Source organism: Salvelinus alpinus, chromosome 4, assembly GCF_045679555.1.
Source record: "Salvelinus alpinus chromosome 4, SLU_Salpinus.1, whole genome shotgun sequence".
NCBI lineage: Eukaryota > Metazoa > Chordata > Actinopteri > Salmoniformes > Salmonidae > Salvelinus > Salvelinus alpinus.
In genome coordinates, this window is record NC_092089.1 from 67170035 (window position 1) to 67314213 (window position 144179).

The window sequence follows — 144179 nt, forward strand, 5'->3', positions numbered from 1 at the left end:
CGGGAAAGTCATATTCCTGGTAGGAACGATGATGAGTTGACGTTAATCGTATATTCAGTAGTTCCTCCCGACTGTATGTAATGAAACCTAAGATTACCTGGGGTACCGATGTAAGAAATAACACGTAAAAAAACAAAATACTGCATATTTTCCAAGGAACGCGAAGCGAGGCGGCCATCTCTTTTCGGCGCCGGAAGATAATGCTAAACAAGGTATGTTGTTATATAACCTAAAAATAAATACAATCATTTATTAATTTGACAATAAACAGAAAAAACATTGTGGATTTATTAAACTGCATAATTGCATTGGGTGTGCTGCAACCTATTCTGTACATAAATCCGAGGACACTCCATTTAGTATATGTTACGTTTGGTATAGTTACATTAGACAGATGGTTACTTATTAAGGCAAAAACGAAAGGAGTGTGGTTAACACGAACTTCTAGCAACTCAAAGGTTGCGAGTTCAAATCTCATCACAGACAACTTTAGTATTTTAGCTAATTAGCAACTTTTCAACTACGTACTACTTTTTTTAACGCTACTTTGCAACTACTTAGCATGTTAGCTAACCCTTTCCCTAACCTTGACCCTTTTAGCTAACCATTCCCCTAACCATAACCATTTAACCTAACTCCTAGACTTAATCCTAACCCCTAGCCTAGCTAACATTGGCGAGCTAGCTAATGTATGCAATCTAACCACCTAGCTAAAATTGGTAACATATATCATACGTTAGCAAATTCGTAACATATTGTATGTGTTTCAAATTGGTAACATGTTGTACGTTTTGCAAATTCGTAACATATAATACGAATTGTAATTCGTAACATATATTACGAAATAGGTGATGGACATCCACAAATTAATACATGCCATCATACTAAATGGAGATTTATTTACAGAATATTACGAACTGCTCTGAGACCAGGTTGGGCAAACATTTATGCACTGCACAGCCTTGCCTATGGCGCCTTATTGTGACTAATCCTTATTGTGGCTAGCTTCACACAGGTAGATTATAGACCTCAACCTTCCACTCGATACGGGTGACTAGAGTGGCAATCCAAGAAGCCAGTCAAGTATAATGTAGGCATTAGGCAACCAGTTTTACCTCCCCATAAACGAGAACCCTGTCGATAGCCCGTGTGGTGGTCACGAGGGTGTGTCTCACCGTGCCCTGCTTTCCTCATTTGTACAAAACAGGCGACGGAAATGGATAACAGTTTGTCATACTGTACCAGCATGAGTTGGTCCAACGAACGTGCTGTACAGAGAGTAGTGACTGGAGAGCCTTTCAAATGTTCTCTAATTTATAAAACCGTTATTATTGGTCAATTCACTTTAAATAAATAACCATGTGGCTCAAATACACAATCCGTCATAACCAATGCATTCCGGACATTTCACAAGGGGAAAGAAACATGGTGTCAGTTGAGCCTGGTAAAAGTTTCGGTTTTGCACAACAGTGTGCTCTAAAAACCTATGGATCCAACTCAACGAGATGTATGTCAGTGCCGGTACGGATTAAATACAGTTTATTATAGGCCAGCATTTTAATGTTCATGCAACGTGTACATTTTGAAATTTCTAGATCAAGTTCGTATTTGGTGACTATTTATGGCGCAGGTTTTATGCCGCAGATGGTGCTGAATCAAAGCAGAAAGCTATAATACTAACATGCTACAACTCAGCACTAAACCAAATAGCTTGCCATTGCAAATGCAGTTGTACACACGACTGCACTCCCCGGCATTAATATAGGCCTATACAGCTAATCAATTCCAACAAGACTGCAATTCCATGCGTGTCTCAAAAATGAAGATATTATCATCTCATAATATTTCAAGCAGTTAAATACATCTAATATAGGTCAAACAATACTAATTAACGAAAAACATTCAGAACTACCGTGGCGTCGTCATCTACAAGAACAGTGTATTTGACCAACGTTACCACCTGGTTCCATAGTGTAGTGGTTATCACGTCTGCTTTACACGCAGAAGGTCCTGGGTTCGAGCCCCAGTGGAACCACCACTTTTTGATGACCTAGATAAAACATTCAACGCTCCATACTGATAGCTAAATGTAAGCTAATACACACATCACAAATCAATATCTAAGATCTGTTATCTAACGAATATTGTAGACATATGAGAACAATATTTGTTCTCAGATAATCACAGATTTAGTGGTCACTGGTCTACAGTACATGCCGCCAGTATGGTACCAAACTTCCTATGTATTATCTCAATAACAAACAAGCTGCCTATTGTAAACTGCATTGTTGCCAGTGGTTCCCAAACGTTTTATAGTCCCATACCCCTTCAAACATTCAACCTCCAGCTGCGTACCCCCTCTAGCACCAGGGTCAACGCACTCAAATGTTGTTTTTTGCCATCACTGTAAGCCTGCCACACACACACTATAGGATACATCTATTAAACATAAGAATGAGTGTGAGTTTTTGTCACAACCCGGCTCGTGGGAAGTCACAAAGAGCTTATAGGACCAGGGCACAAATAATAATATAATAATAATCAATAATTTTGCTCTTTATTTAACCATCGTACATATAAAACCTTATTTGTTCATCGAAAATTGTGAATAACTCACCACAGGTTAATGAGAAGGGTGTGCTTGAAAGGATGCACATAACTCTGCAATGTTGGGTTGTATAACAGTCTCAGTCTTAAATAATTTTCCACACACGGTCTGTGCCTGTATTTAGTTTTCATGCTAGTGAGGGCCGAGAATCCACTCTCACATAGGTACGTGGTAGCAAAGGACATCAGTGTCTTAACAGTGTGATTTGCCAAGACAGGATACTCTGAGCGCAGCCCAATCCAGAAATCAGGCAGTGGCTTCTGATTAAATTAGATTTTCACTGAACCGCTTGTTGCAATTTCGATGAGGCTCTCTTGTTCAGATATCGGTAAGTGGACTGGAGACAGGGCATGAAAGGGATAACGAATCCAGTTGTTTGTGTCATCCGTTTCGGGAAAGTACTCACTCAGGTGCTTCGCTGTATCACATTTAACATTGTCTGTAAGCTTGAGTTCATTTGCACACAAAAAAATCATACAATGATGGAAAGACCTGTGTGTTGTCCTTGTTAATGCAGACAGAGAAGAGCTCCAACTTCTTAATCATAGCCTCAATTTTGTCTCGCACATTGAATATAGTTGCGGAGAGTCCCTGTAATCCTAGATTCAGATCATTCAGGCGAGAAAAAACATCACCCAGATAGGCCAGTCGTGTGAGAAACTCGTCATCATGCAAGCGGTCAGTCAAGTGAAAATTATGGTCAGTAAAGAACATTTTATGCTCGTCTCTCAATTAAAAAAAACATGTCAATACTTTGCCCCTTGATAACCAGCGCACTTCTGTATGTTGTAAAAGCGTTAAATGGTCGCTGCCCATATCATTGCATAGTCCAGAAAATACACAAGAGTTCAGGGGCCTTGCTTTAACAAAGTTAACCATTTTCAGTGCAGTGTCCAAAACATCTTTCAAGCTGTCAGGCATTCCCTTGGCAGTAAGAGCCTCTCGGTGGATGCTGCAGTGTACCCAAGTGGCGTCGGGAACAACTGCTTGCACGTGCGTTACCACTCCGCTATGTCTCCCTGTCATGGCTTTTGCGCCATCAGTACAGATACCAACATGAGCAGCAGCTACGTTTGGCTACATTCGGACCGTTAGTGGAATTCTCGCAAGAGAGTAACGGTTAATGTGATTGGATGTTAATTGTTTGACTAGGCTAGCTGTATTTGACATTGTGTTGTTATTTCGCTGAACACTAGATGGTTTAATTTTATTTTTGGCAGTGAAACGAGGCTACTCAGGCGAGAGAAAAAACCTCACCCAAATGTATAGCACCATTGGAAAATATAAATGGACTGTTTGAAAATGTGAAGGGGAAAAAATGTAAAACCCTTTTTTAAATGTGAATCACATTTTTATTTGGCGTACCCCCGACAGGCATTGCGCGTACCCCAGTTTGGGAATACCTGAAGACTCTTGATTCATGATGACATTGGTAATCATAGTAATTTAGCTGATAATTCACACCTACGATATCCAGGCAGGTGAAATATTTCTGAATGTAACATGAGTAGGCTATCAGTTTGTTTTAAAATATTACAAGGTCAAAACTTGACTTCATAATACTCATTATGCCATACTTCTATTGAAAACAGAATTTAAGCACCTTTAGCAGCGATTACAGCCTCGAGTCTTCTTGGGTATGACGCTACAAGCTTGGCACAGCTGTATTTGGGGATTTTATCCCATTCTTCTCTGCAGATACTCTGAAACTTTCAGGTTGGATGGGGAGCGTCGCTGCAGACATTTTCAGGTCTCTCTAGAGATGTTCGATTGGGTTCAAGTCCGGACTCTGGCTTCGCCACTCAAGGACATTCAGAGATTGTCCCAAAGCCACTCCTGTGTTGTCTTGGCTATGCGCTTAGGGTTGTTGGTCCTGTTGGAAGGTGAACCTTCACCCCAGTCTGGGGTCCTGAGCGCTTTGGAGCAGGTTTTCATCAAGGATCTCTCTTTACTTTGCTCCGTTCAATTTTGAGTCTCATAGCAAAGGGTCTGAATACTTTTCAATATTTTTTATTTTTAATACATTTGCAAAAATGTCTAAAAACCTGTTTTTGCTTCGTGATTATGTGGTATTGTGTGTAGATTGATTAGGTTTTTTAGTTATTTAATACATTTAAGAATACGACTGCAATGTAACAAAATGTGGAAAAAGTCAAGGGGTCTGAATACTTTTTGAATGCACTGTATTGAATCGTATCGTGAGGTTCCTGGCAATTCCCAGCCCTACAAAATACCCTATTATAAAGTCTCAGCAACAATAACTACATATCCAAAGCAATTTCTTTACATTGTGGTTGTATTGTCATAGTGTTTTTCTAATAGATAGCAAGTACCAGTAATTACAATAATTGAATCCTTGTGGACTAAAATAAATTACCAATGATCAAGCTGTTTGTTTTTCATCTTGTAAGTTAGCACCCCCTACTGTTAAATCTGTTCTTTACAGGGTCCCAAGGCCTTCCAAGAGCATTGGTGAGTTAAGGATACAGCACTCTCTCAGGCCAGCCTTGTAAAACGGATAGTGGTGACTGGATATTTGAAAAACACCTTCTAGCTGATCCAGGCTGATATCTTTGCCAATTGTGCTGCCACCATGCCCATGTCCTCTGCATTGTGGCCCAATCCCAGATGGACATATAAACGTTGGTTATACAATTATTGCATCTGAGCTCCGAGAGTGAAGCTCGCCTTTTCTTTTTCAATTGATTCATATAAGCAACATCGTGAAACTTCCACCTAGCATATCAGAGGGCAAAGTGGCGCTATTACCATATTGCTTACGTCTGTCAAATCTTCTCAGATCTCCACAAGTGCATAGGGCATAGGCGGGTTATGGAGTCCATTTGGGATTGGGCCTATCACTTTCTCAAAGACTTTCCCCACTCTCTCATAATGCATTTTATTCCATAATGAGTATTCTCCTAGAAGAATCATGACTAAACACTGATTTCAGATTAAATCGTTTCAATGTGATAAATCTTGCTGGGTATTGTGACTGATGTTACTCTGCATAAACATATACAGCAGATAGTTATGACCAATTATCAATTGACTTACAATGGTGGCTTTTCCAAAATAAATACACACTATGGGCAATAAATAGACACTATGAGGACATCATTTTAAAAAGCCTTCCATTCATAAACTAAACTCAACCTAAATTGACATGTTTGCCTGTTTTGAAAATGAAACACAATGACTTAAACTAGCTAACGTTACCTAACTGATAAGAAAATATTTGACTGTGTCTGATAACAGCACTGACACATATGATAACCTTAGACTGGCATACTAGCTAGTTAGTTATCTAGGTCCACATGGAGGAACTGTCTAATAATTCAATCTTGCTAGTTAGGTAAACTAATCTAGCTAGCTTGTTCGCAAAATTCGGATAGATACATGTTGCTAGCTTATTGCTAGCTATCAATTCAAGTGCGTTGTAGTCAAGGAAGTTAACTAGAATGGCAAACGTTAGATAGCCAGGGCTAGGCTAATGTTAGCAATATGCCTACACTTATCATTCATTCATTCATCTCAGCTTTCACATTAGCTACTTACCAAGTAATTAAATGTATATGTTCTGTGTTCGCACACTTGACTTGACCGATTTGTTTAGCAAGCTATATAAAAGCGTTTATGAAGTTGGCACCCAGAGGCTCCTAAACTAAAACGTTAGTTAGGGCGCATGCATGTTACCTGCTGCAAGAAACGATGCCCCCTATTGGACAAAGAAACTGGTGAGTTTTTCCCGCCAAATGTGAACGTTACGTATGCAAATATATTAATAGTAGTGCTGTTATTTAATTGAAATTGTACATTTTCAGTGGACAACACCGGAAACATTTAGCTACTTTCAGCACTTCAAGGAGGACGGAATGAACGATCGTTTAGTATGAAACCAGAGAGGAAGAGGCGAAGCGGGAGGGATATATTCGCTCAAGCCAGGAGTTTTTGTATGGAGGCCAATGGCAGAGTATCGAATTTTGTTAACAAAACATTGAATGGCTTATATGCTACGTGTGGCTTACTTTATCAAATATAAGTTTCGTAACGAGTAGGTTGTTACGAGTGTACTGATATAAATAGGACACGTAACATCCAAACATTGAGAAAAAATACAATACCGGAGTTGTCTGGTCGTTACTAGTTACCACAGCCACAAAGTCATACACCTCAACTATTTTTACACTTTATCTTCTTAAACTGTGATTTTCAACCTAACCGTAACCTTATGCATAACCCTATTCTTAAATGAAGACCAACAAGCAAATTGTTACGATATTGCCAATTTGGACTTTGTGGCTGTGGTAACTAATGGAAACCCTTGTGTCTGTTGTTCACACGCTTATCTGCCCTCTCATTGGCGCGAATGGTCCCACCTGATCTTGCCTCCTCCCAACTGCCTTTTATTTTATGATTTATTTTCATTGTTAGAACGGCCATTAGAGTATCTGGTCAATATGCAACCTAATGGATAATCAGTGATGAAACGCCGATTCATTGAAACACTGAACGAGGCCCCCTCGTAAACCGGATGGTGTTACACTTTAAAGTTTTGCATTTCCTGTTGTTACATTTGTCATTCCCTAAAATGGCGAATTTAGCAGCTGCTGTTGTTGCTGCCGCTGGTAGAGATCCTGCTGTTGACCGTTCATTGCGCTCTGTCTTTGGTAAATTTATTGATTGGGGAATACTAGTTGATTCAAAAGTGTATGTCGGAGAATACGTTTGTACTCACAGCTAGCGAGCTGGATAGCTTACAAACCGCGCTAGACATAGCACAGCAGCAGATAGCTAACTAACGTTAATGTGTGCAGGATTTGTATCAAACGCATTTTTATAGCTAGAAAGTATGCCTCACGTTAATTAGCCAAGGTATTCATCTGTCAGTATCACATAAGTATGTGGCAAGTTAGCTAAGTGTATACCTGTGTTAACAAGGTTTATAGTTAACTAGCTAACGTTAGTTTGCTAATGGTGTCTGCATTACCATCACATATTGCTACTAGCAACAGGTGGTTCAGCCATAGACAACAGTAACGTTAACTAAGAACTCTGCCGCTCATGTCTTTTGCATGTTGTTGTTTAGGAATCTTGTATTCTGTAAGTTTTTCCACAACTCAGTCAAGTTGCTGTCTTGAACTCTTAACTCAATTTAACAGTGGGAAACATTCCATATGAGGCCACAGAGGAGCAACTGAAAGACATTTTTTCAGAAGTCGGGCTTGTTGTCAGCTTTAGGTACGTAAGCAGTCTTAAGGCAACGTTAACCGTTTCACCTGCCTAAAACAATTGCTGCTGTGCACTAGGCTATTCTTCAAGTAATTACATGCTAATATGGCTTTTTGGTTACCTTTTGAAAATTGTTTTTTTAACCCTACACTATTTTTCAGGTTAGTGTATGATAGGGAGACAGGCAAGCCAAAAGGATATGGCTTCTGTGAGTATCAAGACCAGGAGACGGCCCTCAGTGCCATGCGGAACCTGAACGGAAGAGAGTTCAGCGGCCGAGCTCTCCGTGTCGACAATGCTGCTAGTGAGAAGAATAAAGAAGAGCTCAAGAGTAAGTATACACTGTAGTGCACTATTAACCACAATGGAAAGTGTTCACTATTAACCACAATGGAAAGTATGCACTGCGTGCAGTATTATCCACAATGGAAAGTATCTACTGTTAACTATTAACTACATTGATTAGGTTTACATGCACAGTAATAATTCGATATTAACCTGATTATGGCAGTAGGCATATTATGCAATAGTCATGTAAACACCTTGGTCTGTTTATCTTAACCCCTGTTTTCTGAGCGAACTTTTTAATTATTAGGACATGTAAACACCTTAATTGGCGTTACAGCGGTGTATTTGATCTGCGCATGTGCTAGCACCAGCTGAGCGAGCATCCCTCTTTATCTAGAGTGAAGTGAGTTCGGAACAACTGAATGTATGCTTCTTAGAAGTAGTTCTCACATACAAACTTTATATACCCGAACTCAGAATAAAATATGCTTCTGAAAAATAACATGGTCGCTGTCTTAGAAAATGTATTTTGATTGGCGATGTTCTGTATTTATCAGAGTGCCATCAGGTGTCCATGTAAACAGGATTCTTAGGGAAATCGTTCTTCTTCCAAAGCATTACACTATTTTAATTGAACTATATTGAACAAAAATATAAACGCAACATGCAACAGTTTCAAAGATTTTCCCGGGTTTTACAGATCATAAAAGGAAATCAGTCAATTTAAATAAATAAATTAGGCCATAATCTATGGATTTCACATGACTGGGAATACAGATATGCATCTGTTGGTCACAGGTACCAAAAAAATAAATAAAAGTAGGGGCGTGGATCAGAACCAGTGTGACCACCATTTGCCTCATGCAGTGCGACACGTCTCCTTCGCATAGAGTTGATCAGGCTGTTGATTGTGGAATGTTGTCCCACTCCTTTTCAATGGCTGTGCGAAGTTAATGGATATTGGCAGGAACTTGAACACGCTGTCGATCCAGAGCATCCCAAACATGCTCAATGGGTTATGTCTGGTGAATATGCAGGCCATGGAAGAACTGACATTTTCAGATTCCAGGAATTGTGTACAGATCCTTGCGACATGGGGCCGTGCATTTGTATGCTGAAACATGAGGTGATGGCGGCGGATGAATGGCACGACAATGAACCTCAACTTTTCACGTTATCTCTGTACATTCAAATTGCCCTTCGGTAAAATGCTATTGTGTTCGTTGTCCGTAGCTTCGCCATACACACAATGCTACCTAAAAAAATTGGGGCACTGAGCAAATTTTAGGGTTGTGAGCAGAAACTTGAACATTGTGAGAATTTTGTGCAACTACACTGAGGATGTACCCTTACAGTTTTAGACAGTAGCCAATAGACTATTTGAGCATAGTGTAGGCCTACCAACAAAACCAATGGCAAAAATCCCATAACATTTTCACATGGAAATAGCTTTTGATTTCTATGATATAGCCTACAGTAGACTGTGGTGTTCAATGCAAGCCTACATTGCATGGTACTTTTTTATACTATGAAGGGTTTGACATTAATTCATAATTTTTTTACTTGGTCTGTAACATCATGGGTCAAATAGGTGACTGTACATTGTATTGTTGTATGATGCAAGAAACCACTTTCAAAATACAATTTATTATTATTACCATACAGAGAATTAGACAATGTAAGCTACTCCTCTGCTTATTGGGATATTAGCATTTTCAAGCCTGTCTCGAAATACAGCACTGCCCCTTTAAGACATAAGCTTTTTACCTGACTGGCTTTCCAAAGACAGTTTGAAAGGTAGCCTACACGTTTTGTGCTCTTGTAGGAAGCCTTAACTCCCCATTTATGATCAATACTTATCAATAACTGGGCTAATAACTCGCTAGCTAGCAAGGAATATCAACAAATGGGAACACACGGCTCTGCACTCTGCTCTGATAAGCGCATTCACTCGCGGGTCATTGAAAGGCCGCTCGTGGGCTACCCACGCCAATAGAATTCTACTCCATTGCGCTACAACAAAACCAGACTATCTTGTAAAATTTGTTTTGGTTTGTTGCATTGAAAAGGGGCTGTAATAATGTTGATTCGATCACAGAAAACAATGTTAATCTATATAGTGCAAAATAATGGGGCGAACCAAGTTAAGTCCAATCTCTTGTCTCTGCGCTGCATGGCATTTCACCTGCGTGGCAGTTCTGGAGTAAGTGCGCGGCCGCACGCGTGCAGCTTAGAGGGAACATTGCATACACGTAGCGGTTGTGAGGGCGGTTGGGCCTAATTCTCTAAAACAGCTTTGGAGATGGCTTATGGTAGAGAAATTAACATGAAATTCTCTGGCAATGGCTCTGGAGGACATTCCTGCAGTCAGCATGCCAATTGCGCACTCCCTCAACTTGACATCTGTGGCATTGTGTTATGACATAACTGCACATTTTAGTGGCCCTTTATTGTCCCCAGCACAAGGTGCACCTGTGCAATGATCATGCTGTTTTAATCAGCTTCCTGATATGCCACACCTGTCAGGTGGATGGATTATCTTGGCAAAGATAATAACAAGGATTTAAACAAATTTGTGCACAATATTTGAGAAATAAGCTTTTTGTGCATATGGAACATTTCTGGAATCTTTTATATCAGCTCATGACACGTGGGACAAACACATTGTTTATATTTTTGTTAAGTGTATTATTAATCTAACTATCCACAATTGCATTAGTGTGTGCATGTAACCGTACTCAATGTAAAGTATGCACTGCAGTGCACTATTAATCACAATGGAAAGTATGCAGAAGTGCATGGGACTGCTTTATTCATCCTGCCCGCACCCGCAGCTTTTCATACCACACCCGCTGGCTTTATGTCCGACTCAAACCCGCTACCACAAGAACTGGTCCCTAACCCAACCGCAGTCTCGCAACGTTATTTTAGGAGTATGTGACACAACTGACTTGCCAGCCATGGTCCCAGGAATTGTTCACCCTATATTGTTCACCCCAATAGGCTAGACGTGGTTTGAAGACAGCAGAGGTGGAGAGACTTGCACTTTCTCTTGATTAGATTTTGATTTGTAAAACAAAATTTAGCTCAAGTTTTATTTGTCACATGCGCCGAATACAACAGGTGTAGACTTTATCGTGAAATGCTTACTTACGAGCCTTTTCCCAAGAGTGCCAATTAAAAAAAATATATATATATATATAAAAAGTAATTCATGAAATAAAAAGGAAAGAGTAACACAATATAACAACAATGAGGCTATATACAAGTACTGAGTCAATGTGCAGGGGTAATATGTACATGTAGGTAGGGGTAAAAGTGACTAGGCAATCAGGATCTATAATAAACAGAGTAGCAGTGTGTGTGGGTAGAGTCCAGTGAGTGTGCATAGAGCCAGGGCAAGAGAGTCAGTGCTAAAATAAAAAGGGGGTCAATGCGAATGGTCCAGGTAGCCACTTGAGTGACTGTTCAGCAATTGTATGGCTTTGGGTAGAAGCTGTACAGGAGCCTTTTGGTCCCAGACTTGGCGTTCCGGTACTGCTTACCATGCGGTAGCAGAGAGAACAGTCTGACTTCAGTGGCTGTTAGAACACTTTTAGGGCCATCTTCTGACACCGCCTGGTATCGAGGTCCTGGATGGCACGGAGCTCGGGACTCAGTGATGTACTGGGTTGTACGCGCTATCCTCTGTAGTGCCTTGTGGTCGGATATCAAGCAGTTGCCAAGGCAAGCGGTAATGCATCCAGTCAAGATGCTTTCATTGGTGCGGCTGTAGAACTTTTTGAGAATCCGAGGGCCCATGACACATCTTTTCAGCCTCCTGAGGGGTAAGAGGTACTGTCGTGTCATCTTCACGACTGTTGGTGTGTTTGGACCATGAATAGGTCCTTAGTGATGTGAACACAGGAACTTGAAGCTCTCGCCCCGCTCCACTACCATGATGTGAATTGGGGGCCCGCCCCGTTGTCCATGATCAGCTCCTTTGTCTTGCTGACGTTGAGGGAGGAGGTTGTTGTTCTGGCACCACACTGCCAGGTCTCTGACCTCCTCCCTATAGGCTGTCTCGTCGTCGGTGATCATGCCTACCACTGCGGTGTCATCTGCAAACTTAATGATGGTGTTAGACTCATGCGCGTCCACACAGTCGTGGGTGAACAGGGAATACAGGAGGGGCCTTACCACGCATCCCTGAGGGGCCCCCGTGTTGAGGGTAGCCTACCTTTTTAGGAGTGGGACGATTTTCAGATGGAGAGAAATGTGGGTGATCAATATTTATTTATAGGCAATGTAATAAACTATAGCCTAATCATATTTAGGAAGTACATTTCCTTGGAAAGAACTGCCACTTGGTTCTCCGCCAATGCATAGGCTATAACCTACTCTATTTAATAGAGACCACACGCGCACCTGATCTCACAGGTATGGCTACTGAACTTGAAACAGCAAGAATGATGAGAGCATTCTTTACAATTACAATTTTATAAATGCCGACAGACAATTTGTTGGTTCGACATTCTTTTTGTGTCTGTAAAATGAATGATTATACTATTTTAGTAATTTATTTAACTAGGCAAGTCGGTTAAGAACAAATTCTTATTTACAATGATGGCCTACTCCGGCCAAACCCGGACGATGCTGTGCCAATTATGCGCCGCCCTATGGGACTCCCAATCACGACCGGATGTGATACAGCCTTGATACGAACCAGGGACTGTAGTGACACCTCTTGCACTGAGATGCAGTGCCTGAGACCGCTGCGCCACTCGGGAGACCCAAATTATGTGAGAAATGGCGGTGGAATAACATATCGAAGTAAACTTGGAGTCACGTGATGATATGTTGTGTGGTCCTCCCACTACGACTGGAAAGCATGCAGTTTATGAGGCTACAGATTAAATAAGTTATGATGAACTTCACAGGCGAGTAAGTGCATGGTGACGAGCTTGATGTTGCTTTCCAATACATTTCGAGGGTCTTGTTTTGGTGACATGATCATCAATGCTTGGCTGCCGTTTGACAAATATAAATAATATCGCTCTTATCCATAATATGTAGGTAGCCTACCCGCACTGTACCTGCAAGCTGTTGGCTAGAGCGCATGTGTCAAGACTAGTGGGCACATTTGATATACTGTGCATTCAGAAAGAATTCAGACCCCTTGACCTTTTTCTACATTTTGTTACTTTACAGCCATATTCTAAAATTGATTAAATTACATATTTCCCTCAATCTACACACAATACCCCATAATGACAAAGTGAAAACAGGTTTTTAGACATTTTTGCAAATATATATTACAAATAAACATACCTTATTTTACAGTACCAGTCAAAAGTTTGGACACACCAACTCATTCAAGGGTTTTTCTTTGTGTGGGTTGGTTCTTCTATCCTTGTGGGGATCTAAAGTCCCCACAAGGATAGTAAAACGAGGAAAATTCTCCCTCGTGAGACATTTCCCACATCCTCATTAGGACAAAGGCTATTTTAAGCTGAGGGGTTAGGTTTATGAAAATACATTTTAGGTACCCACGAGGCTAGAACATAACGTGTGTGTGTGTGTGTGAGAGAGAGAGAGAGAGAATGAGCATCTCTTTACCTGGTGGTCCCAACGATCCCTGGCATGTGCCCAGGTCCTCCACCTATGGGGGCTGCATCATCTGGGGGGCTCCGTTCATGGGCATGCCCAACTGACGACCACACACACACACACAACCAGACATTAGGACAGGGAACAGCATACATGCATCATGTAACAATTATTAAATGTACAGTACCAGTCAAAAGTTAACCACTACTCATTCAAGGGATTTTTTTATTTAATTTTTTTTCTACATTGTAGAATAATTGTGAAGACATAAACTGTGCAATAACACATGTGGGATCATGTAGTAACCAAAAGTGTTAAACAAATATTATATTTGAGGTTCTTATTATATATTATATTTGAGAAGTAGCCACCCTTTGGTTACATGATTCCATATGTTATTTCATAGTTTCTACAATGTAGAAAATAGTAAAAATAAAGAAACCCTTGAATGAGTAAGTGTGTCCAAACTTTTGACTGGTACTGTAAGTATTCAGACACTTTGCTATGAGATTTGAAATTGAGCTCGGGTGCATCCTGTTTACATTGATCATCCTTGATGTTTCTACAACTTGCTTGGAGTCCACCTGTGGTAAATTTAGAAAGGCACACACCTGTCTATATAAGGTCACATAGTTGACCGTTCATGTCAGAGCAAAAACCAAGCCATGAGGTCGAAGGATATCAAATAACATTTTATTGGTCACATACACGTGTTTAGAGATGTTATTGCGGGTGTAGCGAAATGCTTGTGCTTTTAGTTCCGACAGTGCCGCAATATCTAATAAGTAATACCTAACAATTTCACAACAAATATCTATTGCACACACCTAAGTAATGGAATTAAGAATATATAAATATATGGATGAGCAATGTCAGAGCAGCATAGACGAAGACACAGTAGATGGTATAGAAAACAGTATATACATATGAGAAGAGTAATCCAAGATACAGTTGAAGTCGGAAGTTTACATACACCGTAGCCAAATATATTTAAACTCAATTTTTCACAATTCCTGACATTTAATCCAAGTAAAAAATCCCTGTTTTAGGTCAGTTAGGATCACCACTTTACTTTAAGAATGTGAAATGTCAGAATAATAGTAGACAATGATTTATTTCAGCTTTTATTTCTTTCATCACATTCCCAGTGGGTCAGAAGTTTACATACACTCAATTAGTATTTGGTGGAATTGCCTTAAACAATTTAAACTTGGATCAAATGTTTCGGGTAGCCTTTCACAAGCTTCCCACAATAAGTTGGGTGAATTTTGGCCCTTTCCTCCTGACAGAGCTGGTGTAACTGTCAGGTTTGTAGGCATCCTTGCCCGCACACGCTTTTTCAGTTCTGCCCACAAATGTTCTATAGGATTGAGGTCAGGGCTTTGTGATGGCCATTCCAATACCTTGACTTTGTTGTCCTTAAGCCATTTTGCCACAACTTTGGAAGTATGCTTGGGGTCATTGGAAGACCCATTTGCGACCAAGCTTTAATTTCCTGACTGATGTCTTAATGTTGCTTCAATATATCCACATAATTTTCCTACCTCATGATGCCATCTATTTTGTGAAGTGCACAAGTCCCTCCTGAAGCAAAGCAGCCCCACAACATGTTGCTGCCACACCCGTGCTTCACAGTTGGGATGGTGTTCTTCGGCTCGCAAGCCTCCCTCTTTTTCCTCCAAATATTACGACGGTCATTAAGGCCGAACAGTTCTATTTTTGTTTCATCAGACCAGAGGACATTTCTCCAAAAAGTACGATCTTTGTCCCCATGTGCAGTTGCCAACCGGAGTCTGGCTTTTTTATGGCGGTTTTGGAGCAGTGGCTCTTTCCTTGCTGAGCGACCTTTCAGGTTATGTCAATATAGGATTCATTTTACTGTGGATATAGATACTTTTGTGCCTGTTTCCTCCAGCATCTTCACAAGGTCCTTTGCTGTTGTTTTGGGATTGAGTTGCACTTTTCATACCAAGGTACGTTCATCTCTAGGAGACAGAACGCGTCTCCTTCCTGAGTGGTATGATGGCTGCGTGGTCCCATGGTGTTTATACTTACGTACTATTGTTTGTAAAGATGAATGTTGTACCTTCAGGCGTTTGGAAATTGCTCCCAAGGATGAACCAGACTTGTGGAGGTCTACAATTGTTTTTCTGAGGTCTTGGCTGATTTCTTTAGATTTTCCCATGATGTCAAGCAAGGAGGCACTGAGTTTGAAGGTAGGCCTTGAAATACATCCACAGGTACACCTCCAATTGACTCAAATTATGTCAATTAGCCTATCAGAAGCTTCTAAAGCCATGACATAATTTTCTGGAATTTTCCAAGCTGTTTAAAGTCAGTCAACTTGTGTATGTAAACTTCTGACCCACTGTGATACAGTGAAATAATCTGTCTGTAAACAATTGTTGGAAAAATTACTTGTCATGCACAAAGTAGATGTCCTAACCGACTTGCCAAAACTATAGTTTAACAATAAATTTGTGGAGTGGTTGAAACACTTATGTTGGAGTCATTAAAACTTGTTTATGTTAACTTCTGACTTCAACTGTATGTGAACATTATTAAAGTGACTAGTGTTACATTTCTTAAAGTGGCCAATGATTTCAAGTCTGTATGTAGGCAGCAGCCGCTCTGCTAGTGCCTCTTGGTCCCAGCTTTGATGAACCTGTACTCGCCTTCTGATGACAGCGGGGTGAACAGGCTGTGGCTCGGATGGTTGTTGTCCTTGATGATCTTTTTGGCCTTCCTGCGACATCGGGTGCTGTAGGTGTCCTGGAGGGCATGTAGTTTGCCCCTGGTGATGCGTTTTGCAGACCGCACCACCCTCTGGAGAGCCCTGCAGTTGTGGGCGGTGCAGTTGCCATACCAGGCGGTGATACAGCCCGACAGGATTCTCTAAATTGTGCATATGTAAAAGTTTTAGGTGACAAGCCAAATTTCTTCAACCTCCTGAGGTTGAAGAGGTGCTGTTGCGCAGTCTGTGTGGGTGGACCATTTCAGATCGTCAGTGATGTGTACACCGAGGAACTTGAAGCTTTCCACCTTCTCCACTGCTGTCCCGTCGATGTGGATAGGGGGTGCTCCCTCTGCTGTTTCCTGAAGGTCACAATCATCTCCTTTATTTTGTTGACGTTGAGAGGTTATTTTCCTGACACCACACTCCCAGAGCCTCTCGCCTCTTCCCTGTAGGCTGTCTCGTCATTGTTGGTAACCAAGCCTACTACTGTTGTGTCGTCTGCAAACTTGATGATTGACTTGGAGGCGTGCATGGCCACGCAGTCAAGAGTGAACAGGGAGTACAGGAGGGGGCTTAGCACGCACCCTTGTGGGGCCCCAGTGTTGAGGATCAGCGAAGTGGGGGTGTTGTTTCCTACCTTTCCCCACCTGGGGGTGGCCTGTCAGGAAGTCCAGGACCCAATTGCACAGGGCAAGGTTCAGACCCAGGGCTTCAAGCTTAATAATGAGCTTGGAGGGTACTATGATGTTGAATGCTGAGCTGTAGTCAATGAACAGCATTCTTACATGGGTATTCCTCTTGTCCAGATGGGATAGGGCAGTGTGATGGCGATTGCATCGTCTGTGGACCTATTGGGGCGGTAAGCAAATTGAAGTGGGTCTAGGGTGACAAGTAAGGTGGAGGTGGTATGATCCGTAACTAGCCTCTCAAAACACTTCATGATGGCAGAATTGAGTGCTACGGGGCGATAGTCATTTAGTTCAGTTACCTTTGTTCCTGTACCCAAAAAAGCAATGGTGGCCATCTTGAAGCATGTGGGGACAGCAGACTGGGATATGGAGAGATTGACTGTCTAATCACATTATCCAGCTGGTCTGCGCATGCTCTGAGGATGCGGCTAGGGATGCAGTCTGGGCCAGCAGCCTTGCGAGGGTTAACACGTTAAAATGTCTTGCTCACGTCGGCTACGGAGAAGAGCCCACAGTCCTTGGTAGCTGGCCGTGTCGGTGGCACTGTTATCCTCAAAGCGGGCAAAGAACGTGTTTATCTTGTCCGGAAGCAAGACGTCGGTGTCCACAACGTGGCTGGTTTTCCTTTGGTTGTCCGTGGTTGTCTGTAGACCCTGCAACATACGTCTCGTGTCTAAGTCGTTGAATTGCTACTCCACTTTCTCTATAATGACATTTCGTTTGATTGCCTTGCGGAGGGAATGACTACTACGTTTGTGTTCTGCTATATTCCCAGTCACCTTGCCGTGGTTAAATGCGGTGGTTCGCACTTTCAGTTTTGCGCGAATGCTGCCTTCTCTCCACGGTTTCTGGTTAGGATAGGTTTTAATAGTTAGTGGGTACAACATCCCCTATACACTTCTTGATGAAATCAGTAACTGTCTGTCTATTCTCGGAAGCTACCCGGAACATATCCCAGTCCTCGTCATCAAAACAACCTTGAAGCGTGGATTTCGATTGGTCAGACCAGCGTTGAATAGTCCTTAGCACGGGTACATCCTGTTTGAGTTTCTGCCTATAGGAAGGGAGGAGCAAAATTTAAGTCGTGGTCAGATTTGCCGAAAGGAGGGCGGGGGGAGGGCCTTGTATGCACCCCGGAAGTTGGCGTAGCAATGGTCGAGGTGTTTTTCCAGCGTGAGTACTACAGTCAATATGCTGATAGAATTCAGGTAGCCTTTTCCTAATTTTCTTTAAAATCCCCAGCTACAATAAATGCAGCCTCAGTATATATGGTTTGCATAAAGTCCAGTGAAGTTTGAGGGCCCTCATGGTATCAGCTTGAGGGGGGATATACACGGCTGTGACGATAACCGAAGAGAATTTGATCGGTATTTGATTGAGGTATTCTTGGTCGGGTGAACAAAAGGAATTGAGTTCCTGTATGTTATTACAATTACGCCATGAGTTGTTAATCATGAAACATACACCCGCTCTTCTTCCTGGAGGTATGTTCATTCTTGTCGGCGCGTTGAACTGAGAATCCAGATGGCTAGACTGACTCCGACAGAATATCCCGAGAGAGCCATGTTTCCGTGAAACGGAGTATGTTACAATCCCTGATGTCTCTCTGGAAAGAAACCGGTTCCTGATCTCGTCAACTTTGTTATACATGGACTGAACATTAGCGAGTAATATACTCGGAAGCGGTGGGTGGTGTGTGCTCCTCCTAAGTCTGACTAGAAGACCGTTCCGAATTCTTCTTCTCCACCAGCGTTGTTTTGGGTTGGCCTCTGGAATCAGTTCAATTGCCCTGGATGGCGCGAACAAATGATCCGCTTCGGGAAAGTTGCAATACTGGTAGTGTTGGTGAGTTACCGCCGCTCTGATATGCAATAGTTCTTCCCGGCTGTATGTAATGACACAACATTTTCTGGGCTAACAATGTAAAAAATAATACACAACAACAAAATACTGCAAAGTTTGCTAAGAACGAGAAGCGAGGCAGACCCCTCTGTCGGCGCCATCACGTGTAATGAGTTCCGAGATTGTCCTTAGAGACACTCCCCAAATACAGGTGTGCCAAACTTGTAGCGTCATACCCAAGAAGACTCGGATGTTATCGCTGCGAAAGGTGCTTCTACAAAGTACTGAGTAAAGGGTCTGAATACTTATGTAAATGTGACATTTCAGTTTATTTTTTTTATTTTTAATAGATTTAATCGTAGATTGAGAGGGGGATACTATTTAATCAATTTTAGAATAAGGCGGTAACATAAAATGTGCTAAAAGTCAAGGGTTCTGAATACTTTCCCGAATGCGCTGTATATTGCAACTGTTTTTGTGACAACCAGAGTTCCCGAGTGGCGCAAGGCACTGCATCTCCGTGCAAGAGGTGTCACTACAGTCCCTTGTTCGTATCAAGACTATCACATCCGGCCGTGATTGGGAGTCCCATAGGGCTGCGTACAATTTGCCCAGCATTGGCCGGGGTAGGCCATCATTTTTAAATAAGAATTTGTTCTTAACTGGACTTGCGTAGTTAAATAAAGGTTCAATTAAAACATTTAAAAAGAGTTGAAAATGCGATGGAAACTCATTTAACTTGTTTTTTTGTGTTTTTTAACAGCAAATGTGTTTTTATGTGCTCTACATCATCATGCACAGCCTTTTTATTCGCAAAAGGTATGTTTGATGGAAACATCTCTGGTGGGAAACCGTTTATATTGTTTTCTGCAGATTTTAAAATATTCTCATGCTAATCTGTCGCAAATTGGAGGGCAACCCAGCTACTGTAGGAAACTATAGTCAAATCATATTTAATTTCCTTGGAAAGTTAACTGCCACATCAATCTCCGTCCATGCATAGGCAGTCTACTCTCTATTTCATTGAGACTAAACATTCTAGGCGCACTTGATCTAGCACGCCCAACTAGGAGATATGCTACCTAACTTGAAGCAGCGAATTCTGAGTGTGTGAATAATGCGACAGATGTGCTTTTAATACAATAGGTAGGCTAACACATGCAAAGTAGATCGATGTCAGTTTCGAAATAATCTGCGGGATGACAACAAATATTTTCATCCCAAAGTTGTCTGTCTGTGACCACCCGCTCCCAACCGCAGCATAAAAAATGCAGACCGCACCGTAATGATCTCTGTCGGAACCCGCAGGTCTATTGACCCGCTACACTGCAGTGCACGATTAACCACAATGGAACGTGTGCAGTGCACTATTCACCACAACAAACATCTGAAAAGGGGTTGGGACATGTTTTGCTGCTTCTCAATAATTGGTAGAGTGAAGCTTTCAGCATAACTCTTCGGACATAACTCCTGTTGTCTCCCCCAGGTTTGGGGACGGGGGCCCCTATCATTGAATCTCCCTACGGGGACAACATAATACCAGATGAGGCTCCAGAGTCTATAAGCAGAGCTGTGGCCAGTCTGCCCCCAGAGCAGATGTTTGAGCTCATGAAACAGATGAAGGTGAGTTTTCTCTCTTTAGACTCCAGTTTCCTTGTTTTGAGATTGTATATCATCACATCCATGCATAGACAGTCACTTGTGGATAATCCAAAGACAAATTCATTGGACTCCCATTGTGGTGTAATTATCCCCTCCAGCTGTGTGTGCAAAATAGTCCCCAGGAGGCCAGGAACATGCTGTTGCAGAACCCCCAGCTGGCCTTTGCCTTGCTCCAGGCCCAGGTGGTCATGAGGATCGTAGACCCTGAGATCGCCTTGGTGAGACCTGGTTACTCGCAACTTGGGTCAGTGCAAATGCACTCCAGTGATATGGGGTTAGGTGTCTTACTGACTTTAGAGCATAATGGTTAAGATTGTATTCTTCATAGACCTTTAGCATGAACTCATTCAGAGATATTGTTGCACATGTTGTCGTCAAGAGAATCGTCAACGTTTAACTTGGATGTTCCTCTGCTCGTCTGACCTCTGCTGTAGAAAATGCTTCACCGTCAAATCCCAGTGCAGCCATTGGTTCCCAACAGTCAAGCTGGACCAGTGCCAGTGGCCAACCAGCCTATTCCACCGCCCAATGCTCCAGTCTCCCAGTCACAGCCAATGGTGAATCCACTTTGGCAGACACATAAATTAAACGATTAGCTATTAAACGATTAGTTATCAGGATTTAGATCAACTGAAGACCATCTGTCAGTTTCCTACATCTGAGATCAACCTACACAATCTCTAACGCTAAATCTAGGATCTACAGTACCAGTCAAAAGTTTGGAACTACTCATTCCAGAGTTTCTTTATTTTTACTATTTTCTACATTGTGGAATAATAGTGAGGACATCAAAACTATGAAATAACACATGGAATCATGTGTTAAACAAATCAAAATGTATTTTAGATTCTTCAAAGTAGTCACCCTTTGCCTTGATGACAGCTTTGCACACTCTTGGCATTCTCTCAATCAGCTTCACCTGGAATGCTACTTTGAAGAATCTCAAATATAAAATATATTTAGATTTGTTTAACACTTTTTTTGGTTACCACATGATTCCATATGTGTTATTTCATAGTTTTGATGTCTTCACTGTAGAATAACAATGTAGAAAATAGTACAAATAAAGTAACTCTGGAATGAGTAGGTGTCAACTTTTTACTGGTACTGTACATTTTAATAATTGTTACATGATTCATGTGTGCTGTTCCCTGTCCTAATGTCTGGTTGTGTGTGGTCGTCAGCCGGGCATGCACATGAACGGAGCCCCCCAGATGATGCAGCCGCCTCCCATAGGTGGAGGACCTGGGCCCATCCCAGGGCAGGGACTGGTGGGACCACCAGGTAAAGAGAGACCCTGTCTGTCTCACATACACATGTTTATGTTCTATCCTCGTGGGGACCTAAAATACATTTTCTTAAACCTAAACCTAACCCCTAAGCTTAAAATAGCTTTTGTCCTAATGGGGATGTGGGAAATATCCCCACAATGGAGAATTTTCCTTGTTTTACTATCCTTGTGGGGATTTTAGGTCTCCACAAGAATAGAAGAACCAACACACACACACCCATAGACAGCCTCTTGGTATCCAAAAGTCAAAGGGGAACCCCTTTTGTGCTTCACCTTGCCATCTCACCCCAGGTGGGATACAGCCACCGATAGGAATGCCTTAGGGAGGTCCCGTTCCTATCGATAGGGGACAAGGTAATCTAACATGCCTGTGTCTCCAATGAAACTAGTTTTAATGGCATTACAATCCATCCATTCCTAGCCGGGGCTTCAATTGAAGTATTTACCAGTTAAGTCTTCGCATTACTTGTTCATGTCTTCCTTTCCTCCTGTGCATGTCATTACTCTTTGTTGACACTTGGTGGCAGAGGAAACTAGTGGTTTAAGTGCCTCAGGACTTGGGGCCAACTCAGGTGGCTGAGATCATAGCATTGCAGTTAAAGTAATAGATCAGACATGATTTTATTTTGGATTTATTTATTTAACCTTTATTTAACTAGGCAAGTCAGTTAAGAACAAATTCTTATTTACAATGACGGCCTACACCGGCCAAACCCGGACGACGCTGGGCCAATTGTGCGCCGCCCTATGGGACTCCCAATCACGTCCGGTTGTGATACAGCCTCGATTTGAGGTGTCTCCCATGACGCCTTTAGGACTGAGATGCAGTGCCTTAGACCGCTGCTCCACTCGGGAGCCTGAGGATTGTCCAACTATGTAAAGATTAGCGAGACTATTTTCTGGGGGGGATGCTTAAGTACATTTCTATCTGCAAAATATATATTTGTACATTTTAACCACTAAACGCACCTCTGCCACCTCATCCACTTCAGCCATCCATGTCAGTAGTGCTGCTTTCTGTGTGTGTTCTGAGCTCCTGCTATGAAGTCTGTGGGCTTCTCTGTCAGTGTGGCATGCGATGGGTGCGCTCCTATGTGTTGCTGCTTTGCTCTGAGTTGTCTCCTGTTTTGTTTTTTTTCACTTAATGCTGGCTCAGGAAACCTCCAGCACTCTCCCGTAGGATCGTCTGGGCAAGCTGCTATCGAGCAGCCTCAAGGTATCACTCACACCCTAACCCCAGGCTCTGGCCTGTCTCCCCCAGACTCCAGCCAAGCCAACAGGGCTGTTAAAGGCTGGCTCATGAGCGCATACATTATTTTTTATATTTTTTAATTTCAGGTGGTGGATCGGCTTTAATATTGCAGATTGTTGCTCCCATTAATGTAATTGTCTGCATCATTTCCAATCCCCCATATATTTTTGGGGTAAAGTATGTATGTTAGGGCTGGGCAGTATACCGTATTTTACGATATACCGGTATTGTTTCATGGACCGGTTTTGGGTTTTTACTTCACCTTCTATAATGGTATTTGAATGTTTGGTTTGTTAAATGTGATATGCTGTGTTTAACGTCCATTTTTATAGTTTGCTTCTTGAGTCCTCTCACTCTCTCAATGCCGCTTTCCACACAGACCTAGCCCTGCCCCCTGTCACTCAAGGAGCGCATTTGTTGTTCCTCGACCACAAGACACTTGTATTCAGTCTGCATGGTCAATGCAACAATGCTGTTTTCACTTTGCTTCTTCATATATTCTTCCAGTAGCGTTCTATAATTACACTATTAGTTTGTGTTGCTTACATCTGCTAGTTTTTCTTAGCAAGTTGGGCCTAAAGCCGCTAATTGCTAGGTAACTAGATAATGTACTGAGTTAGAGCAAACATAATTAGTTATACAGCCTGATAATACCAGTGACGGTGTACACCTAAATCAGCATGCTGTTTGTGCAACAGTACCTTCTAAATCAAAGAGGAATACAAGAAGCATTAATAGGTTAGCTACATGAAGTGGCTAAGAGAGAACAGACAATGTAGCCAAATATTATAGGGTCCCCTAGGAAACGATTATCAACACTTTGGTTCCTATCACTAACTCCTACCTGGCATTTTCATTCATTTTCATGTTTAACAACACTATTCAAAGTGCCCACTATCATATTCTAACTATAGAATTAGAATAGTCATTCTATTTCCATGATTCCAACATTTCACCCAAGTGAAACCCAATATATATATATATATATATATATATACCACTTGGATCCTGTTTCAGTAATAATGAAATTGAACCTTCTTGTTGCGTATCCTATAATCTGTTTATATAGGAGTGCTTAAAACGTGCTAATATTGGTCCTCTGAGTATATATATTTTTTTTAAATAAAAAAAAGTTTGGTATACTTCCACTGGTATGCCATCCAGCCCTGGAGTTTTCCCAGACATAAAGCTTTTAATTGCGTCAAGAAGTTCCTCCTCTGCAATTTGGCCTTCACATGAGTCTTTCTGTACAGATGTTAATTTTACATTATTAATAGGGAAGAAATCCGTACAATTAGCTTCGGTTAGTGGAGATGGAGGAGACTGAAACGAAAACATATTCTTAAAGTACTTAACTTACTCTTTTCAAATATTGTTCGGTGAATCATGCGTGACTCCATTTGTAACAAGTTTCAATTACATTTTTTGGTAGCATTTCTATGTTTAAGATTGTAAAATCATTTGTTGCATTTTTTTACCCATATTCCCTCCATTTCACTTTATTTATATAATATATTACACTTGCTCTTTCTTGAATAAGTTCTTCCATTTCTTTTTTTCCCCCTCTAACTTATTTTGTGCCTCTATGGTACAGTTTTTTTTTATTGATATCTAACTGTACTGTGAGTCCTTCAGGTTCCTTTGTTAATATGGACTCTTTTGACCATGAGAGCATAAATGATGTCCTGTTAGAATAAATCAATTTTGGTCATTTAGAAATGTATCATTAATCTGACTGGTCATGCAGGATTGCATACAAGGAAGTGCAGGTGTTTACTTCAGGCTAAAAATACACATTGCCCTAAAACCCTATCATGTCATAGGGATGGTGTGGTGCAACTGCAAATCTGAATAATAGCCCCAAGATACAAGTGTGATGAATGATTTGAGTGATTGCCAAAGGCGGCCGCATGAACAAATAACCTCAATTGTAATCACCTGTTAGAAAATTCCATGACGAGGACTGGGGTTAATACATTTATTGTAGCACAAATCTATTTTGTTGACGAATGCTGTTTTAGCAATTTCATGTTAACACCCATGGCCTTTTTTCATGTCACTAACACATGCCTCTTCTATTGACGTGACCCGTCCAACAATACCAGATGTGCAAGACGCAAGTAGGCAAACGACTTGAAAACAGAACATTTTCAAAGATATGCCGTGCTCCTTTTGTATAAAACTCCCGCTGTGGTACTTCCTTGTTGTTTTTACCTCGGTCCTCTCCCTGTCTGTGGTGTGATGGTGAGCTGTGTCATTACTGTGCTGTGGTTAGTGTGTCTGTCTGTGTGATCTATGGGAGTCATTGTGAAATTAAATCACCATGGTCTGATGAGTGACATGACCATAGAATTAGAACTGTAGTTCTTTGGATGCATTACGGTGTAGTGAGTGATGTTGTGTTCTGTGATAGGTGGTGTCCCTCCGACATGTCTATAGCTGACTGATGTATACCCCCCTCAGGACCAGGTGGTATCCCCCCCAGAGGTCTGCTTGGCGACGGCCCCAACGACCCCCGAGGAGGAACCCTGCTCTCAGTCACAGGAGAGGTCATCGAACCCAGGTGAAAGAGGAGCCATCGTTGTTAGTGTACTTTTACCGTCATTGAGTTAATCAATTGCATTCTTATAGCACCTTTTGAATTTCTGTGAACGACTGGCTTATTCTGTGTTCTCTTTGTGTCCAGTCGTGGAGGAGGCTTCATTGGCGCCCCCCCACCACACCAGGGGCCCCCCATACACATGAACCAGATGGTTGGCGGGCCTCCTCCGGACATGAGGCCGCCTCACGACATGAGAGGACCCCCCATGGGTGAACCCAGAGGCATGATGGGAGAGCCCCGGGGACCCCCCATGGGTGAACCCAGAGGCATGATGGGAGAGCCCCGGGGACCCCCCATGGGTGAACCCAGAGGCATGATGGGAGAGCCCCGGGGACCCCCCATGGAGACGAGAGGTAACCACATCACAGTATTAATTAAGTCTCTTTTAAGTCTCTTTTATTAGCAGACATTTTATAAGAAGCATTATTGCCATAATTTAGAACTGTGTGGAAAACAGGTGGGAAAGCTCCTGTGCTTAGACTAGTTAGATCAGATCTGTAATGAGTAATCACGTGAGGAATGGCTGTTGTTTCTAAAGGTCGTGACCCCAGAGCGGTGGACACCCGTGGACCAGTGTCAGGCCAGAGGGTTCCCATGGCCCAAGGAATGCAGGGCCCCCCCCCCCACTCCATGAATCCTAATGCCCCTACAACTGCCAGACCGGTACTGCCTACCTACAGCAAATGTCTTCACTACATTAGGTCTTTTTGTCAATGAAAAAAGTTCTAATTGTTTTTTTCAGGGTCCTGGTGTACCACAGTCCGGAGGTAGCTTCAGCCCAGGGCAAAGCCAGGTGACCTCACAGGACCATGAGAAGGTGGGTTTGTCATGTCACCATTGTGTCACGATTAACTTTCAGTTTCAACTTAAAATGCCTGGCTAGTGCTAGAAGATATTGGCTCAGATTAGTGTTGGCTGTCTAGAGAAACTGGAGCATCAAGTGCCTTCAGAAAGTATTCATCTATTGACTTTTTCCACATTTTGTTGTGTTAAAGTGGGATTGAAATCTATTTAATTGTGAATTATTTTGGTCAATGATCTGCACAAAATACCCTAATGTCAAAGTGGAAGTAAATTCTAACATTTGTAATAAAAAAATAAACACTGTCTTGATTACATAAGTATTCAACCCCCTAAGTCAATGCATGTTAGAATAACCTTTGGGAACGATTACAACTGTAAGTCTCGAAGAGCTTTGCACACCTGGATTGTGCAACATTTGCCCATTTTATTATTTTCAAAATCCTTCAAGCTCTGTCAAATTGGTTGTTGATCATTGCTAAACAATCGTTTTCAGGTCTTGCCATAGATTTTCATGTCGCTTTAAGTAAAAACAGCCACTCAGGAACCTTCACGGTCTTCTTGGTAAGCAACTCCAGTGTAGATTTGGCCCTGTACTTTAGGTTTTTGTCCTTCTGAAAGGTAAATTTGTTGCCTAGTGTCTGTTGGAAAGCAGACTGAACCAGGAGTTCCTCTAGAATTTTGCCTGTGCTTATCTCCATTCTGTCTTTATTGTTTTATCCTAAAAAGCTCCCCAGTCCTTAACGATTACAATCATGCCCATAACATGATGCAGCCACCGCTATGCTTGAAAGTATGGAGAGTGGTACTCGGTCATGTTGTATTTGATTTTCCACAAACATAACACTTTGTATTCAGGACAAAAAGTTAATTGCTTTGCCACATTTTTTGCAGTATTACTTTAGTGCCTTGTTCAAACAATGCATGTTTAGGAAAATGTTATTCTGTACAGGCTTGCTTCCTTTTCACTCTGTTCAGCAGGTTAGTATTGTGGCATACATAACCTTTGGAAAGTATTCAGACCCCTTTACTTTTTCAACATTTTATGTTACAGCCTTATTCTAAAAGGGATAGAAGTCCTCAGAAATCTACACACACAACCCCATAATGACAAAGCAAAAACAGGTTTTTAGAAATGTCTGCAAATTTATACAAATTAAACCGATGCCTTATTTACATAACCATTCAGACCTTTTGCTATGAGACTTGAAATTGAGTTCAGGTGCACCTTGGTTTCCACTGATCATTCTTGAGATGTTTCTACAACTTGATTGGACATGATTTGGAAAGGCACACACCTGTCTATATGAGGTCTCACAGTTGACGGTGCAAGTCAGAGCAAAAACCAAAACATGAGGTTGAAGGAATTGTCCCTGGAGCTCTGGGACAGGATTGTGTCAAGGCACAGATCTGGGGAAGGGTACCACATTTTTTTTGCTGCATTGAAGATTCCCAAGAACACAGTGGCCTCCATCATTCTTAAATGGAAGAAGTTTGGAACCACCAAGACTCTTCCTAGAGCTGGCCGCCCGGCCAAACTGAGCAATCGGGGGAGAAGGGCATTGGTCAGGGAGGTGACCAAGAACCCGATGGTCACTCTGACAGAGTTCCTCTGTGGAGATGGGAGAACCTTCCAGAAGGAGAACCATCTCTGCAGCACTTCCCTACGGTGAAGCATGGTTGTGGGGATGTTTTTTATCAGCAGGGACTGGGAGACTAGTTAGGATCGAGGCAAAGATGAAGTACAGAGATCCTTGATGACAACCTGCTCCAGAGCGCTCAGGACCTCCGACTGGGGAGAAGATTCACCTTCCAACAGGACAACCACCCTAAGCACACAGCTAAGACAACGCAGGACTGGCTTTGGGACAAGTCTCTGAATGTCCTTGAGTGGCCCAGCCAGAGCCTGGACTAGAACCCGGTCGATCATCTCTGGAGAGACCTGAAAATAGCTGTGCAGCAACGCTCCCCATCCAACCTGACCGAGCTTGAGAGGATCTGCAGAGAAGAATGGAAGAAACTCCCTAAATACAGGTGTGCCAAGCTTGTAGCGTCATACCCAAGAAAACTCGATGCTGCCAAAGGTGCTTCAACAAAGTACTGATTTTTAAGGGTCTAAATACTTATGTAAATGTGACATTTCAGTTTATTTTTAATACATTCGCAAACATTTCTAAACCTGTTTTTGCTTTGTCATTATGGGGGAAAACAATTTAATAAATTTTAGAGTAAGGCTGTAACATAACAGAATGTGGAAAAAGTCGAGGGTTGTGAATACTTCCCGAAGGCAATAACTACAATGTTGATCCATCCTCAGTTTTCTCCCATCACAGCCATTCAACTCTGTAACTGTTTTAAAGTCACCATTGGCCTCGTTGAAATCCCTGAGCGGTTTTCTTCCACTCCGGCAACTGAGTTAGTAAGGATGCCTGTATCTTTGCAGTGACTGGGTGTATTGATACACCATCCAAAGTGTAATAACTTCACCATGCTCAAAGGGATATTCAATGTCTGCTTTTTTTTACCCATCTACCAATAGGTGCCCTTTGTGAGGCATTGGAAAACCTCCATTGTTTGCGGTTGAATCTGTTTGAAATTTACTGCTCGACTGAGGGACCTTTTAAAATTATGTGTGGGGTACAGACATGAGGTATTCATTCAAAAATAGTGTTTAAACACTCTTGTATTCAGAGTCCATGCAACTTATTATGTGACTTGTAAAGCACATTTATACTCTTGAACTTATTTAGGCTTGCCATAACAAAGGGTTTGAATACTTATTGCCTCAAGACCTTTCAGCTTTTCCACTTTTATTGATTTGTAAAAAAGAAACAATTCCACTTTGACATCATGGGTTGTTGTGTGTAGGCCAGTGACAAATTACAATTTTAAATTCTGGCTGTAACACAACAAAATGTGAGAAAAGTCAAGGGGTGTGAATACTTTCTGAAGGCACTGTACTGTGCAGCTGTCTTCATCGACCTGGCCAAGGCTTTCGACTCTGTCAATCACCACATTCTTATTGGCAGACTCAATAGCCTTGGCTTCTCAAATGACTGCCTCGCCTGGTTCACCAACTACTTCTCAGATAGTTCAATGTGTCAAATCGGAGGGCCTGTTGTCTGGACCTCTGGCAGTCTCTATGGGGGTGCCACAGGGTTCAATTCTCGGGCTAACTCTTTTCTCTGTATATATCAATGTCACTCTTGCTGCTGGTGATTCTCTGATCCACTTCTACGCAGATGACACCATTCTGTGTACATCTGGCCCTTCTTTGGACACTGTGCTAACAAACCTCCAAATAAGCTTCAACGCCATACTACTCTCCATCTGTGGCCTCCAACAGCTTTTAAATGCTAGTAAAACTAAATGCATGCTCTTCAACCGATTGCTGCACGCACCCTCCCGCCCGACTAGCATCACTACACTGGACGATTCTGACCTAGAATATGTGGATAACTACAAATACCTAGGTGTCTGGCTAGACTGTAAACTCTCCTTCCAGACTCACATTAAGCATCTCCAATCCAAAATTAAATCTAGAATCGGCTTCCTATTTCGCAACAAAGCCTACTTCACTCATGCTGCCAAACATACCCTTGTAAAACGGACTATCCTACCGATCCTTGACTTTGGCGGCGTCATTTACAAAATAGCCCCCAACACTACTCAGCAAACTGGATGTAGTCTATCACAGTCCCATCCGTTTTGTCACCAAAGCCCCATATACTACCCACTACTGCGACCTGTATGCTCTCGTTGTCTGGCCCTCACTACATATTCGTCACCAAACCCACTGGCTCCAGGTCATCTAAGTCTTTGCTAGGTAAAGCCCCGCATTATCTCAGCTCACTGGTCACCATAGCAACACCCACCCATAGCATGCGCTCTAGCAGGTATATTTCACTGGTCATCCCCAAAGCCAACACTTCCTTTGGCCGCCTTCCAGTTCTCTGCTGCCAATGACTGGAACGAATTGCAAAAATCACTGAAGCTGGAGTCTTCTCTCTCCCTCTAACTTTAAGCATCAGCTGTCAGAGCAACTTACCGATCACTGTACCTGTACACAGCCAATCTGTAAATGGCACACCCAATTACCTCATCCCCATAGTATTACTTACCCTCTTGTTCTTTTGCACCCCAGTATCTCTAATTGCACATCTATCACTCCAGTGTTAATGCTAAATTGTAATTATTTTGCCTCTGGCCTACCTCCCTACTCTTCTACATTTGCACACACTGTACATAGATTTTTCTATTGTGTTATTGATTGAACCTTTGTAACTGTTTTTGTTGCACTGCGTTGCTATATCTTGGCCAGGTCGCAGTTGTAATTGAGAACCTGTTCTCAACTGGCCTACCTGGTTAAATAAAAAAGATGCTCAATGACAAGACGCTTAAACCCCAACTTTTAAATGAAAGTTCTATGTCTGTCCTAACCTGTCAGCAGTCTGGGAAGGAAGTTGAGGAATGGGATGAGAAGAGGATGACATCTCAAGCACTTGGGTTTGTGGAGACAACTTGGGGCTCAGTGCTTTCTTTGGCTACCTAACGAGTCAGGGCAACAAAAGAACCAATGCATTAGCACTCAATGAAAAGCCATTTATTTCAATGCAATAACAACCAATGGAATACACTACATGACGTAGTTATTCAATGGAAAAATTTGAACGTGTTCTGTTTAAACTATTTTGAAAGATCTGACTTTCCTTCTGTATCCAAATGCTGTGCTTTTGGAGGTATTTTGGTTTTAACATTACTGCCTGTCAATATCTGATCTGAGAGCAGTGTGGTTCACCAGATTGTCTATTATTTCCCAGGCCGCCTTGATCATGCAGGTGCTGCAGCTGACCCCAGAACAGATTGCTATGCTGCCCCCAGAGCAGAGGCAGAGCATCCTCATCCTCAAAGAGCAGATCCAGAAGACCGCCGGGGCGCCCTAAAGAACAACCAACTCCCTGTCCCCTATAATGTCGACGTCACCTCATCCTAATTTCAAACATTTTGTAGATTGTTTTGTATTATATTGTCTTTTTTTAATGGAAGATTGAAGTGAGTGCTTGTGGTTTGAAGAATGGCAGTTCATCTTCAAATGGCAATACTTCAACAGAAGTATTGCTGGATGTTATGGGTTTTTATATTGTCTATCAATAAAAATAGATGAACAATTTTTCAGTACTGTATTTTATTCAGATGGGATGTTGGTATGTACCGGAGAGGATTTGAATTGTCATTGTAGATTAAAATAAACTATTTGCTCATCAGAAAAAGGACAGGTTGAGGGGGTACACGGAGTGGAAGAGTCCTCACATTTACAAAATAATTCCAAGGAAAGTACATTCGTATACATGCTTCATAGGATTGTGACTCATTTGTTCTAGAATAGATTCTGTGGCTTTGACTGGCAATGCTTCGCCCTCATTTAACACTTCAGTGCACCTGTATTGTTTACAAGGAAATGGATATACAATAGGGCTTTTGTAAAAACATTGCTATCATTTCCTTCTCTGTAGCTACACCTTGAAAGCGTGAAACTCAAAGGCCCCAGTGTCATGTTCAGATTGAAGAGCCATGGTTGATTCCTTATTCTACACTGTGCATGTTTGAGTTGAAATAAAATATCCCAGAAATATTTCATATGCACAAAGCTTATTTTTCTGATTTGTCTAAACTTTTGTCTCTGTGCAAGGCTGGTCAGTTTTCTGTGGAGGAAGCAGAATCCAAAAATGTATTAAGGGCTGATATATTCTACAGCATGTCAGGATCTGTCATGTTCAGATTCTTGTAAAAAATATATTTTCCCCCCCTCAATTTCTTGAGATCCAATTGGTTATAGTCTTGTCCCATCGCTGCAACTCCTCTACGGACTCAGGAGAGGCGAAGTCGAAAGCCATGCATCCCCCGAAACATGACCCTGCCAAGCCGCACTGCTCACTTAACCCGGAAGTCAGCCGCACCAATGTGTAGGAGGAAACACCGTCCAGCTGGCGACCAAAGTCAGCTTGCAGGCGCCCGGCCCGCCACAAGGAGTCGCTAGAGCGCGATGGAACAAGGAAATCCTGGCCGGCAGTACCGCTGCACCACTTGGGAAGCTGATTAATGGTTTTAAAAACATATCTTTGCAAACATTTTGGAAGACCAAAGAGCCAGCTTTGGTAGGGGGGCAGATTAGACATTGTTTTGCTCAGAAGTTCTCCTTGTTGAAGTAGAATTTGGTCTTTCGGGGATCGACGTCCGTGTATTTGACACATTTCTTTGACAAGACGGTAGCTAAGACCACAGGGCCACACAAGAACGTGCCCACCACTGACCTATAGACATTGATAAGAGAGACATATATAGTAGTTTAGTCAATGAAGGGTACAGTCCAAGCTATATGTAATACCCCTGTTTTTAAAGATGCACAATGCAGAAATCGCTCTGCCATTTCTTGGTCGCTAAAATTCTAAAAAGCTTATTTCTCTCATTTTGTGCACATAAGAACGGGAAGCATAGAAATTGCGCCCATAGAACAGATGTACAGCTTCTTAGACTTGTGAATTTGGTAGAGTCGCCCCAAAAAGTTACATATTGCAGCTTTAACTACTGTCCAGAACTGATTTATAAAGGGAATATTGTCATGTCAAGACGTGTTGTAAACAAACGTACGTCGGATTCTCTTTGCACACTTGTTCAAACTCGTTATCCCAGTTGGGCCTGCCGTAGTTGGTTTTCTGCTTCAGACCAGTGACCACATCCGTGTCCGCATCCGCATGAACCATCACATGAGTTGCCTATGGGGAAGAAAGATAGTGAACAGACGCTACCACAACTACTGCATGTCTCACAGTGGAATATGGTAATACAGATTGTTGGTGGGTGTATGTATGCTGCCTTACGTACATGGCTCTGATCCCATCCAGTGAGGAAGAGTTTGTAGGTGAGGAAGTCTCCCATGCCTCTCTCCTCCATCTCCCTCTCCAGCACCTGCAGCAGATCTGCAAACCACTCGAATGCATGCGTCTCCCTGCACAGCCAATAGAAGTAGATCTGCAACCAGGAAGTAAATATGAGGATGTGATTTCAAACAATTTAAATCCTGAAGCTATAACATGCTATGCTGTCAAAAGTCCATGAAAAATACTAATGTTCACAGAGACATTCAGGTGCATCATGGAATTAGACTGGTATGCAGGACTAAAGCTGTCTGGTTAGTAGCTTCAATGGAAAGCCAGAGAGTATCAATATGTTCCCTACCTTTCTGGTGCGTAGCTCGGGGTTGGAGTCCTTGAATTTGTACCAGATGGACTTGAGGATGGAGGCGAAGGGGGTGACTCCGATTCCAGCGCCAACCAGCATGGCGACTTCGTAGTCAAACACATCCTCACTGGCCGTACCAAATGGTCCATCCACACCCATTCTGAGGAACAGGTCAAAGGTCAAGCCATCGCAAACAGGATAGGAGGGCAGAAAGATTTGACCAGCTAAACCTAATTCCTATGCATTCAGGAATGGTTTCCAACTTAATCTGTGCATGTAACTTGGACCTTTCACAGAAATCATGCATTGATGCCCCTTATCCTCCCCATCAACAAAGATGAGGAGCTTGCTGCTACATTATAAGCCATTGTCTGCTTTTCTATAAAGATAACTTACTTCGGTCCCTGAGCCCCCTCAGGGAGCTGCTCCACGATGCTGATGAGTTTCTGGGTCCAGTCACCTACAGAGCGAATGTGCACGCTGAAGAAATCCTCCTCGGGGGCAGAGGTCATGGTGAAGGGGTGCCACTCCAGCTGGGAGATGGCTGGGCAGTTGAGGAAGACGTACTGGCCCACGTCCATTTTGAAACCATTCTTCACCAGCTGCAGTTCCAGTACTTTGGACGGCCGAATCACTATCTAAGAGGGGAGCGTTAGAGAAACGGATATTGATTATCTGGTCATGGAAAGGAAAATACAATTATTGTCAATTACACAGAATAGTTAGTAGTTACTGCAGTGCACACTTACCTTTCTGTATTTGACAGCCTGAATGTAGCGGATGAAGCGCAGCAAGCGCTCACACACATAGAGGACCATGGGACCGATCACCCACATCCAGGTCTATAAGGACATGGGAACATGGGAACAGGACATACTGTATCTAAGACGATTCGCTTAAGTTATTTTTGATTGTAGGTGATATTATTACGTGTCATTGAGGAACCTCTTACCTGTGGGAACCCCCCTGCAAACTGAGGGACGGGACACATTGTTTCCTTCCCCCAGTCTTCTATATGATCTTTACAGAAGGTGATATTATATGGTGGATTGGCGTTTGTTTGACTTCGAACTATGCGTCTGTAGGGACAAAGGACAAAACCATTGACTTCTAATCCAAAACAAATCTTTACTCTTAAAAAGGTGCACTATGCAGAAATCACTCCACCATTTCCTGGTTGCAAAAATTCTAATACAGTAGTTTGCATAATTTCTGTTTATGTGACAAAACAAGCAAGTATAGTGTAGAGAATCATTGCACCATCTAAACCTCTGTGAAATACCTTTTCCATAACCAAAAATATTGTATTGTCAGCAGTTTGAAGCTGGTGTACTAAACTGAAAGTAAAAGACGCAAAAACGAAACTTAAAAACAGGAAACATAGAAATAGTGCATATAGAACAGATCTACTGCTTCTTAGAAATCTCATTCTCATTGAAAGCAAAGCTAACTGCCATTTCTATGTGAATTTGGTCAGATATTGTAGCTTTAAAATTACTGGGAGCTGGGACTGAAGGCGCCTTACCCGGCTCCATGGATGACCAGCCCAGCAAAGAAGACTATGAAGAGGTGGTGTGTGAACCAGAAGACCTCGAAGTAGCTGCGCCTGATGACCTCCATGGACGAGGTGATCATAAGGATGAATGCCAGCGTGATGATTACGCCCGTGATCCCAGCGATGGTGGTGAACACCAGGAGGTTCGGAGTCTGAGGCAGAAGGAGCCAATCAGAATGCACCCAAGTCATTCACATGACCTCTAGGCCTATATAACACTTCTACAAGGACTTGTGCCAGGAGTTTGTTTGGTATACCAAACCTGACTAGGAAAAACTTGGTGCCCTAATTACAATAACATACAAAGAATTATAATACAGTACTAAACAAGTGATTAAAACTCCAATGGCTTGCAAGCCGTACAGTGGTTGTAGAGCGGATTGGGTTCAGGTAGGTGGTGTTGCCCGAGTCGTTAAGTCTGGACAGGGCCATGCTGAGGGTATCATACTCTCCATGCCAGCTGTTGTAGTACCGCTCCACGTTCAGCAAATGGGCAATGATGTGAACCGCTGCCACAAAACAAGAGGAAATAGACAGTTGAACTTTTAATTTAGCATTAGGAATAGAATCGAGATTCCTATGTGTTCAACAGGATCATTCCAACCCAGGAATAATAGCTGCTGCTTTTGCAAAATCTAATAGGGATCTGAATAAACCACCCCCAAATTTGACATCCATTCAGGGCAGCGCAGATAAATTAGTTGAACTTTGGATCTGAGTCACTGCCTTGATTAGATACCACTACTCCATTCTATAGAAAAACTATTATTTAAGAATAGAAAAGTGTAGAAATTGGCACAAAGATAATGGCACAATCTATGTTGAAACGGTTTAATCTACTTTGAACCATGTACAGGTATGGCACAGGGGTAATGGCACAGGGATAATAACATAAAAGAAGCCATGTCTGAATGTTGTTCTCCATTTCGATCTACGTTGAACCATGTACTGGTATTTAAACAGAAGCTGAGGTTTTCAATGACATCTTCAATATAGCGTGAATAGTCCATCAGGCGATATCAAAAGATACTGGATGAATGTTCAAATGTTCTATCGAATGTGACCGATCTGTTTACTCTGTTCTTCTTGAGAAATACTTTGTAAGGCCTTTAGTCTCTCGGAGGTCAGGATCTCCCCCTCCAACAACCCTAGTAAGTCCATTTCCAGCTTCAGTCTCCTGGTCTTTTTCACCCCTTGACCTTATTGTGCCTTCACCACAATAAGAAAGTGTCATATTTTGTGTTGACCAAATAATACTGGTAACAATTTCAAATAAATCTTAAACGTTTCATCACCATTGTCACCTAAAATCAAACTTTGTTTACGAGTAGATTACTTATCAGTGCATGAGAAAGTAAAGGCTTCAGGTTAGGGTTTTCAGCTGGTTATCTGACCAGGAAGGAAGCGTCGCATACCTGTCATCAGGCCAATCATGTAGGCCACCAGCTTGTGGAAACTGATATTTTTGTCCAGCTGTTTCCTCATAGTTCGCCCACAGCACTGAAACAGCCACACAAGGAAGTTCAAGACAAATTAGGAAGACGACAATGAAAGTCAATTAAAAGCCATGAACCTTTAATATATTGGCAAAGCACTTCAACCATACAAGTCCGTTCCGTTATAGTTATCATCAGACAATATAAGTATACAGTAATGTACAGAGGAATGTTTGCTACAAGATGCTGTGATGACAAATTAGGCAATAATTGCAAGACCCCTTGGCTAAACCCTTAGGATTAGTTTTACCACGAAGGAGCCGCGGACAAGAGACAGCAGGTTCCGACACACAGGCAGCAGAATCAGCAGGCAGTTGAAGTTGAGGACGGCTGCAGGGGCTCTGGCCCAGGCCAATGCAGACTGAAAGCCCAAAGACACCCATGTCAACCTCTGCAGTGTGTTATCCTATACATACCCTCTGTGACATCTGTCCTATCATAAGGAATGGTGTAAACTACGGGTAAAACTCAGTTAAAACAAATTCAACAGACAAAGTCCGATACTTCATACTTGTCCTATTTAAATCATATGAATGCATTATTAATTGAGCATTTACAGTATACTATGTTTATACTACCCAAGGCCTAAATAATATGGTAAGACTCACCCCTAAAAGGTGTCGCGTGTAGAAAAACTGATCCCCCAAGTCGTACAAGAAGTAGAACCAGACGAAGATGAATATGTTGATGGCCATCCAGACCACCTGTAAATCCAGCCAGGAAAAGATGACCAAAACAGCAGGATTGGGAATATTGTAGTCTTCTATTTATTACTCTTAAAATAACATGCATTCCTCTCAAAATAACATATCTTGCCGTTGTCTAGACAGTTCATGCAGCTTTAGTATTCTGATCATAGTTCTGCCTTTGCAAAAAAAGATTGCAGTTAAAGTGCAGTCTAACTGTAGTATGTTCCAAATACTGCGTCCAAAATAACACTTTTTTTTAATACAGTAATTTTGCAGAGTAACTGCAGTTACATTTCAGTTATTCTGCAATGTATTTATTTTACCTTTATTTAACTAGGGAAGTCAGTTAAGATCAAATTCTTATTTACAATGACGGCCTACCCCGGCCGACTCTGGGCTAATTGTGCGCCGCCCTATGTGACTCCCAATCACGGCCGGATGTGATGCAGCCTGGATTCGAATCAGGGACTACAGTGACGCCTCTTGCACTGAGATGCAGTGCCTTTAGACCGCTGCAATTACTGCGTCCAAAATACCACAGTCGACTGCAGTTTAAAAAATGTAATCTTTTTTTGTAAGGGTGATCATGGAATTCCCGAACGAGTCATGCACGGACACTACATTTTAAATTACGTCTACCCTGTCCACAGTGTGTCCGGATTCCCGCGCTATTTTCAAATGACAGTATGCGTTCTACGAACAGTGGAATAGGCTAAATACGACAACACAACAACAACTGGTGGCAGTAGCTACCTCTGTAGCTAGCCAGCAAGCAACGCTATAGCGATTTCAAACGGGTTAGCGTAACTCTAGCCAAACCAAACAAATTAGCTAGCGTGTATGAGGCCAGTAGACACGTGCCTCCACACGCTAGGAACGTTTTTCCTCCAAATTTATAATAAAAAGCTGCCTCTCGGTCCAAAACACACGTTTTCTGGAGACTTGCGAAAGGATAGGTGATGAGCTCGCCCAATGTATGCCCTTTCGGTAGCCTGATTGCGTTCAGACTAAGGAGAAATCTGCACACAATGCATCCTGCCAGATCGGTACAATATCAGACCACGATGCGAATAGACCCGTATTTTCAATGCAATCTTCATATTCTGGTAGCAGAAGTCGCATGTAAGTGTCAAGTGTAGACACGACCTTTTGGGGTTTCAGTAAAGCTAACCAAGTTATCCTATTTTGCGCATTTGGAGAGATATTACGCATCTGGGGCATCACTCAAATGCGCTTTAAATGATACATTGACTATAGCCTACATTATCCAATATGATTAAGGTAATACATCATATTCTTACCAGTATGAAGTATGTCAGTCCATGGTTAATGATCCAGTTGCCCATTTTGAATGACTTTCGCCATCCACCACTACTGGTCTTTAAGCCGTTACCTGTCGTTTTTATACAGTGCACCTGTTCAAACTCCACCCAGTTAAGGTCAGTAGTCAAAGTTATGCCAAGGAAATACAGTTCATAAAATTGCATTTCCTCAGGGAGGAGGTAATCATTTGTATTTGTTGAGTGTGTCAGAATCCCCTTTCCCACGCTTTTGGAATGAGGAAGACCTTTTTTTGACCGGCTATGGTTGGCTCTTGGGCTCCACGCAGAGGAATTGAGGAGAGGCCTTTTTCTTTAGACAATTTTGAGCCATATTCGGGTATACCGCCACCCGATTATGTCTATCCATGCCTGCACCTATAGAACATCTCAGGTTACTTTCCTATGGATCTAGAGTCCATTCGGAAAGTATTCAGACACCTTGACTTTTTCCACATTGTTACTTTAGTGTTATTCGAAAATGGATTCAAGTATTCCCCCCCCCTCATCAATTTACACACAATACCCCATAATGACAAAGCGAAAACAGATTTTTATTATTTTTTTTGCAAATGTATTAAAAAAAAAAACAGAAATACCTTATTTACATAAGTATTCATACCCTTTGCTATGATATTCGAAATTGAGCTCAGATGCATCCTGTTTCCATTGATCGTCCTTGAGATGTTTTTACAATTTGATTGGATTATACCTGTGGTAAATTCAATTGATTGGACATGATTTGGAAAGGCACACACACACCTGTCTATATGAGGTCTCACAGTTGACAGTGCAAGTCAGAGCAAAAACCAAAACATGAGGTCGAAGGAATTGTCCATAGAGCTCCGAGACAGGATTGTGTCGAGGCACAGATCTGGGGAAGGGTACCAAAACATTTCTGCAGCATCGAAGGTCCCCAAGAACACAGCGGCCTCCATCATTCTTAAATGGAAGATGTTTGGAACCACCAAGACTCTTCCTAGAGCTGGCCACCCGGCCAAACTGAGCAATCGGGGGAGAAGGGTCTTGGTCAGGGAGGTGACAAAGAACCCGATGATCACACTGACAGAGCTCCAGAGTTCCTCTCTGGAGATGGGAGAACCTAACAGGACAACTATCTTTGCAGCAATCCACCAATCAGGCCTTTATGGTATAGTGGCCAGACGGAAGCCACTCCTCAGTAAAATGCACAATAGCCCGCTTGGAGTTCACCAAAAGGCCCCTAAAGGACTCTCATGAGAAACAAGATTCTCTGGTCTAATGAAACCAAGATTGAACTCTTTGGCCTGAATGCCAAGCGTCACATCTGGAGGAAACCTGGCACCAACCCTACGGTGAAACATGGTGGTGGAAGCAGCATAATGATGTGGGGATGTTTTTCCACGGCAGGGACTGGGAGACTAGTCAGGATTGAGGCATAGATGAACGGAGCAAAGTACAGAGAGATCCTTGATGAAAACCTGCTGCAGAGCACTCAGGACCTCACACTGGGGTCAAGATGAACCTTTCAACAGGACAACGACCCTAAGTACACTGTTTTCTAAAAACCTGTTTCTGCTTTGTCATTATGGGGTATTGTGTGCAGATTGAGGGGGGGAAAAACAAATGAATCAATTATAGAATAAGGCTGTAATGTAACAATGTGGAAAAAGTCGAGTGGTCTGAATACTTTCAGAATGCACTGTATATGGTTTTTGGAAGGTCCATACAGGCTACTACTGGTAAAATTAAAATATGTCTTCTTTATATTACAGTATTTAGTATTCAATAACTTTTTTATTCAAGTAATAATGCAGTAGTTAAGGCACTTAACATGCTATTGAACAGACCATTCACTTAAAAAGCAGACTAATAATGGACTTTAATATTTCAGACATAAGGTACCATTAAGGTAGCCTGGGTACCAGTCTCTTTAGCTAATCCTAATTGACAATGACAAGGAGTGGAACATTAGGTAAAGAGACTGGTACTCAGACTACCGGTAAGGCATCATTGAAAGTAAACAGAACGTAAAATTGCATCTCAATTACAATGTGTGTGATTACATAAAATCTCCATTGTCTCTTTAACCCATTTGTTCTTTAAAATGATTAATGTCTATTGCCACGTTCACATGCTAGTTGGAACCACAAAACTCTGAAATGTCCAACTTGTAAGTCGTGCCGCGTTCAACCACTTAGCAAGTTGGACATTTGAGTTTCCTAGTTCCCGACTAGCACGTGAACACGGCATGACTCACTGAGCTTGACTTTTAAACACGGTACGCAAAAAGCAAAATTTAAAAAAAGGCCAGGTACTAATAATACAAACCATTCATTAAATACACAGTGGGTGGAGTGGGGGTTGAGGAGGGTAGCTCGGATTTCAACTGACCTTTCATTTCCTTCATGTTACATATGGGCTTTGACGTGTGGATAAAAGAGACGTAATGCAACATGTCGGGTTTATTCATTAAGTAAACCCCTGAGAAGGTAAGCAGGGGAAGTCCCAGTGTAAAGGGCAAGTTGGCCCGAGGCCGCATGTTTCCACACACCTGGCCCCACTGTATCTGACCCCCGTGCTGCTTTTCTCAAGTATGCCTTTGTGCATCACGGCGGCATATCTTATCAGAGTACATTCTTTGGTCTCCCGCGGCCCGCTGCCTCTCTACCTGTACAGTATGCCCATTCAACAACAGTGATGCAACATTGTCTATATCACAGCTGATCTTTTTGAGCCCAAAGCTCTGCATGCACGTGTTATTCTAAAATGAGGAGAATCGATAAAATCGTGGTACCAATTTCAAATGCGCTTAGCTAACCACTTGGGACCAACTTGTCCTCTGTGCACCGCAGTGCAGAACAAGCAGCTCTGTCCGTCTCATCTGCACCACTCACAGTATACCAGTCCTGAGTGTACATAGCCATTAGTTCAGTAGCTGCACCACGCAATGACCCCATATCATCAAATCATCACATGGGGCCTTCTCAAGCCGCCTCCATTATGTCTTCAATGATGGCTGTCTCCCGCTCCACCAGCTGGCTGGTTAGGTCGGGGGGCTGCAGTTCTGGCGGCTCCAATGGCACCAGCACCATGGTGGCGGTGGTGGAATAGGAATTGGGTTGCGCCTGCCCCTCTCTCCCCCCACCCCTGCGGCAGCAGATACAGCAGCAGACGCAGGCCAGGCAGTCGTGCACGTTGTGCCTGAAGAGGCGCCGACACGGGTGGCAGAACTGGTAGAAGAGTAGCATGAAGAGCACGGCCAGGCTGTAGCAGATGAGCAGCTGAGCCACCAGCAACGGGGCACACACGTACTCGTAGAAGTCCGACTTGTGGAAGTACCAGAGGGTGATGAGCGCGCCGTTCTCGAGGAAGCGTCCGCCGTAGTAGGCGGCCAGGCGGCCCCAGCGCTGCTTCTTCTCGATGAGATCGCGGTGGCCCAGGTCCAGCTGCACGGCCGACCAGCAGAAGATGTTGATGCAGGCGTACAGGAAGGTAACCAGCGACAGCACCACTGTGGTGCCCAGCTTGCTGAAGTTCTTCTCTACGTTGTCGGGCAGCGAGGCACGTCGCGCCCAGAATTCGACCCAGGGCAGCAGGAAGAAGAAGAGAAGGTTGCCTAGGCCAACGGGGATCACCCAGTAGGTGAGCGCCGTGCTGAACAGTACTAGGGAGGTGACGCGCGTGGCGATCTCCAGGACCCGCCACAGGATCATGCAGAGGTAGGCGGCCGGGCGCAGCCGCACCTTGTAGTCGTCGTAACGGATGTTGATGGCCAGCACGCTGCACACCAGGGCCCCGTAGGTGACGGAGATGAGGCAGATAATCATCAGAGTCACTGGGATGAACACAGAGACAAAGCACTTGTTAGACCCTCCAAAACAAGACATACAGCATCCACCATTAATGTCATCAAGAGAACTCTTACTTCTGGTGGGGAGTAAGTACTTCTCCTGGATGGTGGCGTACAGCTGCAGGGTGAGCTGGGGGGTGGAGCCCAGGAAGGCCTGGATGACGGCGGTGCGTTTGAAGGCGTTCCGGTGGGTGGCCAGCTTGCGCTCTGAGTGGCCAATCTCCCACTCCATGGGCGTGCCCTGGTCTTTCTTCAGCTTGATCTTCCTGGAGATGGTCACGTACGGCTCCTCCTCTTTACCTGCCTTAAAATAAACCATCAGAGCCTCGAAACACCTGAGGAGAGAAGAGGGCCATTGAAAATTGAGCAATTCCACATAACCACCAAAGGGCAATACAGGCTAACAAAAAAACATTGTCTTGTTTATTTTCAGTCAAGGGTTTGTATTATCATTCAATAAATATCATATTTTGCTTCACATTTAAATTTGAGACTGAAATGTGACATTTATATATGACTCCACCAGAGGGCAGTCTATGTGACAGCCTTTGCATGACTGACAAAGCACTGAAATCTAAGAAGGGTGTGTTTGTTCCCTTCCCAGAGGTAAATGCTTTCACTGTTCACTGTGAAACATGAGGTGTAGCTCTCCTTTACGTCTGTTTATGTTGAAAGGTACCAGTGCAAGGGTTAGCTGTACACAAGGCACTTAATAGCATCCAATGTATCCACACTCAACTAGTAAATCACAGCACGTTGCTGGAATGTTGTCTTTCAGACCAAAACAGCTCCTAAATTTGGACATGGGCTTTAGGGGAGAGAACACACAGACAGGCTAGCTACTACTAGGATTCACTTCCTGGCAGCTCAGCTGTGTGCTGCTACGAGAGCCCTCTGGCATACAGTCCGACAGCCATTTTCAGCCGCTGTGTTTTTTCAGCTGTTGTGGTGCTGGTTGAATCACGTTGGCTGTGACCTTGCGGCGCATAACCAAAACATGCAGCCCCTCGTCTTTGACTTCAACTCTCGCTGAACTGAGAGACATTTAAAGGAGGGGTAAGGAAGGCGCTCTGTGCCATCCACAAGCTGCCTTATCGCTCTAGTGGTACTACTATACTGGTAGCCTATGCATAAGAATCGAGGCTATCTTGTCTGATTGCACAATCATGAAACTAAGGTCTACAGATGGAGAGCAGTAGCATGCACAAGACTGATTTACTTCCAGGGAAATTTGGCATCCTAATGCAGCTGAGAATGAGTGCTGAGTCAGTCTAGCTAGCCAGCCAGCCAGCACTGAAAAAACGACTAAGAGACTAAATGCATTTCACTTACAGGAAAAAGCATGGCTGAGAAAAAGGTTGGCTGGCAGAATCAATATGCCCGATGTCCACAGCAGCATCTAATGGTACCATTGGCTGAAGCAAAGTGCCTACTGCCAGGTAATCACTCCCAGGCCATAAAAATCACTTTGCTCTCAGCTTATAGTACAAGTTCTTGTAAAAAGAGCAAAGTAAAACACACATGCAATAAGGAAATACCTTAAAAAAGGGGTGACTGAACTTCCTGGTTTGGTCTTGTTTTTCAGCTTGGTTATTAAGAAATGCAGTGGCCATGACTGAAGCCAAATTAGTTGTCTGTGGGGGGGGGGTAATGTGGGTGTCTCGTGTGTGTGTTCGCAAGTGGCAAGCGTTTGTACATTCACTCTGTCAAAACAGTTCACAGTTAGTCACTCACCCTTCTAGATGACCCGGTTACACTGTTTTCAAGTTGTGTGCCTTGAAGTCGCCTAGGCTAGATAGTGCTAGCTTCAGCTGGCTGGTGTGGTTTGACATTGTATAGCCCATGTCAATACGTTACACAATGTAAATGGGACAATATTTTCATGAAGCACATACAGTACACGTCCAAAAGTACGTGGACATGTGCTCAAACATCTCATGCCAAAATCATGGCCATTAATACGGAGTTGGTCCCCCCTTTGCTGCTATAACAGCCTCCACTCTTCTGAGAAGGCTTTCCACTAGAGGTTGGAACATTGCTGCGGGGACTTGCTTCCATTCAGCCACAAGAGCATTAGTGAGGTCTGGCACTGATGTTGGGCGATTAGGTCTGGCTCACAGTCGGCGTTCCAATTCATCCCAAAGGTGTTTTATGGAGTTGAGGTCAGGGCTCTGTGCAGGCCAGTCAAGTTCTTCCACACCAATCTTGACAAACCATTTCTGTATGGACCTCCCTTTGTGGACGGGGGCATTGTCATGCTGAAACAGGAAAGGGCCTTCCCCAAACTGTTGCCACAAAGTTGGAATGACAGAATCGTCTAGAATGTCATTGTATGCTGTAGCGTTAATATTTCCCTTCACTGGAACTAAGGGGCCTAGCCCAAACCATGAAAAACAGCCCCAACCATTATTTCTCCTCCACCAAACTTTACAGTTGGCACTATGCATTCAGGCAGGTAGCGTTCTCCTAGCGTCCTCCAAACCCAGATTCGTCCATTGGACAGCCAGATGGTGAAGCGTGATTCATCACTCCAGAGAACGCGTTTCCACTGCTCCAGAGTACAATGGTGGCGAGCTTTACACCACTCCAGCCGACACTCGGCATTGTGCATGGTTCCAGAGGCAGTTTGGAACTCGGTAATGAGTGTTGCAACCGAGGACAGACTATTTTTACACGCAACGCGCTTCAGCACTCGGCGGTCCCGTTCTGTGAGATGGTGGCCTACCACTTTGCGGCTGAGCTGTTGTTGCTCCTAGACGTTTCCACTTAACAATAGCAGCACTTACAGTTACAAGGCAGCTCTAGCAGTGCAGAAACAAACTGACTTGTTGGAAAGGTGGCATTCTATGACAGTACCACGTTGAAAGTCAGAGCTCTTCAGTAAGTCCATTCTACTGTCAAGGTTTGTCTATGGAGATTGCATAGCTGTGTGCTCAATTTTATACACCTGTCAGCAACGGGTGTCACTGAAATAGCCAAATTCACTCATTTGAAGGGGTGTCAACATACTTTTGTAAATAGTGTATTTTAATACTTTCAATATTTGTATATGAATTTCTACAATTTATAGTTGGTTTGAGGTTTGTCACTGAAATTTGGAGCTATTGACATTTTCATATATTGTCCCATGTTATTTAATGATGGTCCCCAACTAGCCCCATAGGGATATCAAATGTCAAACCAAATTGGCCATGGGCATTACGAACGGGTCAGGTGCACCTGTGCTCTGAATTTATGATCACTTGGGTGCTGCCAGTTGTGGGCAGGATTTGAGAAACCCTGCTTTAAGGCATGGGCTGCAGTTCAAGCAACTGCGGCTTTTGTATACATTGAAAATGTCACAAGGGCGGTTTCATCATCAGGAAATACTTTCAACATGCTCCTTAAGGTCCAGTAGAGATTTCTCACCCTGTTATGCTTAACAGTGCTTTGACATAACACCCACAAGAGACAGTGGTGGCAAAAATAAAAGATCAATTTTGACCTTCGGACAAATTCAATTTCTTTGAGTGTTTGCACTAAGTTAGCATTTCAGAATACAGGACATCAAGACACCAACCGTTCTTCACTGTGTGTAAACACTTTCAGAGTTGCATGATGGGACAGGGACAGTAGTGACTAAGTATGTAGCCTCCTCTGCCTCGGAGGATAATTATATTCTCTTAGACAAGCTGTGACAAGGGTCACTCAAGCAGGGAACCAACCTGACACTATACAGAGATTCCCAGTTGGCCATGTGACATCTTGTCAACATACAGTATTATCTCAGAAAAGCTACATTGCTTGTGAAACTTTACTGTGTGTTCATTCATTGACATGTGAGCATGTGAGTTACAAGACGGATACAACCCTGTGAGCTAGAGTCCTTGCCTGTTACTTGGTAAAGCAAGCCGTGCAGTCAACAACATTCAAACCCTTGGGCGGAGTTGCTAGGCAACATGCAATATTGAATTGCGCCCACACAGCAGATGATCTGATGATGATGACGACATCATCCACCATGCTCCACAGGAAGTGCACAACAGATCAGCCCAGAGCAGAGATGTGGTCTGTGGAAGTAACTGGAACTAACGCACAGCTGTTTATCTAGTGCATCTGTTTTTGACACAGTTAACCGTTCACTTAGAAACAAAATATGGTTTAAGGCAGGAAAATGTCAGGTCGGGAATGATATGTAGCTTCCTCTACGGAGGGAACCACATCCCCAAACAAGCCACCCTCCAGAGTATAATTATAGAACTGTGTAGCTGTAGCAGAAAAACCCTGAAACCGACCTTGTTCTATTTCTTCTGAAAACAAACAAATCCAAAGGTCTGATTCTCACTGATCAGCACTGCTACAGTGAGGGAGTGGGGGAGCATGGCTGTAAACAGTGTGCCAATGTCATGCCTTGTGCGGGCTTGGAAAATGCCTGCTAGTCAGTCACTTGATTTGCCATAAAAGGTGGAGCTAGTACAGTCAGAGATCACGCCAAACCTGCCCTTTGAATTGAACATACACAGTGCATTCGGAAAGTATTCAGACCCCTTGACGTTTTCCACATTTTGTTACTTTACAGCCTTATTATGATATTGATTGAATAGTTTTTCCCCTCATAAATCTACACCCAATACCCCATAATGACAAAGCAAAAACAAGTAAAAATGTTTTTGCAAATTTATATATTTTTTTATTAAATACCACATTTACATAAGTATTCAGACCCTTTACTCAGTACTTTGTTGAAGCACCTTTGGCAGCGATTACATTTACATTTACGTCATTTAGCAGACGCTCTTATCCAGAGCGACTTACAAATTGGTGCATTCACCTTATGATATCCAGTGGAACAACCACTTTACAATAGTGCATCTAACTCTTTTAGGGGGGGGGGGGGGGGGGGGGGGGGGGGTTAGAAGGATTACTTTATCCTATCCTAGGTATTCCTTAAAGAGGTGGGGTTTCAGGTGTCTCCGGAAGGTGGTGATTGACTCCGCTGACCTGGCGTCGTGAGGGAGTTTGTTCCACCATTGGGGTGCCAGAGCAGCGAACAGTTTTGACTGGGCTGAGCGGGAACTGTACTTCCTCAGAGGTAGGGAGGCGAGCAGGCCAGAGGTGGATGAACGCAGTGCCCTTGTTTGGGTGTAGGGCCTGATCAGAGCCTGAAGGTACGGAGGTGCCGTTCCCCTCACAGCTCCGTAGGCAAGCACTACGGAGCTGTGCTTACAGCCTTGAGTCCTCATGGGTATTTTATTGTATTTTTTTTTATTTAACTATGCAAGTCAGTTAAGAACAAATTCTTATTTACAATAACAGCCTATACCGACCATAACCCAGACGACGCTGGTCCAATTGTGCGCCGCCCTATGGGACTCCCAATCACGGCCGGTTGTGATACAGCGTGGATTCAAACCAGGGTGTCTGTAGTGAAATGGATTAAATAGTCCCCCCCCCCCTCAATCTACACACAATACCCCATGACAAAGCAAAAACAGGTTTAGACAATTTTGCAAAAGTATTAAAAAGAAAAACTGAAATGTCACATTTACATAAGTATTCATACCCTTTACTCAGTACTTTGTTGAAGCACCTTTGGCAGTGATTACATCCGAGTCTTTTTGGGTATGACGCTAAAAGTTTGGCACACTTGTATTTGGGCAATTGTTGCAATAATGTACCTAACCATGAACATCAATGCCTTTCTTAAAATCAATACACAAGTATATATTTCTAAACCTGCATATGTAGTTCAAAGAAATTCATACTAGCAGGCAATATTAACTAGGAAAATTGTGTCACTTCTCTTACGTTCAGTGCAAGCAGAGTTAGGGTATATGCAGCAGTTTTGGCTGCTTGGCTCATTGCGAACTGTGTGAAGACCATTTCTTCCTAACAAAGACCGTAATTAATTTCCCAGAATTTTACATAATTATGACATAACATTGAAGGTTGTGCAATGTAACAGCAATATTTAGATTTAGGGTGTCCACACATTCGATAAAATACGGAACGGTTCTGTATTTCACTGAAAGAATACATTTTTTGTTTTTGAAATTATAGTTTCTGGATTTTACCATATTAATGACCAAAGGATCATATTTCTGTCGGTTTATTATATTATAATTAAGTATATGATTTGATATAGCACTGACTGAGCGGTGGTAAGCCACAGCAGGCTCGTAAGCATTCATTCAAACAGCAGCTCTAAGCAATGCTGGGATGTGTAACGGATGTGAAATGGCTAGCTAGTTAGCGGGTACGCGCTAATAGCGTTTCAATCAGTTACGTCACTTGCTCTGAAACCTAGAAGTAGTGTTGCCCCTTGCAGAGGGCCGCGGCTTTTGTGGAGCGATGGGTAACGACGCTTCGTGGGTGTTAGTTGTTGATGTGTGCAGAGGGTCCCTGGTTCGCGCCCGAGGTCGGGGCGAGGGGACGTACTAAAGTTATACTGTTACATTGGTGCCGTGACCCGGATTACTGGTTGCTGCGGAAAAGGAGGAGTTTGAAAAGGGGGTGAGTGTAACGGATGTGAAATGGCTAGCTAGTTAGCGGGTACGCGCTAATAGCGTTTCAATCAGTTACGTCACTTGCTCTGAAACCTAGAAGTAGTGTTGCCCCTTGCTCTGCAAGGGCCGCGGCTTTTGTGGAGCGATGGGTAACGACGCTTCGTGGGTGTCAGTTGTTAATGTGTGCAGAGGGTCCCTGGTTCGCGCCCGAGGTCGGGGCGAGGGGACGTACTAAAGTTATACTGTTACAGATGCACAGCGCTGTTTACGACTTCAAGCCTATCAACTCCCGAGATTAGGTTGGCAATACTAAAGTGCCTATAAGAACATCCAATAGTCAATGGTATATGAAATACAAATGGTATAGAGGGAAATAGTCTTATAATTCCTATAATAACTACAACTTAAAACTTCTTAACTGGGAATATTGAAGACTCGTGTTAAAAAGAACCACCAGCTTTCATATGTTCTCATGTTCTGAGCAAGGGACTTAAACGTTAGCTTTTTTACATGGCACATATTGCACTTTTACTTTCTTCTCCAATGCTGTGTTTTTGCATTATTTTAACCAAATTGAACATGTTTCATTATTTATTTGAGACTAAATTGATTTTATATATGTATTATATTAAGTTAAGTTAATAAAATAAAAGTGTCAGCGTACACATCACAGACAAACTGAAATGGTCCACCAACACAGACAGTGTGGTGAAGAAGGCACAACAGCGCCTCTTCAACCTCAGGAGGCTGAAGAAATTTGGCTTGTCACTCAAAACCCTGACAAACTTTTACAGATGCACAATCGAGAGAATCCTGTCGGGCTGTATCACAGCTTGGTACAGCAACTGCACTTCCCTCAACCGCAAGGCTCTCCAGAGGGTGGTGCGGTCTGCACAACGCATCACCGGGGGTAAACTACCTGCTCTCCATGACACCTACAGCACCCGATGTCACAAGAAGGCCAAAAAGATCATCAAGGACAATAACCACCCGAGCCACTGCCTGTTCACACCGCTATCATCCTGAAGGCGAGGTCAGTACAGGTGCACCACAGCTGGACCGAGAGACTGAAAAACAGCTTCTATCTCAAGGCCATCAGACTGCTAAACAGCAATCACTAACTCAGAGAGGCTGCTGCCTACATTGAGACCCAATCACTGGCCACTTTAATAAAATGGATCACTAGTCACTTTATACAATGCCACTCTAAATAATGTTTACATATCTTACATTACTCATGTCACATGTATAAACTGTATTTTATACCATCTATTGCACCTTGCCTATGCCGCTCGGTCATCGCTCATCCATATACTTACATGTACATATTCTCATTCACTCCTTTAGATTTGTGTGTATTAGGTGTGTATTAGTTGTTGGGGAATTGTTAGATTACTTGTTAGATATTACTGCACCGTTGGAACTAGAAGCACAAGCATTTCGCTACACTTTCATTAACATCTGCTACCCATGTGTATGTGACAAATAAAATTTGATTAGATTTGATAACAAAATATGGAAAAAGTAATGGGGTCTGTATTCTTTCCAAAAGGCACTGTATGTAGATATAAGGTGTTTATTAGAATAGAACCATCTATTGTCTTACAATATATACCATTTAGAGAAATCTCAAGTGATATGACATGGGGCACTGCTTCCACATTCCAGTCCTAGGCTCTTCTAGATATTTGAATACTTCACACACATAGCTGATAATCACGCTTCACTTCTAATTGAGCACATTCACCTCGCAGATTCAAGGCAGTCCTGGTTGCGGAAATGAAAAGATTGAACGCAGAACACCTCAAATGAAATAGGAAACAGCGTTATTCTGCTTTTCTGGGTCTTTTTTAAATCTGTACTATGGAATGGTAAGCAATGCAGAGGTAAAGTCAACATGCTGAAGGCCTACTTCGCACAGTGTTATGGGCCACACCCGCAGTTATCTACTAGGCCTACAGTGATCAAATTGTAAAATCCAAGATTCTGTTGACACACCAAAGTTAACCAACAGTATCACTCAGATATGCTCAGTTTTGAAACAGCAACCAGACACCACCTTAACTCAACAGTGACAAATGACTCACGGTTGGTTCAACAAGTCTAGACACAAAGAGAAACCTTAACTGTCATGGGGTAAAAGAGTGCTTTACAGAAATGTCAGTATTAGAGCCTTCAAAGCTTGTGCATTTCACAACAAAACAAAATGAGAGCTATGATTGGTGTCATTTCAGCCAATTAGATACAGTTGAAGTCGGAAGTTTACATACACTTAGGTTGGAGTCATTAAAACTCATTTTCAACCACTCCACAAATGTATTGTTAACAAACTATAGTTTTGACAAGTCAGTTAGGACAGATACTTTGTGCATGACAAGTAATTTTTCCAACAATTGTTTAGACAGATTATTTAACTTATAATTCCCTGTATAAATTCCAGTGGGTCTGAAGTTTACATTCACTAAATTGACTGTGCCTTTAAACAGCTTGGAAAATTCCAGAAAATTATGTCATGGCTTTAGAAGCGTCTAATAGGCTAATTGACATCATTTGAGTCAATTGGAGGTGTACCTGTGGCTGTATTTCAAGGCCTACCTTCAAACTCAGTGCCTCTTTGCTTGACATCATGGGAAAATCAAAAGAAATAAGCCAAGACCTCAGAGTAAAAATTGTAGACCTCCACAAGTCTGGTTCATCCTTGGAAGCAATTTCCAAACGCCTGAAGGTACCACGTTCATCTGTACAAACAATAATACGCAAGCATAAACACAATGGGACCACGCAACCGTCATACCGCTCAGGAAGGAGACGCGCTCTGTCTCCTAGAGATGAACGTACTTTGGTGCGAAAAGTGCAAATCAATCCCAGAACAACAGCAAAGGACCTTGTGAACATACTGGAGGAAACAGGTACAAAAGTATCTATATCCACAGTAAAACTAGTCCTCTATTGACATAACCTGAAAGGCCGCTCAGCAAGGAAGAAGCCACTGGTCCAAAACCGCCATAAAAAAGCCAGACTACGGTTTGCAACTGCACATGGGGACAAAGATCGTACTTTTTGGAGAAATGTCCTCTGGTCTGATGAAACAAAAATAGAACTGTTTGGCCATAATGACCATTGTTATGTTTGGAGGAAAAAGGGGGAGGCTTGCAAGCCGAAGAACACCATCCCAACCGTGAAGCACGGGGTGGCAGCATCATGTTGTGGGGGTGATTTGCTGCAGGAGGGACTGGTGCACTTCTTAAAATAGATGGCACCATGAGGAAAGAAAATTGTGGATATATTGAAGCAACATCTCAAGACATCAGTCAGGAAGTTAAAGCTTGGTAGCAAATGGGTCTTCCAAATCGACAATGACCCAAAGCGTACTTCCAAAGTTGTGGCAAAATGGCTTAAGGACAACAAAGTCAAGGTATTGGAGTGGCCATCACAAAGCCCTGACCTCAATCCTATAGAAAATTTGTGGGCAGAACTGAAAAAGCTTGTGAGCAAGGAGTCCTACAAACCTGACTCAGTTACACCAGCTTTGTCAGGAGGAATGGTCCAAAATTCACCCAACTTATTGTGGGAAGCTTGTGAAAGGCTACCTGAAACGTTTGACCAAAGTTAAACAATTTAAAGGGAATTCTACCAAATACTAATGTATTTGAGTGTATGTAAACTTCTGAACCACTGGAAATGAGATGAAAGAAATAAAAGCTGAAATAAATCACTCTACTATTATTCTGACATTTCACATTCTTAAAATAAAGTGGTGATCCTAACTGACCCAAGACAGGGAAACTTTACTAGGATTAAATGTCAGGAATTGTGAAAAACTGAGTTTAAGAGTTTAAATGTATTTGGCTACGGTGTATGTAAACGTCCGACTTCAGCTGTATGTGAAACGAATGAAAAATGTGTCTGATCTAAACTAAGATTAATTTCGGAATACCAATGACCGCAAAATTGAGGTTGATCTCATTGTGAATTGTCACATGTGCCTGGGGTATACTCATTACGGAAACCGTTTAGGGACCAAACAGAGCAAAATTTGAGTTTCTATTGGACAAATTCAGGTAGGGCCTTTCCCGTTTTGTTCCGTTTGGCATAATAAATACACCTCAGGCAGTGGCAGTTCAAACCCATTTAGAAGTGGGTTGACAAATTAGCAGTTGTGACTCACGCAGCCTACTGTAGATACATGTCTGACAGAGGTGTAAATGAGAGGGTCTATCTTAACCATGACCCACTTCGCATCTAGTCAAACAGGTTTGAAGAGACGGGAAAATACTGCCCTGATTCTAGGATAAGTGAGTTAACATTGTAGAGCATTTTACTCTCCACAGGCATTTCTTAGTAGGCCTGTTGCAGGAAAGAGAGTTCACTGGGGACTAAAGTATATGAACCTGCGGTGCAGTCAAGTGCTCTTGTCCCTGTGAGGCAGTAGAACAGTCCTATATAAGCCATTTTACATATTACCCTCTCCTTCGAAAAGCTTCCTCACTCACAGTTCCACCTGTCAACTGGTACACTTCCCCAGCATCCTACCCGAGAGAGCACCAGAATGATCCCACCAATGTAGGGAGTGAGAACAGCTGATTGGGGGCCAGAGGTGAGAGCTCTATTCCCTGTATCAGGAAAGCCTGGGCCTTGGGTAAAGGCAGTACAACACTCATTACATTAGGCTACTAACTCAGCACTGTGATGACTTGGCACCATACCTACCTAATGAGTGGGCCCAGGAGTAGTAGATGCAAGAAGAGGACCAGGGGGCGGTCTCTTCCCAAGTCTCTATGAATGAATGTCAGCGCCAATTGAGTCAATACAGCGGGCACCAACATGAAGGTGATGGTCAACCCCATCCAGGTGTCGTCATCGCTCTTGTGGTACATGTTGCAAAGCACAGCTGCGCAGACAAACTCAGCGCAATACAACAAAGTGGCCAACACCACGCTGAAAGGGGGTTGAATGTTACTGTGGTTTACAACCAACATGACTCCGTTTTCAGAGGGGGATTCCTGGTGGAATTGCTCGACGTCCGAGATGTTTACGACTGGCTCGCCCTCTTCTTCCATGGCTCAATGACTAAAACAACGTCAGACAATGGAGACCTACAGGGCTGACGAACGGCTCAAAGAAAAGTGTAGTTTCCAAGTGTTTGCCAAGTGTCAGATTGTATCCTTATCCAGCAACAATGTATCGACTGCTTCAAACAAAGCAGTTCAGTTTGTTATCATTCATGAATGTATCAAGTTTGTTAGACAACGTCTTCAATGTTTGTTGCGGTAGGTCCTGTCCTTTCGCCCACTTTCTACACACAACAAGAATAACTCCTTTGTGTATCAATAGCCTATATTACGTGGCATTGCCACCCGTGGCCACAATACAAAAAAAAGAAAATAAACCACCACCCATATAGTATCTCTAGGGTAGTCTTCCAAATCGAATCCAGTGGTTGTCGAATACGAGTCATACTCCCACAATCTCAAAGATCGGCAAATACATTTTCCAGCGCAAATCAAAAGTCATGCCGCTGATGTCTGCCTGCAAATGATGGGCTCAGTACCCACATTTACTTGTTGCAAAGCAACGTCGACTGTTGTACCATAATCAAAACTGAAACAATCCATTCGCTGTAGAGTCCCATTGAAAATTTAAGGAAATGCAAAAGTTAATGTTTTTGTTTGCTCCTCCACTGAACAAGAAAGCAGGTGTGTCTGAACATGCTATTGCTGCTAACTTCACACCTATGCGAAGCTAGCAGCAATAACGATTAGCCACACTAATGGAATCTGCCTTCAAAATAAAAGTTCACAATTGAAAGTGGTGCAAATGGATAAAAATTGTGGAATTATTACATATTTGGACTAGATAATGTTCCAACGTTGTTATATAAATTCAACAAAATATAACAATTAGTTAATTTGACCAACAACAAAAAAGGTCAGTTGAAATTGCACTGTGGATGTGTTAGAATTCAGAATTGCTTTGGGGTCAAAGTTATATTTCACTGTACAATCTTACCTATGGATTGTGGATCCATGAAATGGTGTGTCAGCAGTGATGGAAAAAGTACCCAATTGTCATACTTGAGTAAAAGTAAAGATATCTTAATAGAAAATGACTCAGGTGAAAGTTACCTAGTAAAATACTTGAGTAAAAGTCTAAAAGTAGTTGGTTTTAAATATACTTAAGTATCAAAAGTAAATGTAATTGCTAAAATACACTTAAGTATCAAAAGTAAAAGTATAAATCATTTCAAATTCCATATATTAAGCAAACCAGATGGCACCATATTTTTATTTAACATTTTTTAATGATAGCCAGAGGCACACTCCAACACTCAGACATCATTTACAAACAAAGCATTTGTGTTTAGTGAGTTCGTCAGATCAGAGGCAGTAGGGATGACCAGGGATGTTCTCTTGATAAGTGTGTAAATTGGACCATTTTCCTGTCCTGCTAAGCATTCGAAATGTAACGAGTACCTTTTGGGTGTCAGGGAAAATGTATGGAGTAAAAAGTACATTATTTTCTTCAGGAATGTAGTGAAGTAAAAGTAAAAGTAGTCAAAAATAAAGTACAGTACAGATACCCCAAAAACCTACTTATGTAGTACTTCAAAGCATTTTTACTTAAGTGCTTTACACCACTGTGTATCAGCTTACTCAGTGACACCCATAGAACACACGTGAAGAGTTAACACAAATGTTAGCCTTGATACTCTTATTAGGGGACTTTGTGGTAAATCACCTCCCAGTCAGCCTATTGTGCGTATTTACATTCATGTTTCACTGTACAGCCTTACGTATGGATTGTGGATCCATGAAATATTAATGTCAATATGCGTAAATAGGCTGAATAGTGAGGGCAATTGCCACAGTTAAAGTTCCCTAATTAGAGCTACAATGCTAATATTTGTGTCAACTCTTCACAGTTATGTTCTGTGGGTGTCACTGAGTAGACTGATACCCCAATTCCATGGATCCATAATCCATAGGTAAAACTGAACATTGCAATATGAATGTTCAATGCACATTGTAGGTTGACTGGTGAACTAGCGTGTCTCAGTTCACACTGGTGTCAAAGACCTGCAATAAGATCTACGAGGCTAATATTTGTGTAAACTCTTCATAGTTGTGTTGAGTAGACTGATACACAATTTCATGGATCCACAATCCATATGTAAGGCTCTACAGTGAGATATGAATGCCAAAAACGCACAATAGGCTGACTGGGGAGGTGATTTACCACAAAGTCCCCTAATAGATTTAATTAGGATCCCCATTAGCCGACGCCAATTGCGACAGCAAACCTAATAAGAGCTACGACACTAATATTTTGGTAAACTCTTCACAGTTATGTTCTGTGTGTGTCACTGAGTATGCTGATACGCCATTTCATGGAGACACAATCCATAGGTAAGGCTGTACAGTGAAATATAAGTATGCATCCAAAAAAATTCTGAAGTCAAATAAATACACAGTGCAATTTCAGCTGTCTTTTATTTATTTTGGGGGGTCAAATTAGCTAATTATTGTATTTTGTTGAATTTATATAACAACATCCCAACCTTGATCTAGTACAAATGGCATCACTTTCAATGGGTCACGTTCAATTGGGAACTTTTAATTTGAAGGCGAACCGCAAATGCCACAATTGTGGTTAACCGTTATTGTGGCTAGCTTCACATAGGTCTTGGAGGGTGAACGCTACCTCCCACTGCTCCTGGGTCCTGAGCCTTTTTCTACGCGTACTGCGTGCAGCTGTGTGCATGTCATCGAGAGTGCATGCTTGTAACCTATTTATACTTGACTATTTTCAATAAGAGTGCCATCACTGTTTTGGATCCAAAAAAACTATAACGAAAGCCCCAATGGTAATGTGGGGATATCACAAAAGCACAGAATAGAAAAAAGTAGACATCTTGGGCAATTACTTTCAGAAGGTTATTGAAGCAGGTGGGGCTACTACAAATCATGACAGCTTAGAAACACTACTACAGCCAGCTATATACAGTACATCTCAACCTTCTCTCTCTCTCAGTGCCTGTGTGTTGTGTAGGGCAGGAGCACAGATAGATCAGTTGTCCTGTTTCCCTTTTTAGGCTATCACACCACCACTAGGACAGACTTGGCCCTGTTACAGCACCAGAGCTATGTGGAACGCTGCTATGTCAACATGTGCTGTGGGAAGGCCAGGCTAGCTCATGCCCCAAAATTGAGGATTTGTATTTCCGTGACTTGACACAGTGTTGCATTTGGTTTACATTTACATTTGGTACTACATTTTAGTAAACAAATGACCAACTACATCACATCCTTTAGAATGAATGGAACCTAGTGAAACGGTTTTCTGTTTGCTCGGGCTACTGTGCAAACAGGGATGATTAGAATTGGTGCTAGGCCTATGAGAGGGATCCCATCTGCTTCCTTTTGCTTTTGCTCAGTGCAAATGTGGTTCCTTTAATTTAATGTTGACTTCAATCTGGCCAGTCATTTCAAACTGTCGCTAAGCTTGAAATAAGATGTTGTGCCCATCAACAGAGTACTTAAAATACAGACTGTTACAGTGGGGAGAACAAGTATTTGATACACTGCCGATTTTGCAGGTTTTCCTACTTACAAAGCATGTAGAGGTCTGTAATTTTTATCATAGGTACACTTCAACTATGAGAGACGGAATCTAAAACAAAAATCCAGAAAATCACATTGTATGATTTTTAAGTAATTAATTTGCATTTTATTGCATGACATAAGTATTTGATACATCAGAAAAGCAGAACTTAATATTTGGTACAGAAACCTTTGTTTGCAATTACAGAGATCATACGTTTCCTGTAGTTCTTGACTAGGTTTGCACACACTGCAGCAGGGATTTTGGCCCACTCCTCCCTACAGATCTTCTCCAGATCCTTCAGGTTTCGGGGCTGTCGCTGGGCAATACGGACTTTCAGCTCCCTCCAAAGATTTTCTATTGGGTTCAGGTCTGGAGACTGGCTAGGCCACTCCAGGACCTTGAGATGCTTCTTACGGAGCCACTCCTTAGTTGCCATGGCTGTGTGCTTCGTGTCGTTGTCATGCTGGAAGACCCAGCCACGACCCATCTTCAATGCTCTTACTGAGGGAAGGAGGTTGTTGGCCAAGATCTCGCGATACATGGCCCCATCCATCCTCCCCTCAATACGGTGCAGTCGTCCTGTCTCCTTTGCAGAAAAGCATCCCCAAAGAATGATGTTTCCACCTCCATGCTTCACGGTTGGGATGGTGTTCTTGGGGTTGTACTCATACTTCTTCTTCCTCCAAACACGGCGAGTGGAGTTAGACCAAAAAGCTCTATTTTTGTCTCATCAGACCACATGACCTTCTCCCATTCCTCCTCTGGATCATCCAGATGGTCATTGGCAAACTTCAGACGGGCCTGGACATGCACTGGCTTAAGCAGGGGGACCTTGCGTGCGCTGCAGGATTTTAATCCATGACGGCGTAGTGTGTTACTAATGGTTTTCTTTGAGACTGTGGTCCCAGCTCTCTTCAGGTCATTGACCAGGTCCTGCCGTGTAGTTCTGGGCTGATCCCTCACCTTCCTCATGATCATTGATGCCCCACGAGGTGAAATCTTGCATGGAGCCCCAGACCGAGGGTGATTGACCGTCATTGAACTTCTTCCATTTTCTAATAATTGCGCCAACAGTTGTTTCCTTCTCACCAAGCTGCTTGCCTATTGTCCTGTAGCCCATCCCAGCCTTGTGCAGGTCTACAATTTTATCCCTGATGTCCTTACACAGCTCTCTGGTCTTGGCCATTGTGGAGAGGTTGGAATCTGTTTGATTGAGTGTGTGGACAGGTGTCTTTTATACAGGTAACGAGTTCAAACAGGTGCAGTTAATACAGGTAATGAGTGGAGAACAGGAGGGCTTCTTAAAGAAAAACTAACAGGTCTGTGAGAGCCGGAATTCTTACTGGTTGGTAGGTGATCAAATACTTATGTCATGCAATAAAATGCAAATTAATTACTTAAAAATCATACAATGTGATTTTCTGGATTTTTGTTTTAGATTCCGTCTCTCACAGTTGAAGTGTACCTATGATAAAAATGACAGACCTCTACATGCTTTGTAAGTAGGAAAACCTGCAAAATCGGCAGTGTATCAAATACTTGTTCTCCCCACTGTATGTAGATTGTGTTAAAAACATTCGTTTGGATGATAAATCTATCTCATTTTTGAATTCGTATTATGATCCCAGGGCACTGTTTTCCATATGAAAGCCCTAACCCAGATTAAACATTCATGTTTTTCCAGAGCAGTACAATAATAGCTCAAAGGCACAATGTTAACCATAGCTCAGCCCAAAATGAAAATCACTCCCCCGGTGTAACCAGATGGGTCCCAGACAGGCAGTGATGTGGGCGCTGCATTGTGAATGTCTGCTGGAGGCCCTCCTATTATTAATTAATGTGAGTGGCGAGACAGCGCTGCGGGTCAGTGGCTGCAAACAGTAGTGGTTGTTTACTTTCTGGAAGGAAGGCGGCAATGTAGAACTAAGGCCCTGTCATTAGTGGCCTAGCAGGTCTTTAGGACCCCACCCTGTATGTACACACATACTCCCTATTCCGTCATTGAACAAAAAGCTGAAGACATTTTTTGCTCGTTTCAAATCAGTTTGAAACAGTAAGTCCAACAGTCATCAGAGGCATATAGATGTTCAATTGTGTACTAATCCGTAGTAACATTCTGTAGCCCTAGTTAATAGATCATTCTAAACGAAAGCAGAGCGACTTCAGAGGGAACATAACCCTCAGACATAAATTCAGCTGTCAGGTCTCTCAGAAATGTTAGGTACGTGGGGCCATGGGTATATGAGGCAGGGCATAAGGACGTTGTGCTAAGCCTTTGCTGCTGCTTCTGCTGCTGTGTATGTGTGTGTGTGTGTGTGTTGTGCGTGTGTATGTGCATGTGTGTGTGTGTGTATGTGTGTGTCATTGCCAGCTGACGCAGTGGTCAGAGCCTCGGATGAGTCTAGTCAGCAGATGAAGCCCATGCCTGATTGGACACTGGGGTAATGCCTTAACGAGATGAAGGATGTACACAAAGGGCAGTTCCAGGATATGTTATCCTTTTTATGGGAAACAGTTAAAGTAAGCAAATCTCTCAGATTTTACTTTGTATTTTCCATACTGACTGTACTGGGACTAACTGTTTATAAAATTACCATTTTCTTTTATACGTTAGTATTGTTGTGGGTCGTTAAGAAGGTTCGCTTGGGGATTTTTTTTTTGTCATGAGTAGACAGACTGCAGGGCAAATTCTTTCCTCCCTATGTCAGCTCTTGTTTAGCAAAACCACACACCGTGACGTAATCACAGCCCCATTATGGGAATGGTTCCATAGAAATTGAGGCCATCTAGTGGCCATTGTAATAATGTATTAACTTGTAAAGATGTTATAATGTTACAAGGCAGCAATAATAGCCATACAAATGAAACATACTTACATTTGCCTCATACTGCATGTTTATCCTGTTTGATTTCCATCAGTGTAAAGATACCATCTCTCTATCCACTCACTATGGACATCACAAGAGATCATAGGTCAAATTGAACTCAATTAAATGTGAGGGGATTCTGGTAGTACCAGTAATCTGGATTTCTCTCTTCCATTGTTAAAGGAGGGGCATGTATCACTACTAGATGTAAAAAAAAATCACATCATGAGACATCTTTGTTAAAATTGGCCATGAGCAAGTTTCCTGATCTGGCCAAGCTAAATCACAATGCAGTCAAAAACGTGATTAATTTTATAAATATTTCCACACTATGTGGTTGGAATAATATTGTGAAATTGTGAAAATTATCATAATACCTTTTTAGCATAAGAGCTGTTTGAAAAGACAGCCTGAATTTCCAGCATGTTTTGCTGGGATGGAGTTTTGGCATGCCAGGTGAGATCACCAATGGCGTAAATGTGTTAATAAACCAATAAGAAAGAGAGTTCCAAACCTCTCTTCCAATTACAGCTAGTTCTCAGATTTCCCCTACCCACTCAGAATAAATCCAGAAAGTCCTTGCAAAATTCTTGCTTGAGAAATGTATCTTTACTAAGAATCTATTTTTGTTCATTTTAACTCTTTTAATTGAAAACAATCACAGTAAGGTGCTTAATTGTTACCCAGAAATGATTTGATATTTAGATAAAAACGGCTGCATTGGACCTTTACTGTAGAGCAACCTATCCGGTTGAAGGCAGATCTAACAAACACCCGAATGATTGGTGGACAGGTTACCACTGTGTTTCCCAGGTTGCACCACCTACATGAGGTGACCACAGGATTAGTGGAATTATTGAGCCCTGATTAGTTATCTGGTACATACAAGATGCCACAAGAGAAACACACTCAAACAAACGTATGGACACTGACATCCTACTGTAAGTATGCTGAGATTTTATTTTATTTATATTCTATCTATCATTTCACGTGGCTTCTATTTTCATAGATTTACCCCTGAGAACAGTGGTGAAAGTGTTCTATTTGTGGGATTAAACAAGTAACATGAACGATTTTTGAGTGAACAATGCTGTGTGTGAATTGGGTATTTTGTCATGGACTAATACAGCTTTGCATAATTTATATGATGGGCAGTGCATTTAGGCTGTTGCACATTGTTTACATTAAAAGGTTGTACACGTGGTTATCACTGTTAACTAATAAAGCACACTCTGTTGTCTTCAGATTCAACCATATCAATATTCATCATTGCAGTCAGTGACGTGTTTTATTGCCGTCAGAGTTTACTTTTTACTTTAATCTGACAACGTGCTTAATTTGCACTTTTATGGTCTAAATGTCTGAACTTAAATAGCCTTTTATTGCTACATTGGAATTTGTATAGAGACAAAAATATTTATTATATAAATAATTCACCTGACACCCGAAACCGTATCAATAAGAAATATGAATATTGAAAATATATTCTGTAGGTCAGGGATCATCAACTTTGGGACGATTTTTTTCTTGCGCGGATGGTCGAGGGGCGGAGAAACATAAATTCACTCTGGCTATCTACTCCGATTTCAGAGGACTCTGTTTGAATGAGCCAGAGTACAGAATAACTGATGAATTTCCGAATGTGCAACACCCGTTGAATATGACCGGTGTCAGTAAAACGTCGGCCAATTTGTTTTATTCAATTGTTGTCAGCAGCACAGTTACAGTCACCACAACGCTCTAGATATCATGAAATCAGCCTAACCAGTTCTGCTAGGGCGAGTAAAATGACAGAGTGAGTTGTTCTTTCATTTGTGACTGGAAGTAGCTAGCCAACTTTAGCCAGTTAGCTTGGGTGCTTGACTGCAGTTGTGACCAAACGTTTGGATCAAACCTACTGTGATCCTGAACGCCTCGAGAGTGAAACGCTCTGAATTTAAGAACGGACAATCTGACAGCGCTCTGAATCTACGAACGCCAGAGTGCACTGAATTTATGAACACACCCACAATTACACATAATTTGTAGACTGCAAATTGACCACAGATATAATACTTAACTAAAACATAATTTCAAACCATGCTCACATTTGTGTACAATCTCTCTATTATGCGTGGGAATACTTGGGAACAGATTTCCAAAATTAGATTGTATATACAAAAAAAAAGTTGAAGTCGGAAGTTTACATACACTTAGGTTGGAGTCATTAAAACTCATTTTTCAACCACTCCACAAATTTCTTGCTACAAACTAAAGTTTTGGCAAGTCGGTTAGGACATCTACTTTGTGCATGACACAAGTAATTTTTCCAACAATTGTTTACAGAGATTATTTCACTTATAAATCAAGGTATCACAATTTCAGTGGGTCAGAAGTTTACATACACTAAGTTGACTGTGCCTTTAAACAGCTTGGAAAATTCCAGAAAATTATGTAATGGCTTTAGAAGCCTCTGGTAGGCTAATTTACATAATTTGAGTCAATTGGAGGTGTACCTGTGGATGTATTTGAAGGCCTACCTTCAAACTCAGTGCCTCTTTGCTTGACAGCATGGGGAAAATCAAAAGAAATCAGCCAAGACCTCAGAAAAAAATGTGTAGAGTCTGGTTCATCCTTGGGAGCAATTTCCAAACGCCTGAAGGTACCACGTTCATCTGTACAAACAATAGTACGCAAGTATAAACACCATGGGACCACGCAGCCGTCATACCGCTCAGGAAGGATATGCGTTCTGTCTCCTAGAGATGAACGTACTTTGGTGTGAAAAGTGCAAATCAATCCCAGAACAACAGCAAATGACCTTGTGAACATACTGGAGGAAACAGGTACAAAAGTATTTATATCCACAGTAAAACTAGTCCTACATCGACATAACCTGGAATGCTGCTCAGCAAAGAAGAACCCACTGGTCCAAAACCGCCATAAAAAAGCCAGACTACGGTTTGCAACTGCACATGGGAACAAAGATTGTACTTTTTGGAGAAATGTCCTCTGGTCTGATGAAACAAAAATAGAACTGTTTGGCCATAATGACCATCGATATGTTTGGAGGAAAAAGGGGGGCTTGCAAGCCGAAGAACACCATCCCAACGGTGAAGGACGGGGGTGGCAGCATCTTGTTGTGGGGGTGCTTTGCTGCAGGAGGGACTAGTGCACTTCACAAAATAGATGGCACCATGAGGAAAGAAAATTATGTGGATATATTGAAGCAACATCTCAAGACATCAGTCAGGAAGTTAAAGTTTGGTTGCAAATGGGTCTTCCAAATGGACAATGACCCCAAGCATACTTCCAAAGTTGTGGCAAAATGGCTTAAGGACGACAAAGTCAAGGTATTGGAGTGGCCATCACAAAGCTCTGACCTAAATCCTATAGAAGATTTGTGGGCAGAACTGAAAAAGTGTGTGCGAGCAAGGAGGCCTACAAACCTGACTCAGTTACACCAGCTCTGTCAGGAGGAATGGGCCAAAATTCACCCAACTTATTGTTGGAAGCTTGTAGAAGGCTACCCAAAACGTTTGACCCAAGTTAAACAATTTAAAAGCAATGCTACCAAATACTAATTGAGTGCATGTAAACTTCTGACCCATTGGGAATGTGATGAAAGAAATAAAAGCTGAAATAAATCATTCTCTCTACTATTATTCTGACATTTCACATTCTTAAAATAAAGTGGTGATCCTAACTGACCTAAAACAGGGAATTTTTACTAGGATTAAATGTCAGGAATTGTGAAAAACTGAGTTTAAATGTATTTGGCTAAGGTGTATGTAAACTTCCGACTTCAACTGTGTGTGTGTGTATGTATGTATGTGTGTGTGTTTTTTGTTGTTGTTTTTTTTAACAAATTCGGCCCGCATTCCGACAGTTGGATAACCCTGCTGTAGTTTGAAGTCTTGTTGATAGTTTATGCTCTACCTGACTAGTCTGGGTTTAGGCAGCTTATGGAGATTGAGCAGATGCAGAGAGCTGAGGCCTGCTGGATTTATTTAGCACACCTCAGATGGACAGACACTCACACACCTGCTGTTTGTGTAGAACCAGACTGTGGCAGACTACACACAGGTACAAAGATTTGTCAGACAACTGGTACGCTACCGTGTCTTAATGTAATCAGACTGTGCCAGCCAGGTCAGCCACATAGTTCCATAACACGTAGTTGAGAGTCTATATACATTTATGCTGTTCATTGTAAAACAATAAAACAAACCCCATGGTGGAAACCGATGGACTAGTTTATGGATAGTTTATGGGGATAGCAAAAAGGATATACAGTAAGCAGGTAATACACAGACCCAATGAATAGTGTATCCCGAAAGGGATAGGAATGCAGTGTTGGTACAAGCAATGTTACCTAGTTTAACCAGGTACTATAACCCATGCTCTTAGAAAAAAGGGTTCCAAAGGGGTTCTTTGGCTGTCCCCATAGAAGAACCCTTTTTGTTTCCAGGGAGAATCCTTTTTGGTTCCATGTAGAACCCTTTTGGGTTCCATGTAGAACCCTCTGTGGAAAGGGTCCTAATGGAACTCAAAATGGTTCTACCTGGAACCAAAATGGTTCTACCCGGAACCAAAAATAGTTTTTCAAACGGTTCCCCTATGGAGACAGCTGAAGAACCATTTTACGTTCTACAAAGAGTATTCTTTTCTAAGAGTGCAGTTTATATAGTCACACAGATAATACTAACCTTTGTCAAAAATATTTCAAACAGTAAAGAAACGATCGACTTTTACATTAAGATCTAAATGGCTCTGAAGTCTTCAGGGGTTTATTGGCCCTGAACCCGATCACCTGACAGTAGCCTTTGTTACCTCAGCTGACTTAGCACCGGTCGTTCTGTAAGTCTATAATTTGCACGTCGACCCTGTGTCATAATGAGCTCTTCTTTCAGGTGGGGACTGAGGAGAAGATGGTTGCCGCTGTGCTCACCCTGTTCTGTTTCACCACAACTGAACATGTTCAACCTGATGACCAACTGCTGCAGCTGGGTCTCCAAGATCCAGCAACCCATCAGGTAAGAATTACTTTCTTTCAAATGGATTAACACAATCCCTCAGTCACTTGCGATTACAAATACTCTGACTTAAATTGCTCCATATGCTAACTCCAGCCCCATATCTTGTATTTTCACACAGGAAAGTCAATGTACTCGTGGTCGGTCTTGATAAAGCAGGAAAAACATCCACTGTCAGGGGGATGTTAAGAGGTAATGTAACAGTGACTTCAATACAAAATAATTAACAGGAACCATGCAGTAGACATTACACATAAATCTGCGTATGGCTGACTGAGGTCCTCTTGTAACTATTCTCGCTGTCTGCAGTGCCCCCGGTGGACGTGGGTCCAACACATGGGTGTGTCCGCACGGAGCTGAGAGTGGAGAACTTCCTGGTCACCCTGCTGGACATTAGTGGGGCCCCGGAGGTGCGGGGGTCCTGGAGAGATCTCTATGGGGAGGTCCATGGGTTCATCTTTGTGGTGGACTCCAGTGACCGGCAGAGGATTAAAGAGGTCAAGGAACTTCTGACGGACCTGCTGAAGCAGCCTAGAGTGGCGGGAAAACCACTACTGGTGTAAAGACTAATTCTTAAATCAAGTTTGAGTTCATGTGAATAGAATACTTGATCAACCTTAAAATAAAAAGTAAAGCTATATTTGTTATATTTATAGCTTATAAGTATGTTATACAATATTCTATGAGATGTATATGACAAAGTGACAGATAATCTATACTACCTACTTTAAAACCTTAGTGTTGCCATGGTACAGTGGGCAAGGAAGGACAGTAACGAAACTGATTAGTGCTTTCAGTGTAGTTTTTTTCATTTTTTGAATCCACTGAATAAACTGTGTTGTGTTTTAGGCTGGCCAACAAGCAAGACAAGATGAATGCCCTGCTGGGAAGTGAGATAATTGAGCTCCTGTCTCTGGAGAGACTGGTGAACCAGAGCCGTTCTCTGTGCCACATTGTGAGTCTAGTTCTCACACACACCACTCTCCACACAGCCAGACAGAAGAGCTAGACAGACAGCCAGACAGCCAGACAAAGGAGCCAGACATAAGATCCAGACAGACAGCCAGACATAAGATCCAGACAGCCAGACAAACTGACAGCCAGGCAAACAGACAGCCAGATTATGTTTATTATGTTCAAGAGACAGATACATAGACAGACAGAAATCCATGTAGGCTACATAGATTTGATTATGTTGTGCCTTTTCGCTTTAGGAGCCTTGCTCAGCCTTAATAGACCTGCGGAGGTGGACAGACAGGAAGACGCTGCGGGGTCTTCGCTGGCTTTTGCGTGCTGTCAATCTGGATTACCCAGAACTCTGTTCTCGCATAATCAGGGACATCAGGGACAGGAGACCTCTAGCACCAGACGAGAGGGACAGGCGTGGGAAGATAGAGAGGAGCCGCAAGCCAAAAGAGGAAAGGTAAGAGCGACCATAACTATCCCAATTGGCACAAACTGGTTGAATCAACGTTGTTTCAATGTAATTTGTCAACGTATTGTGACGTGGATTTAAAAAAAGTTATCAATCGAAACTGTTGCTTTGAGTGTGAAATTTCAGGTTACAATACAATTTTCAAGATAGACACACCCTGTATAAAATATGTTGAATTTGTACCGTTGAAACAATTTCAGAACTTCAACGTCATATACACTATTTTTAAAAAATAGCAGCACCTCCTACTGGAGAGTTCATCTAAAGCTATTCATTTAGTTTCCCATCCAGGATTTTAACTAAGCCCACCTTTGATATTTGTCACTGACTACTACCAATGTGCTATCGTGAGAATGATCATTGAGAGATCCCTTAATAACTAAATATATTCACTGTTGCTATTGAAGTCATTCCAAAGGGTAGGTTTAACAGAGCAAATTAAATGAAACCATACTTATTAGGTAAAATATCATCAATTATACTATTTAAGCCTATATAGCATTTTCAAAGTCATCAACAGCTATTGTTAAATATTTTATTAAACAATAGCTCAAAGATTTTATTTATGATTTTTTGGTTTTACAATACAAAACATATACATACAAATGACAACATACAGACTTACACAAACATCCACAACATCCCCCCTGCCCAGACCCACCTGCTCACACCACCATCTCCAGTGGCCGTATCACTCTCCGCCACATGGCCTCAAACTGCACCATTTTGTTTCTCTCTGTCGCCCACGCACTTTCAACATTTAGATAATAAAGCATTTGACCTTTCCATTGTGTTAACGATGGACGATTGCTAGATTTCCAGACAAGTAAACAAATTATATGTTGGATTCACATCTCTAAATAAACCAAAAATACAAGTTAAATAATAGGATTAAGCCAGTGTGTCATATGAAATTATCCAAGCATATGCTTTAAATGTTGACATTTGGTTACAATGTCAACCAAACACAATTCAATAATATTTTTGTAGTACAGTAAATAGCCTAAAGTAAAGGCTATCTTACAAACTAATGTAACCTTATTTATTCAACCTTAAAATGAGTCACACTTCCATGGACAAACTCTGAGGTTACTGGAACTATAAATGTCTTCTTATGTAATCATAGAAGCGTGCAAGTTCAAGATAGCATGCAAAGCTCGCTGGTCTGTGGAGATCTTCACAATTGCTGTAATAATCTGCGCAGAATCTTGAACAGCATTGATCACTTGCACTTTGTACTTTTAATGTCATCTCAACTGCCATCCATTTGGTTCTGCTATTAGATAAAGCACAGTGATAACCCATTAAGTTGTTGTATAAATACAAAATGTATGACATTGTATTTCCATTTGAACTTTGTTGTTCTTTTAGATGGTTGAAAGCATAGTGATAACACATTGGGAATTCAACAAACGTCTGTCTGTCTATTTGAGTCGGTGAATAAAGGTTGAAATCTCATCGATCAACTTCTCAACCAGTTATTATCCACATTTCCACGTTGAAATGACATGGTGTGCCCAGTGGGATGTGCCTTCAGTTAGACAGAATATCATCTGTCTTGGCCAATGTGTTAATATTGCATTCACAGAATATGTATCCATGAACTACTTCAAAGACATGGCCCATGTTAGCTAAAGCATCATGGCATGGACCCTTTCTCATGTGAAATGTCTATGTGTAGAATCCGTGCCAGCAAAAATGACCTTCGTAAAGTACAAAGTCCTCAAGAAAAGGACCTAAGACCCAAGACCCCCCCACTACAACCCATTCGAAACATATTGAAAAAGGTAAAGACATTGAAATGTACAAATCAACTGATAATCTTTAGTTGTAGATCCACTTGATCTTGATAAGATTCCAATTGATTATTTGTAGTGAAACAATCTACTCGTTTGAGTACATCTGGAGATGCACATTCATTTTCATTGCTGGAATATGTGAACTGAAAAGCCTTGTTTATTGTAGGAGAGCACTCTGAAAAAGAGGCTTAATAAAAAGAAGAAACAACAGGTGAAGATTAAGGACACAGACGAGAAAAGCGAAGGAGAGCATGCGGAGGAGGAGGAGGGGGAGGAAGGTAGCACAGAGGCAGACCCAGAACACAGTGTGCGGAAAGAGAAGGCCAACAGTCCCCTAATACCTCCGAAACGAAGGAAGCTGAAACGTAAAGCCAAAGTGAAGGAAGAGACCCAAGACCTCCCAGAATCAGTTGACAACGAAGACAAAGACAACTCAAATAAAGGTAGCTGTGCTCCTCAAACAACACTTCAATCTGTCTCCAATGTCTTGGAGCATGTTTTATGATTTATTAAGAGGTTACAACATGTTATTAGTACCTTTGAATATTGAAATGTGCATCTGAGTTGATAACGTTCACATTTTCTCATCTGTTGATAAAGGGGACAAGAAGAAGAAGAAGAAGAAGAAAGTGGTGAAAGTGAAAAAGAACAGGATCAACTCTGAGAAGATGCCAGGAGCATACTCCCAGCCAGTTGACCTCTCCGCGACCTTTGGTGAGCCCCCAGTCTCTCCTTTTTAACTCACACTGAAATGCAACGCAAAAAAATGAGACTTTGTCTGAGATATGTGATTTCCCTGTTTCTTGATAGATCTTTACCGAAAAGCCATTTTGGCTCTGAAAGAGCGACATAATCAGGGCCAGTGAGAGGAGAAGGCTGAGCGAGAGTCCTGTGTCCAGTGTGTGACGACGCAGTCTGCTATCCTGGCAAGGGCAGCACTCCAGTGATTTATGAACACGCTGAGACACCTTAGTGACTCACCCCCAGCCTCTTCCCTACAAACCACCCAGACCGCTACCTGACTGACTGACTGATTGACAGAGGGAGACATGCCCTGCCTGCAACTCCTCCACAACCTCCTTGTCCATTCTATTACCTCACATTTCTAACGTATGGATTACAACTGGAGTTTTCAACGGCTTTTGAAGGACAATTTCAAAATGCTTGATAGATGTTTTTCTTAGCTGCTACTGTGTAGGAACTGCAAAGCCAATGCACCCCCTTGAGAAATGTGTGTTTATTTTATCTCACCAAAATATGTTATATGAAAGATGTATTTATTAGTGGTTATTTAATTATGTGCAGTAAAAGTAAACAGTTGTTTACAAACATGATCAATGTACTGGCCAAAATATTTTAATCCCTCCTCATAAATATGAATAGAGTTGATCTGTTTATATTGTAATTTTGATGGAAAAAGTGACATGCTTTTGTAATGTTCGTTTGCTTTTTATATGACTGTTTGAAAAATGTCTCACAGACCCTGTTTTTCAACAACAACAACATGGTCAGTGAAAGGAAAATAGAATTTTAAGAGATAACACCACCAGGTCAATTTTGAAGAAAGAACAAATACAAAACTGAAATGTACAATAAACAATCACGTGCTTCCTTTACAATGTACCATATGCCTTGAAGTGTGCTTGTGTTTGTTCACCTTGAAGATGATAATGCTCTGTTGCTTGACCCAGATTCAAAACAGTCCAAACAATAGGTCAAGCGCCGAACTAATAGTCAGCCATATGTAACCATGTTTCCTATTTCATTCGGTGTTAGCTATTATTTACTTATGCATGCTGGAAAAGAAACTCTGATTAAAAAAAGGTTTTCTTGTTGGACTATGTTCAAATAATATCCATTCGTAATTTTTGTAATTATATTACATATAAACTGATAATATATCTTGGTATGGGCTCCATAATTGGGCATTTGGACCTTGGATCCTGTGTACAATTTAACTTTCGCCATTTTTGTCGCTCTTCGAGAAGCCCACCCCCCTCAGCATCTTCACAGGAGAGAATACATTACAGCCAGTTGTTTCAGTGAATAGGCCTGCACTAAATAGCGGCCGCGCGGAGACACACAGGTTGGTGGGTGGACCGGGACACACAACACTGAAGATGGCTTCACCGAGGACGATAACAATTGTGGCCCTCTCTTTTGCTCTTGGCCTTTTTTTCGTCTTCATGGGCACTATAAAGCTCACACCAAGATTAAGCAAGGATGCTTACAGTGAGATGGTAAGTAAACCTTTAGCAACAAACCGCATCTGCAGCTGGAAGCGAAAGCCATTGTTCTGGCCATATATACGCTCTCAGGCTCTAATGTGCTGTTCGCTGCTGACCCACATTTGGATCATGAAATAAAATAGCATATTATATCTAACATACATATGATTTGATTGTATGTTTTGTTTCAATCGTGGGAATGAATTTAAGAAAGCAAGCAAGAACATGATGGTACCTGCTGCATTATTATATATAGCCTATAATAGGCAAAATTATTTATTGAAGTCTGACGATAGAAAAACATGACTTTTGTGACAGAAAACAAAATATTACCATTCGGCATTTCAGATAAGCCCACATAATTGAAATCGAATGAATTGGCTACAGGCTACAGTAAATAGGCCTGTTTGTTTGAAATAAAATAAGACTAGGATATGGGCTAACAGTAGCCTACACATATGTTCAGTAGTGTTTTATGGCGAATTATTTGTTATTATTAGCCAAATATGACTTAAAAACGGCATTTGAAGGTACATTTTAGCCTAGGCAGCGCATTCGAACAAATTCTACAGTCAAATTCTGGGATTCACTAGCCGACCAGTCGATTAAACTCTTTACGATGGAGTTGAGCGGCGACTACTGTGGGCGGTCTGGAGCTCCGACATCACGACATTGTTCTGTGTAATTGCGAGCTATTCTTTGGGTTCTAAAATCAGTCGTTTTTGTTAAAAACATCCTTTTACGTGTTGTCGGAGCTCCAGTCCGCCGACACTAGCCCCCACTCAACTCCATTGCAAATCGTGGAGTTCAGTTAAATCAGCTAGGGGTGCACCTGCCGGTGTGGGGCTGATGTTGAGTCTCTCCCTACCAATGATGTTAATGCTCACCTGTGCTCTTCTCGTCATTCATATATGTTCTAATATAATTCTTATTCTATGGCGAATAGGCCCCTTCATTAGCCTATATTTTGGTCATTGAGTATTATTATTTATTTTTGTACTTTTTACCCCATTTTCTCCCCAATTTAGTGATATCCAATTGGTAGTTACAGTCTTGTCCCAGTACGGACTAGGGAGAGGCGAAGGTCGAGAGCCATGTGTCCTCCAAAACCTGATGCCGCCAACCCGCACGGCTTCTTGACACACTGCTCGCTTAACCAGGAAGCCAGCCGCACCAATGTGCATCCGATCTGGAAACCTTGTCAGCGTGCATGTGCCCGGCCCACCACAGGAGTCGCTAGAGCGCGATGGGGCAAGGACATCCCGGCCAGCCAAACCCTCCCCTAACCCGGACGAAGCTGGGCCAATTGTGTGCCGCCTCATGGGTCTCCCGGTCGTGGCCGGCTGCGAAACAGCCCGGGATCGAACCCGGATCTGTAGTGATACCTCTAGCACTGCGATGCAGTGCCTTAGACCGCTGCACCACTCGGGAGGCCCCAACGATTTAATCTTTTAAGTAATAGGCCGATATCAAGGACAGTGGTTTTGGTGGTGCTTGCATAGGCTACTTACAAGTATAACTCTTAAACCCTATAGTTAGACTATTTTGTGAAAAACAACAGAAAAACATCTGTCAGTGTCAGTGGCGATTTTAGCATGTACATCTTGGTGGGGCAACCTCAACGACAACAAAACAATGTTTAGATGCATGCCAGCAAAGCCACTACACAACACTTAACAAAACATGAATTGCACTATAACGTAACAAACGGTGCCCACAAACTGTTAGGGCCTACATAAATCTGTCCCAACAGCAGAGCTTTCTTTTCAGCACCATGGAGTAAATCCTTACCACTGCTACACCTGGCTATCAGCGGAGCTTCATCTGGCAGCGAAACAGTTCATTCAGCCTCATTTGCTTTCTTTAAAAAAACATAGCTGATATGGCTGACTTCCTTAAACAAATGTGGTTTCTACTGACAATTGAGATGTACAAACTATGGCATAAGTGGACGACAGGCGGATAAGAGGCAATGCGTAGAGCGGATAAGAGGCAATGCGTAATTTCTATTAAGACATTAAATGTATCGTCTCACTCCAACTTTTGATGTAGAACTGGAACTTCCTTACATGTTCTACAAATCGGAGAAAGTATATACTGTGGCCTATAGTATACCACTAGTAATGAGCAAGTTCTCTCTTTGATATCTATGAAAATGAATGCTGAAATGTTCTCTCTCACGTTTTTTCTTTAGAAAAGGGCATACAAAAGCTACGCAAAGGCCTTGCCAGGTCTAAGGAAGATGGGTATCAGTTCGGTGCTGCTCCGTAAGATCATTGGCTCACTAGAGGTGGGCTGTGGTGTGGTTCTGACGTTGGTGCCAGGGAGACCCAAGGATGTGGCTAACTTCCTGCTCTTGCTGGTCATGCTGGCGGTCCTTTTCTTCCACCAGCTAGTAGGAGACCCCCTGAAACGATACGCTCATGCTCTGGTCTTTGGCATTCTGCTCACCTGCCGACTGCTCATTGCCCGCCAGAGTGAGGACCGGCCTGAGAGGGAGGAGAGCAGGGAAGAACACATCAATGTTCAGGAAAAGAACAAAGTCAAGCAGTCCTAATCCAGCCCAATCGTCTAGTCTGGGCAGAGCAACAGCTAAATGGAACCTTGTGCGTTTCTTTGGATTGTAGCAATTCTGATTCAAAAGAAACACAGTCGCTATTAACAAGTGATATTTTTATGTTTCTTTTTGACACAAATACTAATTTGAGTGACTTTGTTGGCTTTGAGACTGCTAATGTTTTCCGCTATTGAAGATTGGTACTTTTCTATTTTTTATTAGCTAGGAAGCTAATGATATCCCTTGAATTCAATTGTTATTTTACAACAATTAAGCATGGTTCATATTAAATGGTTAAAAATGAACTCATATCCTACCACCACTGTTCAAGATATATTGTTGGTGAACATTGACTCACATTTATTTAAATATAATACACAGTATCACATATTTCTATTGGTATTAGTAAAACAAGAATAATTTCAGTGAATTCAGATTACTTTCGTTAAAGCTTTTACCTGTTGATTCGATTTTCTTGTAAGTATTCCTATGCATGAAAATGTACCCCTTTTCGCCAAAGACAAATTGAACGGTCAAATGACAAGTCTTTCGCTTCATCACAAATTGATGAATCACTTTGTTGAACCCAACACTTTTGTTCAAGAACTCATATGGAGGAGAGACCTATAGGAAGGCATATTGCTAGCAATTATGTACATACATAATATGTCTATGGTTGCTAGCCTAGTGCTGTCTCTATGTCTCTGGAACATAGTCAATAGTCCAGCTACTTTGTCAAATGACATGTCCAATAAAGGACTTGATATTTGTCTCTTAATAAAGGACTGTCTCTCTTTACATCCAGTGACAACAAAGGCTTATGTTTATCTGTGATTCTATTTTGTGCTTGGATTTTATAACAGTATTCTGTTGAATTACTATATTAGATAAGTATTCGTATGAGTATTAACATTACCACTGGATCCTTCTTGTAATGTAAATGTATTTGATTAATATATAAGTGGTGCTACCTTCAGTAATGATGAGTAGATAAAGGGACGTTTTAGTCAGATGAGCAGTTGGTCTTTAACATTCACAATAATTCTGTAAAACAAGATGAGATAAATAAAAAAATGTACAAGCGGATCTCCAAGCTGTGTGTTCATTGTGTATCATTTTAATTCAGTTCAAGTCAGCAGTTGTTTACAAAACATTCCAAACATAAAGTGTGTAAAAAGAAGAATGAACGCTTGGATTTGCATTCCGTTTATTGCAAATTTAGAGTACCTGAACTTGGATCCTTGAAGTGAATGAGCCTACTACACACAATTATGTATATAAATCATTACCTTCACATCATCAGTTTATGCATGTAGGAAGGAAAGCGAACTGGCAGATGAGTTGAGTTTGAAGTGGAGGAAGTATAGGGCTTAGCGTGTCTCTCGAGGAGGCTAAAAAGAGATTTTGGCTTAGAAAAGATTAATATTTTCAGGAGTCGGGTAATAGGCTATGTGAGGTGAGTTTTAGGGAAAGAGAGAGGAGGTTGAAAAGACTAAGGGATTTGAATCTGTTGAAGCTCGCAATAACAAGGGAGAGGGTATGTCGAGGAAGATTGGTGTCAAGTTCAAACAGAGTGAGCCGGACGCCAGTTCAAGTTCTGGAGGTGAAATGGAAGGGGTAGAAGGTGTTGTGAGGAGCTCGGAGCCCGAGCCTTGCATTGATGGACATGGTTATGATAAAGATAAGTTTGGTCCAGTAGGAGTGACATTTTTGGAGAAAGTGGATCCTTGCCTTTTATGTGGATCCATTTGTGGTTTAAGGGCGGTTGGGAAAGTGAAGGTAACCTGTAGTGGACTTGTGATATTTGTTTGTGTTTCTTCTGACCAGAGGGAGCAGGTGCTCCGTGTCACACAACTTGGGTCAAGATCTGTTTCTTGCTTTGCTCTTAGGAACAGGGCACCATTGAAAGGAATGATTTCTTAAATAAATATGCATATGTATGCAGCATGGTTACCTGCATACGCACAAGTATATAATTCCCACTGGACTTTGTTTCCCTAGCATCATAAAAGTAGCTTCTTACCCCAGATTCTCACACACACACACACACACACACACACACACACACACACACACACACACACACACACACACACACACACACACACACACACACACACACACACACACACACACACACACACACACACACACACACAGCGTTGGCGTAGTTCAGTGGATGCCATATGTTTCAAACTTTTACATTTTTAACTTCCAATCCCAATTTGCTTGAGTAACGTTATCGGTAAACGATGAGATGAGCGTTTTCCGCTTTTTGTTTTCTTTCTTTCAAAAAATGGGATTCCAAATGTCTTCCTGTAGGAGGCCAGAACCAAATAAAAAGGGGGAGGAAAGAGTGATTATGAATCATGAGGGGAGTGGGGCTACCTGCTGATGGAGTGGGCTGGGGAGGGGGGTTTGGGAAGGTAAAACTGTTAAGACAGGTGACATGATGGGCATGATATGGATGTGGCTACTGCAAAGAAACATCAGTAATGTTTCCTAGCAAGTGCCAAAAGGGTCGGGTGAAGAAAATGGCTCTGTTCAAACAATCTAACATTGCTTCCTCACTTTCTTCAAGGTCATAGCTGATTTAAAATGATTGTATAGTTAAATAGGATGCCAGTGAAGAGTGTTTGGACAAAGCCAGCATGTGAATGGGGTCCAGCATGCGCACAGAGGAAGGGCACTTGGTTCAAGTCATTAGATTGAGGTATGTGAAATGGAAGGGTATAGTGTCAATGTGAAGATGGCAGGAAAGCTGGAGCGTGGTACAGAGCAGAGACGATGGTGATTATGACTAAGGGGAGAAGTGCCAGGAGGTTGAGAGGGGGTATTCAACAGGTGTGGAGGTGAGGGGTCAGAGGAACAGAGGAGGGCTTCAGATGGAGGGAGACTGAAGGAGAGGGTGTGTATAGAGGAGTCAGATCGGGGCCGGGTGAGGTGGTGTGATGGGTGTTTTGGGACCAGAGTGCCGTTGAGACTCAGTTACTGAGCAGTAGCTATGTCGCAGTCGCCACGTCCAGGAGTTTGACGACAACGCCACTATTACTGCATTCTGTGGAGACGGGACAAACAGTAGAGAAGGAAGTTTATAACACAGTCATAACTATGCTACAGTATTCAAACACAAAACAGATCCATTGGTGAACCATAATAAAATGTAAATGAGTTATGAAGGTATCGAGCGCTGAGACAGCATTAGAGCTTGTCACGTGGGGCCCACTGACTTTGTTGAAGCCTATGCCACAGAGTTTGTCTATTTTGTGGGTGTACTCTGGACTGGAGGAGGGGGCGCTGGCGTACACGTGAGACCAGAGTCTGGCCGTCTGTTTGAACATCTCTGGGTTCTGCTTATACTAAAAAGTGAGAACAAACAACACTGAGAGAGCAGCAAGACTGCAGTATAAAAAACCTCACTAGGCTACAATTTAGTAAAGCAATTGTACATGAGAGGGCGAGCTAAACTACTTTTTTAGTTTTACACAACCTCGAGTGTACAACTCTTTTTCTACAACGAGTTGCCAATTAAATAAAAAACTTTATTTTGATAAATCTATTCATAGGCTACTATTTCATCCCTCAACAAAAATATAGGCTAGTCCCGACGCATCTATGGTTGCTAGCCAAGCCGGCTGACCGTTCATTCTATCGGTTAGGCTGCCAGAGATGCGACCCAGTCGTTACGGCTTTATTCTATGTCCCAGTCGTTCGTTTTAAATGTTCCGTTGCAATGCTGGCTGGCAACGCTCTTATCCCTTGCTTGTTAGCTAGCCAACTACGGTTAACACAGTCACGTCAAGCCCTGGAGCTAGAAAAACAGCAAACTAGCTGCATTTCATTTGGTTTCACCTGTTTTTCTATTGACATTTCTTTGTATACAGTGCATTCGGAAAGTATTCAGACCCCTTGACATTTTCTACATTTTTTTAAGTTACAGCGATGGTGACTAAGGGGGAGAAATTGATTAAATAAAAAATGTCCTCATCAATCTACAAATAATGCCCCACAATGACAAAGCAAAAACTAGTTTTTAGACATTTCTGCAAATATATTAAAAATAAAAAACAGATACCTTGTTTACATACAGTAGCAGTCAAAAGTTTGGACACACCTACTCATTCCAGGGTGTTTCTTTATTTTAAAAAAATTCTACATTGCAGAATAATAGTGAAGACATCAAAATGATGAAATAACACATATGGAATCAAGTAGTAACCAAAAAAGTGTTAAACAAATCAACATATATTTTATATTTGAGATTCTTCACAATTTGCCTTGATGACAGCTATGGTAGAAAAATTACAATATTATGTTTTAATACTGTTTATGCATCAAATAAGATTTGATGAGCACTCACTCATCTGTGTCTGTGGAGCTGAGTTGGGCCTCTGGGGCTTGGCGCTAGCAATGGATTTATGATGGCTTGGTGGCATTCCATAGAATGAGTTGGTATTTGTATACGGTGAGATACCAGGGAGGAGATGTCTCTGGTGTGGACGACTGATGGGAGGAACCTTGTCTTCGGGGCTCTATACAATTGGAACAGTCTTCACAGTAAATGTTATCTGGCTGGGGGATACTCCTTTCTCACATATAAATCCTAACCTTTTGACTTATTCCAGGCATCTGTTGTTTGTCACGTGTTCAGGAGGATGTGTCTTAACTATAAAGTACTGTGGCTCAGTTCTGCTTGTTGAGCTCTTGTTATCACACTTCAGACTGTTGGATTGACCAGCTTCATTATTGCAATTATTAATCGATATTAAATAAAGATTATTGTCTGAAGAAATTACAAAGTCTCTCTCAGTTGATTAGAATGTTGATTAGAACTGGTCTTTGTGAGATGCAGAGTAGGTGAACGGATGATCTCCGCATGTGTGGTTTCCACCGTGAAGCATGAAGGAGGTGGTGTGATGGTGTGGGGGTGCTTTGCTGGTGACACTGTCAGTGATTTATTTAGAATTCAAGGCACACTTAACCAGCATGGCTACCACAGCATTCTGCAGCGATACGGCATCCCATCTGGTTTGTGCTTAGTGAGACTATCATTTGTTTTCAACAGGACAATGACCCATAACACACCTCTAGGCTGTGTAAGGGCTAGTGAAACATAGGAGTCACTATCAGTCCTTCTGAGTTTTGAGTCGGAGTCTTTACCTGACAAGGTCATGTTAGGATATATCAGTTATCTTGTTAGAGCTTTTGTGATGAATCCACTGCATTATTTCTGGTGCAACGTTTATGTTCATGTCGCATAAGTGTGTAGGAGGGAGATTCCAAGATGTGGAAAGTGTGCAGGAGGGCTGGGATAGAGGATTGTGTAGTTTTCGTGGATAATGTTGTTTGTGTCAACTGTAGGGGTGCACGTGTTGCTGGGGATCGGAAGTGTCCGATGAAAGAGAGGCAGTTTGAGGTGGCTAGAGTCCGATTAGAGCAGAAGGTGTGGTATGCTGAGGCAGTGAAGAAAGTAGAGGAGGATGAGTCAAGGGTGAAGGATTCTGAGAGGATCCCTGTGAATAGTAGATCTGTTCCAGCACAGAGGGATAGGCCAATGAGTGATACAATGCATTCGGGAAAGTATTCAGACCCCTGGACTTTTTCCACATTTTGCTACGTTACAGCCTTATTCTAAACTATATTAAATTGTATTTTCCCCCTCATCAATCTACACACAATACCCCATAATGACGAAGCAAAAACAGGTTTTAAGACATCTTTGCAAATGTATTAAAAATAAACTGAAACATCACATTTACAAAAGTATTCAGACACTTTACTCAGTGCTTTGTTAAAGCACCTTTGGCAGTGATTACAGCCTCGAGTCTTCTTGGGTATGACGCTACAAGCTTGGCACACGTGTATTTGGGGCATTCCCCAATTCTTCTCTGCAGATCCTCTCCAGCTCTGTCAGGTTGGATGGGGAGTGTCGCTGCACAGCTATTTTCAGGTATCTCCAGAGATGTTCGATCGGGTTCAAGTTTGAGCTTTGGATGGGCCACTCAAGGACATTTAAAGACTTGTCCTGCATTGTCTTGGCTGTGTGCTTAAGGTTGTTGGCCTGTTGGAAGGTGAACCTTCGCCCCAGTCTGATGTCCTGAGCACATTGGAGCAGGCTTTCATCAAGGATCTCTCTGTACTTTTCTCTGATCATCTTTCCCTCGATCCTTACTAGTCTCCCAGTCCCTGCCGCTGAAAAACATCTCCACAGAATGATGCTGCCACCACCATGCTTCACCGCACGGGTGGCGCCAGGTTTCATCCAGACGTGACTCTTGGCATTCCTGCCAAAGAGTTCAATCTTGGTTTCATCAGACCAGAGAATCTTTTTCTCATAGTCTGAGAGTCCTTTAGTTGCCTTTTGGCAAACTCCAAGCGGGCTGTCACGTGCCTTTTACCGAGAAGTTGCTTCCTTCTGGCCTGATTGGTGGAGTGCTGCAGAGATAGTTGTCCTTCTGGAAGGTTCTCCCATCTCCACATAGGAACTCTGGGACTCTGTCAGAGTGACCATTGGGTTCTTGGTCAACTCCCTGACCAAGGCCCTTCACCAATTGCTCAGTTTGGCCGGGCGGCCAGCTCTAGGAAGAGTCTTGGTGGTTCCAAACTTCTTCCATTTAAGAATGATGGGGGCCACTGTGTTCTTGGGGACCTTCGATGCTGCAGAAATGTTTTGGTACCCTTCCCCAGATCTGTGCCTCGACAAAATCCTGTCTCGGAGTTCTATGGACAATTCCTTCGACCTCATGTTTTGGTTTTTCCTCTGACATGCACTGTCAACTGTGGGCCCTTATATAGACAGGTGTGCCCCTTTCCAAATCATGTCCAATCAATTGAATTTACCACAGGTGGACTCCAATCAAGTTGTAGAAACATCTCAAAGATGATCAATGGAAACAAGATGCACCTGAGCTCAATTTCAAGTCTCATAGCAAAGGGTATGAATACTTATGTAAATAAGGTATTTTTGTTTTGTTTTTTTCCACCTGTTTTTGCTTTGTCATAATGGGGTATTGTGTGTAGATTGATGAGGAAATGTTTTTATTTAATCAATTTTAGAATAAGGCTGTAACGTAACAAAATGTGGAAAAAGTCAAGGGGTCTGAATACTTTCCGAATGCACTGTATATGCTTCAGTAAGGTTGGCTTCTTAACGTTCAAAGCAATGGTTATCAACTGCACCGCTGAAATGGAAAGTAAATCACAGAAAATAGATGTTGTGGTGGCAGCTGCAGAGAAGTGCTTGGGGGTACGATATTTGACTTCAGAAGAGTTATAGCATGTGTTGAGTGGTAGTGTCCCGTCCTCTCAGGTGTTGGCCTGGGGTAGGATCAGATCGGGTTAAAGTAGTGGAATAAGGTGATCGGTTATAATGAGTATAGGGTTCGTTGGTAGGGTAATTCAAGTATATGTATATATTAAAAATATTAAAAATTCCCAGTTCCCCTTTCCCATTTTTTTTTATCACAAAGTGTATTGGATCTATATACTATAGTTCAGTTGGGGGATCGGTAATGCAAAATATTGGATGCCAAACGCCATTAAACCTACCTGAAGAAGAAGAAGATCAGTTTATGTAGTCCTGCTGAGAGTGCATTGGATTACATACTGTGGAAACGGTGAGGGTGACCAGAAGTGGTCTTGTGATAATTGTTGGTGTTTCTGCCGGTCAGAGGGAGAAGGCTTTAAAGGAAAGGGCGCCATTGAAAGGAGTGATTACTGGGGTAGCAGTAAATGTAAAAGTTGACCAACTGAAGGGTAAGATTCTCTGTGTTTGTGATGCTCGTCGTTTGGTGCGACACAGACAGGGTGGCGTGAGTGGTGAAACAGAAGAGTCATTGTCTGTTCTTTTGAGTTTTGATGTTGAGTCTTTTCCCGACAAAGTCTTTTGCCGAATACATTACGTTGTTACAGGTGTCAAGCTTATGGGCATGTGGCAGCAGTGTGTAGGAGGGAGGTTCCTAGGTGTGAGAAGTGTGCAGAAGGGCATGAGACAAAGGAATGTGTAGCATTGGGGAAAGTAGTGGTATGTGTTAATTGTAGGGGTGCCCATGGGGCTGGGGATCAGAAATGTCCTGTGGGAGAGAGGCAGGTTGAAGTTTCCAGGGTTAGAGTAGTGCAGAAGTCGGCATATGCTGAGGCAGTGAAGAAAGTACAGGAAGATGGGTAAAGGGGGTGGGATCCTGAGAGGAGTTGTGTGTGTAGTAGATCTGTACCAGTACTGAGGGATAGGCCAACAAGTGATTTATGTTTCAGTAAGATTGGATTTTTAGCGTTTATAGCAATGGTTATCAACTGTCTTGCAGAAATGGAGGTTGTGGTGGCAGCTGCATAGAGGTATGTGGGTGTGACTTGACATCAGTAGTGTGTTAAGTGGTGGTGTCCCATCCTTTCAGCTTGTTGGCCTGAGGTAGGATTAAATATAGTTAAATAGTGGAGTAGGGTGGTGTTATTTTTTATAATAATTATTTTATTTGTTTTGTGAGTGTAGTGTTAGATGGAATAGTATTAAAAAAAAATGTTTAAGCAAAGTATAAGTGAGTTGTACTCCAGTCTAGTAGGTGGCGGTAATGCAACATAGATTAGATGCCAACCGCCGTTAAACCTCATCGAAGAAACGTTGGACCACTATTCCCACTATACTAATGCGCAAGACATTTTCGGAAGTAGTTAGTGCGCCTGCGTACAACAAACGGTCGCGCGCAAGATTTGAGTTTTGTTTGGATGACTTCGTGCATGGGGAAAAGATAATACGTGCATTTTTAACTATGTAGCTAGCAATGGCAAAAGCTTCCAACTTGACGAGGACAGATTTGGACTCTTCTTTTGAAAGCCAGTTGTCAGTTTCAAGCCGAACTTCTAACAGAAGTTTGCGAGTGGCAGAGAAGGAAAGAAGAAAGAACCAGACCGGGGATCCATTTGTACTTGCGCTGAAGTACTTCTCAGAAGGTAGCAAGATAAGCTAACTTTTGCTAGCCTGCTAGTATAATATTGCTTGCAGAAGGCAAGCGTAGCTAACGTTAATGTTGTAGCTACCTTTTAACCAAAGTGAAATAGCTATTTGACCGTATGGCAGCCCAGCTTATTGCTATGTGATCTTACCAGACCCCGCCCAGTTTAGTTTTGGAAACACCCTTTTACTTATTTTGGACACAACATAGAAACAACCATTACAGAGACTGCCTATGTTGTGTTCCAAAGTTACCTTTTACTGTAACTTATTTTGCTGACGTTAGTTAGCTAATGCATAACAAGTGTGGGTGGGGTATGGTTAGACTGAACAAGGAAAGCAAGGTATGTAGTATGCACAATTTGCAAGTCATCATTTAGTTACGAAGTACAACAATTGCATATAACTTAATTTATTATTCAACAGATATTTATTTCATGCTAAGGTTAATCACACATAAACAATAAGAGGATATCTAGCTAACGTTACATGTAACGTACAAAATAAATACAATCATGTGATTGGAAATGTTACAGCTGGATGTTACCTACTAACATTGTTTGTTATTAATAAGTACATTGGAATTCAATAGCTAAATACCTAGCTACAGTAACTAAAGCGCATCCAGTCACAGAATGTCCGTGACTTCACATGAGTTGTTTGTTTCCTAGTGGAGGCAGGTACCCCATGCGTTGGGAACGATGTACTGGAGAGGAACCTGGTGCTGGTGGAGAGAGTGGGGCTCAGTCGAGGATTCCCTCCTGAGGCCATCTCTGTCATGTTGGACTACGCTATGAGCTTACGTATGGGTACGAACAACCCGCAGCCACTGCAACTACAGACTGACATGAAATATAGATTTACACTATGCTGAATTAATTTGACCATACTTAACATTTCAGCGCTTTCTCTTCCCTGAACAGGAGGTGTGACGTGTGTTCGGGTCCTGAAGTTTCTAATCCCCGCAACCGTGGTGCCACAGGAGGCTGTTGTTCGAGCAGTGTCGTGGTTATGTGTCGGCAAGATAGCAATCAGCACACAGGTAAAGAGCTCCTCTGTCTCAAAGGTCTATAAGTCACACTCACAGATTTAAAGGTTGACACTGAAGACGTAACAAAACATTATAGTACTAGTTTCATCAGAATTGCTCTGTGTACTCTTTCCCTATACGTGCTTGAAACTGGTGTTATGGGGTGTGTTCCAGGTTCTTTTCCTTCGGTGGGTGCTGACTGTTTTCGACATGATCGACTCCAAGGACCATCTTCGAGCCATCTATGGCTTCATCTTCAGCTTTGTGACTGAAGAGTATTTGGTATGTGCAGGAGTCGTATCCCCCCCCCCCCCCCCCCCCACGCTCTGATGATATCAATGAATGTCTTGAGTTTTTACTTTGGCATTAGATTGCATTGCTATTTAAACTCATGATTGAGTTGTTGTGTTTCAGTCTCCTTACATCTGCCATTTGCTTTACCTTTTGACAAGGAGAGAAAGTGGTAAGTGACTTCTTGTTACTCAATGAACCATTACCATAAGGTCCAAATTGTTCCTGCAGCACAACATCGCTTCATTTTTTATTTTCTTTCTGTCATAGTTCGGCCATTCAGAGTAAGAAAACTGTTGGACCTCCAAACAAAAATGGTAAAACAAAGAATGTTTTTTTATGTTCTTTTTTAAGGTGTTGTCAAGTGAATGCATGGGAGACATCTAACAATTGTATTACTGTTATGAAATAGTTGTGATAAATGGCAGGAGGAGAAAATACTTGCATACTGTTTGTAGCTCTCTACATAATTCCCATAAATAGTTAATCCTCTGTACCATTTATCTGTAGTTGCACTTAGTAAATGATTGCTACATCCATCAACCTGAGAGCGGGGTCCACGCTGTGAGCATGTTGCACTGAGTTTCATTCATTTCCTCTCATCTTCTGTCTCCCCAGGGCAGGCAGCCGTTCCTGTTGCACTTGCTGTCATTGTACAAAGTGTTTTACCCCGAGTTGGTGACGCTTGCTCTTCCATCACGAATGAGGGTTAGTACACGGATCACACCTAGTGACCTCTTTCCATTGCACAAACCACACTTTGTTGTTCACCTTGTTGTTCACCAGGTTTGGGATCGATTTCATCCATATCCGATCTGGAAGTGAACTGAAATTCCAATCCAATTCTCTTCATTGAAACCCTGACAAACATCCGTAATGTCAACATGTATCTTTTCGGCTGTCGTTCAGAGTGGGTTTAAGAACCACAATTCCACGTGGAAGGTGGCGCTCAGTGCTCTCCAGAAGAGGAACAAGGTCCAGGTGTCCTCTGACATCAGCCTGGCCCTCAGGCTCAAAGACAAGACCAACTCCAGAAAGAGGGTAAGGCCATGAGCTATGGCACACCATTGACAAGGAGACAGATGACCTTAAACACCGTCTTTATAAAGGGTCTTATTGCTAATGTATAGCACACATTGTTTTAGGGGTCAGGACATTTTGTCCTCCATAGACCATGAGACTCATTGAGTCAACTGACCTCCTTGCTTTTTGGATCTATCTGGATATAGACACTTTGTGGCACTGTCATAATCTAATGAACTGTTTACAATATACTTACAATATACTGACATTCCTATCAGAAATTGAATCACCTGGAGTTACCATCGTTGAGCTCGTCTATCCAGAGCAACTCCTCCTCCAGCCGAAGCAGGAAGGTCTTCTCCCTGGAGCAGCTCCACTCCTTTCCACAGCTGCTGGACAACCTCCACTGCATAGAGGTAACTCTCTTCTCTCTCTCTTTCTATCTCTGTCTCGCTTTCTCACTATCTCGTTCTGTCTCTCGCTCTTTGATCTCTTTCCATCTTTTTATCTCTCACTCACTCACATAATCCTGATTATTCACACAATGGTATGGCCTTGCGGTACCTTGTTTTGAGACAGATGGAAGATGAGGATTTAAGCAGGATGGATATACTGTGTTCTAAGGTTGGGCGATGTCAAAATTTTTTCCAATCGTGATTATGTACTCATAAAACATTGTAATATGCAATGGTATCTCCCCCCTTTTGGCCAACCCCTCCCAAAATACTTTGTTATAGGTAGCGCAAGCTAGCACTAGTTGGCTGTACCTGCGCCTAAACTCCAGTATTTTTCATCCTATTGCCTGTTCTCCCCCTTTTTAAATAGTGAGCCAACATGTTTTCAACACTCAACTCATTTTCTCATGCTCTCTCTTGTCTCTTTGTATAGTGAGCAATATGTTTGGAACATCAAATCGCAGTATTGAATCGCAATACATATAGAATCGGGAAAATCGCAGTACATGCGAATCGGCACATAAGTATCGTCATAATATTGTATCGTGAGGTCCCTGGCAATTCCCAGGCCTAGCTATAGTGCGAAATTGCATGCTACAACTGGACAAAATATAATGTTGTTGAAACCTTGGACAGAGGCTGAGTGCTCTATATATAATATATATATATATATATATTTATAATGTGTGTGTGTATATGTATATATGTGTATGTATATATATATATATATATATATATATATATATATATATATATATATATATATATATATATATATATATATATATATATATATATATATATATATACACACACATTTTTATATGTATGTATTCCTTTCTGGTGGCGCTTGAAAACAGGTTTGTGTGTGTCTGCATGGCTTGCACATGACGGAGCAAAGTGACAGTCAACTGATGATGAACGGGGCTGTCTTGCCGTAGTGAGTTAGGTTATAAATCATGGGCTGGATAGAAACAAAATGTACCGTCTTCAGAACTGGATAATAATTGCTTTATTTGCCTCATCCTCCTCTCTTAATATTGTATGTTTGGGCTCTCATAAAGCTGTGATAGAGAATAGCCTAGGCCTGTAGACTCCGACTCGTTCTTGTTCTTTATGAAAGGGGCAACTTTACGATGCCTTAGGTTATTTGATAAAACTTTAACTTGTCTTGAAGTTTTTATGATAGGCCTAGTAGGAAATTGGCCATTTGGTTTTCAACCTCGCATGGAGTGATTTTTACGCCCTGCACGGATCATTTATTTCTTAATAAGCTTAAACTTGATTAAACGTATTACTTAAAAAAAAAAAACGGCTTTTGATGTGGTTTGTACTCTCTCATTATTAGTCCCCTGGCTACCATAGGCTTTTAGGCTATTCAAACAACTTTTTGAGATGGAACTCCGTTAGATAGATTTGTTTCATCAGGAGAAAGCCATGCAGGCGTAAAATGATGAAAGCGTAGCCTACCAGTAGCCCAAAGTCATATTCATATCGAATTAAAGAGTTAGTCACAAGATAGTTAAGGAGTGTCCGTTTATATACAGTGCCTTCAGAAAGTATTCACACCCCTTGACTTTTTCCATCTTTTGTTCTTACAGCCTGAATTTGTAACTGATCTACACACACTATGCGATAATATCAAAGTGGAATTCTGTTTGTAGATATTTTTTACAAATGTATAAAAAATGAAAAGCAGAAATGTCTTGTCAATAACTATTCAACCCCTTTGTTATGACAAGCCTAAATAACTTCAGGAGTAAACATTTGCTTAACAAATTGCAGGGACTAACTCTGTGCAAGCACAGATTCAATGACAAAGACCAGGGGTGTTTTCCAATGCCTTGCAAAGAAGGGCACCTATTGGTAGATGGGTAAAACAAACAAAAAAAAGCATATATTGAATATCCTTTTGAGCATTGTGAAGTTATTAATTAGATGGTGTACCAATACACCCAGTCACTACAAAGATGCAGGTGTCCTTCCTAACTCCGTTGAAAGATAGGAAGGAAACCGCTCAAGGATTTCACCATGAGGCCAATGGAGATTTTTAAACCAGTTAGTTTTATGGCTGTGATAGGAGAAAATGGAGGATGGATCAACAACATTGTAGTTACTCCACAATACTAACCTAAATGACAGAGTGAAAAGAAGGAAGCCTGTACAGAATACAAATATTCCAAAACATGCATCCTGTTTGCAACAAGGCTCTAAAGTAATACTGAAAAAAATGTTGCAAAGCAATTAACTTTTTGTTCTGAATGCAAAGTGTTGTGTTTGTAGCAAATCCAACACATCACTGAGTACCACTCTTCATATTTTCAAGCATGGTGGTGGCTGCATCATGTTATTGGTATGTTTGTCATTGGCATGGTAGTTTTTTAGGATAAAAAGAAAAGGAATAGAGCTAAGCACCGGCAAAGACCTAGAGGAAAACCTGGTTGTCTTTTTTTCCCCAAGAGACTGGGAGACAAATTCACCTTTCAGCGGGTCAGTAACCTAAAACGCAAGGCCAATTCTATACTGGAGTTACTTACAAGATGACATTGAATGTTCCTTAATGGCCTACTTACAGTTTTGACTTAAATTGGCTTGAAAATCTATGACAAGACTTGAAAATGGCTGTCTAGCAATGATCAACAACTAACTTGATAGAGTGGAGAGTTTTGAAAAGATTAATGGGAAAATGTTGCACAATCCAGGTTTGTAAAGCTCTTAGAGACTAACATGTATTGAATCGGGGTTGAATGCTTTTCAACTTCGACATTAGAGTATTTTGTGTAGATTGTTGTCAAAACATGACAATTAAATACATTTTAATACTATTTTGTAACAACGAAATGTGCAAAAAGTCAAGGGGTATGAATACTTTCTGAAGGCACTGTATATACACTTTTGAATAGGTTTAGGCTATAAGGCCCACACATCTGACAGAGAGAGAGCGAGAAAGAATATTCTGACTGGACATTTTGCTCTGCTTTGGTGGAATTCTCTGCTCTGTCTAGCCTACATTCCCTTCTTGTGCTCTGTATATAACATCTACAGAGCTCCAGTCAAGTTTAAATATGCTAAACCATCATCTGTCACATCACAATGTCGTCACCATTTGCAATGGCTGTCAATCATTGCTGATAGACGATGCTATAGTAATATCGCCCCACCCTACTGCTTTTCTTAGTTGTAAAAATCAATTATTGAAGGTGTCCAGCACTGCCCATTTCACTTGTAATGTCTTTTTAGGGCCACATGGGGGAGCTATGTCACCAGCACAGTTTTGGTTGTATTAGAACTGAACAAGGGCTCAGCTCAACCTTGTCTCCCACTCAATATGACGGCTAGCGTTGTCAGTGCAATTTGTTTGTTATTATCCAGAGCCATAAACAGATTCATGAGCTCTGTCCATGTCGTTTTGTTTTCTAAATTTGTCATTGCTCTGTTTACAGACTTTATCAGGGTTTGTTTGTCCCGACGAGTTATTAATTAACTGGCCAACAAAGATGTATCACATGGAGCCACATTGAAAAAGTTATAAAGTGTTGACAATTACAAAATGGCCGCTCGCAAATACTGTTTGCTTGTCAGATACATTGACCTGATCGAAACAGATACACTGCTGTGAAAAATTATTTGGCCATTTTCTAATTTTCTTTGCTTTTGCGTATTTTTTTATACTGAATTATCAGATCTTCAACCAAAACCATGAGTGAACAAATAACACAACAATTACATATTTCATAAACAAAGTTATGCAACACCCAATGTCCCTCTGTGAGAAAAGTAATTGCCCCCTTACACGCAATAACTGGTTGTACCACCTTAAGCTGCAATGACTCCAAGCAAACGCTTCCTGTAGTTGTTGATCAGTCTCTCACATCGCTGTGGAGGAATTCTGTCCCACTTCCATGCAGAACTGCTATAACTCAGCGACATTTGTGGGTTTTCAAGCATGAACTGTTCGTTTCAAGTCCTGCCACATCTCAATTGAGATTAGGTCTGGACATTTGCTAGGCCATTCCAAAACTTCAAATGTGTTGCTTTTTAGACTTGATTTGTGTTTTTTGACAAGTGTCTTGCTGCATGACCCAGCTGCGCTTCAGCACACAGACGGATGGCCTGACATTCTCCTGTAGAATTCTGATACAGAGCAGAATTCATGGTTCCTTGTGTTAAGGCAAGTCATCCAGGTCCTGATGCAGCAAAACATCCCCAAACCATCACACTACCAACACCATGCTTGACCGTTGGTATAAGGTTCTTACTTTGGAAAGTGAGCAATCACCGCAGCTGTTCACCCCATGTTAGTAGCCGCATGTACATTGTCAAATCAAAACCCAACCTTCATGTACACATTGTGATGCACGGATGTTCCAAACTCGGCTTTAGACAAGACTGACTTTATGACCAAAATTATTCTATTTACAATTTGTAGTCAATTTTGACAGTTTCTGACTCGTATCGTTTTCAAAGGGACATTTAAGGACATTTACGGTTCACGATAAATAAATTCCCCTCACTGTTGAGCTGGGCAATAAGGACAAATCCATATTGCAATAAGTTGCCTAAATTGATTCGATAACGATAAATGGAACGATAAGTTTATAACAATGTGTACCACATTTTTTAAAATCCTTTAAGCTAGAACTGGGTGACATGGCCTAAAAATCTTAGCCTTTTTTAAAGATTTGTTGTACAACTAAAGGTAAAATACCCTGCATTTCAGACAGTCAGCAATAATCTAATGAATTAAGGCTTGTGAAATTGGTAATGCAACTGCTCGGCATGTGACCGTAAGGTGCTACAGACAGTAGTGCGAACGGCCCAGTACATCACTGGGGCCAAGCTTCCTGCCATCCAGGACCTATATAATAGGCGGTGTCAGAGGAAAGCCCATAAAATTGTCAGATACTCCTGTCACCCAAGTTATAGATTGTTTTCCCTGCTACCGCACGGCAAGCGGTACCAGAGTGCCAAGTCTAGGACCAAAAGGCTCCTCAACAGCTTCTACCCCCAAGCCATTAGACTGCTGAACAATTCATAAAAACCACCACCGTACAATTTACATTGACCCCCCCCCCCCCCCCCCTTGTTATTGTTATTCTTATTGTGTTACCTTTTATTTTAGCTTACTTGGTAAATATTTTCTTCTTCTTGAACTGCACTGTTGGTTAAGGGCTTGTAAGTAAGCATTTCACGGTAAAGTCTACACTTGTTGTATTCGGCGCATGTGGCAAATAAAGTTTGATTTGATTATAAGCCTTCAACAACCATAAGACCCATTAATGTAATTATTTTATCAAAATAGTTTAACCAGGTTTTGAAGTCGGTCTGAAAATTCCCTTTTTGTTTGAAATTTAACCACAGCCATGCATAATGCACATTCACTAATAATGACTAACTTCTTGTAGTAGGCATGACAGAAAATGAACACAGGTATAGAAAATGAACACAGGTCTCATAAACAATCTCAAGCACAAGCCCACGTGCTAGTGAGTAGCCAGCTATTTCAGCCAACTTGGATCTATTTGCTAGTTAACAAGGTAGAACAGTTGAATTGTTATAAACACACTCTTTTGTCTGTCTCCAACTGCTTGAACAGCATGCTAGCCTGTCCACTTTGTTCAGATGTTTAAATCAAGTGGCATACATTATTTCTCAGAACACGTCGCCAATTCCTTATCTAATTGTGTTTTGTGCTTATTGCGCTTTTATAAAATACAGACTAGACAGCTTGTATAACAGTCTTTGGCTAAAATGCTGTTAGCGGTACGTGGTACCGCAATGCTGTGCGACACAAACTGAGTATTACATTTCCAGAATCAATGTTCCTTGATACTCCTGTTTTAGTAGTGCCTGCTTTGTGCACAATTTGAGGAGTTAAAACAATAAAAGGGTATCGTTAGAAAGGTTAACTCAATGGAAAGGTTAAATGATTTTTCAAGAATTTGGGTCCGTGGACTACGGAGAGAAACAAAATGGTGCAGTTTGATGCCATGTGGCGTCAACTGATGCTGGAGATGGTGGGTCTGGGCAGGTGTGATGTAGCTGTCGTTTGTAAGTATGTCTTGTATTATTTATAAAATAAAAAAGATTAACTTTTCCTCTATTCCAGTAAAATAATGTCTCAATGTGTTTTCGTTGTCCTGATGACCGATTCTGTTGGACCAAACCTCAAATGCAAATAGTGAGTTGTCGGATATTATTCATCCTGGTCAGACAGGTTTTTACATGGAAGATACATTGGATATAAGACAAGTATTTTAATCAATAAAACGCCATGAAAAATCTAGGGAAACAGGTCTGGTATTCATAGCAGATTTTGAAAAGGCTTTTGATCAAGTAAGACTAGAAATAATATATAAATTCCTAGACCATTTTAATTTTGGAGAATGTCTTCTACAATGGGTTAAAGTTATGTATAGTAATCCCAGGTATAAAATAGTAAATAATGGCTACTTCTAAACTGTCGAGTAGTAAAACAAGGTTGCCCACTGTCGGCATATCTATCTATTATGGCCATCAAAATGGTAGCTATTAAAATCAGATCCAACAACAATATAGATTGGCTTGAAATCCAGGACTTAAAAACAAATGCAAATAGTCTGTGTAGCCATTTGATTAGATGCTTGGGGATAGAAGCTGTTTAGAAGCCTCTTGGACCTAGACTTGGCGCTCCTGTACCGCTTGCCGTGCGGTAGCAGAGAGAACAGTCTATGACTAGGATGGCTGGAGGCCTTCCTCTGACACCGCCTGGTATAGAGGTCCTGGAAGGCAGGAAACTTGGCCCCAGTGATGTACTGGACCGTACGCACTACCCTCTGTAGTGCCTTGTGGTCGGATTCCGAGCAGTTTGTCATACCAGGCAGGGATGCAACCTGTCAGGATACTCTCGATGGTGCAGCTGTAGAACCTTTTGAGGATCTGAGGACCCATGCCAAGTCTTTTCAGTCTCCTGAGGGGGGAATAGGTTTCGTTGTGCCCTCTTCACGACTGTCTTGGTGTGCATGGACCATGATAGTTTGTTGGTGATGTGAACGCCAAGGAACTTGAAGCTCTCAACCTGCTCCACTACAGCCCCGTCGATGAGAATGGGGGCGTGCTCGGTCCTCCTTTTCCTGTAGTCCACAATCATCTCCTTTGTCTTGATCACGTTGAGGGAGAGGTTGTCCTGGCACCACACGGCCAAGTCTCTAACCTCCCTATAGGCTGTCTTGTCGGTGATCAGGCCTACCACTGTTGTGTCATCGTTCAAACTTAATGCCTGGACGTACAGTCATGAGTGAACAGGGAGTACAGGAGGGGACTGAGCACGCACCCCTGAAGGGCCCTCGTGTAGAGGAGCAGCGTGGCGAATGTGTTGTTACCTACCCTTACCCCCTTGGGGCGGCCCATCAGGAAGTCCAGGATCCAGTTGCAGAGGGAGGTGTTTAGTCCCAGGGTCCTTAGCTTAGTGATGAGCTTTGAGGGCACTATGGTGTTGAACGCTGAGCTGTAGTCAATGAATAGCATTCTCACATAGGTGTTCCTTTTGTCCAGGTGGGAAAGGGCAGTGTGGAGTGCAATAGAGATTGCGTCATCTGGATCTGTTGGGGCGGTATGCAAATTGGAGTGGGTTTAGGGTTTCTGGGATAATGGTGTTGATGTGAGCCATGACCAGCCTTTCAAAGCACTTCATGGCTACAGACGTGAGTGCTACGGGTCGGTAGTCATTTAGGCAGGTTACCTTAGTCCCTGTGCTTAAGAACAAACACTATTGTGGTCTGCTTGAAACATGTTGGTATTAGACTCGGACAGGGGGAGGTTGACAATGTCAGTGAAGACCCTTGCCAGTTGGTCAGCGCATGCTCGGAGTACATGTCCTGGTAATCCGTCTGTTACTTGCCTCAGCGAGCATAAGTAATTTAGCTTGTCTGGTAGGCTCGTGTCACTGGGCAGCTCTCGGCTGTGCTTCCCTTTGTAGTTTGCAAGCCCTGCCACATCCGACGAGCGTCGGTGCCGGTGTAGTATGATTCGATCTTAGTCCTGTATTGACGCTTTGCCTGTTTGATGGTTCGTCGGAGGGCATAGCGGGATTAAAATATCGCCCTTAAACCAGTCATACAAAGCTGGTTGCAATTCTAGTTTCATCCTCCAGAAAAGACAGAACAAATGTTACAGCAAATAATATGGTTAAATTCAAATATACCAAATTGATTTAAATAAAAATATTTATGGAATAATAAATAAATAAAAATGTGTATCTTTGTTAATGATATTATGAATAGGAAAGGTGGAGTTATGTCACATGTGCAGTTAAACATATATACAGAAATGTTTGCTCTCTCCAAAATTACAACGAACTGATTGCAGCATTACTGGAAAAATGGAGGGACGATGGATAAGGTAGGGAACTTGTCTGCCCTTTTACTAAAGACCAAAACGGGCAAAAAACTCAAAGGCATAAATACAAAAATATATCAGTGTTACTTGAGGACCAAAATGTCGACCGCAGCACCATACAGGTTTCAAAATAGTTGGGAAGAGATTCCGTGGCACGTGGTTTATGAACTGATACACAAAACACCGCTTGATTCAAAATTTCGTTTTTCAATTTAAATGATTTATACAAAATTATTTCCACAAACAGAATGTTATCTATATTGGGCATCCAAACATCTCATCAGATTTAGCCACAAAGAGACAGCATCATTAGATTACTTATTTTGGTATTACCCTTTGTTTCTGGTCACTGGTTCAGGAATGGCTGAAAAATCACATTAATCTCTAACCCTACAAATAGCACGGTTTGGAGATTTGGACAACCATAGTCAATCAATCAACAATATAATAATATTGTACTTTTAGTAAAAATATTTATCTCTAATTTACAATCTGTAGATACTATGCAATTAGACATGTTCAGAATTTATGTGAAACATTAAAGCACATTTGAAAAATATATGGAACCTGGAAATCATTAGGGAACAGTTTATGGAAATAGGTGGGATGGACTGAGAGTAGCTGAGGGGTTGGGTTTAAAAGCTTGTGTTCTATAATAGTTATGACTGAAACTATATCTACAGTTGAAGTCGGAAGTTTACATACACGTAGGTTGGAGTCATTAACTCGTTTTTCATCCACTCCACAAATGTATTTTTAACAAACTATAGTTTTGGCAAATTGGTTAGGACATCTACTTTGTGCATGACACAAGTCAGTTTTCCAACAATTGTTTACAGACAGATTATTTCACTTATAATTCACTGTATCACAATTCCAGTGGGTCAGAAGTTTACATACACTAAGTTGACTGTGCCTTTAAACAGCTGTGGAAATTTCAGAAAATGATGTCATGGCTTTAGAAGCCTCTGGTAGGCTAAATGACATCATTTGAGTCAATTGGAGGTGTACCTGTGGATGTATTTCAAGGCCTACCTTCAAACTCAATGCCTCTTTGCTTGACATCATTGGAAAATCAAAAGAAATCAGCCAAAACATCAGAAAAAAATTGTAGACCTCCACAAGTCTGGTTCAATCTTGGGAGCAATTTCCAAATGCCTGAAGGTACCACTTTCATCTGTACAAACATATTACACAAGTATAAACACCGTAGGACCACGCAGCTGTTATACCGCTCAGGAAGGAGACGTGTTCTGTCTCCTAGAGATGAACGTACTTTGGTGCGAAAAGTGCAAATCAATCCCAGAACAACAGCAAAGGACATTGTGAAGATGCTGGAGGAAACAGGTACAAAAGTATCTATATCCACATTAAAACGAGTCCTATATCGACATAACCTGAAAGGCCGCTCAGCAAGGAAGAAGCCACTGCTCCAAAACCGCCATAAAAAAAGCCAGACTACGGTTTGCAACTGCACATGGGGACAAAGATCGTACTTTTTGGCGAAATGTCCTCTGGTCTGATGAAACAAAAATAGAGCTGTTTGGCCATAATGACCATTGTTATATTTGGAGGAAAAAGGGGGAGGCTTGCAAGCTGAAGAACACCATCCCAACCATGAAGCACGGGGGTGGCAGCATCATGTTGTGGGGGTGCTTTGCTGCAGGAGGGACTGGTGCACTTCACAAAATAGATGGCATCATGAGGTTGGGAAATTATGTGGATATATTGAAGCAACATCTCAAGACATCAGTCAGGAAGTTAAAGCTTGGTCGCAAATGGGTCTTCCAAATGGACAATGACCCCAAGTATACTTCCAAAGTTGTGTCAAAATGGCTTAAGGACAACAAAGTCAAGGTATTGGAGTGGCCATCACAAAGCCCTGACCTCAATCCCATAGTAAAAGTGTGGGAAGAACTGAAAAGGCGTGTGCGAGCAAGGAGGCCTACAAACCTGACTACGTTACACCAGCTCTGTCAGGAGGAATGGGCCGAAATTCACCCAACTTATTGTTGGAAGCTTGTGGAAGGATACCTGAAACATTTGACCCAAGTTAAACAATTTAAAAGCAATGCTACCAAATACTAATTGAGTGTATGTGAACTTCTGACACACTGGGAATGTGATGAAAGAAATAAAAGCTGAAAAAAATCATTGTCTCTCTTATTCTGACATTTCACATTCTTAAAATAAAGTGGTGATCCTAACTGACCTAAGACAGGGAATTTTTACTAGGATTAAATGTCAGGAATTGTGAAAAACGGAGTATAAATGTATTTGGCTAAGGTGTATGTGAATTTCCGACTTCAACTGTATACTGAACAACCACAGACCAAGTGTAACCACTCCAGCCCAGGACTTACACATCCGGTTTCTTCATCTGCGGGATCGTCTGAGACCATCTACCTGGACAGCTGATGAAATTGAGGAGTATTTCAATCTGTAATAAAGCCCCTTTTGTGGGAAAAACTCGTTATGATTGTCTGGACCTGGCTCCAAAGTGGATGGGACTGTGCCCCTGTCCAGTCATGTGAGGCCTAATTAGGGCCTAGTTTATTTATTTCAATTGACTGACTTGTATGAACTGTAACTCAGTAAAATCGTTAAATTGTTGCATTTATATTTTTGTTCAGTATAGATGTACTGTCTATCAAATTACTTTGCTTGTTATGTAACTACTGTAAAACAAAATTAAGTGCCATGTGTGTAAAATGTACATGTAACGACAAACAACAAAAAAGCTGTAAAAGCGGTTTATTTTTGTCCTCTGAACGGGGGAATTGGCCCCCAAAAATAAAATGAATAAATACAAATAAAAATTGTGAGTTGAGACTGCTTGTCATAGAGGAAGAAGTGGTCTTGAGAAGGTGCTTGGAAGGTACACACAGCCTACAGTCATTGAACACAGCACAGGAGTGAAGGAACCAAAAAGTACATGAAAACATGTGGACATAAACACTTTATAAAAAAAATATTGCGATACATGCAATTGGAATATCGCACAAAAACATACATTAATCGGTTTCATTCGATATATCGCCCAGCCCCATTTTAAACTACTACTAGTTTGATGGTTGTAGCCATCAGTTGTCCCATTAAAAATCACCCAAATAAGAAAATGTATTTCATTTCAAACTTCACATTTTTCTACTTTAGGCTACTTATCGTAATGAATGATATCAGCAAAATGCCAGCGACAAGTGGTTAGTGTGGTCGGTGTCGATCATTTGCTGTTTATCGTCCCAGCTCTACCTCAAGGAGCCAACGTGTGCAACAAGCCGTTGTGACAGCACTTGCTACTTTTTATGGCTTCACGGCTACTAACGCTGGGCAGGACGTTGGACAAGACAGATCAGCTAGTACTGTCGGATCATGCAGTGCAAACAAATCAGCGGCGCAATCGTTGAGGGATCACTGATTCCTTATGTTAGCCCCCCCCCCCCCCATCATTAAAAGCAGTCGTTTCTCAGACGAACGATGCCGTTGCTCCTTAGTTATGGGAAGACTCAGCCATGTCTGTTGACAATCTGTCAATTTTTTCTTTATTTAATTATTATGCTTAAGTTCCCATATTACCAGGCAGCTGTTCACACAATAGACAGACAGACCACTCCGTGTGGAGAAATGTCTGAATGCTGCTTGCAACAGACATATCCATGATGGCCGTAGTATGAGGATTAGTAGATGTGACAGATTTAGTCCAGTCAGTGACAGAAAGATTGCTCACTCAATGAAAACAAGGACACTGGCAACAGAGATCCTCTTATTCAATAACATGAAATATCTTCAATAATATAATCTCCTGACATGAAGCTGTTCAGAACATGATGGAACTTTGGAGTTTGATGGTCTCTGTGTTTGTGGTTAAGTGGTGGGGTTCATGAGTATAAGTGTGTTTTTAAGGGTGGTGGGGTTTGATGGGGTTCATACTGTGTGTGTGTGTGTGTGTGTGTGTGTGTGTGTGTGTGTGTGTGTGTGTGTGTGTGTGTGTGTGTGTGTGTGTGTGTGTGTGTGTGTGTATTGACTGGTTTAATAATAATCTCCCCCTCTTCCACAGCTCCCATCCCAGATGGGTTCTCTGCTGGGCTCCAGTCTGGCCCTCTGTTACCTGGACTACGTACAGGATGACTCCGCCTTCCTCCGACTCAACTTCTGGCTGGGCCACGCCCTCCATGAGGGTAAAACTATGAACTAACCATTCACCAACCACTACGTCTTCCCTCCATTGTCTCTCTTACATCGTGAAAGAGGGAAGTATAAAGAAAAAAGCCCAAAACACTCAATTCTCCGTACCCTCCAAATGGACCCTCATCAATTCCCAGTAGGCATTTCAAAGCAATAGTCTGAATAGCTTTTATGAAAAAGGAAGAGTTTTGGTGTCAATGTTGTAGAACTAACAAATCTGTCTCATCATAATAATAATAAGAAGAAGAAGAAATAAAAAACATTTTTTTGGGGGGGGGGGGGGGGTGTTTCAGAGTTTCTGTTCTGCAGCGGGGACGGGGGCTCTGGGAGTTCGTCCGAGGCACTCCACTTCCTCAACAGGTTGCTCTCCACACAGCACTTCCTCCAGGTGAGCCTCAGCCCCCTCATCGCCGCCATCCAGGCCCCTCTCGCCTCCCGTTCTCCTCCCTGCCCCTCCCCTCTTTGCCAGATCGGTATCTGTAAGAGTGGGTTAAACTCTCTCTTCTCTTCTCTGCTCTCACTTCTCCCCTTCTGTTCATTAATAAATTATGCCACAGTCAAACGCTAATTTGAGATGCATATGTTTTGTCTCCCCCCACCTCAGGAGGGCTTCTCCAGCACAGAGGGCTTCCTCTACAAGTTCCTGAACGTTTGGGATGGTTCACTCCTCCGCCCCCAGATCCTAGGCTTGCTGAGTGACATCCCTGTGGTCCCCAGTTCCTGTGAGTAGGCCCTGTTTGCTTGGCTGCCTCACGCTCCTTTCCTCCAGTCTCTCTCTCCCCTAATTAAACAGATGAACTGTAACGGGGGGGGGGGGGGGCACGTGACTACGTTTCCCAGGCTCCCTGGCATATGCTGCCAGCTTGCAATGTGCTGGGGATTGCATGGTTAGGAATGTTGAATTCATTGCTCTCCCCATCTCTCCCAGGTATCAGCCAACTTCTGTTTGAGCCCCTCATGCAGCTATTCTTCACCTCCACGCTCTTCTTCAAGGTAATAGTAAACAGAATCCCTCGAAATAGATCCTGCTTCGAATCAAACTTAAGAAGATTGCATCATACCACCATATCCATGTACAGTCCAGCTATCAGCAGTCTAATCCCGGGTCGTATTAATTTCGTACCAAACAGAAGAAAACGTACTGAAACAGGGAGCAACTACGTTTGACAAAGTTTTGCTACAGTGTGCCTTAATGAACACAACCCTGTTGTAGTTCTAACTATCCCTCTTGTTTTTTCCCACTTTGAATATGTTTAAACTCCAACAGCCCTCTGTTGTCTGTCCTCTCTAGTGCAGTGTGATTGACTGTCTGAACAACATGCTGTTGAAGTGGCTGACCTGGCACTCTGTGTATGCCCTGGAGGATGGCCTGGACATCAGTCTAAACAGCCACACACCCATGTGAGTCTCACTGTACCTGTCCCACTTACTCAAACACGTCCCTGTCCCACTCATTCGCTCAGATACATCCCTGTCCCACTCAGTCATTCACTCTCACTCACTCACTGTCACTCACTCACTGTCATTCACCCACTGTCACTCACTCACTCACTCACACTTCCAGCACCTCAGCCCCATAACTTCTTTGAGTTAAAGACATACAGTGCATTCGAAAAATATTCAGATCCCTTCCCTTGTTCCACATTTTGTTATGTTACAGCCTTATTCTCAAATGAATTAAATACAAAATGTTCCTCATCAATCTACACACAATATCCCATAATGAAAAAGCGAAAACAGGTTTTTAGAAATGTTTGCATATGTATAAAATAAAATAAACAGAAATACCTTATTTACATAAGTATTCAGACCCTTTGCTATGAGACTCTGAATTGAGCTCAGGTGCATCCTGTTTCAATTGATCATCTTTGAGATGTTTCTACAACTTGATTGGAGTCCACCTGTGGTAAATACAGTTGATTGGACATGATTTGGAAAGGCACACACCTGTATATAAGGTCCCACAGTTGACAGTGTATGTCAGAGGAAAAACCAAGCCATGAGGTCAAAGGAATTGTCCGTAGAGCTCCGAGACAGGATTGTGGTGAGGCACAGATCTGGGGAAGGGTACCAAAAAGTTTCTGCAGCATTTAAAGTCCCCAAGAACACAGTGGCCTCCATCATTCTTAAATGGAAGAAGTTTGGAACCACCAAGACTCTTCCTAGAGCTGGCCGCCCAGCCAAACAGCAATCTGGCGAGAAGGGCTTTGGTCAGGGAGGTGAACAAGAACCCGATGGTCACTCTGACAGAGCTCTAGAGTTCCTCTGTGGAGATGGGAGAACCTTCGAGAAGGACAACCAAGATTTTCTGGTCTGATGAAACCAAGATTGAACTCTTTGGCCTGAATGCCTAGCATCACGTCCGTGCTTCTACATCTGCATTGCTTGCTGTTTGGGGTTTTAGGCTGGGTTTCTGTACAGCACTTTGTGACATCGGCTGATGTAAAAAGGGCTTTATTAATACATTTGATTGATTGATTGGAGGAAATCTGGCACCATCCCTACGGTGAAGCATGGTGGTGGCAGGATCATGCTGTGGTGATGTTCTTCAGCGGCAGGGACTGGAAGACTAGTCAGGATCGAGGGAAAGATGAACGGAGCAAAGTACAGAGAGATCCTTGATGAAAACCTGCTTCAGGACCTCAGACTGGGGCGAAGGTTCACCTTCCAACAGGACAACAACTCTAAGCACACAGCCAAGACAACGCAGGAGTGGCTTCGGGGAAAAGTCTCTGAATGTCCTTGGGTGGCCCAGCCACTCACGGACTTGAACCCGATCGAACATCTCTGGTTGGACCTGAAAATAACTGTGCAGCGACACTCCCCATCCAACCTGACAGAGCTTGAGAGGATCTGCAGAGAAGAATGGGAGAAACTCACGAAATACAGGTGTGCCAAGCTTGTAGTGTCAGACCCAAGAAGACTCAAGGCTGTAATCACTGCCAAAGGTGCTTCAACGAAGTACTGAGTAAAGGGTCTGAATACTTATTAAATGTGATATTTCCATTTATTTATTTTTTTATCGCAATTGCTTTTTGTCATTACGTGGTATTGTGTGTACATTGATGAGGGGAAAAAATGTATGTAATCCATTTTAGAATTAGGCTGTAATGTAACAATGTGGAAAAGTCAAAGGGTCTGAATACTTTCGGAATGCACTTTATTTCATTGTCTTCCTCTCCAGAATTCTAACTCTTCACAAACGCCCAATCCGAACCCATCAAGGTTAAAGAGGTCTCCAATACATTTTTATTCCCTTCCCATTTTCAACTTAATCTCTGGAGGGAAACTCAATGAAACGCGATGCTTAAATCAATGGCTGTGGTGTGTGGTTGGCCGCCTCCTCTCATCCTCCTCGGTATATCCTCAGCACTGTCCTTTGGAACGCAGCATCGGAATGAACTGCAGTGTGTGCATCTCATAACGCCCGGCTACATTGCTTCACACTCAGCGCTGATTTGGTTATTGTCTTTTATTGCATTAACCAAGATGGACGGGTCTTCTGAAGGAGAAATTCATATGATCCAAGGGCAAAGACCCCTTTTTGACCGTCTCAGTAGTCCCATACATCATTGTGATTCATGTGCTTCCCTCATATTATGGCCAGTGTTTTGTGTTGTGTAAAGGTTTACAGTATGTGAATACTCCCCAGGAACATGACTCTGTCTGGCTTCATGGACTCTGTCATGGAGCTGGTGCGTTTCATGGGCCGCCTGGCCACCGTGGGGCTGCAGCTAGAGGGCTGCCACTGCCTGCTCCTCAGCTTCATCCTGGACTTCTACGAGACGGTAATCAATCCAGATTAAGTGATCACAAAGGAAAATGTTTGGTCTTTATTAACAGTTGATCATCGTAATGACATTCATTATAAGCAGAATGCACTATGTCAGTTTTTATATATTCATGCTCCATTTAGAAAAAGAGACTACGATATTCGTTCTGTGGTGTTGACGTATGTGTCCCTGTGCCTCGGTGCGTGCCGTGCAGGTGTGTGACATGTTCCTGAAGTACGGGCTCCCCCTCGTGGTCATGCCCCCTGCGGGAGTGTTCTACCCGGCCCTGTTCGCCACCGACCCCGTCAGCGTGGACCGCCTCAGCTACATCATGTACAGGTGGGGAGGAGAGGTGACGTCAACCCCGTTACGATCATGTCAACACCAGGTCTGACGGCGTTGACACCGGGACTCGACACAGTCACGTTAGCGTGTCATCTTTCACTCACAAACCATCACTGCCATGTCGTGTGCAAAGCATCGACATGGATGTCAAACTTTCTCCTATATATATATTTGAAGTGAATGGTAAGCAGTCTTGATGCAGCACGCGAGAACATTGCATTTATGATTCATGATAATGAAGGGCCCAGGATGCAGAATTGCACTAAGATCCATTTTCCTGGAGAAAGTGTTTTAAGGCCATGAAGAATGCAAACGGCATGCATTACTGAAGCACGAATATCTTGTCGCACAAATTGCTTGTATCCTCTGTATACTGAGTATAACAGTTCAACCAAGTGTTACACATAAAACATACCTCTATAGCGTGACAAGAGAGCACTGCTTTTATTAAAAACGGGCCAAAGATCTGGTCTGATATACATTTACTGCGACTATGGTTGTTGTTTTATTTATCGTAAAATATTCTGCTCGCAATAAATGGCCTTTAGGATAGATGTTGTTTACATAACATGGAAAGCAATGTGGTTGTTTTTCTACACTTAAACAGACAACTAAGGTCATTGCTGTTTTTTCAGGTACAAGAAGAACCTGACCTCTGCTAAGTGTCAACAACAGGAGACCAAGGTAATGAAAGTTCTCCCTTTAAGAGACATTTTCTGCTTTGTATATTTAAGTGTTTTTGCATAATCAAGCCATTCAAGGCTTCTCAAGTGGCCACTTCTACCCGTCCACATGATGAACAAAACTATTAGAATTAAGTGCTGATAAAGAAAAGGCAATTTAGGTGGTTACTTGTTTAAACCAAAAACACACAAATTACATTTTTCATGCCAATTCTAGTGTATGAAGGAAATTTTATTTTCAAGTAGGTGCTGCCAATTACACTGAACAAAAATATACAGTATGTAAATGTGATATTTCAGTTTTTTATTTTGAATACATTTGAAAAAATGTCTAAACCTGTTTTTGCTTTGTCATTATGGGGCATAAAAAGCTTATTTCTCCAAAAATTTGTGCGCAAATTTGTTTACATCCCTGTTAGTGAGCATTTGTCCTTTGCCAAGATAATCCATCCACCTGACAGGTGTGGCATATCAAGAAGCTGATTAACAGCATTATCATTACACAGGTGCACCTTGTGCTGGGGACAAAAGACCACTCTAAAATGTGCAGTTTTGTCACGCAGCACAATGCCACAGATGTCTTAAGCTTTGGGGAACATGCTATTGGCATGCTGATTGCAGGAATGTCCACCAGAGCTATTACCAGATAATTGAATGTTAATGTCTCTACCATAAGCCGCCTCCAACGTCATTTTAGAGAATTTGGCAGTACGTCCGATCGTCTTACCAACCGCAGACCACGTGTAACCACGCCAGCCCAGGACTTCCACATCCGGCATCTTCACCTGCGGGATCATCTGAGACCAGCCAACCGGACAGCTGATGAAACTAGGTTTGCACAACCGAAGGATTTCTGCACAAACTGTCAGAAACCATCTCTGGGAAGCTCATTTGCATGCTTGTCGTCCTCACCAGGGTCTTGACCTGACTGCAGTTTGGCGTCGTAACCGCCTTAAGTGGGCAAATGCTCACCTTCGATGGCCACTGGCACAATGAAGTGTGCTCTTCACGGATGAATCCCGGTTTCAACTGTATTGGGCAGATGGCAGACAGCGTGTATGGTGGTGTGTGGGCAAGCGGTTTTGGCTGATGGCAACGTTGTGAACAAAGTGCCTCATGGTGGTGGTAGGGTTATGGTATGGGCATGCATAAGCTAAGGGCAATGAACGCAATTGCATTTTATGTATGGCAATTTGAATGCACTGCGATATCGTGACAAGATCCTGAGGCCTATTGTTGTGCTATTGTTCTCTCTACTACCGCATGGCAAGCGGTACCAGAGTGCCAAGTAAGTCTAGGACACAAAGGCTTCTCAACAGTTTTTACCCCCAAGCCATAAGACTCCTGAACAGGTAATCAAATGGCTACCCGGACTATTTGCATTGTGTGCACCCCACCAACCCCTTTTTTAAGCTACTGCTACTCTCTGTTCATCATATATGCATAGTCACTTTAACCATATCTACATGTACATACTACGTCAATCAGCCTGACTAACCGGTGTCTGTATGTAGCCTCGCTACTGTATATAGCCTGTTTTTTTACTGTTGTTTTATTTCTTTACCAACCTATTGTTCACCTAATACCTTTCTTGCACTATTGGTTAGAGCCTGTAAGTAAGCATTTCACTGTAAGGTCTACACCTGTTGTATTCAGCGCACGTGGCAAATAAACTTTGATTTGATTTGATTTATTCATCCTCCGCCATCACTGCATGTTTCAGAATGATAATGCACGGCCCCATGTCGCAAGGATCTGTACTCAATTCCTAGAAGCTGAAAATGTCCCAGTTGTTCCATGGCCTGCGTAGTCACCAGACATGTCACCCATTGAGCATGTTTTGGAATGCTCTGGATCGATGTGTACAACGGCGTGTTCCAGTTCCCGTCAATTTCCAGCATTTTTTAATAGCCTTTGAAGAGGAGTGGGATAACATTCCACAGGACACAATCAACAGCCTGATCAACTCTATGCGAAGGAGATGTTGCGCTGCGTGAGGCAAATGGTGGTCACACCAGATACTGACTGGTTTTCTGATCCACGCTCTTACCTTTTTTATGTATCTGTGACCAACAGATGCATATCTGTATTCCTAGTCATGTGCAATCCATAGATTAGGGCCTAAGTAATTTATTTATATTAACTGATTTCCTTATATGAACTGTAACTCAGTAAAATCTTTGAAATTGTTGCATGTTGCGTTTATATTTTTGTTCAGTGTGTGTATATATGGCTCTGGGTTGAGACACCCAATATGTTTATCCCAAATGTCAGACTTAACAAGAAAAATGGGTCTGGTAAACGGCATGCAGATTGGTCATTGCGTGCAAACATTGGAGATAATGGACCCCGAGATTTAACCACGCAAAACCCGACCCTGTGAAATTCCACGAGATGGGCTATTCATTTAGCATGTGCCACAAGCTGATTGAGTGTTTAAACTATTTCTCCATTGCTCCCTTTTTTCTCTCTTCTTTCTTGTCATCCCCCGATTGCAGCAGGCGTTTCACATCAGCAGGCAGACGTGCCAGGAGTTTAACCACTACCTGCTCTTCATGGTGAGCTGCCTGTGGAACTCCAAGATGTTCCTGCCAGGCATGGCCATCGAGGTGGACCAGGAGCTCTTGGCTCTCAGCAAAGTGCCTGAGCCCTGGACCAGCTTTGACCTCATCCACCACCCTGCCTTCCTGGGCTGTGCCCTCGACTTTCACCACAAGGTGAGTTTAGATTTAATTCATTTTCGTGATCATTTGATTTGTATTGTGATTTACATATTGAAATTTGCCAGGCATTTTATAATGTTCACATCTGTGAAACTAATATATATATTGTATAGAATTTCCATAAATGTCCACATAACTGTTTTTTAAATGTATTTTATTTAACCTTTATTTAACTAGGCAAGTCAGTTAAGAACTAATTCTTATTTACAATGACGGCCTAAGAACAGTGGGTTAACTGCCTTGTTCAGGGGCAGAACTACAGATTTTTACCTCGTCATCTCGGGGTTTCGATCTAGCAACCTCTCGGTTAGTGGCCCAACGCTTTGACAACTAGGCTACCTGTGCTCAGTTTATATATGAAGTCTAATTTCCAAACTTCAAGAGAGCAGCCATCCTCTCCAGTTGAGTTAATCAAGTTTAAGGTCGGACAAGGGGATGAATGTGGTATTAATGTATATTTCATAGAAGATCAGAATCACAGTTTATTATTCATGGGTGTTGCATGAGACTTGAGTTTTCATCATTTTAAATAATCCAAGTACCTTTTGGTCCGAAACCGCTGCAACACCCAGTACACTGTTCTACTGAGGGGGGTAACTGTTGAATATGAATAATTCTCTCTTTATCAGTGTTGGCCAGAGAGGAAGGACATAGACTTCAATTCCATAAAGGTACCACAGTCTTATTACTTCTTCCGTTTTTTTCCATGTACGTGCACTGATGTGCGTTTGAAGTGTGCCATTCATTTTTCATGATCATTTCTATTGATCAGCGAGCCACAGGCTCAGGTATGGGAGTCCTGGATGGCCTGTATGTAGTTGATGGTCTGTAAAGCTGTCTGTCTTTCTGTCTGTAGGCGGCGAAGCAGTGGAACTGGTACATGGAGTTCCTCTTCTCTCAGGGCTTTCAGGGCCTCCAACAGTTTGTCCAAAGTAGCATAAACCGGCGCTCTGTGGCTGGAATCAGTGGCCAAAGAGGCAGCCAGCCCACAAGCAGGTAAACGACATGCCTAACGAGAGGATGAAACAGAAAAGACAAAAGACTCTGACACTTCTCCGTGTTGTAAAATACTTGAACATATTTTATCTCTTGCCATATTCTCCAAGGAAAGATTCACATGAGACTTGAGTGTCTTTTTCTCTGTAAATAGCCACTATTTTTAATCCTGACTGCATTTTATTTAGTTTTGTCCATATTTTAATTATGCTTGGTGTTGTCTGTTTTCTTGTATAGCTTACCTATCTATCTATAATTTCGGTGCAACTTGTACATTAATAAGAAAGCATTTTATCTTTTTATTTTTTGGGACAAAAGCATCCCCCTGATCTGTTACTAAATTGAAAATGTGAATATCCTTTCTATTAAAAACCATTTGTAGAATTAATTAAGGGTGAAACCATCAGTGTCTATTGCAGTTATTGGCTCCACCATCTGGAAAACAACATTTATCCTTAATTGAGGGATCCATCTGGATATTTAATACTCTCTCCAGCTACAGTACCTTGGAACATGCTGGGTGCAGGGAAACCAGACACACCCTCCATTCTCACTGTGCCACCACAGACTTTCCCTCTGAGCACCACCATTACTGACAATGGGGTTAACAGGTCTGCTGTGTTTACACTGCATGTATTATAGCTGTATTCATGTCAATTTATTGAGTCAATTATTTCAGCCCATTGCTTATTTTCTTTTTCAACGTAGTAGTAGACCAATGTCAATGTAATGGTCAATTTCACATACATTGCTGACTGTCCACCAATCCATCATAATTGGACCATTGCTGTGTCAGGCTCTCATTATCTGCTGTTTATACTAAGTACCTCAATTTCAAAGGTGAAAGTTTGCATTAGCTCCTGTAACCTGTTTTTAATTGTGTGCTTTTAATATTAGAATTCCCTTCAACAAATACAGTTATTATCACGCAGTGATGGCAACTCACAGGGGATGAATATTTGAAAATGAATGCAGTATTAATCGGCTGATTTAAAGAGTCCCTTGTCACCTCATAGTCTCCATGGGTGTCTGGAACTATCCTGCGTCTGTTTTGTTTGGCTCTTGTTTTGAATGGTTGAAAACCTTGCCTGGATGCATAAGATCCTTTATACAGTATCCTAATTAGACTATATCACAGGACAAGGAAACTCCAAATACAGTAGCCTTTCATGGCTGATGACTGTTTGTGGATATGGATTTTCAACATATTACATAGTTTATAGATTTTTTTTTGATGCACCTAGGAGTATTTGAATAGCCGAGAGGACCACCTTAAGCAGGTCTCTGATGTCAACGTGTATGAGAGCGAGACTCGCCAGCTTTACAGCGCTACTCTGACCGGAGTATGGTTTGCCGTTTGAAATGTTCATCCTCGCACCAGTCTCTCTGCACTTTTCGTCTTTCCCCCTGTTGATGGGTATTTCAGTCTGCAATACAAGTCTATTAGGCTGTTGCATGGCACTTTGAGAGACGACCTGTGCCAAATCTCTGACAAGAAAAAGGTAAGAGTCAATGCATCCTAAGTATGAATTTCTGTCATGTGTTTAATTAGACCATGAACGCAAGTAATGCGTTTTGTATTATATTATCTTTGAGTCACTGACATAACACCACATATTCGCTCCTTGTGTTGTGTATTTTGGTGGAAAACAAATCAATGTTTTAATGGGGCGTCATGCTGTAATGACCGATGTTTTGCGATGATGTCCCGGTTAGATGAGCTGCCAGGCTTTTAACAGACAGAATACAACGAACGCTACAATATAGTCGATATATTGGGATATTGTAGGCTACAATGTTTCATAGATTGAAATAATATTAAATACACTTACCGTGCTTTCTGTTCGGCATGGTTCTACGTGAGATAATACAAAAGGTTTTATGTGCTCAACTAAAGATTTTGGCAACCGGCGCAGCGGACGACTCATCCAGAAGCCAAAATGTGTGAACACTGTACCAATGCATGCAAAGATCAGTCTTGTCATGTCATTCGGAATTGCAGCGTTGCATGGCATGTTGCATTTTCGTTATTTGTAGTCTAAATTGAGTATGAATTCTTACTTGGGTATCGGGATATTGGCGTCCCGATGCTGAGTGATACAGGTTGAGCCAGATATAAAGACAAATCATTTGGTTCACGATACAGGTAAAGAAGTCTGTCTTACTGTAGTGTGAAGAAGCATAAGTTGACAGTGACTCCGGGGAAATTATTTCAAAGGGAAAATATAGTATTGTCTCCGTTTGTATTCAACGATTTTTACCCCACTATAGATGACAGTACTTAAATAGGAATTTGAAGGTTCTTATGAAGCTGCATTGTGAAGAATTATTTGATATTCCTTACTGCCCCTCAGCTCTCCGTGCTTATGGCAGTGTAGTTCAGTCAGTGAGATGAACATATAAAAGTGTCTGGGAGCTCCATGTGCTGCTTTCGAAATAACAGAATAATGACCATAAATAAATAAACATTATATATCCTTCCTGGGAGGGAATGGTTGTGAATAGTGTGTGTGATCAACAAAATACAACTGGTTTTCTGATGCTATAGTTCATTTATCTGCATTTAGTGTAGCGAGTAGCGCTGCAAAGACTTTCATGTTGGCTGAAGGGGCTCAGTATCCATGGGAAACATGTTAAAGGGATTAGAATCTTGTTTCATTGTCATTGCCTCTCACTTACATGCTATACACTTTCTCCACACTGTTAGGGTATCTGTGTTTAGATTGCTCTCTACAGAATATCTCCAAATTACCCTGATCATTCCTCCAATGGCTCCTATTTGTCTTTATAAAACACAAACTGTCAGCCCTATCGATGGTGATAGTGCGTTTTGACAAGTGTAAGAGTGTGTGTAATCTTTAAATCAACCCCAATGCACAGAGCTCCTGAGGTATGGCTGCTTTCTTTTCCTAAACATGTATTTTTGTATTGCAATATTTATATGGTGGTGTAGTAGTAGGCACAGCCTGAGCCAACGAGTGTCTGAGGCGCCAGCTTTTATTTTCCCCTCTTTTAATTCAGGAGAGTGTTCTGAAAATGTCAGTTCCCCTTAGTCTTTCCAGGGTCTTCAGGAACTCTAGCCGAGCGTTAAGAACGAGCAATCTACCAACTGTTACTCTCTGACATTATATATTCTTGCTTGATGTCTCTGTTCTACCTGAGTCGAATACTGTAGTGCTTCTGTGAAAAATCATTTCCCCAATCATTTTCATCTGTCATTTTCTCCTTCCTGCCCAAATGCCTTTTATAGGCTACAGCAGTCATGATTAAGACGTGTCTAATGGAGTCAAGAGGTCAAAGTGTCATTGTGATGTAATTACACATGACACTGCCCTCGACCTATTGAAGTCACGCTGCTACTCTCCTATAGGTTGGCTGTGATTTACCAGTAATTATTGTTTGTGGCTCTGGCTCAGCATGTAGCCTACACATAGTAATGTACAGGAAACCCTATAGTGCCTGGGGACTGGAGACAAAGGCACAGAGTCACGTCTTCTGTCATCACAATCACTCTATCAAACAGAAGAGCCACCAGGCAGCCATACCAACTGCTCCCATCCCTGTGTTAAGTGAGTCCCTCAGAAGAATCACAGATTGTAGGGGATGGTTTACATTGACCCCCACCCCCCTTTTTGTTTTTACACTGCTACTTGCTGTTTAGTCACTTTACCCCTACCTACATATACAGAGTATCTCAAATCAAATCAAAGTTTATTTGTCACGTGCGCCGAATACAACAGGTGTAGACCTTACAGTGAAATGCTTACTTACAGGCTCTAACCAATAGTGCGGGGAAAAAAGGTATATGTGTGTGTAGGTAAGTAAAGAAATAAATAAAACAACAGTAAAAATACATTTGAAAATAAGAGTAGGAAGGCTATATACAGACACCTGTTAGTCAGGCTTATTGAGGTAGTATGTACATGTAGGTATGGTTAAAGTGACTATGCATATATGATGAACAGAGAGTAGCAGTAGCGTAAAAGGAGAGGTTGGCGGGAGGTGGGACACAATGCAGATAGCCCAGTTAGCCAATGTGCGGGAGCACTGGTTGGTCGGGCCAATTGAGGTAGTATGTACATGGATGTATGGTTAAAGTGACTACGCATATAAGATAAACAGAGAGTAGCAGCAGCGTAAAAGAGGGGTTGTAAATGTAAATAGTCCGGGTAACCATTGGTTACCTGTTCAGGAGTCTTATGGCTTGGGGGTAAAAACTGTTGAGAAGCCTTTTTGTCTTAGACTTGGCACTCCGGTACAGCTTGCCATGTGGTAGCAGAGAGAACAGTCTATGACTGGGGTGGCTGGGGTCTTTGACAATTTTTAGGGCCTTCCTCTGACACCGCCTGGTGTAGAGGTCCTGGATGGCAGGCAGCTTTGCCCCAGTGATGTATTGGGCCGTACGCACTACCCTCTGAAGTGCCTTGTGGTCAGAGGCCGAGCAATTGCCGTACCAGGCAGTGATGCAACCGGTCAGGATGCTCTCCATGTTGCAGCTGTAGAACCTTTTGAGGATCTCAGGACCCATGCCAAATCTTTTTAGTTTCCTGAGGGGGAATAGGCTTTGTCGTGCCCTCTTCACGACTGTCTTGGTGTGTTTGGACCATTCTAGTTTGTTGTTGATGTGGACACCAAGGAATTTGAAGCTCTCAACCTGCTCCACTACAGCCCCGTCGATGAGAATGGGGACGTGCTCGGTGCTCCTTTTCCTGTAGTCCACAATCATCTCCTTAGTCTTGGTTACATTGAGGGATAGGTTGTTAATCTGGCACCACCCGGCCAGGTCTCTGACCTCCTCCCAATAGGCTGTCTCGTCGTTGTCGGTGATCAGGCCTACCACTGTTGTGTCGTCTGCAAATTTAATGGTGTTGGACTCGTGCTTGGCCATGCAGCCGTGGGTGAACAGGGAGTACAGGAGGGGACTGAGCACGCACCCCTGGGGAGCTCCAATGTTGAGGATCAGTGTGGCAGATGTGTTGCTACCTACCCTCACCACCTGGGGACGACCCGTCAGGAAGTCCAGGATCCAGTTGCAGAGGGAGGTGTTTAGTCCCAAGTTCCTTAGCTTAGTGATGAGCTTTGAGGGCACTATGGTGTTGAACGCTGAGCTGTAGTCAATGAATAGCATTCTCACATAGGTGTTCCTTTTGTCCAGGTGGGAAAGGGCAGTGTGGAGTGCAATAGAGATTGCATCATCTGTAGATCTGTTTGGGCGGTATGCAAATTGGAGTGGGTCTAGGGTTTCTGGGATAATGGTGTTGATGTGAGCCATTAACAGCCTTTCAAAGCACTTCATAGCTACAGACGTGAGTGCTACGGGTCTGTAGTCATTTAGGCAGGTTGCCTTTGTGTTCGTGGGCACAGGGACTATGGTGGTCTGCTTGAAGCATGTTGGTATTACAGACTCAATCAGGGACATGTTGAAAATGTCAGTGAAGACACCTGCCAGTTGGTCAGCATATGCCCGGAGCACACGTCCTGGTAATCCGTCTGACCCCGCAGCCTTGTGTATGTTGACCTGTTTAAACGTCTTACTCACGTCGGCTACGGAGAGCGTATTCACACAGTCGTCCAGAACAGCTGATGCTCTCATGCATGCCTCAGTGTTGCTTGCCTCAAAGCGAGCATAGAAGTGATTTAGCTCATCTGGTAGGCTTGTGTCACTGGGCAGCTCGCGGCTGTGCTTCTCTTTGTAGTCTGTAATAGTTTGCAAGGGGACTAACTAACCTGTAGTTTGCAAGGGGACTCGACTAACCTGTATCCCCGCACATTCACTCGATACCGGGGCCCCCTGAATATAGCGTTGTTATTGTTATGGAATTCTACTGTGTTACTTTTTATTTGTACTTTATTTTATTTAGTAAATATTTTCTCAACTCTATTTCTTGAACTGCGCTGTTGGTTAAATTAAGGGCTTGTAAGTAAGCAATCCACGGTAATGTCTACTACACCTTTTGTATTCGGCACGTGACAAATAAAATGTGATTTGATTTGGTGGTGTTGTAGCTCGGAGCACGCTCCCTTGGCCTCACGCTCCCTTGGCCTCACGCTCCCTTGGCCTCACGCTCCCTTGGCCTCCAAACATGGTGTATGCACTAAAGCTGTTAAGAGAAGCCCAATCAGCCATCACCCCGGCCTCTTGTTCATCATCCTCACCCCAGCCTGAAAGGAGATGAAATGAATGGAACGAAAAGTAATTTGCTAACTCTATAAATCTAACGCACCTTGGGTACCTAACCCCGACCATGGTGACTGGGAGCTATTCTTTTGAATCTGGTAACCGATGCTCTCCTATTAACATTGAATGGCTTGGCGTCTGCCGGTTGTCTCCGGCGACACCTTTATGCCTGTTATTTACTTCCTGGCACTGCAGGCCTTGCTCTCTGAGCCGCTGACAGAGCCAAGCTCAGTGTGTGGTGGCTACCACTCCTACTTATTATGGAGGAACAGGGTGTTTGTGTGTGGGTGGTGTGTGTGATTTTTATATTTCCTGGTGTGACGGGGAGGGGGGGTGGGGGGAGTTGTCACAGACGTTGTGAGCCATGCTCCAAAAAAGGTCATACGTTCTGTATAGCTTGTCGGGCTGCTGTGCTCTGCTGTGCTGTTTAAGCTTCACACAGCAAGGTGATGTATTTCTTAATCCTGTCATCCTGAGCAATATTGATGCACATGCCTTTGGTTTCCTTCCTTTCGTCTCTACCATGGCGTAAATACACAGAGGGGGATGAACATATGTCTTACCTTCCTGGATAAACGTTTCTCTTTCATTCTGCTTTAAAAATAACCCAAAGAAATAAGTCCCAATTACTTCATAAGCGTTGAGTAAAGGTTCAAATAAATGCATGATTATTTAGGCTTTCATCGGTTATTAATAATTTATTATCTCAAATCCATTTTTGGCCTTGGGCCTTGTCATTTCCACTACAGAAGTTGTATAAATTAGTTGTTAATCAGCAAAAACGGGAATGCTTAAACTAATTTAATGCTGCATTTTTTGCCGCCGGTTTATAAAAGTGCATCTAACGCGAATCTATATGTAAAGAAGGGCTGTATAATGAATCCTCTTGTTTTTGGTATTCAGTGTGGAGTCCCAAGACCTATTGCCATTAACATTAGAGTAGACTACGGCTAGCCTGGTTAAAGTTTAAAACAAGTGAGTGCAGTCTGGTTTTACCAGGCTAGGCTACTGCAGTGGCCCCATTGTAATTTGTCTTAATAGCTCCAGTTCTGCGTCTAGCAACGTCTATCCAGGCCCTAATGGTCTCTCTCTGCGTTTGTTTCCCGGGACCTATTAGTCGGCAAAACCCTGCTGAATATTTAAAGCCTTGTGACTGTTTCTATCAGCTTTGTTTAAATTGCGACTAGCACTCTTTCTTGTGTCAGGGCAGTCAGTACTACTGTCTGCGTTGGTCACTTTACATCTTGTAATGTGCTAATGTGGTCTAATTAAAACTGCCTTTTCAAAGTGGCTCATCTTGTCTGACGGTTAGCGGCGTGACCTGAAGTTGGGTTTGGTCCGCTGCTCTGTTCTGCTCTCCCCCCTCTCTCTCTGGCATTATTATGTAGAGGCTCGCCTCTCTCCTCTCCGCTTCTTAATATTCATGGAGCATTCTATTGGTAATATGCAGATGGTAGGCTATGCACCGAGTCGAAGAGATGTGTGTCAACATCTGAATATGCATTGTCTTCACATGGGGGCAATTTTGTTGCATGATTTGTTTTCATGAGGGAAACTGAGGCCTACATGCACTGTTTTGAACATTTGCGATCGGAAGGTGGGAGGGGACTGATTTGGATAATTGCCTTGAGTCCTATGGTTTCATTTCATTTTAGAGACATGATGGAGTGTTTATGGCAATGTGAAATTTGTGCTTTTCCACATACAAGGTGATGAACTCATCAGAAATCGGAAATAAATAAATAAATAATCTGAAATTTGAAGGTGAAACACTGAGTGTGCTGGTCTGTGTCTCTGTGTGTGTGTGTTTTGAGACGGAGAGAGAGCGAGAGCTATAGGAAACCATATCTGGCATGTTTTCAAAGGAGCTCCTGTCTCTCCAGAAATTGATAAAGCAGTTTCATCCATTGTTCTCTGGCAGATGGTACAGTAGGCTATGTAATGCTCTCCCTATCTACATGCATGATTGGCGAAATCTGCCTATGGAAACGAGTTAATCTGATTGAAATCTTCAAGATTTGAATTGGCGGAGTTGGTCAATTTCGTCATCCACAGTCTTTGTATGAGCCTAGATCTTGCATAAGACTGAATCCTGATGAGTAGAGTTAGGACCGGAAGTTCTATTGTTGGGCTTCTGGTTGGGGAAGGGATAAGTGTGTGGGATTCCCAGGATACTTCAGCCTTTCATTTGCTCAGTGAATCGGTTCCCGAATTGAACCTCACCATTCAAAGATGGCAGATAATGAAGTGAGCATGAAAGGCTCACCATCCCTTGAAGATGGCAGTTGAAAAAGCCTGCTTTTGAAGGCCTCTTCAGAGAGCCTATGAAAGGTATATCCCAAAAAAGAGCATTATGACTACATTAGCTCCTAGCAGACAGACTACAGACTCCTTAGTAGTTACTGAAGGAGCAATGGCTTGAGTCTCAAGGGACCGATCCTGTGTGCTGAATGATAATGTTTAACCTCCCTAAAGAGAGGGAACGCGCCAGTGTCCCACTCTCCCACTCTCCCACTGCAAGTTTGAAATAGATACTGTGTGAGTTTTCCATCGGAATAATTTTTGTTTTAATCAGTGGCGATTTTAGCATGTAAATCTTGTTGGGGCAAACAAAAACCCAAAAATGTGTAGATGCATGCCAGCAAAGCCACTACACAACACAACACTAAACGATACATTAATTGCACTATAACGGTGACAAACGGTGCCCACAAACTGTAAGGGCCTACATAAAGCTGTCCTGACAGCAGAGATTTCTTTTCAGAACCATGGAGTGAATCTTTACCACTGCTACACCTGGCTATCAGTGGAGCCTTGTCTGGCAGCGAAATTCAGCCTCATTTATTGCCTTAAAAAAAACATAGCTGATATTGCTGACTTGCTTAAACAAATGTGGTTTCTACTGACAATTGAGATGTACAAACTATGGCATAAGTGGACGAGAGGCGGATAAGAGGCCATCAGTAATTTCGATTAAGACATTAATGAGCGAGCTAGGTTGGATGCAGTCAATATAACTATTTGTTCAGCACTTTTGAAAGGTATTGCGACAGAATACAGAATATGGGCCGTTCTTACAGAATTCTCCCTGTACACCAAGTCAGAACCGTAGATTAAATAAAGGGGCCATATAAGCAGACAATGAAAGCTCTTACAATATTCAATTATTACATTTCTCTAAAACAGGCTATAGGCTACATGTGCACCACCAAGTCAGAACAGTAGGCTAAATTATGAGGGGAAAAGGGACCAAATTATTAGGGTGAGGCACATGGGATACTAACAGCTTACATCACAACAAACACTTAGTATTACTTTCTTAGCTACAGTAGACATATCTCCCTGGCATATTCCATAATTTATGCAGCAGCATACAAGACGTTTGTGGACTCACCTTGTTGTGCTGTTCTCACTTGAACAGGAAGGTGGCGCGGTGGTCCTGCTTGTAGGCTCTAGAAGAGGCCCAAAATCCCGACTTGGAATTCCGAGTTGGATGACCGTTCAAAATTATTTTCCATATTTTCCCAGTCAGAGCTAGTTTTATCATAGTTTCCAGATGTTTTGAACACTGCAGAAGTCATGCTGGATTGACAGCATGGCCAATGTATTCAAACCTTTCTGGCCCATGGTGTTACCCCCTTTTTCGTGATATCTAATTGGTAGTTAAGATCTTGTCTCATCGATGCAACTCCCCTACGGACTCGGCGAAGGGTGAGAGCCAAGCTGCACTGCTTCTTGACACATTGGATCAATTGTGCGCCACCTCATGGGTCTCCCTGGCACAGCCGGCTGTGACACAGCCTGGGATCGAACCCGGGGCTGCAGCACTCATTTTTGAATATGAGATTTCCAACTTGTTGTGTAATGTTTATGTCCAATGGCCGATGAGCACTGATACATTTTATCTATAATTTCGCTTCATACAGTATGACAAGGATTGAAAAGGATTTTCCAGTAGATTGCCTACTTGATGCTTAATGATGACTCCTTGTCTAGCTTGCTAGCTAAGATTTTGAAAGTATGATGTTGACATGATCAGTCTAACCAAAGCTACGATAGATATAATGTGATTTGACATCAGTTTTTCTGTGGCCAATGACCTTGAGCCTTCTTGGATGGGCATTTCTAATGTAAATCTATGGCAGCTCCCAAGGGGCTTGAATTTTCCAGCTCTACCTGTAGATTTTGCGGTGACGTAGTTTCCCCATGAGTGACAGAACACTGAGCCAATCACGGCGCAACTAGAGAACATTACCAACCCCTACACTCCGTATTTTCTGCTGGCTGCCCCACAATCACAGAAACCACTGAGCTAGTGTCACGTGTGCTCCCTCTCTGGCCTCTAGGTCACCAGGCTGCTCGTTATGGTGCGCACCTGTCACCATCGTTACGCGCACCTGCATGTCATCAGACTTGCTCTCCCGTCTCAGCCGGACTGACAGGTTTCCCGCGCCTCAGCAGAGGTGACCGGTTCGCTCCTGATCCCCGAGATCATCATTTTGTCCGGCATCCTGCGGCTGGAGCCGCTCGTCGGGGAGAGGGTACTGTCACGTGTGCTCCCTCTCCGGCCTCTAGGTCACCAGGCTGCTCGTTATGGCACACACCTGTCACCATCGTTACGCACACCTGCACATCATCAGACTCACCTGGACTCTATCACCTCCCTGATTACCTTCCCTATATATGTCACTCCCTTTGGTTCCTTCCCCAGGAGTTGTTTGTGTTTCTTGTTTTGTATTTACTTGTGTTTATTTATTAAAACACTCACTCCCTGAACTTGCTTCAAGACTCTCAGTGCCCTCGTTACAGCTAGGCTGAAAGACCTGCATTTTGGAGCTGCCTTACTCAAGAAAGCAAAAAAGAGACCATGTTTATATGTGGCTTTATTAACAAAAATATTATTTTTTTTTACATTGTTTTCAAACTGATATGTGACAAATAATATGCAAAATCGGCAACCTCCCCAATAAAGACAATTATTTCTAGTTTGTTTTAGCTAAACAGGTGGAGTTGTAATGTGGCTGTTCTGTGGCACTGCCTGACTGCCTGTGTGCCGGAGACCAGGCCGGTTGGTCGATACAACAGCCCCAGATCCCAGGAAGAGATTGTTTTTCAAGCCTGGGCGTCCCACATCCACAGGCCCTAATGGCAGCCTCCCTAGCCTCCCCGGCTGTATGATTTATCAAAGGGAAAAGGTCAGTCTGGCAGGCTGTAATTAAATCTGTCTGCTTTTATTTGGTGCTGCATGGGAGCGCTTTCTCCATTAGTGGCATATCTCATTACATGGTTTGTCTCGGGGACAGCGGCGCAGGAAAGGGGCAGTTTTCATTTAAATCATGATGCTCTCTTATCAGGGGCAGGGTGGGAGGTTGTTGTAACTCACATAGCAGGGGAGAGGTGATATGCCTGACTGCTGGGTAGTGTGTCTAGGGCAGGCAGACTAGGTCTAGGTCAGTTCCTGGGGACCAATGAGGGCCTGCTGTGTAGTTAGTGTGTGTATAGGGCTTGTTGAGTGCTCTTGCTGCTGCTGCTCGTGACAGAACAGCCTAATTGCCATAGCATGTGAAGTTAAATAGAAGTGTCGACTTATTATATATTTAGTAAGGCCTTTCTGGAGATACTTGAATCAAGCTCATTTGCATAAATGTAAGTCAAATACATTTACATAGAGTTAAACCCAGCAAATCTAGGATTATACTCGCATATCTTATTGTTAGATTTGGATTAGTTTTTTTATGATTAAGATGTAGGTCATTTGTTACATTTCAAACTTGGCAGAGTGCCCAGGGCAATACTAAAATAATGGAACGTTTGCACTCATATTTACAAGTTTAATAGATTCTAGTACCCAGGCATGTGTCATAGTAGTTTTTCTCTAAATCACTTTGTCGGCATAGATGCACTTTTACAGCGTTTTCTTCTAACTACCTCCTCATCAATTTAGCTTGAGTGAGAGAGGGTTGCCTTCTTAGTTATTGTTCCTATGGAAACAGTGAAGTGAGAGAGTTCAAGCTGATCTTTATTCAGGCCTTTCCAATAAAGTTTTACACTGACAGATTGCACTCTTGATGTTAAACCCTCCTTTTTTGTAGGGCTCTGACCTTCTGTGCTTCTGCCAACCGTTTCAGTTTGGGTCTTTCGATCGGAATTGGGGACTGCAGGCCTGGGAGAAATGTGCTGGAGCAAATCCCAACAATTCAGCTGGACGATTATTGCAATGGCCTGACCTTTGCGAGATCGTCACAATCACTTTGACCTTTGAGAAAGGAAGCGGATGCTAGGCCTCGACTCCCAACAAAATCAATCTCCGTAAAACACAGAACAAATCCTTTTTCCCCGTCACAGAGTTTCACACCTAAAAACCCGATGTGAGTGACATTGGGGATGTGATCCGCCTAATGGGTTGTCTGTGTTGTGCGCAGCAAAGGGGCTAATATGGAACAATCTGCCTAATTCTACTTGGTGCTGTGGCTGTGGCTGGCTGCGTCAGTAGCAGCCATGTAGATGTACAGTATGTGAGGGAATGCTAATCATGCCTGGTCTTTATTTTTAGAGCCCATCTCCTCCGAGTGCTCTCTCGCTCTCTCTATCTGTCTCAGTGTGGAGGCAGTGAGTCATGTTTAAACCAATGAATACTTGACAAAGCCCACAGTGGTGGGAAGCTCTCCATCCTCATTGTGCTAGGGATTCTGGGTGTATTTGTATTAAAACAACCATTATCTCTTCATCAAAATAGACATTGTCTCTGGCAAACGTCAATTAGGAGTATTTGTGGCAGTATAGCAGTTTATTTTGTATTGGTGTACTGCAGGATTACATTTATTGGTATCCAGACGTTTTATGTATCATAGCTAAATTATCAGAGGGAAACAAATCTATAGCTGATCTCTCCATCCACCTACTCAGCCATCAATAAACATAAGTTAGTTAGTTTGTCTCTAGGAAGAATATGTTTTTAATTGTTTGTGATGCATCCATGTAAAAGCAAAGGGGGGGCAGGGGGCGTGGCAATGGACGCGTTTAAAGGGGGGGCAGGGAGGTGTGACAATGGGCGCGTTTAAAGGGGGGGCAGGGAGGTGTGGCAATGGGCGCGTTTAAAGGGGGGGCAGGGAGGTGTGGCAATGGGCGCAGTTGGCCCGTCGGCGCAGCTGAATTTTCTAGAACATTTTTAATGCACATTACATGATTCAATATATATTCTGCCATGGATCTGAGAATGTTTTTGCAGTTTAAAAGCTAATTTCCTGAAATTCTATGCATCTTGCCATGGCTAATGCTGATTATTTATTTTTTAAGCATAAAAACTAAATCAATACTACTAAATTAATTGTTTTGGGGATTTTCAATTCTGCCTGACTGTCTATCTTTTATTTTGATGATGGTTAGTTCTCAAAGATTATATTTAAAAACATTTTTATAATTTTTTTTTTTACAGTGTTTGGACTTTCAATGGCAGAAAAATCCCTGCAACTGAAGGTGTTCTTTAGGAATACATTTCAAAGTGAAAGTTTTTGAACATCCTTAATAACATCCAATAATTGTGTTCATCTGACAGATACGACTCTATAAAAACTGTAACCGATATGAGTATGTTTCTAAAATCTACTGTGGTGAATATTTAGGATATGCTCTGTCTAAGCATAACACCCACAAGGACTCCTTTCAATCAGATTGTGATGATTAATTTATTCATCCCCATCCGGTAGGCTGCCTGCTTATCGTTATTAATGGTATTTACAAGCAGTTGTTGGGAGGAACTGCTAATTGAGTGCTAATCTCTAGGGAATTCCAACCACATGGAACTGTCCTCCAGCAACAACAGTGACTAACATAGCCAACGTGAATTAGCTCCGTTAACCTAGGCCGTTATTGTAAATAAGAATTTGTTCTTAACTGACTTGTCTAGTTAAATAAAGGTTAAATAAAAATAAAATAAATGTAAAAAAACTTTTGGTTGAATAACACAGAGAATGCCTTGCATTTATGGGTCAACAAACCATGCCTTGTTAAAATGTTGTTAATCTTAGATCTCCTATGGAGTGGGAAAAGCTTCAAACAGCTCTGGTATCCTTAGATCTCGTCTGTTGCCTTAATGGAAATAACTTCCTCTAACAATAGCCCAAACTTGGTATTGATCCGTGGCCCCAATCACGTCTGTTTAATCAGTAGAGGACCACAGAGCTGAACTGAAATTGATGGCCCAGACGCAGGTAGGGAGAACGGTGACCTCAATAGCACCTGAGTGTTTATCTAACTCTGTCATGGCTGCCAGTATCTGAATGCCAGCCTTGTTTTTATTCCCTTCTCCTCTACTCGGATCACGTCTGCCATAGCTAGTAGCCTTAACATCAAAACCTCACAAATTCAGACTAGCAGCCCTTATCCATTGCCTTGCATACACTAGTACAGAACAGAGATATGGCAGGACTTGTTTCACACTACCACTCTAATATGGTCCAGATATAGTAATTATAGAAGTGAGTTGTGTGTACTTCAGGTTGGACTGAGGTTATTATTAGTGTGTATGTGTGCTTGCGCGCATTTGTGTGTCTGAGAAAAATATTTAACAGTGTGAGTCAGGTTCGGCTGGGGTTATAGAGTAGCCATAAAATATGTGTGTGTGACGCCCACTCTAGCATGAGAAAGCTCATCTGCATCACGCCGGACCCTTAGGCTGTCCAGGTGGAGACTCCAGTGCTTTGGGAGCGGAGGGACAGGAGAGGTGAGGAGTAACGGCAGCAGTGGCTGAATGGGGATGCTGGAGCGGTTTGAGACTATGGGACTGCAGAAAGGACTAGAGACAGTGGTGGGGTCACAAATGAACACACACACCCCTCCAGAACCTCTTAGACAGAGTGAGGGCATGGAGGCTGGGAGCATCACTATTCAGTGGTGGAAAAAGTACCCAATTGTCATACTTGAGTAAAAGTAAAGATACCTTAATAGAAAATGACTCAAGTAAAAGTGAAAGTCACCCAGTAAAATAGTACTTGAGTAAAAGTCTTAAATAATTTTATTTTAAATATACTTAAGTAACAAATGTAATTGCTAAAATATACTTAAGAATCAAAAGTAAAAGTATAAATCATTTCAAATTCCTTAAATTTACTGATAGCTAGGGACACACTCCAAGGCTCAGGCATAATTTACAAACGAAGCATTTGTGTTTAGTGAGTCCACCAGATCAGAGGCAGTAGGGATTACCAGGGGTGTTCTCTTGATACGTGTGTGAATTGGACCAGTTTCCTGTCCTGCTAAGCATTCAAAATGTAACACGTATTTTGGGTGTCAGGGGAAATTTACAGAGTGTCGTGGAATATAGTGAAGTAAAAGTAAAAGTTGTCAAAAATATAAAAAGTAAAGTACAGATTCCCCCCAAAACTACTTAAGTAGTACTTTAAAGTAATTTTACTTAAGTTCTTTACACCACTGTCATTATTCTGGATTAGATGAGACCAGAGGGCTCTCCCAAGGCTGGGTTTACCACGGGCTTTTCTTGTCTTGTCACTCTGTATGCCAATTCTTTTGCTGTGTTGAGCAAATCAATGTGTGCTCACACAGAAAGCATAACAGTGCATTCGAAAAGTATTCAGACCTGTTGACTTTATCCACATTTTGTTACGTTACAGCCTTAATCTAAAATTGATTATATATTTTTTCCCCCTTCATCAATCTACACACAACACCCCATAATGAGAAAGCAAAAACAGGTTTTTAGGGACTGTTTGCAAATGTTTTAAAAATAAAAAACAAAATACCTTATTTACATAAGTATTCAGACCCTTGCTATGAGACTCGAAATTGAGCTCAGGTGCATCCTGTTTCCATTGATCATCCTTGAGATTTTTCTACAACTTGATTGGAGTCCACCTGTGGTAAATTAAATTGATTGGAAATGATTTGGAAAGGCACACACTTGTCAGAGCAGAAACCAAAACATGAGGTCGAAGGAATTGTCCGTAGAGCTCCGAGACAGGATTGTGTCGAGGCACAGATCTGGGGAAGGGTACCCAAACATTTCTGCAGCATTGAAGATCCCCAAGAACACAGTGGCTTCCATCATTCTTAAATGGAAGAAGGTTGGAACCCCCAAGACTCTTCCTAGAACTGGACACCCGGTCAAACTGAGCAATTGGGGGAGAAGGGCCTTGATCAGGGAGGTGACCAAGAACCCAGTGGTCACTCTGACAGAGCTCCAGAGTTCCTTTGAGTAGATGGAAGAACCTTCCAGAAAGATAACCATCTCCGCAGCATTCCACCAATTAGGCCTTTATGGTAGGGTGGCCAGACGGAAGCCAGTCCTCAGTAAAGGGTACATGTCAGCCCGCTTGAAGTTTGCCAAAAGGCCCCCAAAAGCCCCTAAAGGAGAACCAAGATTATCTGGTCTGATGAAACCAAGATTGAACTCTTTGGCCTGAATGCCAAGCGTCGCATCTGGAGGAAACCTGGCACCATCCCTATGGTGAAGCGTGGTGGCAGTATCATGCTGTGGGGATGTTTTTCAGCGGCAGGGACTGGGAGACTAGTCAGGATGGAGAGAAAGATTAACGGAGCAAAGTACAGAGAGATCCTTATGAAAACCTGCTCCAGAGCGCTCAGGACCTCTGACTGGGCCGAAGCTTCACCTTCCAACAGGACAACGACCCTAAGCACACAGCCAAGACAACGCAGGAGTGGCTTTGGGACAGGTCTCTGAATGTCTATGAGTGGCCCAGCCAGAGCCCGGACTTGAACTCGATCGAACATATCTGGAGAGACCTGAAAACAGCTGTGCAGCGATGCTTCCCATCCAACCTGACAGAGCTTGAGAGGATCTGCAGAGAAGAATGGGAGAAACTCCCCAAATACAGGTGTGCCAAGCTTCAAGCATCATACCCATGGAGACTCAAGGCTATAATCGCTGCCAAAGGTGCTTCAACAAAGTACTGAGTAAAGGGTCTGAATACATGTTAATGTGATATTTCAGTTTATTTAATTTTTTTTATAAATGTGCAGAAATTTCTACAAACCTGTTTTTGCTTTGCCATTATGGGGTATTGTGTGTAGATTGATGACGGGAATTTAAATTAAGTCTGTACCGCAACAAAATGTGGATAAAGTCAAGGGGTCTGAATACTTTCTGAATGCGCTGTATGTTTTATTGATATATGTTCTATGGGGAGCATAGTCTTGGAAACCCTACCCTTGGCAACAGTGACTAGGGTCTGGGATCAAGGATGGACTCTCTTGGTGACTTGGAAAAGGGAAACAGAATAGTACATAGGGTCCTCTTCAGGCAGACAGCTCCTGACAAGTCACCTGGCAGACAAACCAGAAAGTCGCGATTCGAAACCAAAGTTTGCAGTCAAAACCTTTGCGCTGGTTTTAGTGAAGGTAGTTGATGTAAACTAGCTACTTGCCGTCATTAAAAGTACCTCAGTGATCTCCATCTTGCTCCATGAGGCAGTGAGTGACGTAGTTCCTCAATACCAAACTGTCGCTTTATTACGTACAGAATTGTTGAGTCGGAACATTGTGGGAGGAAACCCGGACGTCTAGGAAGACTATGGAAACCACATCCTTTGTAATGATGTCAACCTTTGATCTTTTTCTACCATTTCTAATAGATATTTTGATCTTTGTAGGTAGATACCTGAGAGCCGTCAAGTTGATAGGGAGTCTGCATGTGTCCTGGTGGATTAAAATACCAAACCCAACGCTCATGTACACCTTTGAAATGTCAGCCAAGATATTGAAATGTCAGCCATTTTCTCTGCCCAGATTACAACAGCCAATCTCATAGCTGGCCTGCTTTTAACCCCCCCCCCCCACCTTCCTTGCCTATGAGTATGGCCACATGCCTGCTCATCCAATGGAGAATGCTCTCCCCATTTGAATTGTGACCTTCCCTTGGTATGCAGTGATGTGCCATTGCTGTCCTGCTTGTGGAACCACAACACAGAGGGGTTTCAGGGGGAAAATAAGAGTGTTAACAGTGGAGGTGTAATTTCCCTGTGACTGTTTCCACAGAAGTGCCATTGTGTGTGGGTGTTGCGACTGCCACAATTTCAATGGGCCGACAGCAGGAGGTGTAGTTGGGCGCTCGCCTCTGGTCAGAAGTGGAATAGGCTGACTCCGGGGGGGTTGCAGATGATCGCCGTATGGGCTCTGGCGTGATTTGGAAAGGTCTCTTTGGTGACAGAAAAGAGTCAGCTTTGTGTGTCAAAATGAAAGCGAGTGAGCCGTTCACCCCGCCCCCCCCCCCCGCCCGAATGCAACAAGTCGTGCTTGCCCCACTGTCCTTAGCGCGCGGCGCTTTAGAAGTTTAGCATCCTGCAGGGTCAGGGAATAGGTGCATCTAGTCAGAGAGAGGGCTGTTGTGTTGACCGGTCTCTCGAGGGAATGAGGCCTTTCATGTCAGCCATGCCAGTGCAGCCTTCCCTGGCTTGTCTGGTCTGTGGGCTGATAGTTGAAGGGGGAGAAAATAATGACATTAAATGTATATTTCTGGGCCAGTCTTGACAGCAAAGAAGAGAATCACCATAAGTAATCTGTTAGAAGTTAGAACATTGCCCACACATGACAGATTATTAACAATCAACACACACACACACACACACACACACACACACACACACACACACACACACACACACACACACACACACACACACACACACACACACACACACACACACACACACACACACACACACACACACACACACACACACACACACACACACACACACACAAAACCCCTCCCACCCCACACACAATGTGGCCCACTAATGAGATGCGTCGTCAGGCTCACATTGGCATGTCACACTCCCTGTTGTTAGCCTGCATAGCACCCAGATTGAGTGAGAAAAAGCCCTGGCGTTGTCTCCTAAAATTCACAGGTATACAGCCTTCCTTCACAGGAACACAGAACAGCTTCAAACAAAGGCTAGTCAGTAGGCCCAGCGTCAACGGCTTTGTTAGCTTTGTTAGCATGCCATTTATTAGCAGCCATCTCCAAGGTCATTACATTTGCAAGGCTTTCTTAATGCTATTTCTCTATTCATCAATTTAACACGCAGAGTGAAAAAGGCAATTGTTTCAACCCAAGGCCTCTTTAGGATTTATGAATATTAGATCGACTGGAAGATGTTGAAGTGCGGGCGCCACGGCGGTATAAACCTTTGAATTCTTTGCTTCACTTACAAGCAAATAAGGTGTTCTGAAGGCCCCAGTGTTGCGTCGTTATAGTGATGTTTGTAATGGTCTTTGTTATTTTACTTTGCTAGCAACACGCTGTGAATTTGAATAGAGCCCCGGATGCATTGGGAGGTCGTGCTTAGACTAAGACAGCTGTGTACTCACACACACTGAGAACCCATGGCTTATCCCAGCATTATATAAAACCAATGCATACACTTGGCATGATACAAAGACCAGCCTAGCTCAAATCTGTGACCTCGATACCACACAGACTGTCAGTGACTGCAGGGATCATCTTTGCTATTGATTGGGAAAGCATGAATAAAGAAAAGTACAAAATAATTGGAATTGTGAAATTATCTGTAATATTTCAAATCCACTCACATTTCAGCTTTAGGTTGCCTGTACCAGATATAAAACCGAATTTGCTACCGTAAATTAAGGGTTGCATTGTTGTATTGTATATGCAGTGGGTGGTTATTGTTGACATGGGTGTGGTTTGGGGTTAACATTAGTATGGCGATGGATACCAAGGAATGAGGTCTTCTAATGTTGTTGTCCTTTGCCCAGGCCCAGGTAATTGACTAAGGTGGGATGCACTCCATTCAGCCAGAGGGAAAAGAGACTTAACGACGGTGATACAGTAGGGGCCATCACATTGGCATTGATTTCTGTTGGCATGTCCTCAGAAAGCCATATAAAGGAGTCAGCTCAAAATGGCACCTATGGCAGCAGCTCAGCTAGAGGTGTTGAGCGAGATGCGGAGAGGGAAGTAGGTGGGGAGGGTGCAGAGAGAGGTGAGGAGGGAGGGAAGTGGAGAGGAAATTAAAGAGAGAGGAGAGGGAGGTAGGGGAGGTACAGCGCATTCGGAAAGTATTCAGACCCCTTGACTTTTTCCACATTTTGTTATGTTACAGCCTTATTCTAAAATGGTTTAAATATAAATATTTCTTAATCAATCTACATACAATACCCCATAATGACGAATTGAAAACAGTTTTTTTGAAATTTTTGCATATTTATTCAAAATAAATAACAGAAATACCTATTTACATAAGTATTCAGACCCTTTGTTTGTTTGAAATTTAGCTCAGGTGCATCCTGTTTCCATTGATTATCCTCAATGTTTCAACAACTTGATTGGAGTACATCTATGGTAATTGATTGGACATGATTTGGAAAGGCACACACCTGTCTATATAAGGTCCTACAGTTGACAGTGCATGTCAGAGCAAAAACCAAGCCATGAGATCAAAGGAATTGTCCGTAGAGCTCCGAGACAGGATTGTGTCGAGGCACAGATCTGGGGAAGGGTACCAACACATTTCTACAGCACTGAAGGTCCCCAAGAACACAGTGGCAGTTTGAAACTACCAAGACTCTTCCTAGAGCTGGCCACCCGGCCAAACTGAGCAATCGGGGGAGAAGGGCCTTGGTCAGGGAGGTGACCAAGAACCCAGTGGTCACTCTGACAGGGCTCCAGAGTTCCTTTGAGTAGATGGAGAGGGAAGAGGGAGGTGGAGAGGGAGGTAGGGAGTGAGAGAGGGAAGAGGGAGGTGGAGAGGGAAGAGGGAGGTGGAGAGGGAGGTAGGGAGTGAGAGGTAGGGAGGTGGAGAGGGAGATAGGGAGGTGGAGAGGGGAGGTGGTGAGGGGTGGTGAAGAGGGAAGAGGGAGGTGGAGAGAGAGGTAGGGAGATGGAGAGGGAGGTAGGGAGTTGTCGAGAGGGAAGTGTTAAGGCGTCCGCATGCTTCCCAGCCCAAACCGTTTCTGCATATATTATGAAGACATTTTGTGAAGTTTGTTTTCGGCTGTTCGGGCACACCACATTTTTTCTCGAGGCAAGCCGAAATCGGTGATTGGTCAACAATAGAGATTCTTCAATAAAATGTTGGTTGTCATTCAACGAGAGACGACTCGTTTTCATGTAAATTTTTTCATTGAGAAGTACTGAACCAAACATCTTTGATGTAAAATTGTGTGACTAAGATCTCCTCTGCAAAAAAAGTCTAAAATTAATGACAGATTTATTGAGTTATTTTAGATTAATTCTGACTATTTTGAGGAAGTGTATACTGGCTACGGCGGCTCAAAATGGACAAACAGTACTATTGCCGTGTTTTTCTCGTTTTTCAAGCAAATTTGTTTTAAGGGATTATGCAAGGACCCTCGTTGGGTTTGCCTAGCCGTGTTTGGCTAGGCGCCCGCCGAACTGAAGCATGCTGACGTCTTTAGTCATGTGCAGAGGGAAGTTGCCTTTATTCAGGTACATACTGCTCATGATGATGATAAAGGTGGCCGTCTAAGCTCAGACCCTATTGGCCAGTGCATGATTGAAAAAAATCTGTGTGTATGTCTGCATTTGTGCAGATATTGTGGTAGAGACCGATGGAAAGTGTGTGTGTGCAGGTGAGAGCAGTAAAAACAGTTAGCGAGGGAGAGCGTGGGTGTGTGTGTGCAACATTGAAGGATTGCCTGGCACAGGCTCTATCCTGATGGTCATCTCTATAGCAACTCTCTTGACAAGGACTCAGGGACACCACATCAAACCCAAATGTAATTGCATTTTGGAATTGAGGAGGGGAGGGGAAAAAATGTGGGTGTATTAAATGGAACTAAATGTTCTAATTACATCATATGGTTTTAAATACAATGAGAGGAATTTAATTAGAGGAGACGCGTCCTGCACACTGCCATCCAGGGGGGATGCTTTCTGTACATGAAAGCAATTTGTTCCTGCTATGCCTTCATTTCTCACCCCTGGAACTGCCCTGATAGCGCAATGAAATTAACATTTGGAATAAATGTTGGTCGAATTTAATAAGGACCGCCACACTCCCTCTCTCTTTCATCCTCTCTCTCTCTTTCTCTTTTTCTCTTTCTCTCTCTCTCTCTCTCTTTCATCCTGTCTCCCTCTCGTTCGTCCCATTTCTCTGCCTCTTTCTCCCTCTTTCTGTCTTTCTCTCCTTTCTCTCCCTCTCTCTGTATTTCTCCCTCTCTCTCTCTAGGTTGTGGCTGAGGCAAAGGCTTGTGGTGCAGCCACACGCCACAGATTAGTTTGTTCTTCACAGCGTGGAAATGACAAGGCATTTTTGTCATTTTTCTGCCTGAGGTCAAGGCGAGTTTACAGCTCAATTTTCACGAGCGTGCTGAAAAGGCTGACATTTCACGGATATGTGAATGAGGAGTAGGGGCTAGGGAGCTGGCTATATACTAGTGGGCCGCAGCCTCTCTACTGCTCATTGCTATGATCTTTAGTCAGAGAAAAGCTGGCTGGCTTACGGCTCTCGCTGTATGATTGTACAGAGCCACAGCTTTAAAGTCAAGTAGTGAATTGTTCGCCTTGCAACGGAATCCGGGGGTCTGACCTATGCAGGGAAGAGGATCAGCATCTACCCAGACCTGAGTGCTGAACTGCTAAAACAGAGGGAGACCTAGAGCGAGGTGAGATCCCCGCTACCCAAGCTAAACCTGAGCTGTGGCTTCATCCACCTGGCAAAACTCATCTTGACCTTCCTGAACAGAACATGCACATTTTCCACTGCCAAGGTAGCACAAGACTTCTTTGAGAAGCACATCAAACCCAACACACAAGGGGACAAGCCAGCAGATGGTACACCATGACTGGCTCATTATTCAGGTATGCACAATCCTGCAGCCTAGCCTATGGGTATTCATTTTATTTTTAACTAGGCAAGTCAGTTAAGAACAAATTCTTATTTTCAATGACAGCCTAGGAACAGTGGGTTAACTGTCTTGTTCAGGGGTAGAACAACAGATTTTTACCTTGTCAGCTCGGGGATTCGACCTTGCAACCTTCCAGTTACTAGCCCAACGCTCTAACCACTAGGCTACCTGCCGCCAATATGATGCTGGCTTCAGCATAAGACAATGATGAGGACATCTCCTCATGTTTGGGTACCAGCAACAATATTACTATTATTGCTGAGCATTGACATTGTTCTAATTATATTGCCTATGGTCAAGGTCATTTACACAGTGATGACACAGCAATTAGTGAACAATGGACAATGTACGGTGGTGTCATACGTACTGGGACTACTTTTTCTTGTGTGGCTACAGCACATTGAAGACAAGTTGGCGGGGTTGGGGGAATTGGATGGGAGGTCGGGGGTGGAAGCCCACTTCTTTTTTGTTTTCCTTTCCTGTTTATACTGAATGTATTATTACTTCAACTCTATGTATTTCTTACCGTTTTTCTTCTTCTTTTGTGTGGCAGCCTACTGTGTACATGTTTCATAAACTTCAAATTTGCATAATGCATAATACACCTGTAACCTCCCCAACAACAAAAAATAACACAGATAAAAATTTGGTCAAGTAAAAGATGTCTAGCTTTATTGGGGTGGAGGGGTGGGGGGGGGGGGGGGGGGGTTGATTTGAGCTATAGCCTGCTCTAGAATTGGATTTGTGAGTGGAAAATTGAAATGAATTTACAGCCGGAGCCTACCTCCCTGGAAAGTAACATTTGGACTTAGTTCCACGGGTATTGAAGGACAATGATTTTACTGTAAAATTAATTGTGAGGGACTATGTGTTCTACTCTGTCTGAGTGTTCTACTCTAAGGGCTCTCTGTAGGAGCAACACTTGTGCCAGGAGTTCATTTCAAGTACAGTTAAATTCCAGTTCATTTTCAGGCATTATTGTTAATGAACCAACAAAAACAGCATAATGAACCCCGCATGAAACAGACTGTGACGCTAAAATTCTATCACATTATGTAAGAAAGGTTCCACGGTAAAAGACTATGAAACACGGCTCTGATTTTCTCTTGAGAAATCCGACCACAGCTACTATATTGTTGGTGAAGGCTGTCTATGAGTGTCTTCTTTGCTGTCTTTATCGGACATGTCTTGTATCTCTCTACCGCCAATTGAAGATCCCCCCAGGAATTCCATGTACTTCACCTCCCTGAGTGTGTCCCTGTTTCATTAAGTACATAATGTTCTCTCGGTTTGTTGATAGACTAACAAGATGGAAACAAAAAACACAAGAAGAAAAGGATAAAGCAGGCTTGTTTTATTGATATTGAAGTATGTATCTAACAGAAAATCATGTCCCACTGCTGGCTTGCCTCTGCAGCTAAGCAGGTTTGATCCTGGTTGGTACCTCACCGGGATGGAAAACCAGATACTTCTGAAAGTGGTGTTGGATGGCCAGTAGGGGCACTCTTTCCTCTGGTCGAGGCAAATCCCAACGTGGCATTTCCCCATGGCAGATCCCCCCCCATACAATGTTAAGCATCTAGAAAAAGTGCTTTATAAATCCAATCAATGGACAAAAGACAAATACCCATTAAAAACATTACTTGGAGACAGCAAGCTTCTGTTGAAGAAAGTGGTATTAAGTTATTGACCGCCACTGGCCGCCTCCCAGGCACATTTGTTATTGTTTTTGTTTTTAGGAAAATAGCATCAAGCATCGTGGTACAAATAAAATCCTAGTACCTGCTCTTCTATCGCACGTGCAATGATGTGCAATGGTGTCAGAGGGAGAAAAACAGTGTTCATTGTTTGAAGTAATGTCTTCTGTTGTTGTTGTAATATCACAATCGGTCGTGGCAGTTTCACTGCTACGGATTCCAGCTTTAACCCCAAGATGCTTAGTTATCATCTTCAATTTGTAACCATTCAATTGTTCCTCTGTCTTTTCCACCTTTCGTAATGTATTTTCACACAGATAATCTCTTGAAAATTACACTTGGTTTTCCACAGCGATGCTGCTTCTAAGTGTTGTTGAAATTGAAGATGTGTGATTTTCCTTTGATGTTTTGAAGGCTTGTTTAGAGCAGTTTGGCCTCTCAGCTCACACGCCTGTCTTTGCCCCGCTCATTCTGATTTCCTCCACTTCAACTCCATCAGGAAATGTATGAGCCTGGACGCTTCTATCAAATTAACACCGGTGGAGCCTCTGAGATTCTCACTGCTGGTTAATAATCTGCTGGCAGTTGTCATTGGCTATCCCAAGTCGTTATCCTATAAAAATTGATCTTAGATTAAAATGGCATCTCTAGGCTCTTTCACCCATCTCTACCTCAGTAAAACAGGTTTGCCTCCATTCGTTTCCCGAAGGTTTCCCAGAAAATTCCTCATTAAAAGCTGCTACACAAACGATAACTGAAATGCCGACTTGAATGTCCCTGCTTTCGTCCCTACTTTCCCTTTCCAGCTTTATAATGGACCACACGCCCAGGCTAATAAGCAATCTAATGCTCTGTGTGGAGTCTGCTGACAAAACAACTAGACACAGAAAAAGAACAGTGCAGCCCGAAGCTGTGAAAATGTAAGTTAATTTCTGACCTTGGTGGCCTAATGGCTCTAAATAGCGTCTGAATGTCAGGTTAGTCCAGAGAAGGGCAGCCTCAGCCCGAGGTGGTAATGGGCAAAGCGCTAGCTCTGAACTTGTGAAAAAGGGACATGGGGAGACGCCTCGGATGGATTAAGAGGGATGGAGGCTGACTGCGGTGATCAAACGCATGTGGTCCGCCCGTCACTGCCCTGCGCCCCATTCTCCTTCGCTGTGGGAGGCCGTGCGCCAATGCCCCCACCGTCCTCACGAAACTCCAACATAAACCCCTAAATGGTCAATAGTGTGGACAGAATTTAAAGGTGAGCTCAAGCTAGAGCCATTTGAAGAACTCGATTGTGGACATGCTGGGAAACTACAATGGCTTCCTAGCGTAGGCCTGGGATTCAAACTCACATGTCTCCCCATACTCAGTTAATAACACGTAACATCATCAGCTGTGACTGTGCCAAATGGATTAGAGAAGTGAACAGAAGGACACCGGCAAAAAAAGAGAAGCGGTCTCAGTACTTTTTTATTAAATTTTATTCGCCAGCAACTTTTAATGAGCCAATGGATAGCAAGTTGACAAAACACCATGGTGCTCTGAGAGCCGGTCAGGGGAGAGATATGACTTCTTTAAGCGCTCTGTAATTGAACATTCTCTTCCAAAAACTCCCCAGACGGACCGCAGGGGGAAAAGGTATGGCCACCTCCAAATAGATGTTTACTGCACGCTCCACTGGTTTGGAAGATGATGTGAGGAGCTGAGGTAAAATATAAGTGCTTCCAGGAGAGGTCCAGATGTAAAATCTTCATTAGGCAACGCAGTTTCCTCCGGAGATTAATAAAAGGCATTGAGACGGAAGTGCTGACTTGATTTACAGGGACCTGACTCCATAATCCATTTCATTTCCCCTCACATAAAGCTTTTAAAGCAGGCCCCCTCTTCAGCCATGTCCTTTTATTTGTTAATAAATGACAAATGACTGTACGCACATACCCCAACCAGAAGCCATGGATTACAGGCAACATTTACACTGAGCTAAAGAGTAGAGCTGCTGCTTTCAAGGAGCGGGACTCTAACCCGGAAGCTTATAAGAAATCCGCTATGCCCTCCGACGAACCATCAAACAGGCAAAGCATCAATACAGGACTAAGATCGAATCGTACTACACTGGCTCCGACGCTTGTCGGATGTGGCAGGGCTTGCAAACTATTACAGACTCCAAAGGGAAGCACAGCCGATAGCTGCCCAGTGACACGAGCCTACCAGACGAGCTAAATAACTTCTATGCATCGCTTCGAGGCAAGTAACATTGAATCATGCATGAGAGCATCAGCTGTTCTGGACGACTGTGTGATCACGCTCTCCGCAGCCGATGTGAGTAAGACCTTTAAACAGGTCAACATTCACAAGGCCGCTGGGCCAGACGGATTACCAGGACGTGTACTCCGAGCATGCACTGGCCAACTGGCAAGTGTCTTCACTGACATTGTCAACCTCCCTCTGTCCGAGTCTTATACCAACATGTTTCAAGCAGACCACCATAGTGTTTGTTCTTAAGCACAGGGACTAAGGTAACCTGCCTAAATGACTACAGACCTGTAGCACTCATGTCTTTAGTCATGAAGTGCTTTGAAAGGCTGGTCATGGCTCACATCAACACCATTATCCCATTATCCCAGAAACCCTAGACCCACTCAATTTGCATACCGCACCAACAGATCCACAGATGATGCAATCTCTATTGTACTCCACACTGCCCTTTCCCACCTGGACAAAAGGAACACCTATGTGAGAATGCTATTCATTGACTACAGCTCAGCGTTCAACACCATAGTGCCCTCAAAGCTCATCACTAAGCTAAGGACCCTGGGAGTAAACACCTCCCTCTGCAACTGGATTCTGGACTTCCTGACAGGCCGCCCCCAGGTGGTAAGGGTAGGTAACAACACATCCGCCACGCTGATCGTCAACACGGGGGCGTGCTTAGTCCCCTCCTGTACTTCATGTTCACTCGTGACTGCACGGCCAGGCACGACTCCAACACCATCATTAAGTTTGCTGATGACACAACAGTGTTAGGCCTGATCACCGACAACGATAAGACAGCCTATAGGGAGGAGGTCAGAGACCTGGCCGTGTGGTGCCAGGACAACCTCTCCCTCAACGTGATCAAGACAAAGGAGGTGATTGTGGACTACAGGAAAAGGAGAACCGAGCACGCCTCCATTCTCATCGACGGGGCTGTAGTGGAGCAGGTTGAGAGCTTCAAGTTCCTTGGCATCCACATCACCAACAAACTAATATGGTCCAAGCACACCAAGACAGTTGTGAAGAGGGCACAACAAAACCTATTCCCCCTCAGGAGACTGAAAAGATTTGGCATGGGTCCTCAGATCCTCAAAAGGTTTTACAGCTGCACGACCGAGAGCATCCTGACAGGTTGCATCACTGCCTGGTATGGCAACTGCTCGGCCTCCGACCGCAAGGCAATATAGAGGGTAGTGTGTACGGCCCAGTATATCACTGGGGTCAAGCTTCCTGCCATCCAAGACCTCTATACCAGGCGGTGTCAGAGGAAGGCCCTAAAAATTGTCAAAGACTCCAGCCACCCTAGTCATAGACAGTTCTCTCTGCTACCACACGGCAAGCGGTATCGGAGCGCCAAGTCTAGGTCCAAGAGGCTTCTAAACAGCTTGTACCCCCAAGCCATCAAACTCCTGAACAGCTAATCAAATGGCTAGCCAGACTATTTGCATTGCCCCCCCCGCTGCTACTCTCTGTTATTATCTATGCATAGCCACTTTCATAACTCTACCTACATGTACATAATTACCTCAACACCGGTGCCCCCCGCACATTGACACATTGACTCTGTACCGGTACCCCTTGTATATAGCCCCACTATTGTTATTTACTGCTGCTCTTTAATTATTTGTTATTCTTATCTCTTGTTTTTTTAGTGATTTTCTTAAAACTGCATTGTTGGTTAAGGGCTTGTAAGTAAGCATTTCACTGTAAGGTCTACACCTGTTGTATTTGGTGCAGGTGACAAATAAAATTAGATTTGATTTTGGATTTGATTAATTAAAGAGCTGCGAGTTCCAGTATGCAGATGAGATGAGCTGAGCTGAAAACACTGGCTGGGAGAGAGAGTGGCTGGCAGGTGCACAGTTCTAGTGTCATTGTGTTGGACCTTACCGATTGGCTCTAATAAGTGTTATCACAAATAGCACTTGAAACAATGACATCCATGCCAGAGAACGAGATGCTTTAATCATTTGCGAAAGGAGTGCTATCAGCTGCTGCGTTTTTTCAAATGAACATGTTTTGTTTGATGGGTTCATCTTCAGCCAAATGATTTGTCCTGCTCTTTTGAAGTGTATCTGTGAATGCCATAGTCCGTTTTTATGACGTTTTCCTTTTCCAATACTACTGTTCACTAGGTTTTTTGGGACATTGATGAGAAAGGAGCGAGAGAAAAGGAACGTCGCTCTTCCCTCATCTGAAGGCATTGTCTGTGTCATTGGGCTTTCAATGTGTTTTATCAGCAGAGCGCAAAATGGCTGTGTGAAATTTGCTGTGCATGCTTTATGGAATTGACATCGGAAAAACTCTATTCTTCTCAAGATGTCTGGCTCGGGCGCAGGATAAAACAAAAATTGTACTTGCTTGCTATGTATTTCTCATTAAAATTAAAGAAGCCTATTGATGTGGATCTTTTGGGGCTTCAATCCTGGAAGGGTTATTTCATGGCTCTCCGTCAATTTAACGTCCTACTGACATGACGAGACGTTGAAGTTAAACTCTTTCCGGTGTTGTGTACTGTAAGTACTGGTATCCCATGTATAATGCAATGCCTTTCCTCCTTTCACTGACATTGATGGGATTTTCATAAACAGAAGTACAGAGCAGATGTCACTTCTACTATTTTGTTCTCTGTCTGCATTAAACTGGTTTATGAAGGCTACATACACACACCTAGGTTGCATACCATAGCATAGGGCTAACATAAGACTAGAAAAGAAAACTAGCTTTGTACTTGTTGACGTTGTAAATCAATTCGACACTACTGCCACAAAAAAATATGAATTCAACCAAGTATAAGAATAGGTATAGGCCTAGCTGTCAGTGGGTGAGAGATGGAGTAGTATTGGACTGCGAGCGAGAGTTTGCGTTTCACCAGGTGACAGTAACTGTCAACTGTGGAGCAGTGCTGTGCCAAGCATATTCACTTGGGAAGAGAATTATGACTTAAGCACCAGAGAAAAAGGTCTGATAGTACCTCAGTCACTAATAGTTTTGGTATGAATAACACATGTGGAAAATGCCTCTTTCATTTCTGATCTGCGACAAATGGGAAATGCGCAAGACAAAAACCTGCAGTGTTAAGCAGTGTTTCCACTACAATTGCTGTAGCGGGTCAGGCCCCTTCATGAAACAGTGTTGTACCCCGTCTAAATCGATGTAAATACATTTAATTGGTTTCCATTGGACATTTTTGTGTACGTAGACCTGTATTTTGCTTCATGGGTCTTGCGCTCTTAGGTAAAAATAAGCTAGGGGAAACACTTGCATAATATGAGGGCAAATTCCACTTTCCTGTGTACTATATTTCTGATTAACAGTATTCCAATATAGCATTCCCCCAATAGTGTATCACAATTCAAAGGAGTAGAAAATCTGTTTCTCTGTACTGTTATAGGCTTACCACAAAGGCAGAGCCTTCTTATTTATACACTGGATTTATTGCCTCCAATGGATCACCGCATGGACATTTTCTGTCTGAAAATCAATGGCTTGATTGCATTCGTTTTTCTTTCTTTTAACAATGGGTAATTTCATTGCTCAAGTGAAATTCCATCTGGCCCCTAAATACAGTATCATTCATTCCCGAAATGTCACTATGAAAGGGATGGGGGTGGTGCAGGAGGAAGGAGCTGGTGGGCAGTGGTCGCTCCCGTGAAGCAATGTTTCTGTCAACATAACTCAGCGCACACTTAGCCCTCTGCTACGGCCTCCGAACATTTAACACAGGCACCTCAAGGACCTCAATGTAAAAGCAGAAGGCTCCGAGCAGGGAACATACGAGGGGTAGGAGGGGGGAGAGGAGGAAGGGACAGATAATCTGTGATTTGTGGAGAGAATAGTGGCCATGAAATTTGTGAACATCAAGCCTTTAGTGGCACCCAGCAGAATGCCATACACTTCACAACAAGGACAAGATCCTCCTCTCTGTCTCCTCTTGTCCACAGCTAATCCAGCAGTGTGGGTAGGCTCTCATGATAACTGAGCTGGGCTCTATTTAAATTTGACCTGACAGCCATGATTGGATAAGACTCATGAAAGGAAACAGAAGAAAGAAACTGTAAATGTGAGCGTGTGTGCGAAACGTTTATTAAGACAGTCTTTCAATGGTGGTAATAGTCTCTCCTGTGAAGGCGTACTATTCTGCTTGATAGATGTGGGGCTGACAGACCATTTTTCAGTACGTTTTGCCAGCCAAGGGAAGAAGAAAAATGTTTGCAGACGTTTCTCATGACTACTTCTATTTTCAGCCTAATGTCATCGTCTCCACACCAACACAGTCCTATATTGAAGTCTTGCATTGCTATTATATGATAACAATATCGTTGTGCTGTTTTGTATTAAGCAGAGGACAACAAATGAAAAAGTACTGGTGCTAGTTATATGAAAAGAAACACGTCTCCACGGTGACCATAATTTAATGGAGATTATGGATAATATACAGTAGGCCTGCCATTTAGTTTTTCTCCATACAATATCAGTCCATTTGGAAGAATAGGGCTGTTCCATCATAGCATTAGGACCAGTGCCCCTGCACATTGACTCTGTACTGGTACCCTCCTGTATATAGTCTCGCTATTGTTATTTTACTGCTGCTCTTTAATTACTTGTTACTTTTATTTGTTATTCGTTTTCTTTATATATATATATATGTAAACTGCATTATTGGTTATGGGCTCGTAAGTAAGCATTTCACGGTAAGGTCTACACTTGTTGTATTCGGCACATGTGACTAATACAATTTGATTTGATTTGACATGAATATGAGTCAGCCCAGCAGTGAGCTACAGTAAGTCTCTTTCAAACCACTAGTATCACTGGTTGATCGTGCCAGTCCTGCTAACCGCCGAGAAGAATGACCGTCGTCTACACCAAGTCAGGGGTCATGGCCAATGTCCATGCATCGATGCACCGCGCAATTTAGCCAAGCGCTAGTCCGGATATATAGACCCCTGTCTCAAACTTCTGACCTCCAAACTCGCCACCTCAGCTCCCCCACTTGTATTGGCATCAGGGTTGGGGTCAATTCCAATGACATTTTTGAATTCACTCGTAACGTGGGGAATTTAAGTTGAATTCAATTGGAATTTTAAAAACATTTAATCTTTTCAATTGAATTGAAATTAAATATTTGTACATTTCCCAGTTAATGGAATTTATGCTTAGAGTATCAAACATTTACTTTAGGCATAGCCATGTGATGTAGGGGTTCTGAGGGTGCTGCAGCTCTTTAAAAAATATACACTACCGGTCAAAAGTTTTAGAACACCTACTCATTCAAGCGTTTTTCATAATAGAATAATAGTGAAGACATCAAAACAATGAAATAATCATGTCATTGTTCAGACAGCCTAGCTATACTGGAAATATAAGAAAACAGGTTTTTGCCCGCGCTACAGACAGCTATATCGGTCCACTAATACAGGACTATTTTTAGAACACTTACTCATTCAAAGGTTTTTCTTTATTTTTTACTATTTTCTACATTGTAGAATAATAGTGAAGACATCAACACCATGAAATAACACATATGGAATCATGTAGTAACCAAAAAAGTGTTAAACAAATCAAAATATATTTTATATTTGAGATTCTTCTCAACTTCTCAACCAGCAATCTCTCAACCAGCTTCATGAGGTAGTCACCTGGAATGCATTTCAAATAACAGGTGTGCCTTCTTAAAAGTTAATTTGTGGAATTTCTTTCTTTCTTATTGCATAACGATGGTCGTTATGGCCAAACAGTTCTATTTTTGTTTCATCAGGCCAGGGGACATTTCTCCAAAAAGTACGATCTTTGCCCCCATGTGCAGTTGCAAACCGTAGTCTGGCTTTTTTATGGCGGTTTTGGAGCGGTGTCTTCTTCCTTGCTGAGCGGCCTTTCAGGTTATGTCGATATAGGACTCGTTTTACTGTGGATATAGATAGTTTTGTACCTGTTTCCTCCAGCATCTTCACAAAGTATTTTGCTGTTGTTCTGGGATTGATTTTCACTTTTCGCACCAAAGTACGTTCTTCTCTAGGAGACAGAACGCATCTCCTTCCTGAGCGGTATGACAGCTGCGTGGTCCCATGGTGTTTATACTTGCGTACTATTGTTTGTACAGATGAAAGTGGTACCTTCAGGCATTTGGAAATTTCTCCCAAGGATGAACCAAACTTGTGGAGGTCTACAATTATTTTTCTGAGGTCTTGGCTGATTTCTTTTGATTTTCCAATGATGTCAAGAAAAGAGCCACTGAGTTTGAAAGTAGGCCTTGAAATACATCCACAGGTACACCTCCAATTGACTCAAATTATGTCAATTAGCCTTTCAGAAGCTTCTAAAGCCATTACATAATTTTCTGGAATTTTCCAAGCTGTTTAAAGGCACAGTCAACTTAGTGTATGTAAACTTTGACCCACTGGAATTGTGATACAGTGAATTATAAGTGAAATAATCTGTGAAATAATCTGTCTGTAAACAATTGTTGGAAAAATGACTATGCCAAAACTATAGTTTGTTAACAAGAAATTTGTGGAGAGGTTGAAAAACGAGTTTTAATGACTCCAACCTAAGTGTATGTAAACATCCGACTTCAACTATATATACTGAGATCATGTGACAGGTCACGTGACACTTAGATTGCACACAGGTGGATTTTATTTAACTAATTATGTGACTTCTGAAGGTATTTGGTTGCACCAGATCTTATTTAGGGGCCTCATAGCAAAGGGGGTGAGCACATATGCATGCACCACCTGTCCGTTTTTTTGTTGTTGAATTTTTTGAAACAAGTAATTTAAAAAATTTCACTTGACCAATTTGGACTATTTTGTGTATGTCCATTACATGAAATACAAATAAAAATAAATTTAAACTACAGGTTGTAATGCAACAAAATATTTAAAAAGCCAAGGCACTGTATGCACTTTATCTTTAAAGGAAACGTAAGGATGCTTTGCACAGAGAGTGAGGAAAGAGAGTTTATTTCTTCCCACGGCTCCCAAACTTGCTCTGAAGTAAACACATATGCACCACAGCCTCTTTGAGGAATCAATGGGCCAAGGAAATAAAACGAAGCGACGAGGGTTGACCAAATCGTAGGCAGTGCGGCGCATGGCTTGCAAGCTAAATGGGTTGCTGATGCTCAGTTAAAACGGTGCTCAATCTCCTGCTGTGTCAAAGAAGCACTTTAAAAGTAGTTTAAAGCAGATTTAATGGTGGTGTTTATGGGCATTGGAATCAAAGATGGATGATCTTAAGGAGAAATGACACAGGGTGTCATCATAATTATTCATGAATAGCCATAACGTTTTGTGGCTTCTGGAGCTTAAAGATGAGATATCAGCAGGAGCTGCTGAGTACATGCTGCTAGATACAGCTAGTGTGTCCCAAATGACACCCTATTCCCTACATAGTGTGCGACTTTTGACCAGAGCCCTGTGGGTGCACTATGGGAATAGTGTGCCGTTTGGGACACTGCCAGCATCTCTCTGCATCACCCTGGGTGTGCATATACACTACAGCCTGGGCTCTTTCAGAACAGGAGTATATATACACTACAGCCTGGGTTATATACACTACAGCCTGGGTTATATGCACTACTGTCACGCTGGTATAATGGATCGGAAGACAGGCGCAGGAATGCACAATAAGGGTTTTAATTGACCCAAATTACAGCGTGCCATGTAAAGGCACAGGGATGAAGACCAAACAAACACGTATACAACACACAGGATTGAAACCCAAACAAAATAGCTAGGAGTACCTCGAATAAATACACGAGGCACACAATGATACGACACGGGACCAAACCCGTAATCATCTGCACAATACCAGTGGCACGAAAGCCAAAACAACACAGCACAGGTACTCACACGACCAACGGACATTGTAACAATAATCGACACGACAATGGTGAACAAAGGGCACACTCATTCAATTACTAATCAATGGGAATGGGGACCGGGTGTGAGTAATGACACAGTTCCGGAGGGATCGTTGACAACTACAGCCTGGGTTATATACACTACAGCCTGGGTTATATACACTACAGCCTGGGTTATATACACTACAGCCTGGGTTATATACACTACAGCCTGGGTTATATACACTACAGCCTGGGTTATATACACTACAGCCTGGGTTATATACACTACAGCCTGGGTTATATACACTACAGCCTGGGTTATATACACTACAGCCTGGGTTATATACACTACAGCCTGGGTTATATACACTACAGCCTGGGTTATATACACTACAGCCTGGGATATATACACTACAGCCTGGGTTATATACACTACAGCCTGGGTTATATACACTACAGCCTGGGTTATATACACTACAGCCTGGGTTATATACACTACAGCCTGGGTTATATACACTACAGCCTGGGATATATACACTACAGCCTGGGTTATATACACTACAGCCTGGGTTATATACACTACAGCCTGGGTTATATACACTACAGCCTGGGTGTGCATGTACACTACAGCCTGGGTTCATTGCCAGATAAGATGACAAGCCACCAAAACACTTAACCCCCCAAAGACACCCCCCCCCCCCAGCTCTTGGAGGTGTGAGGCCAAAGCATTCACGTTTGACTGGGCACAGCATTCAAAATGTCTCCCTCCCATTTGGAAGTTGAACTGCCCAGGGTTCAGGCAAAGTGTCCTGCTGGCTTGTTATGCTGTGTGGCAGTAGCTTCAGCAGCAGACCCTGACACACCCGGCACCGTGCCCACTCAAGGTGATCCTGGAGGCATGTGGCGAAGAAAGATGCAACACAGCACGCATAAGGAATAAGGGCAGACACACACACACACACCTACCCACTGAGCGGCTGAAGAATCCTCACTTAACCTCCTTGGGCAGGGTCCCTGCCATGTGTGAGCATGAATAATGTAACCGTGGTGATGAGGTTGGCGAGAGGGAAGCAAGGACACAGTAATGAAGATGGCTTCCTGAGATGCCACCTTGCTGGGCACAATACTGCCCGTTACGCTAGAGGGGCCATTTCTTTCTTTGGCATTATCTCCCTCTCTTCTCTGACTGCTGTGGATAAGAAAGGTTAAGACACAGGGTCAGATGCTCCCTCCGGTTCTCTATGGACTTAATACTGGTGCATGTAGTTGTAGTCACTTTTTGTTTAGAGCATATGTTTTTGAATTATGTGTTAGATATATAGTTGTGTGGGTGGATAAATTGTAGCCTGAGTGTTTACAAAGTACATTCCTCAAGTTGTTTGGCATGACAACAAGTTGGCTAACGAAGTAAGTAGATAAAGATAGGGAACTAAGCATTCCCCATGTCTACAGACCACAACCAAATATATATATTATATCATTACGCTCTACCTCTTGACCCTACAATAAGGACCCCATTCCTTTATAACCTAAATTGCCCGGAGTATACCTGCAATTAGGTAACGATAGACTCTGCCATCATAAATGTTGGATGAAGTATTGATTCCTTGTTGTAATATCAGCCAAATCAATCGAACAAATGTACTGATGAAGTGATTTTAAAATAAACACTTGTCACATAGTGGTGTAACACTAGTGTGTGTATACTTATGGCTCATCCAGGCCTAGCTACAGTAGCTGTGACTAAGGTGTGTATTATTATGTTAGCACACTGCTGTGAGGCTGGGGCCTGCCACGGGACCACTGCTGTGAGGCTGGGGCCTGCCACGGGACCACTGCTGTGAGGCTGGGGCCTGCCACGGGACCACTGCTGTGAGGCTGGGGCCTGCCATGGGACCATTGACGTGGGCTGGACTAAGTGAGACTGACAGCAGGCTCTCCCGGTGCTTCAGCTCTCATTTCACACGGCCCGTCTTAATGGGAAGTGCTGGGCCAGAGCTGCTGCTGCTTGACAGCCTGCTGCTTCTTTCTCTCTCTATTCCTAATCTCTGTTTCTTCTTTCTATCTTTTTCTATCTTTTTCTCTGAAGCGAGGCTGCTCTGTTTACATAAATTCTGCTGTATGATCAGAAATCACAGGCTCTCTCACTGTCAAAAAGAGCAGACCTGCTGTCTGTGTGCTGGTCAGTTTTTTAGTTGTTGTTATTGTTGTTGCCTCTGTGTAATAGCCCACTAAATTAATTTGAATTCAATCACTTTTTGACAGCACTCTTTTTGATTTGAATGAAACCTTTCATCCATATTTGCCCGTGGAAGAAGTGCTCAGAGTGTCACGTATACTCCCTCTCCGGCCTTTAGGTCATCAGGCTGCTGATTATCCCGCACACCTGTCACCATCGTCTCGTGCACCAGCGCCTCATGACACTAACCTGGACTCCATCACCTCCTTGATTATCTTCCCTATATCTGTCACTCCCCTTGGTTCTTTCCTCAGGTGTTATTGACCGTTTTCCTGTTGGTGCGTTGTTTGTGTTTCGTTTATTTATTAAAACACTCACTCCCTGAACTTGCTTCCTGACTCTCAGTGCACTCGTTACAGGATAACACCTCACCTAAGGGAAGCATCAGGGAGTGCCTTTTTTTTGTGTCAGAGTAAATGACGTCGGGTCCGGGAACCGCTACAGGCTCTCATGCCTCAGCCGGATCGCCAGGCTCCCCTGCCTCAGCCGACTCGTCAGGCTTTCATGCCTCAGCCGGATCGCCAGGCTTTCATGCCTCCACCGGATTGCCAGGCTCCCCTGCTTCCACC

General features: G+C 42.5%; 7 protein-coding genes and 1 non-coding gene across 13 annotated transcripts in view; 6 read left to right on the forward strand and 2 right to left on the reverse strand.

The window, feature by feature from the left end:
• Positions 1-1962: 1962 nt before the first annotated feature.
• trnav-uac (transfer RNA valine (anticodon UAC)) lies at positions 1963-2035 on the forward strand. Its single transcript has one exon. It is a non-coding gene; the product is annotated as a tRNA-Val (tRNA).
• Positions 2036-6982: 4947 nt separating this feature from the next.
• Positions 6983-31763, forward strand: cstf2 (cleavage stimulation factor, 3' pre-RNA, subunit 2). 2 transcript variants are annotated; one of them, XM_071398586.1, is made up of 13 exons: positions 7052-7278; positions 7771-7849; positions 8002-8171; positions 20472-20608; positions 20746-20865; positions 21082-21204; positions 21832-21931; positions 23095-23154; positions 25654-25753; positions 25877-26145; positions 26331-26455; positions 26535-26609; positions 31414-31763. In XM_071398586.1, the coding sequence occupies exons 1-13, from the start codon at positions 7143-7145 to the stop codon at positions 31534-31536; spliced, it is 1617 nt and encodes a 538-aa protein (XP_071254687.1). In that variant the 5' UTR covers positions 7052-7142; the 3' UTR covers positions 31537-31763. The 2 variants fall into 2 exon arrangements, with proteins under 2 accessions (XP_071254688.1, XP_071254687.1); XM_071398587.1 differs by lacking the exon at positions 23095-23154 and having other exon boundaries at positions 6983-7278.
• Positions 31762-39205, reverse strand: LOC139574225 (cytochrome b-245 heavy chain-like). The gene is made up of 13 exons (XM_071398593.1): positions 38874-39205; positions 37492-37587; positions 37134-37244; positions 36803-36887; positions 35751-35896; positions 35358-35539; positions 34785-34911; positions 34582-34674; positions 34229-34470; positions 33830-33992; positions 33476-33622; positions 33242-33366; positions 31762-32904 (listed from the first exon to the last, which is right to left on the reverse strand). Exons 1-13 carry the CDS (start codon positions 39057-39059, stop codon positions 32778-32780), a joined length of 1830 nt encoding a protein of 609 aa, XP_071254694.1. The 5' UTR covers positions 39060-39205; the 3' UTR covers positions 31762-32777.
• Positions 39206-40647: 1442 nt separating this feature from the next.
• Positions 40648-54268, reverse strand: xkrx (XK related X-linked). The gene is made up of 3 exons (XM_071398592.1): positions 53919-54268; positions 42799-43058; positions 40648-42708 (listed from the first exon to the last, which is right to left on the reverse strand). The coding sequence occupies exons 1-3, from the start codon at positions 54266-54268 to the stop codon at positions 41858-41860; spliced, it is 1461 nt and encodes a 486-aa protein (XP_071254693.1). The 3' UTR covers positions 40648-41857.
• A 28-nt stretch (positions 54269-54296) lies between these two features.
• arl13a (ADP-ribosylation factor-like 13A) lies at positions 54297-70551 on the forward strand. 3 transcript variants are annotated; one of them, XM_071398589.1, is made up of 10 exons: positions 54297-54478; positions 65572-65694; positions 65816-65886; positions 66004-66253; positions 66544-66649; positions 66909-67117; positions 68811-68916; positions 69095-69371; positions 69529-69642; positions 69739-70551. In XM_071398589.1, exons 1-10 carry the CDS (start codon positions 54297-54299, stop codon positions 69792-69794), a joined length of 1494 nt encoding a protein of 497 aa, XP_071254690.1. In that variant the 3' UTR covers positions 69795-70551. The 3 variants fall into 3 exon arrangements, with proteins under 3 accessions (XP_071254690.1, XP_071254691.1, XP_071254692.1); XM_071398590.1 differs by lacking the exon at positions 54297-54478 and adding an exon at positions 60155-60332; XM_071398591.1 differs by lacking the exon at positions 54297-54478 and adding an exon at positions 61415-61620.
• A 370-nt stretch (positions 70552-70921) lies between these two features.
• On the forward strand, positions 70922-74806 carry LOC139574226 (novel acetylcholine receptor chaperone-like). The gene is made up of 2 exons (XM_071398594.1): positions 70922-71168; positions 73351-74806. The coding sequence occupies exons 1-2, from the start codon at positions 71049-71051 to the stop codon at positions 73711-73713; spliced, it is 483 nt and encodes a 160-aa protein (XP_071254695.1). The 5' UTR covers positions 70922-71048; the 3' UTR covers positions 73714-74806.
• Positions 74807-82382: 7576 nt separating this feature from the next.
• LOC139574230 (centromere protein I-like) lies at positions 82383-106928 on the forward strand. Of its 3 annotated transcripts, none has more exons than XM_071398597.1 (20): positions 82383-82659; positions 83332-83469; positions 83584-83702; positions 83865-83972; positions 84105-84153; positions 84252-84298; positions 84600-84689; positions 84891-85022; positions 85283-85420; positions 97893-98013; positions 98314-98408; positions 98625-98742; positions 98949-99013; positions 99312-99421; positions 101673-101808; positions 102008-102132; positions 102774-102822; positions 105320-105538; positions 106174-106215; positions 106401-106928. In XM_071398597.1, the coding sequence occupies exons 1-20, from the start codon at positions 82491-82493 to the stop codon at positions 106542-106544; spliced, it is 2214 nt and encodes a 737-aa protein (XP_071254698.1). In that variant the 5' UTR covers positions 82383-82490; the 3' UTR covers positions 106545-106928. The 3 variants fall into 3 exon arrangements, with proteins under 3 accessions (XP_071254698.1, XP_071254699.1, XP_071254700.1); XM_071398598.1 differs by having other exon boundaries at positions 105323-105538; XM_071398599.1 differs by lacking the exon at positions 82383-82659 and adding an exon at positions 82867-83004.
• A 655-nt stretch (positions 106929-107583) lies between these two features.
• Positions 107584-144179, forward strand: part of LOC139574227 (dystrophin-related protein 2-like) — a 189233-nt gene continuing 152637 nt past the window's right edge. The window contains exon 1 of the mRNA XM_071398595.1: positions 107584-108042. The gene's annotated coding sequence lies outside the window, so the exon portion shown is untranslated. The remainder of the gene's footprint in view (positions 108043-144179) is intronic.

Coding starts and splice junctions, on each gene's coding strand:
- cstf2 (XM_071398586.1), top strand. CDS start 7,143: ATGGTGTTACACTTTAAAGTTTTGCATTTCCTGTTGTTACATTTGTCA. Junction 7,850..8,001: donor GGGCTTGTTGTCAGCTTTAG/GTACGTAAGCAG, acceptor ACTATTTTTCAG/GTTAGTGTATGATAGGGAGA. Junction 26,456..26,534: donor CCCCTACAACTGCCAGACCG/GTACTGCCTACC, acceptor TGTTTTTTTCAG/GGTCCTGGTGTACCACAGTC.
- LOC139574225 (XM_071398593.1), bottom strand. CDS start 39,059: ATGCAATTTTATGAACTGTATTTCCTTGGCATAACTTTGACTACTGAC. Junction 37,245..37,491: donor ACACGCGACACCTTTTAGGG/GTGAGTCTTACC, acceptor TTGGGCTTTCAG/TCTGCATTGGCCTGGGCCAG. Junction 34,471..34,581: donor AGGCTGTCAAATACAGAAAG/GTAAGTGTGCAC, acceptor CTCCCCTCTTAG/ATAGTGATTCGGCCGTCCAA.
- xkrx (XM_071398592.1), bottom strand. CDS start 54,268: ATGGAAGAAGAGGGCGAGCCAGTCGTAAACATCTCGGACGTCGAGCAA. Junction 43,059..53,918: donor CTCCTGGGCCCACTCATTAG/GTAGGTATGGTG, acceptor TTCTCTCCTCAG/GTGTTTCGAGGCTCTGATGG. Junction 42,709..42,798: donor GTACTTACTCCCCACCAGAA/GTAAGAGTTCTC, acceptor TGTTCATCCCAG/TGACTCTGATGATTATCTGC.
- arl13a (XM_071398589.1), top strand. CDS start 54,297: ATGGAGACCTACAGGGCTGACGAACGGCTCAAAGAAAAGTGTAGTTTC. Junction 54,479..65,571: donor CGTCTTCAATGTTTGTTGCG/GTAGGTCCTGTC, acceptor CTCTTCTTTCAG/GTGGGGACTGAGGAGAAGAT. Junction 66,254..66,543: donor GCGGGAAAACCACTACTGGT/GTAAAGACTAAT, acceptor GTTGTGTTTTAG/GCTGGCCAACAAGCAAGACA.
- LOC139574226 (XM_071398594.1), top strand. CDS start 71,049: ATGGCTTCACCGAGGACGATAACAATTGTGGCCCTCTCTTTTGCTCTT. Junction 71,169..73,350: donor AGGATGCTTACAGTGAGATG/GTAAGTAAACCT, acceptor TTTTTTCTTTAG/AAAAGGGCATACAAAAGCTA.
- LOC139574230 (XM_071398597.1), top strand. CDS start 82,491: ATGGCAAAAGCTTCCAACTTGACGAGGACAGATTTGGACTCTTCTTTT. Junction 82,660..83,331: donor GCTGAAGTACTTCTCAGAAG/GTAGCAAGATAA, acceptor TTTGTTTCCTAG/TGGAGGCAGGTACCCCATGC. Junction 85,023..85,282: donor AGACCAACTCCAGAAAGAGG/GTAAGGCCATGA, acceptor CATTCCTATCAG/AAATTGAATCACCTGGAGTT.